The following is a 144,179-nucleotide window of genomic DNA, read 5'->3' as shown; positions in this document are numbered from 1 at the left end:
TAACACCTCATTTCTGAACATTGTAAAATGTAAGAAATAATCACATTACGCTTCCACACGGAACCATTCAAGAGTCACAAAGTTGATCATCTAAGATTGTATGAACTGAACTGAACATCCAGACAACTATCGATTCACGGGAAGCATAAATGAAAAATGTCATCTCCTCAGGATCAGGTGACACAGTTTCTGTAGCAATACAAATACATTGTATGAGTTAGACAGAAGAGAGATCAAATGCAGGAAGTCAAATAATGGGTTGCTGGATTCGTACTGATGGACTGACAGTGGGTTGAACGGGTTTGATAGGCGGCTTGAATGTGTCAATCCATTTATAGCCCTGAATTATACACTTTACACTTTGCATGATTATATTCAAGTATATTCAAAGTATTGTTTATATTTTATATAATCAGTCCAAACCAACGTGTGAACAAAAGAGGCTATAATTTAGGTTTTGAATATGACACTTTCATTGTCCTGTCTGGAAGTGTAATGTGATAAACAACTTGAAATGTTTTCAATGTTTTCAGTCTCGTGAAGAGTTAGTGAGTTTAGTTTTACGCCACTCAGCAATATTCAAGCCATATGGCGGGGGTCTGTAAATAATCAAGTCTGGACCAGACAATCCAGTTATCAACAACATGAGCATCGATCTACTCAACTGGGATACCATGACATGTGTCAACCAAGTCAGCGAGTCTGACCACCTGATCCCGTTAGTCACCTCTTACGACAAGCATAGTCGCCTTTTGTGGCAAGCATGGGTTGATGAAGACCTATTCTACCCCGGATCTTCACGGGACCAAGCCGCCTAGAAGTTGAAGGTTAATAGTCATATGACTTATCCCACCAGGTACCCATTTTCTGCTGAGGAAACAGAGCCAAATTTGAACATACTCCCTTGCCTTAGGTGAGACGACATGCGTGCTTCGTTACGGGCCAGGACAGAAATCCTAGAAAATCTCAGGACTTCAGCTGCAAAACACAGTCACCCATCCAAGAACTATCCGCGACAAAAGTTGCTTAACCTTATTTGATTTGTTCAGTACGGATTACCCATGCAACGTGCTTGGTTTTATGCTCCAAGTACGTCAATGTTGTTCTCATTAATTCAGGTTTATCACGGTGGCTGTCTCCATAATGCTAGGTGGTACGCAAGTTTGTCCCTTTACTCTTTCACATTCAGCAATATTGCAGCTATCATGATGACCTGAAAATGATCGAGTTTGTGTCAGTGACTGAGAGTGGGATTACTATTAACCTTCTACTTCTAGGCAGCTTGGACCCGTGAAGATCCGGGGTTGAATAGGTCTTCAGCAACTCATGCTTGCCACAAAAGGCGACTATGCTTGTCGTAAGAAGCGACTAGCGGGGTCGGGTGGTCAGGCGCAACGGTTCCCAGCAGATCGATGCTCATGCTGTTGATAACTGGATTGTCTGGTCCATACTCGATTATTTACAGACCGCCGCCGTATAGCTGGAATATTGCTGAGTGCGGTGTAAAACTAAACTCACTCACTCACTCTAGGCAGCTTGGGTTATCCGGGGTAATAATGTCTATCATGTTCTATGCACTTAGAGCATGTGAATACGGCGTGGAGTTCAGCGCTATATAAGTGGCCATATCATCATCCTTGTTATGATCCTGGTAATACGAAAATGTGCTGGGGCCCGACATTTCCATGTTATGTGTCTCGTTGATTTGCAGCTCTCATTATTCTCCATAGATTAGTGACATATTCTTCTTTGAACTTTACAGACATAATATCAATATATAGATTAATGTTTAGTGCCAACTGCAATATCAACACATCGATTGCAATGTTTTGTACCGATAACAATGTAACGTTTTCATACGGACTGCACACATTTGAAAGACCGGACAGCTCCATTTAATTACCGCCCTTGAATTACTGCATGTTGATGTTTGCTGGGATAGTTGTGCCACAAACATGATCTATACGTGATTTATCTTGGGAATAGGAAACTTAGGAGGCACCAGAAGCACTCATTCCAATCAGGCTCATTGATTGGCAACTTTACACAGATATTGATTAATGTATTCTTCACGCTGAGAGAGTTTGTAGTTGGCGTCGACATGTTTCAGCCATGAACATGCATCTACATTATAATCTACCGCGGTTGTGTCCAACTTCGATGTGTTGTCTCGAAGTATAATTATGTTTGCTCCCTGTGTGTTCTTTATCATGTATTCATCAGGTATTCATTTTGCTGTAGTGTCGAACATCGGATTACCCGTAGTATTTACGTAGCTCCCTTCAACCCAAAGACTCCTTAAACAGAAAATATCATCAAGGTATGATTTGTCCCTGACGGCTCTCAGCACTATGTAAAAGGAAATAGCATGTGACGATAACGTCACACCAAGATTGTTGTAGGGCAAATTCAACAGTGCTCGCTGCGCATACCCCTATAGAACTTCTAATGAATTTCAAGCCAATTGAGAATGAGACATAGATTTCAAAATCAAAGCCGTACTTTGGGAGCAAGGGTCCTCGGAAGCTTTAAATATTGTGACTTTACGATTCCGAGCCAAAATTCCTGTTCCGAAATTGTTTCTTTCTTGTTTAATGCCGTACTCAGCAATATGCCAGCTATATGTCTGCAGTCTGTAAATAATCGAGTCCAGACCAGACAATCCAGTGATCAACAGCATGAGCATCGATCTACGCAAATGGGATACCGTGACATATGTCAACCAAGTCAGTGAGCCTGACCACCCGATCCCGTTAGTCGCCTCTTGGGCAAGCATGGGTTACTGAAGATCAATTCTAACCGGAACTGTAGAGGCGGAGGGGTAGGCTAATGTGTAAAGCGTCCGCTCGTCCAGCTGAAGACCCGGGTTTGAATCCAAGGGTACAATATGTGAAGCCCATTTCTAACAGCCGCATAAAACCATACTTACCTTCAGTCTGTAAATGTGGACAAGATCCCTTATAACACTGCAAAGTTACGATACTATGGCGCTATTTGCATAATTCGAATCACTTCTGTTCTGTGTTACGAAGACAAGAAATGTTACCCTTGGATGAAGCAGGATCTAACACAATTATTATGTCGTGTTACAATGTCTGACACAATGGGATGAGAATGAAGAGCTGTAACAGTCAGACGATGATGTTCAGTGAACGTGTCCAACCAAAATACTAATATATTTTAAAGCAAATTCCTAAAAGCTTGTGCACATCTTCACTCTGACACATCACCGTGCAATAATGTTACCTGGGGCAGAACGGTATTACCTAGTGGTGGTCCGATTAATTGAAATAATCGAAGATTGGCCGCAGTGACTAAAAGATCAAGCAATCGATCATGTTTTCGCATAATCGAACACAAACAATTTTGGGTCACTTGTTTGCATTAACAATACTTTTTACAAGGTTGGTTGTGTCTGTTACATTTCATAAGCACTACAAGCTTGTTCCGAATCATGCTTGAACTTATCTTAAAGACTCCTGGAAATTTATCTCCTTAGCATACTAGTCATCCTTTAAAGATGAGAAATTTGTAAATGCATTTTTTAAAATTTGCACCAAAATCCCCGAAAGAAGTACATGTTATTTCTTTATTTTTTGTGCATTAACAAACATAACCAGGAAAACTTGATGCATGACGCTAACCAATTATTTTCGATGATTGATCGGTTGTAATGAACCAATCATCAATTATAAGATTTTAACCAAATCCTAACACTTGTATTACCGGTATATGGCAATGCGCCTTTCAAACGATGCGTAGTGCAAATATTTTTTGGTTTGTCAGAACCGGTATATTGGGCAACATAAACAAAATAATAATAGTCCACTTGTAACGCTTCAAATCCATGCACAATACGTGCTCTAAGCACACATGTCCGAGAGGAGATGAGAGAAGTTACACAGAGAAGGCAAGTCTGAACAGAAAGGTTTTGGGTTGGGTCTCAAACGATGACAATGATTCACAGTCTTTGAGGTACTGGGGCAGAGCGTTCCAGGCTTTAGTGGCTGGATATGCAAATTTTCTCTCCCCATAGCGGGATGTTTTTAGCATGGGAACATGGAGTAGAGTTTTGGTTTGGGAACGTAGAGTTCCTGCTGGTTTGTAGGCTTTAATCAGATCAGATATGAAATATATAAAATTTTGTGATTATCTCTATGGTTTAAGTTAAAATCTGCACGGACTTTCATTCACACTGAAGTTGTAATTAATTAACAAAATAGCATACATTACATACATTAGTTTAAATTTTATAAATTAAAAAAAGAATCCCTAAAATTCAAATCTAAATTCTAGATTCCTGTTTTCACAACCATAACATGTATTTTAGGGCTTTAGTATGTCGAAAATAAGCTCTGCATGTACAATCAATGCCACACAGTCAAACACTGAAGCTCCCAAAATATCGCAAAACGGACAGGAATGTGGGTACCAAAATCACAATATATTGCTACACAATTTATTTACTGATACACACCCTACTGTTAACTCACAGAAATGAAACAAAGGAGCAGTGTAAGGCCCATGGTGATGATTCATTGATTTTGTTCCACAGTTGTTCTCACGCATCTCACATGCAAACATTTAACTGATCCGTGACTTTTTGATTGATTTTCAAACCCTTTAGGAAGAGTTGATTTCAAACAGTTGACGTTTTGGCCTCTCGCTCTGTGAACATTCCCCATTGACTTACATTCTGGATACCTCATCAGTTATCATCAAATCCATATGGATCATCTTCTTATGTAGACGGATAAGAGCTACGTGATTATTTGAAATGGTTTTCAAATGGTGGTCTTTTCTTTTCTATTTTGTGTTCGTTTCGAGAGGAGTTTCTTCATATTTCGTCATGAACAACAGTTGTGGAATAGATCAGTTTGAAAAGTCGCCATCATTGAACGGATTCGTGTATGAAGTGTATACGCTAGGAAGTCACAACGCCATTAATTACTTGACATGTGCTGTGGATTGCTTTTATAATGTGAATTGTCTTTCTATAGTGTTTGATGAAGACACGTCTTCGTGTTTTAAATATTTAACTCACATGAAGGATTCCTACACCAGAAGATCCACCAGCGCGGCAGCGTACCTGCAACTGAAGGGTAGGTTACATTGTCAGTTGCCGGAAATATGGTCATTATTTCTGCGTGATGGTGTTTTGATAGGTGTGTCCGAAGGTGATCCTTTCAAATGTTTAGTATTGGAAGACAGAGCATGATCCCTTCAGTATCTAGTATTGAAAGAGTGTGCCCGAGGATGATCTTCAAGTATAAAGTACTGAGAGTGAGCTTCTAAGGAAGCACATTTCACGTTTGCAAGATTAGGAGTGAGTATTTGTGGATGATCATCTAGTATCGGGGGCGACAGAGAATGAGGATGATCTTTTCAGGTATCTAGTACTGAGAAAGAGAGAGGCTATAAGGTAAAACAGTAAAGTTTCCAAGATTAGGAGAGAGCATCCAGTAATGAGAGAGACTGTCTGAAGATGGCTTTTTCAACTATCTAAATTAGTATTGAAAGTGAGCCTTTAAGGAAGATTGTTTTAACTTTGCAAGTATCTAGTATAGAAAGACAGCCAGAAAAAGAGACCAAGACAGCCTGAGGATAGTCTTTCCAAATATCTAGTACTGAGAGAGAGCCTCTTAGGTAAAACATTAAAAGTTTACAAGACTAGCAGAGAGTATATGTGGATGATCTTGTCAAGTTTCTTGTAGAAAGAGAGTGAGAGCATGTACAGAGATGCAGAGGCTTTAAGGAAGCACATTTCAGGTTTGCAAAAATAGGAGAGATCATCTGTGGATCACCATAGTTACATTTGTGGTTTTAAGCGAGAGCTTTGAATGAAGACTTTTTTAAGTTAGCCAGATTTAGAATAGTCTGTCCCTGCAGATGTTTCAAAGTTTTCAGTATTAGGCAGAAACATCTGGAGTGATTAAGGACAGTTTCCAGGACTGAGAGGTGAGTCTGAGGATAACCTTTGCAGGACTGTAGTAAAAAGTGTGATTTACATGAGTTTACAGCTTCGAAAGATGAGGTGTCTCACTTTGAAGTACTAGTGTCTGTATTTTACTCAGAAAATAAAATACGAAATATATTATATCCTATATTGAGAAAGAGAGTTCCTCAAGATGATTATTTCAAAATTGTGTTATAGGTTGGGATTACACTAAACCTGGTATACCAGGATTACACTACATTTGGTATACCAGGATTACACTACATCTGGACTACCAGGATTACACTACAGTTGATATGCCAGGATTACACTACAGTTGGTATACCAGGATTACAGTACAGTTGGTATACCAGGATTACACTACAGCTGGTATACCAAGATTACACTACAGCTGGTATACCGGGACTACACTACAGCTGATATACCAGGATTACACTACATCTGGTATACCATGATTACGCTACAAATGGTATAGCAGGATTACACTACAGCTGGTATACCAGGATTACACTGCACCTGGCATACCAGGATTACACTACATCTGGTATACCAGGATTACACTACATCTGGTATACCAGGATTACACTACATCTGGTATACCAGGATTACACTACATCTGGTATACCAGGATTACACTACATCTGGTATACCAGGATTACACTACAGCTGGTATACCAGGATTACACTACAGCTGGTATACCAGGATTACACTACAGCTGGTATACCAGGATTACACTACAGCTGGTATACCAGGATTACACTACATTTGGTATACCAGGATTACACTACAGCTGGTATACCAGGATTACACTACAGTTGGTATACCAGGATTACACTACATCTGGTATACCAGGATTACACTACAACTGGTATACCAGGATTACACTACAGCTGGTATACCAGGATTACACTACAGCTGGTATACCAGGATTACACTACAGCTGGTATACCAGGATTACACTACATCTGGTATACCAGGATTACACTACATCTGGTATACCAGGATTACACTACATCTGGTATACCAGGATTACACTACAGCTGGTATACCATGGTTACCAGGATTACACTACAACTGGTATACCAGGATTGCACTACAACTGGTATACCAGGATTACCAGGTATACCAGGATTACACTACAATTGGTATACCAGGATTACACTACAGCTGGTATACCATGATTGCACTACAGCTGGTATACTAGGATTACACTACATCTGGTATACCAGGATTACACTACAGCTGGTATACCAGGATTACACTACATCTGGTATACCAGGATTACACTACAGCTGGTATACCAGGATTGCACTACAACTGGTATACCAGGATTACACTACATCTGGTATACCAGGATTACACTACAGCTGGTATACCATGATTGCACTACAACTGGTATACCAGGATTACACTACATCTGGTATACCAGGATTACACTACAATTGGTATACCAGGATTACACTACATCTGGTATACCATGATTGCACTACAACTGGTATACCAGGATTACACTACAGCTGGTATACCAGGATTACACTACAATTGGTATACCAGGATTACACTACAACTGGTATACCAGGATTACACTACATCTGGTATACCAGGATTACACTACATCTGGTATACCGGGATTACACTACATCTGGTATACCAGGATTACACTACATCTGGTATACCATGATTGCACTACAGCTGGTATACCAGGATTACACTACATCTGGTATACCATGATTGCACTACATCTGGTATACCATGATTGCACTACAGCTGGTATACCAGGATTGCACTACAGCTGGTATACCAGGATTACACTACATCTGGTATACCATGATTACACTACAGCTGGTATACCAGGATTACACTACAGCTGGTATACCAGGATTACACTACATCTGGTATACCAGGATTACACTACATCTGGTATACCATGATTACACTACAGCTGGTATACCATGATTGCACTACAGCTGGTATACCAGGATTACACTACATCTGGTATACCAGGATTACACTACAACTGGTATACCAGGATTACACTACAATGGTATACCAGGATTACACTACACCTGGTATACCAGGATTACACTACACCTGGTATACCAGGATTAACTACATCTGGTATACCAGGATTACACTACAGCTGGTATACCAGGATTACACTACATCTGGTATACCATGATTGCACTACATCTGGTATACCAGGACTACACTACAACTTGTATACCGGGATCACACTACACCTGGTATACCAGGATTACACTACAATTGGTATACCAGGATTACACAACATCTGGTATACCAGGATTACACTACAACTGGTATACTAGGATTACACTACAACTGATATATCAGGATTTTTACATCCCCAATTGAGTCATGCTTTGTGTATGTTTGTAGCAAGTGGTCAGATTTGTTGTTCATTATATCAACCACCGGTTTGTCTGTTTAACGATGTACATTCTGATGTGTTATAACGGAAATAGTTTTAATTCAACTTTGAGCAAAATCCGGCAAGAGACGACACTCATTTTCTCATGTTTCAGATCCAGACAGTTGTGCAGACAGTGTCGGCACATGCGATGTCAATGCTGTTTGTCTGGACAAACGTCACGATGACGCCTGTATGTGCAACCCGGGTTTCTCAGGCGATGGCGTTACGTGCTCAGGTGAGTTAAAGAAGTTACTGACACTATATCAAACCATAACGTTAGGCGTGACAACTTCGGAATGGCCAGCGACCCGTGAAGATCCGGGATAGAATTGATCTTTAGTAACCCAGTGTTTCCATACAGTTTTATGTATTGGCGTTAATCTCCCCACCACTGGGGCCTAGGTATCAGTGCTTCATAGTTATGCTGAATAACAGTGGTTTAGTGGTGTCTATGTCTGAGAATGATTAGAGTGTATGGTGCCTGTCCTTCCAGCAAATCTTCATTCTGGCAAATCCTGTTCTGCTCAAGATTCCGTTATTTGCAGTGACATAGCTGACTACGGCATACAAAACATTCAGTTTTGCCTATTTCAGATGAGAACGAATGTGATACCGGGTCCACCAACTGTAGCACAAATGCAGACTGCACCAACATTGTCGGGTCCTACTCGTGTGCGTGTAAATCTGGCTTCACTGGCGACGGAAGGACATGCACAGGTGCCGTTCTTTCTGCTCTTCAATATATCCTCTTTCTTATCGTTATCTTCGCATTTTTGAAATGTCGTTGAGTCCGGTGATTACCAAGACGGTTGTCATGGTGAATACTTGATTTCAGTGTCAAGTTCACTTTTTCCCTTGAATGTTATGCCTACACCTTGAACAATGTGTACACCCTGAATATTCCTTGCAAACGAATGACTTGGCTTAACACGTCTTGAATTTCTGCATATACCGTCATCAGAGGTGCCAACAAACCCAGTAACGTGGTCAGGGCCAGTCGGGATTCGAACCCAGTGTTGGGCAGTTGGGCAGGGAACCCAAGTCTTCACACTGTTGGCCATCCAAATTCAAGCTGCATGTTTCAAACATTAAATAGCTTCTAAATACCTTTCAAAAATTCGTAAGACACCGAAAGCATTTAGTCAAGCTTAGGGAACGCACTTCTCACTGTTGGCCATCCAAATTCAACATGCATGCTTCAAATATCAATTAGCTTCTAAATGCCCTTAAAAATCTCATACGACATCAATATAGCCATGGAAATGAAGCGGTACATTTAACAAATAAATTTATATCCATAGAGGTTTTAACCAATGGTCATCACGTCTAAATGTCCTCCAAAGAACTCATCAATTACCTCTTGGCTTAGATGACGTATAATATCACGTTGAGATAAACTGACGTATAAAAGAAAGTACACACCTGGGCCCGGTTGTTCAAAACTCGGTTATCTTTTAACCAGCCGTTAAGTACATTTAACCGACCGTTAACTAATAACAGAGGGTTATCTTGTTGTTCAAAACTCTGTTAACTTTAAGCAGGTTGTTAACGTGATGTTAAGTTAACACACCTATTAACTCGCAAATGGCGTTCACTGCTTTCATGATGCCAGTTCAGCAAAGAAAGGATAGGGTGTATCGTGGACTGGACTTCGATATTGGAAATTATTCTGACGAAGAGTTTCATACGAAACTGTAACTATGCACTTCATAGGAACTAAAGTACATGTTGTAAAAGAAAATGATGCCTACGTTTCATCTATAAACACATGTGTAAAGGTTTATATATGTTTTACTACACTACATGTGTGAATTTCTTCTGTAAATATTATTCAAACAAACACTTTCAAAGAATCAAACACGTACACCCTATACCCACGTATGATATGATATTGAACAAGACTAAATGTAGATAATTAAATTAGTTTCATGAAAAAATATCCGAATGATTACATTATGATACTGAAAGTGTAATCGGCGGGATATGGTGATTGTGTATGCTCTTATTCTACCGACCTTCACCTCATAGAAATTGCCTAATATGTACAACAATGTTGACGTATGACATCACTACCGTTGAGATTTCTTAAAACATGGCGGCTGACATGGGTTTTGCGAGGACCCTTCCCTTGATTCAGGGATCGTTTGTACATAAATATGAGATGTAAGTAATCAGAATGATTCTGACTATCTGTGTATTGTTACATGTTTTTATCGTTTTCATTTTAAGAAAGAGAAGAAGCGGCCAGAAATGCCGATTATTACCGTTGTCGTTCTGCATGATGTTGCGTCAGTCATGGCGTCACGCTACAGAGAAACTTGACAGTTTCTTATAAACACATCACATTCCTGTATTGCATCTATTTTTAATTTCCTATTTCTTGCTACTATGCTCTTTCCATGCAAATGGGTGTCTGAAATTTGAGAAAATGCTACACAGTATAAAGTCTGAAATTATTTTTTTTACATTTCAAACAGGTGTTGTCTTTCGACCACAGCAGTTGTTTCCACCCCCAATATCTTTCGTTTCAGTTTATCTAGACACTTGGTGACAAGACCAGTTGCAATTATATTCTAAAATGTATGAGGAATTCAGTAGGGCTGGGACGAGTAGGAAACAATGGAATCGAGTACCCGCATGTACTTATCCGAATCGGATTCGAGTACCTGGAAATGTAAGAAATACATTCGGGTTAACCTCTGAATATTCAATCACGATTTGACAGAGACTATTACAGAAAACTTGAACAGTTGGTAATAAGACATTAAAACTGACCTCAAGCTATTTAATTTACGTCTGTTTAACCAATATAGAGAGTAACACCATTACTTACACTCCTCGTTATAACAACGAACGTTTCGTTCCTGCTGCTACTGTAACTTAACTACACACTGCACATGCATAGATAAATTACAGTCATTAAAACTATGCTCCATTAATCGGACAATACCAATGATGTTAAAACACGTGAATTTCCGGGTTAGAATATTGATCTTCAGTAACCCATGCATGTCGTAAGAGGCGACTAACAGGATCGGGTGGTCAGACTCGCTGACTTGGTTGACACATGTCATCGTATCCCAATTGCACACATCGATGCTCATGTTGTTGATCACTGGATTGTCTCGTCCAGACTTGATTATTTACAGACCCCCGCCATATAGCTTGAATATTGCTGAGTGCGGCGTAAAACTAAACTCACTCACTCACTCACTCACTCAATGATGTAAATGTGTGTTACGTCAAAAATGAAAAGGACAAGCTATTGTCTGCCCTTGTCATTACAGAGCTCTCTCCCTTTCCGGGTACCCGATTCCTAGAAATAGGACTCGATTCCAGCTGTACCCGACCCGGATTCGAGTACCGTAGTACCCGTCCCAGCCTTAGAATTCAGTGATGCATTTGTCGCCGCTGAATATGAAATATATGTGATGTAATTGGTGTTTCAATACCGGCCTCCGCGAAACGTTGTTAGTTGTGAGTGATGCAGAACTACTTCGTAGTCACTTTGATTAATTGTTATATTTGAATATCGAAACCTTTTTGTCACAGCGAACACAACACTATCTCTTGTCATTTTACACGATAATGTTTGGAATTTTAAACTTATTTTATAACAATATCTGAATGCTAATGTTATACACTGATGTATTTTATATAAGGAATACAATGGCACAATAGTATTTCTCTGCCGAATCGTTGCAGCGTTCTATAATACACTTATGAAATATAATACATGTTTTCCGTCCTTGAAGACATTGAAAAGAACTATCTATGCATTTTCTATAGTCACTTGTGAATTGAACTAAATGGAGGTTCATCTCATCAATGAGTATCGAGGAAATTATGTTCATCTACTACGGCGTTCTATAATACACTTATGAAATATGATACATGTTTTCCGACCTTGAAGTCATTCAAATGAATTATGCATTTTCTGCAGTCACTTGTGAATTGAACTAAATGAAGGTTCATCTGATTAATGAGTATCGAGGAAATTTGAGTATCGAGGAAATTATGTTCATCTATAAATTAGACGCAGCTTCATGTTTTTCAAGACATCTTTCCGGAATATGCGTCTGTAAAGGCGTTCAGATAATGACGACATTGCAGTTTTATTTATGAGATTCCTGTCAACAGTAAGGTCGAATAATAGATCGATTTTATTCAGCAGTGTTGGCCCTGGGGCCTATAGTACAATTACATTTTGATTACTTTCACGTGGTGCTAGTAACATATACGTTTCTATTGGCATGGAATGCATATTTCAGATAAAAAGCTAATGGTATTATTGTCACAACATTTATATTGTTTGATGTTAAAGATTTGGCAATGTGTGTTCATACATACATTACAATTTTTGACAGACTTGGCAAATAATTAATAAATGATATTGATAGCATCTTAATGACTTGGCCATACAGTCATGACAATTTAAGGAGTGAAAAGTGAGCGATAGGTCTTGTGGGAATTCAAAGATTCATTAAGACTGTTGCCGTCTAAGCGTAACTCCTGTGTGTAATATTTGTAAATATTCTATCCACTGAAAACATGCTTCTACTATTAATATTACCTGTATTTTCAGTGATTTCATCATATTTTATCTATAGCTGTCTTTTCTGTTGTCGGAATTGAAGTCAGTCCCGCACAGAGCTCGGATCATATGTCTTTGAAATATATATGCAAACGTCTGGAATCTTGTGTTCCAATACAAGCGTTCGTGGCACTACGACATTCGCATGCCTATGATAAACTATAGAGTTGGTCTCAACCATTGACTGGATTACACTCTCATCGTCAGCAGAGGACTTTCGACTTCTCTTATTCCTTGGGGTGCAGGCGACATTTCGCGATTCCATTTTTGGTAATCCGGAAGTAAACAGAAAACGGAATTGTGGGATATATGAAAGCTAACCAGTGACGTTAACCACACTATTAAACTTTGACGGCGACGTTAGCTAACGGCATGACTAACCATGTTTTGAACAACGCATATTTAACGTTCGGTTACCTAATGGCCGGTTAAGGATTTAACCGGTCGTTAGGAGTTAACCGGCGGTTAAGATAACCGAGTATTGAACAACCGGGCCCTGGTGTTTGGGGATTATTTGAAAAGTGTTGTGATTTTGACTGGCAACTTCGCAATTTGGCACGATATCTGTGGTGTTTTGGCAACATATTAGGAAAGTTTGTGACTTATATATATATATCACTTTAAAAACTCTTTTCCAAACATTTACGTCGCTTTTTGGAAAGTAATCCAAAAGCTCCAGGTGTGTACTTTCTTTTGTACGTCAGTTTAGTTGTTGCGTGTCCAAATACCAGGGTTGTGTGGTAGTTAAAGCAGTCGCTCGTGTTCTATTCCCCACATGGGTACAATGTGTGAAGCCCATTTCTGGTGTCCCCCCGCCGTGATATTGCTGGAATATTGCTAAAAGCGACGTAATCCTATACCCACTCACCCAGTAGGGCTGAGTATCGGGAAATTATATTGCATTGCAATATATTGTGATTCTGGTACCCGTATTCCGATACGTGTTGCAATATATTGGGAGCTTCAGTGTTTGGCTGAGTGACACTGATTGCACATGCAGAGTCTATATTTTAAATAGTAAAGCCCTAAAATACATGTTATGGTTGTGATAACAGGAATTTCGAATTCAGATTTGATTTTGAGGGATTGTATATTCCATTTTTATTAAATTTAAAGTAAAGTATTTAAAGTATGCTGTTTTGTGAATTAATTGCAATATATTTCGTTTGAAAGGTGTATTGCGATATACGGGCAATACCGTACAGCCCTAAAAGAAATAATGTTGAAGATTTTTTAGCAAATCGTCAGAAGACATTAGCGAAAATGAAAAATGTCCATGGTATTATTGGTTTACGTAAAACAAAATCGTTAACATAAAAAATCAAAAGGGCAATCAACAAACGTGAAGACTCACCCATGCGCAAACCTGACTATATTCATGTGAGAATTGAGTATATGGACAGAGTGCACGACCCGAGAAGACACAAAGGTAAATTTGGAGTCACTTTAGCGAAAAAATAACAATAGCATTTCCCAGCAAAGCTGAACGGTCGCGTACAGATCCGTTGAATTTTTTATTACAAAGTAGTAAAATGCATTCGACGGATGAGCACTGTGATCTTGAAGTCAGTGGTTCAAGGACCCAGTTCAATGCCATTAACTCGAACGCCTCAGAGAAATGTAATCGTCAGGCGAATGGAGAAGTCGCCAATCAAAATCCAGTGGAAGCCTTCACTCTGTCCTGAAATTATTGACGATATTGTCAAATGGACAAATAAGCTTGCTGACACTAAGCTTGGCACACAGTGGAAGCGGAACTGTTTAAGAAAACATGTAGTCTAATCCTATACAAGCCGACCCCTTAATTAATGATCTTAGACTCTCTCAGTGTGTTAACACGGTCTGAACTTCGACCGATTAGCACAGAACCACTCAAGCATGATTCGACGGATCGGCACTGCTGACTGTTCAAACTTCGAGGGATTAGGCCGTAATCAGCTGAACGTCCCCCTTTTGCGTATTATACATACTGTAGACTGCAAGCTTGGCAGCTTTCTGAGTACCTAGCCGAGCAAACAGCTTCAATATGCCTGGACAATGTATAAACGTTACACCACAATGGGCTTCTGTCTTTGGAGAATTGTCAAGGATGTGTTGCTTATGAAACTTCATCAAGTGCTAATAGTTTCGCTTCAAAACACCGGTTCGGTTTATAAAGAACAAAAGTGGATCATGAAATATAAAAGCCAAACTTCATGTACCAGAACAAACACTAAGTTGGTTTGTTTGATGCAAACAGCAATATTCCAGCTATATGGCGTCGGTCTGTCAATAATCGAGTCTGGACCAGACAATCCAATGTTCAACAGCATGAGCATCGATCCATGCAATTGGGAACCGATGACATGTGTCAACCAAGCCAGAGAGCCTGACCACCCGATCCCGTTAGTCGCCTCTTACAACGTGCATGGGTTTCTGAAGACGAGTTCTAACCCGGGTCTTCTTAGTAACCCGGATGTTTTTGACTTAATGACATCCCATGCATATGTGTCGGTAAAGCATATCCCCAAGTAATATGCTATAGTATATATGTGCCATACTAAGTAGCGTCACACACGTACGTAGGATATCGTTCATCGAAACATATTTTATTCATTCAACAAAAGGATTGGACACAAGTTATCCAACTTAGAAATCTCTCTGTAGGATGTCATTTTCAAGAAAGTAAAATATAAACATGAGCATTGATTAATCCCAGGGCAATTGTTCAAATTGGGGTCCAAACAGGCGATCATTTCCAAGTATACTGAAATGCACATGTACCGCACGTGCTTCACACAGTCTCCCAAAAGCTATGGGTCGCAAGTCATGCACTAGTGGTATACATGTCATATATGCAAGATGCGGACTACAGGTTTTTTTAACTGATTAGTACTATAAATTCGGGGATGTCCTGACACAATATCGGTGGTGACTTGAACATTAACCACACGATTATTCGTCGAGCTGTCAGGAAGCACGTGGCTATCGGTGAGGTCCTGGATCGTCCTGGAAGACCAAGGTTCGTGATGACCGAGTCCTACTTCGTCTGGGAAAACGGAGGACCTTGGCTTATGCGGAAGAACTGCCCCGGCAATGGAGAGTGGGATTTTCTATTTACACATATTTTATTCATTGAAGAAAAGGATTGGGCACAAGTTATCCAACTTAATGAATCCCTCTCCCAATATTTACAACAATTATATTTACATGATATGAATTACATATGCATAAAACAGAGAACAGAGAAGATACAAATGAGAGATCTTGAGTTTGAGAATATAACAGTTTAAGATGAACAGAGAAATCGTTTAGTTTGATTAACGATAGACATGATATTGTGATTTACTTTAATTGAAAGGCCTGCATTGCTATATAAAATAAGACATATATCTGGTAAATATATATTTTGTAAAATATCACTTATGTTAGCTAACAAAGTTTCTCTATGTGTTTTATAACGGGGAATATATACTGGTCTGAGGGCATGTCATCCGATCAGACGTCTCATCCTCACATATCGGCACAGGCAGGAATGTCAAGCGTGGTGCAGGCTCCATGAAAACATGGTGTAGGGTTCCATGGTCTGATGAAAGTCGCTACATTCTAAGCGTTACCGGCGACCGCTGTCGAGTATTCAGACGTCGTAACGAGCGATATAACCAACTGATGATCCATGCAGCTAAATCTTAGCTGTGGATGTGGGGTTGCATTTCGTATGACTGCAGATTGCGTCTCGTTACAGTATTTTGGACACTCAATTGTCAGCTTTATCAACCGGAAGTACTTGATACATTTTGTGCCACATTTTGATGACCATCATTTGCCAGTTGTACGATGATGATGCCTACAACACGCACCATTCTTGAGACCATTTTCGGAAAAAAGACATCGAGACGATACAATGGCCCACGCGGAACCCCGACATGAACCCTATCGAATATATCTGGGGCTGTCTTGGACGCGAAGTTCGAGCTAGAAACCCCCCTGTTCAAAATCTGCAGGAAATTACGCTTGATTACCATAGCGAGGAGATTGGAGGCTAAACCAGTACAGTGGTCGCCAGCGGTGGTTGATATAATCACAACAAACGTTGTTTGAGAACTGATCATCAGATTGGTAGAGTAGTCATGGTAACCATATTTTCCGGCATTGTTGATATTCACGTTTTGTGTTTTGTTTCAGATTGCAAGTAAATAGTTATCGAATATCAATTTCGTTGTTTTTTTGTTGTTGTCGTTTTGGGGTTATTTTTGTTTGTTTTTCTTTGGTATTTTAATTAGAATAAAGTACGCTACAGGTATCGTTTTAATATACGGAATTAGGTTTTAAAAGCATCTTGTAGTGCTTTCTTATTTATCACATAGAACGTTGGTAGTGCTGGGTAAATGTGTATATGTCTTATATCGGATTATTTTGTCTAAGTAAAGTACGATGTTAAATACTTTGGGGGGTTCAGTTCCATCCGGGATTCAAACCCACACTCTGAATAATGCACATAATCTGAAGCACACAAAACCAGCGGTCTATCCCACTCAGCCACCACAGCTTCTCAAATGTACCTTGTGTAAGCTAGGAATACACAATGCCTTTTATAAAGTGGTCAAATGTAACATAGGTTATATTTGAGATTAGCTCTCTTACAGATTCTAGCACTTATTTTAGTTGAGACCGATCCAGGATTCGGACCCATAGAGAGGGTAACATAATCACGAAGCGCAGAATTCAATTTCTTAACGTTGGTTGGTTTGTTGGTTTGTTGTTTAACACCGCTCTCAGCAATATTTCAGCTTTATGGCGGCGGTCTGTAAATATTCGAGTTTTGACCAGAGAATCCAGGGATCAACAGCATGAGCATCGATCTACGCAATGTTTCATTGGGATACGATGCTGCGTTGGTACATATTGTTGTTCATTCAGACAAATCCTTGTCTGGTTCAGCTTCGATTGTCTCCTGTGGGTTAGCTGTTTGCGTTTTGTTGTTTTTCAGACGAGAACGAGTGTGACACAGGATCCAACAACTGTGACCCAAATGCAGAGTGCACCAACATTGTCGGGTCCTACTCGTGTGCGTGTAAACCTGGCTTTAATGGCGACGGAAACACATGCGCAGGTACGTTGCGTTACTTTTGTAATGGCGAACGTGTGGTAGCCTAGAGGTTAAAGCGTTCGCTCGTCACGCCGAAGGCCCTGGTTCGATTCCCTACATGGGTACAATGTATGAAGCCCATTTCTAGTGTCCGCCGCTGTGATATTGCTGGAATATTGCTAAAAGCGGCGTAAAACCATACTCACTCATTCACTGCTATTGTAAGAATACTACATAATGGTCGTATGATGCTACGATTGAATGTTTTGTAATGCATTTGACGTTTACCAGGTGAAATATTCACCTTAATCATGGTACAAATGATGTTTATTGTTAATTTTAGTTGTTATCTCCTATCCCCACCTTTTGTTAAGATTCACATAACGGCATTGATCGTTGCTCACAAAACCGATCACTGGATTGTCTGGTGTATACTCAATTATTTGCAAGCCACCTTCATATATTTGCTTCTGTGTTGGACAGATAACACGCAGATAACACGATGGGTTTGTTCAAAGTAAAAAAGTCTGAAACTACTGCAAATTCTATTCTACTGTTTACTGATAGTATTGTTTTGTCCAAGGGCTCTGGAAAACATCTACGCAGACCGATAATTCAGTTAAGGTTATTATTTTTAAATGGAAGCTAAAAATGGTTAAATCTGTTTTGTTGATAAAGGCGAATGAACTTGCAAACAAATATAAATAAATATATTTTTGACCATTCTTTGATATTTGTTTTTGAGTTGGGGCGTTGTAAATCAGAAGAAACCACGTGTTTCATATGTATTTATGACGACCTGGTGATCGATCCCGACCTTCTGGTATGCGAGCTGATGCTCTATCGTCTACACCAGGAAAGCAGTGTGTTGTCCTACGGGTTGAGCTAATTGATTTGCCAGGCGGCTGACTTTGTGTCATTGCGTGGGAAACTGTTCATGAAATCGATGGACAATTTACCTGGTCTTGACGCCATTATTTACAGACGGGTGTCATTTTGTTCCATTACTGCTGAGTGAAGGTTTTAAGGAAGAACAAACAAATATTCTGCTGAGCAAACTAAACAATAAACTTTACGATCGGATTGGATAAAAAATACTACAAACGTCAGCAAAAACAATATTAAAACAGTTGTCGAGTTTAGCAAATACATTTCCATCGAATAACCATAATTTGTGTACTTCGTTTAGTGACAATCATAAAACATGGGCGTGTATTAGGGTTGGATACATCTAACAATTAGTGTTGAAAATACGGATTGGTTTTTACCATACTTTTAATGAAAGAGTTGCATAGTACATCGACGATGCTCGGTATCCATTCAGACTAATCCTGGCCTGTAATGAAGAATACATCGCGTATTGTGTTGGTGAGTTTGTACGTCTTTGTGTTGGCATTTGCTAGCGGGTAAACAACAGTGTTTTAATATTGAAAACTGTGTCAAATGTGCTAGTAAATATATGTAAATATATATGTAACCATGTGTGCCTGAGGGAACTTTCGAGTTTACTAAAAATCTGCTAAAATCATTTACACTCGTGTGTTTTCATTTGGGTAATGTTTTAACACAAAACGCTTTGACTGCAGGGAATATATTGACTGTATTGACTGTATGGAATATATTGACTATATTGACTGTATGGAATGTATTGCCTGCACTGACTGTATGGAATGTATTGACTGTATTGACTGTATGGAATGTATTGACTGTATGTAATGTGTTGACTACAATGACTGTATGGAATATATTGACTGTATGTAATGTATTGACTGTATTGACTGTATGTAATGTATTGACTGTATGTAATGTGTTGACTGCGGTGACTGTATGGACTGTGTTGTAAATGTGTTGACTGACTGTATGGAATGATTGACTGTATGTAATGTGACTGTATGGAATATATATACTGACTGTATTGACTGTATTGACTGTATGTAATGTGTTGACTGTATGTAATGTGTTGACTGCAATGACTGTATGGAATATATTGACTGTATGTAATGTATTGACTGTATTGACTGTATGTAATGTGTTGACTGCAATGACTGTATGGAATATATTGACGGTATTGACTGTATGGAATATATTGACTGTATTGACTGTATGTAATGTATTGACTGTATGTAATGTGTTGACTGCAATGACTGTATGGAATATATTGACTATATGTAATGTATTGACTGTATTGACTGTATGTAATGTGTTGACTGCAATGACTGTATGGAATATATTGACAGTATTGACTGTATGGAATATATTGACTTTATTGACTGTATGTAATGTGTTGACTGCAATGACTGTATGGAATATATTGGCGGTATTGACTGTATGGAATATATTGACTTTATTGACTGTATGTAATGTGTTGACTGCAATGACTGTATGGAATATGTATTGACTTTATGGAATGTATTGACTTTATGGAATATTGACTGTATTTACTGTATGGAATATATTGACTGTATGGAATGTGTTGACTGCATTGACTGTATGGAATATATTGACTGTATTGAATATATTGACTATATTGAATGTATTGACTATATGGAATGTCTTGACTGTATTGACTGTACTAACTATATTGACTGTGCCGGCCCTGTTGCCTGTCGTGGCTTAAAACATATCGACTACAGTGGCTGTATTGCCTGTATTTCAGACAATAACGAGTGTAGTACCCCCGGCGTCTGTCACGTCAACGCCGACTGCACCAACAGTCAAGGGTCCTACACATGCCGCTGTAACGACATGTACGAAGGAGACGGTGTGACCTGCAACCCGAAAGCAATCAAAGGTAAGGGTTTGATTTCAATGTATCAAAGGAAAGCATCCTGGTCTTTGTATGTCAAAGGATCTTTTCTGACTTCCAAACTGTCTTTTGAACTTTGAATGGAATTTGAAAGTGAAACACATGAAACTGTGTGTGTGTGTGTGTGTGTAGGGGTAAGTGGGGGGAAAAAGACAGGATATATTGATGTGAACCTTCCTATTTTAAGTTAAAAGTGTTAACTCCCTGCTTTTGGACAGCTGACGGAAGAATCCATTCTTACTGGACAGAGGTCTGCGGCGGAGCCTGGTGGTACTTACAATCGACTTGCCCACTAGCACACCTTCATTCGATGTTTCTTTTCTCTTTTTTTCTCTTTCATTACCCCGAAATTCCGAGTACTCTTTCGTCATTTAACAATTGTGATTCTGATTAAAAAAAATTATGCTACTGACTTGGCACCAGTAGGTTTCCGTAGTTATCGACTGTCAGTCTAGTCAAGTATGATTTGTGTATGTTTCGTGCTTTTGTAAGTTTGTTTTGCGGCAGCTGACAAAAAAATTAATTGGAAATCTACAAGGTTCCAGCATAAGTGCAAAATGCTTCTGATGTCTGAAATGACTTCGTGTACAGACAGCTGTATCGATCAGAGCCTGGGGGCTAAGTTCCACACCAATAGGCATTTAACAATACAACAATGGATTAACTTGCTTTGATCGGCTTTGCTGATCTCTTGTGTGCCCTCTTATCGGGTGTCATTCTTTTTTGGTGCGTAGGAAAGCATATTGTATTCTGTTAGTCTGAGCAGTATTTTGAGAGGCCTGTTCGTTTAACATAAAGAAATCCAAACACGATGCAATTTATCAGATAAAAGTGGATGGCAACGAACATGACACTTAGGTGTAACGCGTCTCTGATCATGAAGTTAAACTTCCTTTTATTTCATGGAATGGGATTCCAGTAAGGTCTCAAGGGAAAAATATTTGGGTATGGTCTTGAGATCCCCTGTGGTTGAAAGAGCAAGGACATATTAAAGGTGAATCTGCATTTTGAAATCATACATCCAGCGGATCCTGCCGTGGGAAAGGGACATAAAATCAAGACGCATTGTTTGTGTTTGTTGTTTAACGCTGCGGTGATCAATATTCCAGCTTGATGACGGCGTCTGTAAGTAATCAGGTCAGACAATCCAGTGATTGCCACCGGGATCATGGATCTATGCGATCGAGATTCGATGACATTCATCAATCCATTCAGCGACCTCACCACCAACATGGTCGTCACTGTAATCACATTGCAAAATAACTATGCTTGGTCATTTTGTGCGTGCTAAACTCATATTGCTTTTGTGTTTTCGTCTGCAAACATTTGATGAGTCCATTTGGGTTAAATTATCGCTTCCACAAAACCACTCATCTTATGTACCGTTTATAGACCAGAAAGTAATACATCTAATTTTTGGGGAAGATTCGATAATAGTATCGAAGGTGCTTTAGATATTTCAAGTAAAGTTACTATTGTTGGTGATTTGAATGAAAATCTACTTTCTGTATCTAAACTTAATTTAACAGATATCCTAAACAGAAAAATCTTATGTAACGTTATAACAGAACCTACTAGGGTGACGAGGACAACCAGCACACTACCAGATCCAATTATAGTCAGTGATGATGTTGAGGTTGTAGAAAGTGGTGTTATCGATTTTGACAGAACTATAAGTGATCACAAAGGCACGTTTGTCAGCCTAGATGTGTATGTATCAACTAAGATTGCATATCCTAGAAAGGTCTGGTGTTACAAAGATTGTGACTATGAGAAGCTGAACGCACTTATTAGCAATACTGATTGGTTGTCATTGTTTAGTGACTGTTCTAATATTGATGATACTTGCTATGCATTTTATGAACGTTTTAATGATTATACCAAACAATGTATTCCTTCTAGAATTGTGATGATAAGACCTAATGACAAACCATGGTATGATTCAAATATTAGACGTGAAAGTAGGAAGCGGGATCGACTACGGAAAAGAGCCATCAGAACACAGAAAGAGTCTGATATTTTGAAGTACCAAAAACAACGAAATAACGTTAATAACATGAAATGTTATGCAAAAGAACATTTTTATTCTAATCTTGATGAGTTTTTATTCGAACTTTATGGAGAAAATAAATCATCATATTGGAAAATATTACGCGGTTTGATCAAGACGTCAGGTTCCGCTTCTACTATTCCCGCTCTAAAAAGAAGTGTTATTGAGGAAAGTCCATCAGCTTATTCAGATGTAGATAAAGCCAACATGCTAAATCAATATTTCGAATCTGTAGCTAATCTGACTGGTGCAGATAACAAATCTATACCACATTTTGACAGGCGCACGGATGCCGTTATAGATAACATTATAATAGAAGTTAATGAGATCTCCGACATAATTAAATGTCTACCTCTCAAGAAAGCTGCTGGACCAGACCAGATTTGTCATCAGAAAAACGGTCGAGTCTATAAGCCCAGTACTGTGCATATTATTTAACATGTTATTTAATTTATCAGTATATCCTAGCCAATGGAAATATGCAAATGTTATGCCCCTATTCAAGAAGGGTGATCACTCAATTGTATCAAATTATCGCCCTATTTCACTTATAAGTTGTGTTGGGAAGCTGTTTGAAAGAGTTGTATTTAAACATATTTACAATTTCTTCATTTCAAATGATTTGTTATATAAATATCAATGTGGATTCCGGAGAGGCCACTCTACTGGACAACAACTTGTTGAAATTTATAACCAAATCTGTATATCACTAGATAACAAAGAACACTATTGTATAGTCTTTTGTGATGTATCTAAGGCCTTTGATAGAGTTTGGCACAGAGGGCTTATGCTTAAATTGGAGAGGTACTGGAGTAAGTGGAAAGTTACTTGATTGGTTTGATAGTTATGTAAGTGGTCGCAATCAATCAGTTTCTGTTCACGGCTCGTTATCTAAGCCTTTGGTTTTAAAAGCAGGAGTTCCACAGGGATCAGTTTTAGGTCCCTTTCTTTTCATTGTGTATGTAAATGAGATAGCAGATAAACTACATTGTATAACTCGGCTTTTCGCTGACGACACGTCACTGGGAGCCTTGTCAAAAGAAAAGCAGTTGATGGAAAGAATAATGAAAGAAAATCTACAAATATTATGTAATTTGGCAAAGGACTGGCTAATTTCTTATAATCCGGACAAAACGGAAGCTATGCTATTTACGACGAAAGATGGCCAAACTGACATTAATTTGAAATTTGACAATTGTCATGTAAAACCAGTTGACTTTCATAAACATTTGGGACTAACATTTTCATGTAATGGGGGTTGGCACCATCATATTGAAAGTATTGTTAAAAAGACTTCTAAAATGATTGGAGCATTTCGAAAGTTGACGTTTCTCCTGAATAGAACAACATTGTCAAGCATATATACTGTATTCAAAAGACCACATTTCGAGTACGCATCTGAAGTATGGGACGGGTGTTCTATTGAAGAATCTAATAGATTAGAAAAGTTACAACTTGAAGCGGCTCGTATAGTTACTGGTCTGCAGAGATATGCTTCTTCTAGATCATTATACTTTGAAACGAGATGGGATTTACTATCTGAGAGAAGAAGGGTGAAAAAAATATCGTTATTTTATAAGATACATACAGGCCTTGCTCCAAGTTTTCTTGATGATGTACTCCCTCCTGTAGTAGGTAGTCGAACAAATTATGAATTAAGAAACTCCAGTAATTACACTCAACCGTGTACAAGACTACGCTATTCGACTCTATCCTTTTTTCATCAACAATTAAACTGTGGAATAACATCCCCTTAGCTATCAGAAACAGTAAATCTGTTGTGTCTTTAAAAACTGCAGGTCATGTGAAACAAAAATGTGCACCCGTATATTTCTCATATGGGAAAAGGAAACTAAATGTTTTGCATACAAGATTAAGATATATGACAAGTACACTTAACTATGATTTATTCAGAATTAATGTTAGAAATGATGCACTTTGTCAGTGTGGCCATAATTGTGAAAATGCTTTTCATTATTTTCTTGAATGTCCATTATATATAATTCAAAGAGAACAAATGTTAACCTCTTTAGAAAATATAGTGAATAATAGAGCATGTATTGATATTAATCTCATCTTAAATGGCAATGCAGGTCTCTCGCTTAGCGAAAATCAGAATGTTTTTAAAAGTGTACATATCTACATCCATAACACTAAACGATTTAAATAACTCTGTCTGTACATATCTATACCCTTTGTCTGCCTCTTGTTGAACTGTTTGGTAATATACACTTGTAACTATGTGGAGAGGGCTTATTTAAGTTGGATAACTTGTGCCCAATCCGTTTCTTAATTGAATAAAATATGTTTCAATCAATCAACATCTACTTTATTGAAAGCGACACCCGATTCCATCAATTATGAACTTGAAATACTGAGAAGGCCGTTTCGCTGTAAGGAGCTTCAGTTGCAGTGCTTACAGAAAACGTCGAATATTCGTTGCCTTGACGACGGATATATTATTGCTTCCAGTCGTATGCTGTTGAAGCGGTTACGTACAGTATTTTCAAAGAGCTATTGAAAAAAACACAAGGTTTTTACATGTTATAACTTATATTCATGTAGTTTAGGCTCTCCACCCACCATCTACTCACCGATCCGTTTACGACATCCCATTTTGTTCCAGGACAAATATGTACACAGACTTCAGACTGTATCCGAGACAACTTCATCTGCTCCTCAGGCCTGTGCGACTGTGACGTTGGCTACAGCTACGACAACACTTCCGGCACCTGCGTCACCAGTAACAGCATTACTCATTGTGTTGTCTATTACCAAATGCTACGGAAACTAATACAATAGAAACCGTATGTTTTGAGATATGACGTATCAAATGCAAAGCTGGTATTAGTAATAGAGGTTATTTTGCGACATGAGCCTAGTAACCTCTATATGATATACTCATGCCAATAATGGTTGTGTTCGTGTAACCATATATATGTACATAACATATAGTGAGTGTTTTAAGAATGAGTCTAAACTTTAGATGGGAAGTATATATATAAACATTTATAGAGCGCTAGAATCCAGCAGAAGCTGCTCAAAAGCGCATCAGTTCCAGGAAAAAATACCTCAGGCAACAGTTACAGATTGACTGCTTCTCTGTATAAGTGAGTCTTTAGCTGGGCTTTGAAAGTGGAAAGCTGTTGTTCTGATCTTGGGTGATGAGGTATTCTGCTCCAGAGAACTGGACCTGCTTCACCAAAAGATCTAGCTCCAAACATTGCATATCGCGGCGTGTCAGTTAGGCGAAACCTACACGTTTACTTCCTTTATTGAAACCTTGGGCGTCAGTCGCCAATTTGAAATATTGCTAAAGGTATCGTAAAACTAAACTCACTCACTGAAGTTATGTTTTCAGCATGCAGCAACTACGGTACTGACTTCAGCCACCAATCAACCACCTACTGCATTTCTGGCTACAACAACGCCGTTAAAAGCGTCAACACCTACAGCGCTTGCAGAGACTACTGCTTGAAGGCCTCGTCCTTCATCTGCAAGACCTTCGAGCTCTGGAGCGGCAAGTGTTACCTTTCAGCAGTTAGTAAAACTGAAGTTCCAGCCTCCAAATGGTCAGCGTGGACGGGATGCAAATACTATCAGCGTCACTGTGCTTAGTGACGTGGAAAGCACGCAAATACTATCAGCGTCATTGTGCTTAGTGACGTGGAAAGGACGCAAATACTTTCAGCGTCATTGTGCTTAGTGACGTGGAAAGGACGCAAATACCTTCAGGTCACTGTACTTAGTGACGTGGATTTGATGCAAATACTTTCAGCGTCACTGTGCTTAGTGACGTGGAAAGGACGCAAATACCTTCAGGTCACTGTACTTAGTGACGTGGATTTGATGCAATGCGTCACTGCTTAGTGACGTGGAAAGGACGCAAATACCTTCAGGTCACTGTACTTAGTGACGTGGATTTGATGCAAATACTTTCAGCGTCACTGTGCTTAGTGACGTGGAAAGGACGCAAATACTTTCAGCGTCAATGTGCTTAGTGACGTAGAAAGGACGCAAATACTTTCAGCGTCACTGTGCTTAGTGACGTGGAAAAGATGCAAATTCTTTCAGCGTCATTATGCTTAGTGTGTCCAAGGTCGAAATCACACACAACCTCTGACGTACTTTTTTCACGCTTGTTTCATTTTTTGTTAATTCAGAATGGATATAAAGTTTTTCACGGGACATCAGAGTCAAGTATTCTGACAAGTTGCTTAATGATCAATCGTCTGTATACGAATCGTCCGTTCGTATAAACATTAAATTTTGAGGTACACAGTGGTACATGGAATTCGGATTCTACAAGGGATATATTATCATGAGTACAATTAATTACAAATTAGAAATCAGCATAATTAATGTTATTATGCCTTCATGTCTGTACAGCTGGTCTAAAGTTATTAAATGTAAAGCGATCCATGGAATTTTCCATATTTACAGCAGATATCCTCAAACATATATGTCCACATTTAACATTGTTTTCACCATACAACTCACACACTGAACACATTTGGACTGTATAACACCCATCTTCAGAACGACAATCATACAATATTTGCTTGAACATCGATATGAAGACATTTACTTCTCAAATATCTTGGGAGAGCAATGCATCACCAAATCAATGCTGGCATAAATACTTCTTGTACATGAACACCAAGTAGTCCCTGCAACATCATCCAGAGATGTTAACATTATACACGTATAACACTGACAATCTCCAGGTATCCAACTGGAACAGTCTACGCCAGTACTTGTCACACTTTGACAGGTATTTACAATTGGACCCTTCAAAAATATATCTAAACATTTTCAATAAATGTTCAAAGGTTTGTACCTCAACTCTCAGACCAATACCAGAGTATAGATACAATATAGGGCTGGCTAATAATGACGATAATTGGAAATATCGTTGATGAGAATCGTTATTGATGATTATCGATATTAACATTGTGTAATCGATAATATCGTAAATAAACAATTGTGATGAAATAACTCGTAAATTTACTCAGAAATCTTTGTTCATGGGCGGCTCCTAAAGTGTGTTCAGGAAGGCGTTTTGTTGGTAATCCAGGTCTAAATATTTATGAATACACAAATGTGTACTCTAAATATACTATTCACACTTTAATAAGGATCAAATCATGGATTCAACGGAAAACTATTATGTGAGGTCAAATTTGGTTTAAATACCTGAGCTTATTGTAAGCATGGATCCTAGGTTTCAGTATGTCACTGCATCTTGTGGATCCGTAACCTGCTATTGACAGGTGTTGTTTATTTGTCAATGACTCGTTCCATGATTTGCAAAATGGTTGGTTGGTGCCATGAAAACCATTGTTATGGTTACTCATGCATCAAGTGCATAAGGTTGGATTAAAGTGACTGTTTGCCCAAAGAGGGGTTACCATATTATTATTTATCCAGTTTTAAATGGATTAAAATTCAAATTATATATCTACGTTTAAATAGTTGTGAACTTTTGTGATCCTTAGCAAAGTGTGAGTAGTATATGTAACCACTCACCACTGATGTGAAATGCGTTGATTTCTTTAGATTTGTTGTTAATTTTATTAATCAAAGTTTATTCTCCAATATTCAGTGATAATAATTCGATATTCATTTAACAATGATCGATCTCTATGATACATATCGATAGCCAGCCATAGTACAATAGCTGCATCGAAGATTCTAAATATATCTGTTCATGAGCCGGCTCGAAATTTCTCTGGACAGTTATAATGACATGCAAGCCTTCTGGGCTAGTGGTGTAAGCTAGACTGTGCCATGGTCCAGAAAAGTGTATGCGTAAACCCAACGCCCAAATACCTGTAAACAGAAACATCTATTCTTTCCCTCTTGATGTACCACCTTTCACAATGACGAAGGTGTCCACGGTTACAGAATACCATTATTGCTGTTTTATTGAAGTTAATAGTCATACCAGCACTGACACAAAACTGTTCAAGCATAATAATTATGTTGTAACTGCACTGATGCATCAGATACTCCTGAAACATCTGTAAGGATGCAAAGTATAGAACTGCAACACTAGGATATTCACTTGAAATAAGTATACCTTTTCCACAATCTCTATCGAACGTTTTAAGTAATTGGATTATGAAAATGAGAAATATAAAGGGGCTTAATATGGAACCCTGACGTGTGCCTGTATTACATCTGAAATACTCTTTCAATTCAATCTCCGTCCGGAATCAAGTTGACAGATTGGAATCATTGAAACAACAAAGTTAAACAGCTTACCTCTAATAACCATATTAACTAGATTCTAGAATGAAACTTCACGATTTACACTGTCAAATGCTTTTTTGGAAATCAACGAATATACAACAAATCCTTCCATTTGTTTTGAATAAATATTTCTGTAACAAACCTTGAGGATAAAAAATATGGTCTATGATAGAATAGTAGCCAACTTGAGTTTCCGATAAAATTTAGGTTTGATTGCACCAATTTTGCAGCCTTTTCTTCAGAACAGGTGCCTTACACCTTACAGTCTGTAAGGGATACTCTTTATAGTATCAGGATCATGTATATTGCCAGTCTTGTGAAGTGGACAGGTTATTCTGTTTCCTCACGGCTTTGTTTCCTCTTTCAAAGTTAGAGAATTCGCACTTGGGATGCAAGCGTGTCCACATACATGACGTGTTTTTCAACGTTTCATCCATCTATCGGTTTGTTGGGTATGATATCTGTCACGGTGATCTACATGTGCCGGAATATCGATCTATTGATCTATCGAAAATGTATTCTACTGTTTCTGTCAGTCCTTCGGATATATCGATCTATTGATCTGTCGAAAATGTACTCTACTGTTTCTGTCAGTCCTTCGGATATATCGATCTATCGCATATGTCGATGTTTTGTATATGTCAATCTATTAGATAAATCGATCTGTTGGATCTGTTGACCTGTCGAGAAATAACAGCATATTTTTATCTGTCGATGTGAACAAACAATTCTCAAATTAATTCTCAGATCAAATTCATCCCATTGCCAAAATACACAATCTTACGTACGTTTGTGCAATATTGAGATGAGACATTAATTGATGAACATACGTACTAAACGAATATAACACGGAAGTAATTCGAATTGTTTCTTGGGTCTTAATAACATTTTTACGATCTGTTGTGATTTACATACGCTGGTAAAATGTTATATATATAAGATTTAACACTCAAACTGGAATTACTATAATCATTTCCTCCGTCGCATTTGTAATCAGGATCGTAACGATGCATTAATTTCAAATAGCCACAATAAAAGATCAGTAGCCCTGAAATATGTTGTTATTTCTCTTGAATGAACTATTTTCAGGATTTTGTAGATTCATTTGACATTATGTGTCTCAAATATGTTGTATAACCATCAAATTGAATGTGTCTTATGTATAGCATACATCACAAATGTTTATATCTCAAGTATTTTGGTATATCCCACATATATTGGATATCTCACATATATCAGATATCTCACATGTTTTGGATGTCACACATATATTGGATATCTCTCCAATATTGTATATATCACATATATTGGATATCTCACATGCATTGGCTATCTTACATACATGTATGATGTATGTACAAGTTAGTATGTGTAGGATGTATTGTATCTTACATATATTGGATATCTCATATATATTGGATATCTCACATATATTGGACATATATTGGATATCTCACATATATTGGATATCTCACATATATTTGATATCTCATATATGTTGGATATCTCACATATATTGGATATCTCACATATATTGGATATCTCACATATATTGGATATCTCACATATATTGTATATCTCACATATATTGGATATCTCACATATATTGGATATCTCATATATATTGTATATCTAACATATATTGGATATCTCACATATATGTATATCTCACATATATTAGATATCTCACATATATTGGATATCTAACATATATTGGATATCTTACATATATTGGATATGTCACATATATTGGATATCTTACATTTAATGGATGTCTCATATTGGATATCATATATTGGATATCTCACATATATTGTATATCTTATAACATATATTGGATATCTTACATATATTGGATATGTCACATATATTGTATATCTTACATATAATGGATGTCTCACATATATTGGATATCTTACATAATTATATTGGACATCTCGCGTACATTTCATTTCTCATATACTTTGGATAGCCCACATATATTGGATAGCCCACATATATTGGAGATCTCTCATATACATGTATTCTATTATCAGAATAAGCTGTAAAAATCATTATGTATCATACAATGATGAGTGCACAAATAAAGTTTATTAATTATATCATCATCTATTTGTTTACATGCATGTCAACGTATCGTTAATGTTAGTTACGCCTGTATATATTTGTTGTGTATGCACTAGCAGTCAGCGGCCCAGCTCTTCTTACAGACCGGAGACCATCTCCATAACTCACCACATTTTCAGTCTCCTCCACTTCACCATTAGCAGCTTTTGCATGCACAGCCTGCTTGATAAAAATGGGTTATTTTATAAAATCCTATGTATTATTCTCAGTTACACGCAGGATTGTATACACATATACATTAGCACTCGCGCACGCACGCACACAGGCACACAGGCACACATCCACCCACCAACGCACCCACACACACACTCAAACTCGCTCGCTCACTCACTCACTCACTCACTCACTCACTCACTCAACCACCCACCCACCCACACGCCCGCCCGCCCGCCCGCCCGCCCGCCCGCCCCCGCTCGCTCACTCACTCACTCACTCACTCACTCACTCACTCACCCACCCACTAATGTTTCAGATGAAGGCATAGTAATCAAGATACACATATGTAATTCTGACTTAATTGCGAGCGATTGTCCACGAACGTTTGATTGGTTGCCATCTCCTGTTAGATCCTGTGACCAATGGCCAGCACATGTGTGGACTCGCTTGCACTCTCCAGTATGAGTGTTGATTATATAACAAGTGACTGCCTTGTGTCCAGTGCATGTTTGAAAGTTCATGTTCTCTCCTGTATGTATGTTGAATGTACAACAACTGCCAGCCTCGTAGTTCATATTCTCTCCTGTATGTATGTTGAATGTACAACAAGTGACTGCCTCGTAGTTCATGTGACCCGTGAAGATCCGGCTAAGAATTGATCTTCATTAACCCATGCTTGTCCTTAGAGGCAACTAACGGGATCGGGTGGTCAGGTTCGCTGACTTGGTTGACACATATCATGGTATACCAGTTGCGCAGATCGATGCTCATGCTGTCGATCACTGGAATATCTGATCCAGAGTCGAGTATTTACAGACCTCCGCCATATAGCTGGAATATTGCTGAGTGCGACGTAAAACTAAACTCACTCACTTGGTTCTTGTGGCCAGTCTACGTGAGATCTTTATTGTACTCTCCTGTGTGTATGTTGTATACATTGCAACTATCTGTCTATTAGTTCTTGCGTCCAGAATGTTCATGTACTGTCCTGTAGCGGTGTGTACAACCCACAACACATGTTATGATTGGGATTACACACTCTCAGTAAAGCACAGATTCTATGACATGTTTGGGGACTGAGTACCATCGGGATTAGAGTTAAGCTAATCGCCAGCACACAGCGACAACGGCAGCTTCCACAAAATCGAAACATGACTGGTACGTATTTCGTGTACCCCTCTTACAAGTGTACATTGACAGGCCATTCATAGCCAAAGTTTTCTTAAAGTCACTGTGTGGTTATAGCCTGCTTGCCAGTCCGATGGACGAGTAATGATGATAAGTTTGTTGAATCTATATTGGCTCAGACGATTATCGGTAAGACATCGTTCTTTCCATATCTGCATTCATTTTAAAAGTGTTCCACAAATCAAAAACATAAATGTCAAACTTAACCAACTGATGTTTAACATTCAAATACATCTGTAATCTATTGGAAACCAAGCCGAGCATACACCAAACTATGTTGTAAGCATACAACAATCCTTATCCTAAACAATATCAACTCTTTACTATCTTCCGCCTCCTTATATACCATTAAAAAGAGTAGGGGATATTCCATTGTGCGAGCATACCACTAGCCTATGACAATGCATATGGGAAAAAGAAATATATATCCATACAGAGGAAACATTTCCAAAGGAATGGAATAAATTGTCCCATTTTCCCTTAATTTCTCTTCATCATCTGTTTCCTCCTTGCCTTCATCATTTGCATTTCATCAATCTTGTAAATCCAATATCCCCTACTTTTTTAATGGTATATATAGTTTATTGTGGTGGAATATACCAAGAGACTTAGAAACTCCGGCCAATCCTATTCTTTTTAATCTGTTTTACAAAAGCAAAGCACATCATCTGGACTCATTCATTTAGCTTCATCGCTATATGGCTGAAACAATGCCCAGGCGAGTTAACACGTTTGTTTCAGTTAATATATATATTTGTCTGAAAATGGCGTTTTAAGGAAAGCTATTTCAAATGCAAATTATATCATCACATTTCATACGAGAGTTTATGGTGTCTAAAGTGTGATGAATGCGTTCTGCAAAATAAATCAAATGCACATACATTTTATGTTGGTTTGTGTTTTTGTTTAACACACCCAGCAATATTCCAGCTATATGGCGATCCATGTAATGTATATGCTATTCTCCAAGTAATATACCTTGATCTTGATGTTTATTAATGGTTTAATCTTGACGTTTCTCTTGAGAAGGGTATTTGTATACTGTTATTTTACTGGTATAAATCCTTCTACGAACCCTAGTTGCCTGATGAAGGAGCAAGCATACACTTCGAAATGTCGTGTTTATTCACAATAAATAACTTGGCATCCATACATTTTGCTTTTCACTTCCAAATGCCCTTCAAAGGTTGGATGGACATCGTTTCACTAGAGCGTTGGTTCCATTGCCGATAATAATGAGTTTAGGTTTGTCAAAAACATACATGTGCCCGTTTTACAATATTTGATGATAGTCTAAAAGCTGCATCACCTGAGGCTTTCACCATCCATCAGCCTTCGACACTGAATACTGTTGAAACTCAACATTGGAAAGAAAGGCTTTCCAGAAGTTTCTATGAGATAACGAGTCACCTCCGCGAAATGAGTAAAAGTGGCGATACGTTTATATCTATGTTATAAATAGCACACATCCTGGTCAAGTCTACCCAAGCCACACGCAGACACACATTGAACTGTCATCTGTGTGTGGACCATGCATTTGTATCAACAATCAGCTAAAATAGTTTAACATGGAGAATGTGTGTGTGTGCGTGCGTGCGTGCGCGCGTGTGTATGTGTGCGCACAATACAACAACAGCAGGACAAGAAGAAATGGAAGGAATTGACAACACCTTTCGTGCAGCGTCGTGCGAGTCTCAGTAGCTACCTTGACAAGGTGAATACAATATTCATTGTCTGAAATACGCAGCAGTTTCCATGGAAATATGCAAGTCGCAATGCATTTTTTATCACTCACAGTATCTAGAAATATATCTGTCACTGTGTATTTTCATGAAAGCCAGTCAACAGTATAAGACATGAGATATATGATTCATCACCTTGCTATATTCGGCGTATCGTCGTTATCCAGAACCAACTCCAACTGATTTTTGTCTTGGATCTTGATGGGAAGAAGTATTCTCTTTGTGTGAACATCATCATGATGTACATCACCAGCGTTGTGTGGGGTGAGATTCTGTTCTCATCCTTTTCTTTGGTGTTTTCCAGCTGCTCTGATATCGCCTGCAAACAGATGAAACAACTCGATAAATCGTGCTGTCCTGACAGATGGATTCAGCATCTTTATGTTGTTTGTATGGACAAAAGAGGTAAGATACCCACGATGGAAACTATCTTTCCCCCGTCACGCGTTTACTTAAACCTACTTTACATATTATGTCACATGTGAGATGCCCGGTTAATCACATACATTTTGTGTCGTTGTTTACCAGATAATTGAATAAATTAACTACAAGGGTCAAACCGTGAGACGTAAATTCTCCTACTTCAGATAAGAAGCAGGTACGTTTCAACACACCCAATTCCACATGGACAAAAGAGGTAAGGTGCCCCAACACACACCCTTCCCCTCTGGATTCGCCTATGGTCTTCCTGTAATGAAAGCTGACTGAGGCAAGAAAGGCGCCCTTTTAATTCTCCTGGTCAGATGACACTGGTTTATTCCGGAATATGTCCAGATGTATCTCCTCTCCATGTAGGGGCGGTGGGGTAGCCCAAAGCGTTCACTCGACATGCTAAAGGCCCGGGTTCGATTCCCCACATGGGTACAGTGTATGCCCCCCTCTGGACAATTGCTAGAAGCGGCGTAAACCCCAACTCACTCACTCACGCACTGTTCTCAGAGTCTATATAAAGTAACTAACACACCCCAGCCCTCCACCGAACCGTAAGAAAAACTATGTTATAGAAATACTGACTGACTGACTGAGTTTGGTTTTACGCCGCTTTTAGCAATATTCCAGCAACATCACGGCGGGGGACACCAGAAATGGGCTTCACACATTGTACCCATGTGGGGATTCGAACCCGGGTCTTCGGCGTGACGAGCCAACGCTTTAACCATTAGGCTACCCCACCGCCCCTATAGAAATACAGCAGTGTTCCAAAGGTCTGAGAATGGTCGCTACAACCAGTGAGTATGTGTGGAAATATGTGTAATACTGCAATACTTCTCTACTGTTTCCAGGGATGCCTGTAGATTACCAACGTGTACAGGTTGGAGAGACAGTGATGTATGTGTGGAAATATGTGTAATACTGCAATACATCTCCACAGTTGCCAGGGATACCTGTAGTTAACAACGTGTAAAGGTTAGAGAGACAGTGATGTATGTGTGGAAATATGTGTAATACTGCAATACATCTCCACTGTTGCCAGGGATTCCTATAAATTACCAAAGTGTACAGGTTGGGGAGACAGTGATGTATGTGTGGAAATATGTGTAATACTGCAGTACATCTCCACTGTTGCCAGGGATGCCTGTAGATTACAAACATGTACAGGTTGGAGAGACAGTGACGTATGTGTGGAAATATTTGTAATACTGCAATACATCTCCACTTTTGCCAGGGATTCCTATAAATGACCAAAGTGTACAGGTTGGGGAGATAGTGATGTATGTTTGGAAATATGTGTAATACTGCAGTACATCTCCACTGTTTCCAGGGATGCCTGTAGATTACCAACCTGTACAGGTTAGAGAGACAGTGATGTATGTGTGGAAATATGTGTAATACTGCAATACATTTCCACTGTTGCCAGGGATGCCTGTAGATTACCAACGTGTACAGGTTGGAGAGACAGTGATGTATGTGTGGAAATATGTGTAATACTGCAATACATCTCCACTGTTTCCAGGGATGCCTGTAGATTACAAACCTGTAAAGGTTAGACAGACAGTGATGTATGTGTGGAAATATGTGTTATACAGCAATACATTTCCACTGTTGCAAGGGATGCCTGTAGATTACCAACGTGTAAAGGTTGGAGAGACAGTGATGTATGTGTGGAAATATGTGTAATACTGCAATACATCTCCACTGTTTCCAGGGATGCCTGTAGATTACCAACCTGTAAAGGTTAGACAGACAGTGATGTATGTGTCTGTGACTTATAAATCCCTGTAAATACTCTTTCCAAACGTTTACGTCGCTGTTTGGAAAGTAATCCAAAAGCTCCAGGTGTGTACTTTTTTTTGTTCGTCAGTTTAGTTGTTGCGTGTCCAAATACCAGGGCTGTGTGGTGGTTAAAGCATTGGCTCGTGTTCTATTCCCCACATGGGTACAATGTGTGAAGCCCATTTCTGGTGTCCCCCCGACGTGATATTGCTGGAATATTGCTAAAAGCGACGTAATCCTATACCCACCCACCCAGTAGGGCTGAGTATCGGGAAATTATATTGCATTGCAATATATTGTGATTCTGGTACCCGTATTCCGATACGTGTTGCGGTATATTGGGAGCTTTAGTGTTTGACTGAGTGACACTGATTGCACATGCAGAGTCTATATTTTAAATAGTAAAGCCCTAAAATACATGTTATGGTTGTGATAACAGGAATTTCGAATTCAGATTTGATTTTGAGGGATTGTATATTTCATTTTTATATAATTTAAAGTAAAGTATTTAAAGTATGCTGTTTTATGAATTAATTACAAAATATTTCGTTTGAAAGGTGTATTGCGACATACGGGCAATACCGTACAGCCCTAAAAGAAATAATGTTGAAGATTTTTTAGCAAATCGTCAGAAGACATTAGCGAAAATGAAAAATGTCCATTGTATTATTGGTTTACGTAAAACAAAATCATTAACATAAAAATCAAAAGGCAATCAGCAAACGTGAAGACTCACCCATGCGCAAACCTGACTATATTCATGTGAGAATTGTGTATATGGACAGAGTGCACGACCTGAGAAGACACAAAGGTAAACTTGGAGTCACGAAACAATAGCAATAGCATCTGCCAGTAAAGCTGAACGGTCGCGTACAGATCCGTTGAATTTTTTATTACAAAGTAGTAAAATGCATTCGACGGATGAGCACTGTGATCTTGAAGACAGTGGTTCAAGGACCAAATTCAATGCCATTAACTCGAACGCCTCAGAGAAATGTAATCGTCAGGCGAATGGAGAAGTCACCAATCAAAATACAGTGGAAGCCTTCACTTTGTATGTCTGTCCTGGAATTGTTGACGATGTTGTCAAATTGACAAATAAGTTTGCTGAAACTAAGCTTGGCACACAGTGGAAGCGGAACTGTTTAAGAAAACATGTAGTCTAATCCAATACAAGCCGACCCCTTAATTAATTATCTTAGACTCTCTCAGTTTGTTAACACGGTCTGAACTTCGACCGATTAGCACAGAACCACTCAAGCATGATTCGACGGATCATGACTGTTCAAATTTCGAGGGATTAGGCCGTAATCAGCTGAACGTATGATAAACACTGTAGACTGCAAGCTTGGCAGTTTTCTGAGTACCTAGCCGAGCAAACAGCTTCAATATGCCTGGACAATGTATAAACGTTACGCCACCATGGGCTTCTGTCTTTGGAGAATTGTCAAAGATGTGTTGCTTATGAAACGTCATCAAGTGCTTATAGTTTCGCTTCAAAACAGCGGTTCGGTTTATAAAGAACAAAAGTGGATCATGAAATATAAAAGCCAAACTTAATGTACCAGAGCAAAAACTAAGTTGGTTTTTCTTGCTACCATACTCTTTCCATGCATATTCCAAAAGTATTGAGCCACTGCAAGCAATGAATAGACGAGTGAATCTTGGACAATTTCAGAAAATGCTACGCAGTGTAAAATCGGAATTTGTCTTTGTTTACATTTCAGACAAGCGCAGTCTTTCAAGCACAGCGTTCGTTTTCACACCCATTATGTTTCGTCTCATTTTATCTAGACAGTTGGTATAGGTGACACAGACCAGTTGCAATTTGATTCTAAAATGTATGGGGAATTCAGTGATGCATTTTTCGAAGCTGCATATGAAATATACGTGATGTAATAGGCGTCTCAATACCGGCCTTTGCGTGATTTTGTAAACACTATCCAATATGGCGGAAAGCGCTCTACGGTGTTCGTGAAAGTGCATTTTCGAAAACATCCCAACCGATTCTAGATTCATTGGCAACGTTTGAAAATTATAATTAGCGATTTCATGTAAAACCGATATCAGTGATCATGAATATGTTATTTTTGAAATTCAATACTCCCAGTATTTATCCGATTTTCACATTTCAAAACATACAGCAAATAACGCTGTGAATCGCGATTTCGTACTGTGTCAAAAATGTCGTCATTTTCGATGAAGCCTATTTTGAAAGGTCATTTTCAGCACTTGAGCTTTATCTAAAATAATAGAGGATGGTATCAAGAAACAGGAAATTTCCCGCAGAATTCGAAACTGTAGAGTGTATTTGTGTGCGTGGGATATTTTGATTTTGATTGGACTTGAATTTGAGGGTTGAAGGGGAAGGACATATATATGTCCCTGTGGCATCAAGGGGGTTAACACCGCTCTCAGCAATATTTCAGCTGTATGGCGGCGGTCTGTAAATATTCGAGTCTGGACCAGAGAATCCAGTGATCAACAACATGAGCATCGATCTACGCAATGTTGAATTGGGATACGATGTTGCGTTGCTACATATCGTTGTTCATTCAGACAAATCCTTGTCTAGTTCAGGTTCGATTGTCTCCTGTGGGTTAGCTGTTTGGGGCGTGAAAGGAAACTCACGCGTTGCTGTTTTGGTTTTTTGTCAGACGAGAACGAGTATGACACGGGATCCAACAACTGTGACCCAAATGCAGACTGCACCAACATTGTCGGGTCGTACTCGTGTGCGTGTAAACCTGGCTTTAATGGCGACGGAAGAACATGCGCAGGTACGTTGTGGTACTTTTGTAATGGGGAACGTGGGGTAGCCTAGAGGTTAAAGCGTTCGCTCGTCACGCCGAAGGCCCTGGTTCGATTCCCTACATGGGTACAATGTATGAAGCCCATTTCTGGTGTCCGCCGCTGTGATATTGCTGGAATATTGCTAAAAGCGGCGTAAAACCATACTCACTCATTCACTGCTATTGTAAGAATACTACATAATAGTCGTAAAACATACTCACTCATTCACTGCTATTGTAAGAATACTACATAATGGTCGTAAACCATACTCACTCATTCACTGCTATTGTAAGAATGCTACATAATGGTCCTAAAACCGTACTCACTCATTCACTGTTATTGTAAGAATACTACATAATGGTCGTAAACCATACTCACTCATTCACTGTTATTGTAAGAATGCTACATAATGGTCGTAAAACCGTACTCACTCATTCACTGTTATTGTAAGAATACTACATAATGGTCGTAAAACCATACTCACTCATTCACTGTTATTGTAAGAATACTACATAATGGTCGTAAACCATACTCACTCATTCACTGTTATTGTAAGAATGCTACATAATGGTCGTAAACCATACTCACTCATTCACTGTTATTGTAAGAATACTACATAATGGTCGTAAAACCATACTCACTCATTCACTGCTATTGTTACATTACTACTCATTCACTACATAATGGTCCTAAAACCGTACTCACTCATTCACTGCTATTGTAAGAATACTACATAATGGTCGTAAAACCATACTCACTCATTCACTGCTATTGTAAGAATACTACATAATAGTCGTAAAACATACTCACTCACTACTGCTATTGTAAGAATACTACATAATGGTCGTAAACCATACTCACTCATTCACTGCTATTGTAAGAATGCTACATAATGGTCCTAAAACCGTACTCACTCATTCACTGTTATTGTAAGAATACTACATAATGGTCGTAAAACCATACTCACTCATTCACTGCTATTGTAAGAATACTACATAATAGTCGTAAAACATACTCACTCATTCACTGCTATTGTAAGAATGCTACATAATGGTCGTAAAACCGTACTCACTCATTCACTGTTATTGTAAGAATACTACATAATGGTCGTAAACCATACTCACTCATTCACTGCTATTGTAAGAATACTACATAATGGTCGTAAAACCATACTCACTCATTCACTGTTATTGTAAGAATACTACATAATGGTCGTAAACCATACTCACTCATTCACTGTTATTGTAAGAATGCTACATAATGGTCCTAAAACCGTACTCACTCATTCACTGCTATTGTAAGAATACTACATAATGGTCGTAAAACCATACTCACTCATTCACTGCTATTGTAAGAATACTACATAATAGTCGTAAAACATACTCACTCATTCACTGCTATTGTAAGAATACTACATAATGGTCGTAAACCATACTCACTCATTCACTGCTATTGTAAGAATGCTACATAATGGTCCTAAAACCGTACTCACTCATTCACTGTTATTGTAAGAATGCTACATAATGGTCGTAAAACATACTCACTCATTCACTGCTATTGTAAGAATACTACATAATGGTCGTAAAACCATACTCACTCATTCACTGCTATTGTAAGAATACTACATAATGGTCGTATGATGCTAGGATTGAATGTTTTGTAATGCACTTGACGGTTACCACGTGAAATATTCACCTTAATCATGGTACAAATGATGTTTATTGTTAATTTTAGTTGTTATCTCGTATCCCTACCTTTTGTTAAGATTCACATAACGGCATTGATCGTTGCTCACAAAATTGATCACTGGATTGTCTGGTGTAGACTCAATTATTTGCAAGCCACCTTCATATATTTGCTTCTGTGTTGGACAGATAACACGCAGATAACACGATGGGTTTGTTCAAAGTAATAAAGTCTGAAACTACTGACATTTCTATTCTACTGTTTACTGATAGTATTGTTTTGTCCATGGGCTCTGGAAAACATCTACGCAAACTGATAATTCAGTAAGTTCATTGTTTTTAAATGGAAGCTAAAAACGGTTAAATCTGTTTTGTTGAGTAAAGGCAAATGAACTTGCAAACAAAAAGAAATAAATATATTTTTGACCATTCTTTGATATTTCTTTTTGAGTTGGGGCGTTGTAAATCAGAAGAAGCCACGTGTTTCATATGTATTTATGACGACCTGGTGATCGATCCCGACCTTCTGGTATGCGAGCTGATGCTCTATCCTCTACGCCAGGAAAGCAGTGTGTTGTCCTACGGGTTGAGCTAATTGATTTGCCAGGCAGGCTGACTTTGTGTCATTGCGTGGGAAACTGTTCATGAAATCGATGGACAATTTACCTGGTCTTGACGCCATTATTTACAGACGGGTGTCATTTTGTTCCATTACTGCTGAGTGAAGTTTTTAAAGAAGAACAAACAAATATTCTGCTGAGCAAACTAAACAATAAACTTTACGATCGGATTTGATAAAAAATACTACAAACGTCAGCAAAAACATGATTAAAACAGTTGTCGAGTTTAGCAAATACATTTCCATCGAGTAACCATAATTTGTGTGCTTCGTTTAGTGACAATCATAAAACATGAGCGTTTATTAGGTTGGATACATCTAACAATTAGTGTTGAAAATACGGATTGGTTTTTACCATACTTTTAATGAAAGAGTTGCATGGTACATCGACGATGCTCGGTATCCATTCAGACTAATCCTGGCCTGTAATGAAGAAAGTGTATATACTTTGTCTTAAAGATATGGACTGGTCATCCTGTCTGGATATATGGAAATAACATCGATGCTCATATGGTCTGTATAGTACTGGACAAAGAGCATATAGTTTGTCTTTAAAATATAGATTGGTGGGCATCATGTATAGGAATGGCTGTGTGGGACGCTACATCGATATTTCATTCAGTCAAATCCTGGTCTGGGTCTGACTAAATAATTTACATTAGTAATTGCGTCATAAAACAACATAAATGTGATGCTTTCTTTCAGACGAGAACGAGTGTGATACGGGATCCAACAACTGTGACCCAAATGCAGACTGCACCAACATTGTCGGGTCGTACTCGTGTGCGTGTAAACCTGGCTTTAATGGCGACGGAAAGACATGCGCGGGTACGTTGTGGTACTGGTGTGAGTTTACCAAATAATATTGTAAGATATTATCATTATATATTTTGAATTTCCTTAACGCTTACCACTTCATACACGAACCGTCATTGTGAGGAATATTTGAATTCAGAGACAATTTCATGTTAATATTCGTGTGAGTACACGTGGATAATGCCTAGTGAATGAGTGGGCTGGCTTAGCGTCGGTTTGAACTTTCAGGGTTTTATTTCAGCGTGTTAAAAAATAGTTTCGACTCAGTCAGTCAACACTCTTGAAGTTGATGCAAACTATATAAGGATCAAGCACATGTATATACAATCTCACACTGCATTAAAACCAGTGTGAAGATAATTATTGTCACCATGGATATCAAGCCTTTGCCTCAGTTGCAACCTTTCAAAGGTTGCTTCTTGGTGAATCATATTATCACTGGCTTCATTGCTATTTACACTCGTATTATATTGAATTTCTACACAGACATTAAAATTTATATTTCTACTTTGCTGTGTACTGATGCTCTTATTATTTTTCAGTAATTTCTATTTGCTAGGAAAACCCTTGTAAAATTTTAATATATATCTTACCTGTGTAACATTTCTTTGTGGGTTTCACTCTGACCTTTTAGCGCGCACGTATGTCTCGGTTACCTATCAGTTTCAATTTAGCAACATGGAAATATATATTGTCACCATACTGTCAGCTAATCGGAGTTTTGTCAATATTATTTGAAAAGAAGCACCACCATTGGCATACACATATGGAGCATCGTTTAAATTGCTCGTGTCACAACAGTTCCTTTGTCCCTTGACCCATGAAGATCCGGGTTAGAATTGCTCTTCAGTAACCCATGCTTGTCGTAAGAGGCGACTAACGGGATTGGGTGGTCACGCCACTGACTTTGTTGACACACATCGTATCCCGATTGCGTAGACCGATGCTCATGCTGTTGATCACTGGATTGTCTGTTCCAGACTCGATTATTTACAGACCGCCGCCATACAGTTGGAATATTTCTTAGTGCGGCGTAAAACAACAATCAATCAATATTTTGTCTCTTTGTATCAGACATGAGCCTATTAACAACCAATGAAGAAGAATGCTCATTAATGTTGAAGAAAAGATTTCACGTTACCACAACGTTATTCTGTAGAAACCCATTTACGTTTTCAGAACGTTGTGACGTGACGTTGTGATAAATCACAATGTTAAAGATATTCAGGCTCGAGTGTCGTAAACATAGTATGATATGGGCACGAATATAATATTCTGTTTATAACCGAAGTCGTCAGATTGAAGAAAATAAACCCATCTCTACTTTCAAACATATCCGCCGTCGCCGCATGTAGAACACAACGTCACAGAAGAAATAGCATTGTTCATGACGTCACGTCACCATGACAAAGTGATATTTTTCCCTAGGGCATCGTATGAAAAATATGAACCCCGATATTTTCGCCCTCGTAGGTAATAACATTGTATATTGTGTTGGCAGTAGCGAGTATAATATTAGTAAATTTAGTATAGTGCGTTGGCAACATTGTATATTGTGCAGGTAACATCATATATTAGTAAATGACGTCATATGTTGTGTTGGTAATATCGTGTCATGTGTTGGTAACATCGCGTATTGTGTTGGTGAGTTTGTACGTCTTTGTGTTGGCATTTGCTAGCGGGTAAACAACAGTGTTTTAATATTGAAAACTGTGTCAAATGTGCTAGTAAATATATGTAAATATATATGTAACCATGTGTGCCTGAGGGTACTACTGCTAAAATCACGTGTTGGGAACACAAAACGCGAGGTTTGAAAATTCTCGTTAAAAAACCATGATCATATTCAATCAGTGCAAAACGTTAAAATGTCAATTCAGTGTGTTGAAGGCCCAGGTTTGTATTGGCTGTATTTAAAGTATCGACTGTATGGAATGTATTGACTGTATGGAATGTATTGACTGCTTTGACTGTAGGGAATATATTGACTGTATTGACTGTATGGAATATATTGACTGTATTGACTGTATGGAATGTATTGCCTGCACTGACTGTATGGGATGTATTGACTGTATGGAATATATTGACGGTATTGACTGTATGGAATATATTGACTGTATTGACTGTATTGACTGTATGTAATGTGTTGACTGCAATGACTGTATGGAATGTATTGACTTTATGGAATATTGACTGTATTTACTGTATGGAATATATTGACTGTATTAACTGTATGTAATGTGTTGACTGCAATGACTGTATGGAATGTATTGACTGCAATGACTGTATGGAATATATTGACTGTATTGACTGTATGGAATGTGTTGACTGCAATGACTGTATGGAATGTATTGACTGCAATGACTGTATGGAATATATTGACGGTATTGACTGTATGGAATATATTGACTGTATTAACTGTATGTAATGTGTTGACTGCAATGACTGTATGGAATGTATTGACTGTATGTAATGCATTGACTGTATTGACTGTATGTAATGTATTGACTGCAATGACTGTATGGAATATATTGACGGTATTGACTGTATGGAATATATTGACTGTATTAACTGTATGTAATGTGTTGTCTGCAATGACTGTATGGAATGTATTGACTTTATGGAATATTGACTGTATTTACTGTATGGAATATATTGACTGTATGTAATGTGTTGACTGCAATGACTGTATGGAATATATTGACTGTATTGAATATATTGACTGTATTGAATGCATTGACTGTACTGACTGTATTAACTGTATGGAATAAATTGACTATATTGAATGTATTGACTATATGGAATGTCTTGACTTTATTGACTGTATTGAATGCATTGACTGTATTGAATGTATTGACTGTATTGACTGTATTGACTGTATGGAATGTGTTGACTGTATGGAATATATTGACTATATTGACTGTATTGACTGTATGGAATGTCTTGACTGTATTGACTGTATTGAATGCATTGACTGTATTGAATGTATTGAATGTATTGACTGTATTGACTGTATTGACTGTATTGACTGTATGGAATGTGTTGACTGTATGGAATATATTGGCTGTATTGACCTATTGACTCTATGGAATGTCTTGACTGTATTGACTGTACTAACTATATTGACTGTGCCGGTCCTGTTGCCTGTCGTGGCTTAAAACACATCTACTACAGTGGCTGTATTGCCTGTATTTCAGACAATAACGAGTGTAGTACCCCCGGCGTCTGTCACGTCAACGCCGACTGCACCAACAGTCAAGGGTCCTACACATGCCGCTGTAACGACATGTACGAAGGAGACGGTGTGAACTGCAACCCGAAAGCAATCAAAGGTAAGGGTTTGATTTCAATGTATCAAAGGAAAGCATCCTGGTCTTTGTATGTCAAAGGATCTGTTCTGACTTCCAAACTGTCTTTTGAACTTTGAATGGAATTTGAAAGAGAAACATATGAAACTGTGTGTGTGTGTGTGTGTGGGGGGTAGTTTGGGGAAAAAGACAGGATATATTGATGTGAACCTTCCTATTTTGAGTTAAAAGTGTTAACTCCGTGTTTTTGGACAGCTGACGGAAGAATCCATTCTTACTGGACAGAGGTCTGCGGCGGAGCCTGGTGGTACATGCAATCGACTTGCCCACTAGCACACCTTTATTCGATGTTTCTTTTCTCTTTTTTTCTCTTTCATTACCTCGAAATTCAGAGTACTCTTTCGTCATTTAACAATTGTGATTCTGATTAAAAAAAAATATGCTACTGACTTGGCACCAGTAAGTTTCCGTAGTTATCGACTGTCAGTCTAGTCAAGTATGAGTTGTGTACGTTTCGTGCTTTTGTAAATTTGTTTTGCGGCAGCTGACAAAAAAATTAATTGGAAATCTACAAGGTTCCAGCATAAGTGCAAAATGCTTCTGATGTCTGAAATGACTTCATGTGCAGACAGCTGTATCGATCAGAGCCTGGGGGCTAAGTTCCACACCAGTAGGCATTTAACAATACAACAATGGATTAACTTGCTTTGATCGGCTTTGCTTGATCTCTTGTATGCCCTCTTATCGGGTGTCATTCTTTTTTGGTGTGTAGGAAAGCATATTGTATTTTGTTAGTCTGAGCAGTATGTTGAGAGGCCTGTTCGTTTAACATAAAGAAATCCAAACACGATGCAATTTATCAGATAAAAGTGGATGGCAACGAACATGACACTTAGGTGTAACGCGTCTCTGATCATGAAGTTAAACGTCCTTCTATCTCATGGAATGGGATTCCAGTAAGGTCTCAAGGGAAAAATATTTGGGTATGGTCTTGAGATCCCCTGTGGTTGAAAGAGCAAGGGCATATTAAAGGTGAATCTGCATTTTTAAATCATACATCCAGCGGATCCTGCCCTGGCAAAGGGACATAAAATCAAGAAGCATTGTTTGTGTTTGTTGTTTAACGCTGCGGTGATCAATATTCCAGCTTGATGACGGCGTCTGTAAGTAATCAGGTCAGACAATCCAGTGATTGCCACCGTGATCATGGATCTATGCAATCGGGATTCGATGACATTCATCAATCCATTCAGCGACCTCACCACCAACATGGTCGTCAATGTAATCACATTGCAAAATAACTATTCATGGTCATGGTGCGTGCTCAACTCATATTGCTTTTGTGTTTTCGTCTGCAAGCATCTACTTTATTGAAAGCGACACCCGATTCCATCAATTATGAACTTGAAATACTGAGAAGGCCGTTTCGCTGTAAGGAGCTTCAGTTGCAGTGTTACAAAAAACGTCGAATATTCGTTGCCTTGACGACGGATATATTATTGCTTCCAGTCGTACGCTGTTGAAGCGGTTACGTACAGTATTTTCAAAGAGCTATTGAACAAAAAACAAGGGTTTTACATGTTATAACTTATATTCATGTATTTTAGGCTCTCCACCCACCATCTACTCACCGATCCGTTTACGACATCCCATTTTGTTCCAGGACAAATATGTACACAGACTTCAGACTGTATCCGAGACAACTTCATCTGCTCCTCCGGCATGTGCGACTGTGACGTTGGCTACAGCTACGACAGCACTTCCGGCACCTGCGTCACCAGTAACATCATTACTCATTGTGTTGTCTATAACCAAATGCTACGGAAACTAATACAATAGAAACCGTATGTTTTGAGATATGACGTATCAAATGCAAAGCTGGTATTAGTAATAGAGGTTATTTTGCGACATGAGCCTATTAACCTCTATATAATATAATGTTACCCTTCAAATATAGCATGTTTAAGACGCGCATTTTCTACCACAAAAGGGTGGTGGGTTAGCCTAGTGGTTAAAGCCTTCGCTCGTCACGCCGAAGACCTGGTTTCGTTTCCCCACATGGTTACAGTGTGTGAGGCCCGTTCCTGGTGTCCCGCGCCGAGATATTGCTGGAATATTGCTAAAAGAGGCGTGAAACTAAACTCACCACTCACTCTCTCAACGAAGTAACGCGTATAAATGCAACATCTGTTTGAGTCATCCCTCATCATGGAGTGCACGCTATATCTGAAAGTGGCATGTGGATGGAAACATCCACACATCAGGAAACATCCGATTCTTTGGAGTGAGTGAGTGAGTTCAGTTTTACGTCTCCCTCAGCAATATTCCAGCTAGGTGGCGGCGGTCTGTAAAGAATCGAATCTGGACCAGACAATCAAGTGATCAACAGCATGAGCATCGATCTACACAACTGGCATACGATGACATGTGTCAACCAAGTGTCAAACGGATCACTAATATTAATTCGTTAAAATTGTAGTACGCTGTAAGCATTTCGACTTACGTATTCAGGAAGTGTTCTGTGTAAAACAATATAGTTTGTTATATCCTCTAATTCGCTGTAGACCGCCTCCGTGGTGTAGTGGTTAGAGCGCCCGCCCGGAGAGCGGAAGGTCACGGGTTCGATCCCCGACCGCGTCATACCAAAAGACGTTAAAATATGGTACTTGTTGGTCCCTGCCTGGCGCTCGGCATTAATGGGTACAACAAGGACTGGTCGGCTCGGAGTCAGTATAATGTGTCTGAGTGGGGTATTCATGCTTCACTGCGGCGTGGTATCTCAGTGGGCTAGCAATATAAAACCAGCTTAAGTCTGGGCTAGTACAAGCAACCGCACATACACATACACACGCATGCACGTCGTCATATGAGCGAAATATTCTCAAGCACGACGTTAAACCCAATTTCACCTCACCTCACTCTAATGCGTTGTAAGTGTGTTCGTTATGAACGAAGTTTATTACAATGCTTCCCGTCAAAAGTTTAGACTCACGAGTGTAAATATAGCCACGTACTTCAGGCAACTGTTCTAAACTAAATTTTGCAAAAAATAGCGTATTGTTTAAAGGTACTGTTTGCACATGAACTGATGTATTGTAAAACAAATTCGTAAAGTTGAAAAGATTATTGTCATGAGTTCAATAAATGATAAAAATCAGTGAAAAATGGCGAATTCTTAACAAAACATTACACGAAAAAGCAGCTGTTCACATGCACGATATTTGCACATGCTTTTCAGCAAGTTGATGCATGATCCTCGTGCAATTCATCTGCATAGGGTTTGCAGTTGGTTCCCCAAAGTTAGTGGAGAAATCAATCTTCGATGTAACCATATATATGTACATAACATATAGTGAGTGTTTTAAGAGTGAGTCTAAACTTTAGATGGGAAGTATATATATAAACATTTATAGAGCGCTAGAATCCAGCAGAAGCTGCTCAAAAGCGCATCAGTTCCAGAAAAAAACACCTCAGGCAACAGTTACAGATTGACTGCTTCTCTGTATAAGTGAGTCTTTATAGTCTGTTTGCAGTGAAGACGTACCGATGAACTTCACTTTAAACAAAAAAGTAAATCAAATGAAGTGAAATAAAGATTGTGAATCCTCATAATTTTACCTTGCCAATTAAACAAATAAATTTCAGAAATTTGTTCAACTTAGGATAAAATTTGTTTAACAGACGATCATAGATTCAAATCGCTATTATTGGTTTGTATTACAATGGAGTAAACGCAGTAATTGGAACAGTGATACAATGGCAAGGTTAAATCATGAGGATTCGTACTTCTAATTTCACTTTATTTGATTTACGTTTTTGTTTAAAGTGAAATTCATCGGTACGTTTTCACTGCAAACAGACTATAGCTGGGCTTTGAAAGTGGAAAGCTGTTGTTCTGATCTTAGGTGATGAGGTATTCTGCTCCAGAGACCTGGACCTGCTTCACCAAAAGATCTATCTCCAAACATTGCATATCGCGGCGTGTCAGTTTTATGTAGGCGTAACCTACACGTTTACTTCCTTTATTGAAACCTTGGGCGTCAGTCGCAAATATGATGAAGTTGAAATATTGCTAAAGGTATCGTAAAACTAAACTCACTCACTGAAGTTTTGTTTTCAGCATGCAGCAACTACGGTACCAACTTCAGCCACCAATCAACCACCTACTGCATTTCTGGCTACAACAACGCCGTTAAGAGCGTCAACACCTACAGCGCTTGCAGAGACTACTGCTTGAAGGCCTCGTCCTTCATCTGCAAGACCTTCGAGCTCTGGAGCGACACGTGCTACCTTTCAGCAGTTAGTAAAACTGAAGTTCCAGCCTCCAAATGGTCAGCGTGGACGGGATGCAAATACTATCAGCGTCACTGTGCTTAGTGACGTGGAAAGGACGCCGGTACTTTCAGCGTCACTATGCTTAGTGACGTGGAAAGGACGCAAATACTTTCAGCGTCACTGTGCTTAGTGACGTGGAAAGGATGCAAATACTTTCAGCTTAGTGACTTCAGCTTAGTGACTGTGCTTAGTGACGTGGAAAGGACGCAAGAACTTTCAGCGTCACAGGTCTTAGTGACGTAGAAAGAACGCAAATACTTTCAGCGTCACTGTGCTTAGTGACGTAGAAAGGACGCAAATACTTTCAGCGTCACTGTGCTTAGTGACGTGGAAAGGACGCAAATACTTTCAGCGTCACTGTGCTTAGTGACGTAGAAAGGACTCAAATACCTTCAGCGTCAGTATGCTTAGTGACGTAGAAAGGACGCACATACTTTCAGCGTCACTGTGCTTAGCGACGTAGAAAGGACGCAAATACCTTCAGCGTGACTGTGCTAAGTGACGTAGAAAGGACGCACATACTTTCAGCGTCACTGTGCTAGTGACGTGGAAAAGGTGTAAATTCTTTCAGCGTCATTATGCTTAGTGTGTCCAAAATCACACACAACCTCTGACGTACTTTTTTCATGCTTGTTTCATTTTTTGTTCATTCATAATGGATATAAAGTTTTTCACGGGACATCAGAGTCAAGTATTCTGACAAGTTGCTTAATGATCAATGAATCGTCAATGAATAATCAATGAATCGTCCGTTCGTATACACATTAAATCTTGAGGTACACAGTGGTACATGGAATTCGGATTCTACAAGGGGTATATATATTATCATGAGTACAATTAATTAGAAATTAGAAATCAGCATAATTAACATTATTATGCCTTCATGTCTCTACAGCTGGTCTAAAGATATTAAATGTAAAGCGATCCAAGACATATTCCATATTTACAGCAGATATATGTCCACATTTAACATTGTTTTCACCATACAACTCACACACTGAACACATTTGGACTGTATAACACCCATCTTCAGAACGACAATCATACAATATTTGCTTGAACATCGATATGAAGACATTTACTTCTAAATATCTTGGGAGAGCAATGCATCAATGCAATGACAGTTATAATGACATGCAAGCCTTCTGGCTAGTGGTGTAAGCTAGTCTGTGCCATGGTCCAGAAAAGTGTATGCGTAAACCCAAAGCCTAAATACCTGTAAACAGAAAACATCTATTCTTTCCTCTTGATGTACCACCTTTCACAATGACGAAGGTGTCCACGGTTACAGAATACCATTATTGCTGTTTAATTGAAGTTAATAGTCATACCAGTACTGACAAAAGTGGTCAAGCATAATAATTATAAGTTAACTGCACTGATGCATCAGATACTCCTGAAACATCTGTAAGGATGCAAAGTATAGAACTGCAACACTAGGAAATTCACTTGAAATAAGTATACCTTTTCCACAATCTCTATAGAACGTTTTAAGTAATTGGATTATGAAAAGGAGAAATATAAAGGAGGCTTAATATGGAACCCTGACGTGTGCCTGTATTACACCTGTAATACTCCTTCAATTCAATCTCCGTCCGGAATCAAGTTGACAGATTGGAATCATTGAAACAACAAAGTTAAACAGCTTACCTCTAATAACCATATTAACTAGATTCTAGAACGAAACTTCACGATTTACACTGTCAAATGCTTTTGGAAATCAACGAATATACAACAAATCCTTCCATTTGTTTTGAATAAATATTTCTGTAACAAACCTTTGAGGATAAAAAAAAAATATGGTCTATAATAGAATAGTAGCTAACTTGAGTTTCCGGATAAAATTTAGTTTTGATTGCACCAATTTTGTAGCCTTTTCTTCAGATCAGGACGTGGTACCTTACACAAAGAGTCTGTAAGGGATACTCTTTATAGTATCAGGATCATGTATATTGCCAGTCTTGTGAAGTGGACATGTTATTCTGTTTCCTCACGGCTTTGGCAATGTTCCTCTTCAAAGTAAGAGAATTCGTACTTGGGATGCAAGCGTGTCCACATACATGACGTGTTTTTCAATGTTTCATCCATCTATCGGTTTGTTCGATATGTTATCTGACACGGTGATCTAAATGTGCCGGAATATCGATCTATTGATCTATCGAAAATGTATTCTACTGTTTCTGCTAGTCCTTCGGATATATCGATCTATTGATCTATCGAAAATGTAGTCTGCTGTTTCGAGTCCTTGGGATATATCGATCTATTGATCTGTCGAAAATGTAGTCTACACTGTTTCTGTCAGTCCTTCGATATATCGATCTATCGCATATGTCGATGTTTTGTATTTGTCAATTTATTAGATAAATCGATTTGTCGGATCTGTTGAGCTGTCGAGAAATAAAAGCATATTTGTATCTGTCGATGTGTACAAACAATTCTCAAATTAATTCCTCAGATTAAGTTTATCCCATTGCCAAAATACACATTCTTACGTAAGTACGTTTGTGCAATATTGAGATGAGACATTAATTGATGAAACACCTTTATTCAAGGTCCCTTTCGGTTTTGATGAACAAAATGTATAACATACGTACTAAACGCATATAACACGGAAGTAATTCGAATTGTTTCTGTTTATTGGGCTTGATAAATTGTTTTCACCAAATGGCATTTTACGATCTGTTGTGATTTACATACGCTGGTAAAATGTTATATATTCAAGATTTTAACACTCAAACTGGAATTACTATAATCATTTTCTCCGTCGCATGTGTAATCAGGATCGTAACGATGCATTAATTTCAAATAGCCACAATGAAAGATCAGTAGCCCTGAAATATGTTGTTATTTCCTTGAATGAACTATTTTCAGGATTTTTTGTAGATTCATTTGACATTATGTGTCTCAAATATGTTGTATAACCATCAAATTGAATGTGTCTTATGTATAGCATACATCACAAATGCTTATATCTCAAGTATTTTGATATATCCCACATATATTGATATCCCTCATATATCTGATATCTCACATCTTTTGATATCACACATATATTGATATCTCTCCAATATTGCTATATATCACATATATTGCATCCCACATGCATTGGCTATTTCACATATATTGATATCTTACATTCATGTATGATGTATGTACACGTTAGTATGTGTTGGATGTATTGTATTGTATCTTTACATATATTGATATCTCCTTACATATATTGATATCTCACATATATTGATATCTCACATGTTTGGATATCGCTATATTGTATATCTCACATATATTGGATATCTCATATATATTGATATCTCATATATATTGGATATCTCACATATATTGATATCTCACATATTGGATATCCCACATGTATTGTTTATCCTCACATATATTGATATCTCACATTTATTGATATCTCATATATATTGATATCCCATCTCTCACATATATTGATATCTGACATATATGTATATCCCACATATATTGTATATCTCACATATATTTGATATCTTACATAATTATATTGACATCTCTTGTACATCTCGTACATTTCATTTCATATACTTTGGATAGCCCAGATATATTGGAGATCTCTACATATACATGTATTCTATTATCAGAATAAGCTGTAAAATCATTATGTATCATATATTGATATTCACATATAATGATAAGTGCACAAATTGATATCGTACATAAAGTTTTATTAATATATATCATCATCTATTTGTTTACATTCATGTCAACGTATCGGTAATGTTAGTTACGCCTGTGTATATATGTTGTGTATGCACTAGCAGTCAGCGGCCCAGCCCTTCTTACAGACCGGAGACCATCTCCATAACACACTGCATTTTCAGTCTCCTCCACTTCACCATTAGTAGCTTCTGCATGCACAGCCTGTTTGATAAAATGGGTTATTTTATAGAAGTCCTATGTATTATTCCCTCTCTAGTTACACGGTGGATTGTACACAGATATGCATTGACACTCGCGCACGCACGCACACAGGCACACATCCACACGGGCACGCACGCGCCCACACACTCACCGCCCACCCCACACACACTCACTCACCCACCCAATCACCTCACCCACGCCCCCATACACCCACTCACTCACTCAATACCGACACACTTCCACTCACTCACTCACTCACTCACTCCACTCCACTCACTCACCCACACACACTCCTTCACACTCACCCACTCACTCACCCACGCACCCACTCACTCACCACTCACCCAATCACTCACCCACACACCCCATACACTCACTCACTCACCACTCAATACCCACACACTCACTCACCACTCACTCACTCACTCCACTCACTCACTTACTCACTCACCCACACACTCACTCACCCACGCACCCACACACTCACTCACTCACCCACGCACCCACACACTCACTCAATCACCCACCCACCCACCCACCCACTCACTCACTCACTCACTCACTCACCAACCCACCCACCCACCCACCCACCCACACACTCACTCACTCACTCACTCACTCACCCACTCACTGTAGTGCCCACTACATCACTTTTACTAAATGCATTACAGAGGCAAATGACGTAAGTCGTTGCTCATGCTTTGATCTTTGTATATTTCTGATTTGATCTACGTATATTTCAGTTAAATGCATTCTACATATTATTGCTGTGTTAAGCTAACCCACGAAGACTGTATTGATTGTAATGATATTATTTTTTCTGTAATCACTATCAAGTAAACAATCACCGAGGCTCTGCAGCATATGTCCGCCGATATATGATTTAACACGTGTCACAACTACCAAATCAGGGACAGGTGTAACACAAGGTACTTCACCTCAACCTACATCTAATGTTTCAGATGAAGGCATAGTAATCAAGATACACATATGTAATTTGACTTAATTGGTGCGTACACGATTGTCAACGAACGTTTGATTGGATATGGATTCTAATTAGAAATGGTGTGATGAAATTGCAAGGTGTTATAATGCGATGAGTATATATATAGCATCAGGCGCCGCGCATCTTGACTCAAGTTGGTCGCCATCTCACGTAAGTAGCTGACTTCTTGTTAGTTCCGTTCCTGTGTCCAATGTGTGTGTTGTATGCATAGCAAGTGACTGCCTGTTAGATCCTGTGGCCAGTGGCCAGCACATGTGTGGACCTGCTCGCACTCTCCTGTATGAGTGTTGATTATATAACAAGTGACTGCCTTGTGTCCAGTGCATGTTTGAATGTTCATGTTCTCTCCTGTATGTATGTTGGAATGTACAACAACTGATCTGCCTCGTAGTTCATGTTCTCGCCTGTATGTATGTTGAATGTACCACAACTGGCTGCCTCTGTAGTTCATGTTCTCTCCCTGTATGTATGTTGAATGTACAACTGACTGCCTTCTGTAGTTCATGCGTTTCTCCTGTATGTATGTTGAATGTACAACAACTGACTGCCTCGTAGTTCATGTTCTCGCCTGTATGTATGTTGAATGTACAAATAAACTGGCTGCCTCGTAGTTCATGTTCTCTCCTGTATGTATTTGAATGTACAACTGACTGCCCTTCGTAGTTCATGTTCTCTCCTGTATGTATGTTGAATGTACACCTGACTGCCCTCGTAGTTCATGTTCTCTCCTGTATGTATGTTGAATGTACAACAACCGCCTGCCTCGTAGTTCATGTTCTCCCTGTATGTATGTTGAATGTACAACAACTGCCTGCCTCGTAGTTCATGTGACCCGTGAAGATCCGGCTAGGAATTGATCTTCATTAACCCATGCTTGTCCTTAGAGGCAACTAACGGGTTCGGGTGGTCAGGTTCGCGGACTTGGTTTTCGACACATATCATCGTATACCAGTTGCGTAGATCGATGCTCATAGTGTCGATCACTCTTTGAATGTCTGATCCAGAGTCGATTATTTACAGACCTCCGCCATATAGCAGGAATATTGCTGAGTGCGACTCCAAACTAAACTCACTCACTTTGGTTCCCTTGTGGCCACTCTACGTGAGATCTTTATTGTACTCTCCTGTGTGTATATGTTGTACACATTGCAACTCATTCGCCTATTAGTTCCTGCGTCCGAGAATGTTCATGTACTGTCCTGTAGCGGTGTGTACAACCCACAACACATGTTATGATTGGGATTACACACTCTGAGTAAAGCACACAGATTCTATGACATGTTTGGGGGTGAGTACCATCGGGATTAGGAGAGTTAAGCTAATCGCCAGCACACAGTGACAACGGCAGCTTCCACAAAATCGAAACAGGCAACTACTGGTACGTATTTCGTGTACCCCTCTGGGCAGTACATTGACAGGGCCATTCATAGCCAAAGTTTTCTTAAAAGTCACTGTGTGGTTTATAGCCTGCTTGCCAGTCCGATGGACGAGCAATGATGATAAGTTTGTTGAATCTATATTGGCTCAAACGATTATCGGTAAAGACATCGTTCTTTTCCATATCTGCATTCATATTTAAAAGTGTTCCACAAATCAAAACATAAAAATGTCAAACTTAACCAACTGGATGTTTTTAGCATTCAAAATACATCTGTAACGCCATTCGAAAACCAAGGCCGAAGAGCATACACCAAACTATGTTGTAAAGCATACAACAAATCCTTATCCTTAAAATATCAACACTATTTACTGCTTCCTTATACCTTACTAAAAGAGTAGGGATATTCCTATCAGTGGAACATACCACTAGCCAATGACAATTACATATGAGTGAAAGAAAATATATATCCATCCAGATGAAACATTTCCAAAAGGGATGAGGGCTAAAATTCAATCACATTTTCCCTTGAATTTCTCTTCTTCATCACCTATTTCCTCCTTTGCCTCTCTACTTCATTTTGCATTTCATCAGTCTCCACGATAATCCAACATCCCCTACTTTGGAATGTATATAGTTTATTGTGGTGGAATATACCAGAGACTTAGAAACTCCGGCCAAATCCTATTCTTTTCAACTGTTTTACAAATCTAAAAGCACACATCCATCCTGGTCTCAGCCATTTAGGTTTCATTGCTATGGCTGGAAACAATTCTGTATGCGAGGATTAACACGTTTTGTTTCTGCTTTAATATATACATTGTAATTTGTCTAAAAAGACGTTTGAGAGGAAACCTGGCTTCAAATTCTGGAATTATATCAACTCATTTCATAATGAGAGTTTATGGTGTCTAAAGTGCCAAGTGAATGCGTTCTGGAAATATATCAAATGCAATATACATTTCCAAGTAAGTTGGTTTGTGTTTTTGTTTCTAACGCACCCAGCAAGAGTTCCAGCTATATGGCGATCCATGTAATGTATATGCCATTCTCCCAAGCAATTTTACCCTTCATCTGATGCTTATTAGTTGGTTTAATCTTGAATTTTCTCCTTGAGAAGGGTATTTGTATACTCATTGTTGTTACTGGTATAAACTCTTCTACGACTTCCACCCCATAGCTAAAATTGTGCAACCATAACATCATTTGTTTCATATCCATGGTTGTTGTTGCATACGTTCATTTTTACTTCAGAGTTTCAAATTTCCCAATTTCACCCTGTATCTCCTACCACTGCATAAAATGGCCAGCCTTCGTGTGTATCTGTACTGTAAGTTGGTCTGTATGTTCAAGGATTGCCATAGCTGGAGCAGAAAGCAAGTATGCAGAAACAGAAAAGTGAGTGAGTATGATTTGCGCTGTTTTCTACACTATTCCAGCAATATCTGCGGCACTCCAACATGCGGTTCCGTTACATTGTACCCGTGTAACGAAACCTGTCGACATTACGAGCGGCGCTCTTAACCACTGGGCCACGCCCCAGATTTGTTCAGATACAGGTGGATGAAAACACAATAATTTAAAGTCACATACCAACCCATACTTCTATTAAACCTTGTAGCTCGTGTTCCTCCATTACAATCATGAACAGATACCTTTGTTGTTCAATACGGGTGTGGTGTGCCAAGCATGGTAAAACTAAATTAACATGGATGTTGAGTAAAGAAGATTTGAGTATAGCTTGTTCCTTCATCTAGTTGCTGCCTGGATGAAGGAGCAAGCATACACTTCTGAAATGCCGTGCTCTTATTCACAATAAAGAACTTGGCATCCATACATCTTTGTTTTTCACTTCCAAAATGCCCTTCAAAGGTTGGATGGACATCGTTTCATCTAGAGTGCTAGTCTCACCGCTGATAATAATGAGTTTTAGCTCTTGTCAAAACATACATGTGCCTGCTTAACAAAATTGATGATAGCTCCAAAGAGTTGCATCACTCGAGGCTTTCACCATCCATCAGCCTTCCACACTGAATACTGTTGAACTACCCAACGTTGGAAACTCAGACGTTGGAGAAGTTTCTATGAGATAACGAGTCACCCTCAAGGCAATGGGAGTAAAGAAGTGGCGATACGTTTATATATATATGTTATAAATAGAATAAAACCCTGGTCAACATTACCCAACCCACTCCGCCAATGCAATGCCAATTCTCGAATACCGTTGTGTCAGGCGTACGATTGTCTCGAACGTATGTACATTTCGTAGTGATTAGTCATTACTTGGCGTTTGTTTCTGCATTTTGGATAACTGGATGCACTTAGGTCCTCTTAAACTTCGACAGAACGGTGTTTGAAATGAAAACACTGAACAATAACTCACAATTGTATGTTGTACTTTGGCCATCTTGTCCTTTTATTGATCTGAGGGCGATGCTAAAGCTCCTTGCGATCAAAGAGTTCACTGTCGTTCTCGATTCCCTACATGGGTACAATGTGTGAAGTCTTTTTCATGTGTCCGCCTGATATTGCGGGTACATTGCTTGGGATCGGCGTGTAAAACCATGTCAAATACCACTCACTCTATTAATAAGGGATATTACCGATCTTAATTTGGTCGCCTTTTGGTTATGTTCCTTTGTTTCGCATGACATATTGGTTCATATGACGTTGTTTATAATCAGTTTTATGTTTCAGAATTTTGAGAAGCAAAGGTTTAGTCTTCCCCTGACGCAGTTGGAAAGTAAGTGGTATTGAATGTGACTGTAATATCGAATGACTTGTCTTGTACAGTTTCTCTTTTGAGAATTTACTGAAATAAGTCCTTGATCCCCTGTCCCCAATACTCAACGTGGTATTTAGAAATGTTCAGTACAAATGGAGATCTACGATCTATATTTAAAAAGAAAGAGGTTGGTAAGCTCAGTACTCTTACTCACTCACTTACTCATCCACCTCCCACCAACGAACATACCAACCCTACATCGATTCCTCACCCTGCCCCTTCACTCTACCCTCCACATAAACCTACCCACTCTTACGTCCTCCTTCAATCACCCACCGACCTCCACTGACCCACCCCTACGTCCTCCCTCATCCCTTCTTCCATCTCCTCACCTCCATTCACCCATCAACCAACTCTACCTCCTTCAATCACTTACAACAACTCCACCCTACCTCCTTCCATCCCCTCTCATTCAACCACCCACCGACCTACCAAAATAAGCAACCTACCTCCTTCCCTTCCATTGGACTGACTGGACTGGACTGACCTCTTCCTTCCAACTGACTGACTGACTGACTGACTCCATGCTTTAAATATCCGAGTTTGTTCCTAGAAGAAAACGATACGGCATATATATATATATATATTGAAAGATTAACAGTACAATATGTACATATATATATATATATATATATATATAGCTGAGATCAAGAACTGTCCAAGTATGGATTGCTCTGTTCCAACAGATCGTCTGAAGTGGTTGGAGCAGAGGAGAGAAAGTGGGAAGATCTCCGATAAAGTCTACAATAAATTAGTCAGTCCTCTGAAGTAAGTATATATATCACGGGTGTGAGTGTATCAATGCGTGTGCTCCATGTCTGTATATATAACAAGTTCCTCTAACTTAGTCACAAATAAGAAACACTACCAAAACCCAGCCTAAATACCATTACGTTGTCCCATTACTTTATATCATCATTACCGGAACTTTTCCTATACCAGAACTTTATATCTTTATAATATAAACCACTACCATATATCTTTACTTTATATCAAAACTTTATATCTCATTACTCTAAACTACTACTATATATCAGAACTTTATTAAATAACTTTATATCATTACACTAAACCATTACGTTATATCATTACTTTATACTGATAATTCATGACAGTATACTACTATAGTATGACTTTAACTATAGTATACCAGTTAACTTTATATCAGCACTTCATGACTCCAATAACATTACGTTGTACCAGTATTTGGTACCAAATATCAACTTCTTAGATATCATGTCCCCAAAAATTGTATTTATCTATTACTTTTGTAAATGTGAGATATGTCCGAGTTGGTTTCCATAAATGAGTATTCGTCATTCCCGAGATGGTGACTCTTGAGGACTAGGTCACAAGACTCAAAACCTCACAACAGGCGACTACACTGTTGGAGTGATCCTGCTATTTGTCTTCATTGCTTGCGGTCATCATTCCCATTCTCGTGTGACTTACGTTTTATTATCAAACCATATCTATATTGGTTTCCTGAGCACAATGGTGGAGCTGGAATATTGCTTACTGCGGCTTAAAACAACACTTCGACACTGGCTGAGCGTTAATCTATGACGTGTCTCTCTTCAGAATGATGCAGAACCAGCAAATGATGCGTCAGCGGTAGACCTTTTTACTCGTCACTGAAGGATGTACCAGAAATAAATTCTAAATTGATGTATACAGTGTGTGGGCGTTTCATTTATGAATCATTCCTCAGTGTGTTGTTGTGTGGTCCTGTGCATACAGCCAAGGTCACCAATAAGTTGACCTTGAGCAACGTTGGTCACGGAGAGTCCTTGGAAGGCTGACCCTGTCTGGCAGCTTGGCTTCTGAGAGTTTCTATGTTTTCAGTCCGACCCCACAACAAGCACACGTGACAAATGCGGTCTTTAGGCAAGTGAGTTTGTTAAACAATACCTATGTTCACTCAGCAGAAAATGGGTACCCGATGGGATACGTCATTGGACTATTAACCGTCTGGGTTATTCGGGGTAAATATGTCCCTTATGTTGGAGTTCAGCGCTTTATGGGTGGCCTTAGGATTTTCAATAACGACATGAGTTACGCTTAAGTTTAGTCAGACAGAAGATAATTCTTAATCGGTGCTGGATAATGGCGCTGATTCTCAGTAGTCCATTGACGTAACATCAATATTTGCTTTTTATGCTGTGGAATACATTTCGGCAGATAAAGGAAACCAACTGTTCCCCGGTGGTGGCATAATACATGAACTCATTCAGATTCCATCAGAGAGTGCAGGATGGAACATGCTTCAAAATCTTAAGACCAACTGCAAATGTAAAACATATTTTATACAAAGCAAAATATTTCGAGATGCTGCAATGTTTTTCATTGTATACGCATATCTGGCTCAGTTCCGGGTACTATGGTTCTCAGCATGGTGTAATATTTGCAATTGAAATTCAGAACACTTGCTAATTTAGAAAATATAGACAGAGGCAAGAAAACATCGAGACACAGAGATGTAACTAATAGGTTTGTATCTTGTCAACTGCATGTGTAGGTGAGGTGAGGTGAGGTGAAATTGGGTTTAACGTCGTGCTTGAGAATATTTCGCTCATATGGCGACGTGCATGTGTGTGTATGTGTATGTGCGGCTGCTTGTACTAGCCCAGACTGAAGCTGGTTTTATAGTGCTAGCCCACTGAGATACCATGCCGCAGTGAAGCATGAATACCCAACTCAGACACATTATACTGACTCCGAGCCGACCAGTCCTTGTTGTACCCATTAATGCCGAGCGCCAGGCAGGGACCAACAAGTACCACATTTTAACGTCTTATGGTATGACGCGATCGGGGATCGAACCCGCGACCTTCCGCTCTCTGGGCGGACGCTCTAACCACACTACACCACGGAGGCGGTCCGGACATGTGTAGAAAACAAACAAACGTATCAGATGTTTGTAAACTGTCAAGTGTGAAATGGTTCTAGCGGACATTAATGTGCATTGGCAGCTGACAGGTATAAGTATCAGTTACGTGTGGGCGACCTTGACCTTGACCTTGACCTTGAACCATGACAAAGAGGCGTCTATTTTGGAAAAAGACGAAAATCTCACACCAGTTCCGGAATGTACAAGAGGGAGAGAAACACCGTAGATGTAATGCCAGCAAATGACAAAAGGTAGTGTTCATATATATACACAAGCTAGTTTGATTTTTTACGTCTTCCTTAAATACAATGGTCAGGTTAGTCATATTCCAGAAAATTCAAAATGTCAAAACTCGTCCAGAGACGGGACATACTGCACACGAGAAGACAAAATTACCCGACAAAGTGAAGAAAGAAAACCAGTGATTTTCAAAACAAATGTGTAAGAAAGCACACACACACGTACACACACATCGTGCATTCTATAACAACAATAAGGCCGAGAGCAATTCGACACGTCGCTTTCTGCAACAGCTAGTAGGGCCCAAAAAGTTCGATACATTTCTTCCTGTAACAGCAGAAATAGGCTTCACACATTGTACCCATGTAACAGGCGTTTGACAGATAACGCTTTAACAGCGAGTAGGTGTAGGCATACCCCTTTAACAGCGCCCCTACACATCGAGTAGTAGAGTAGGGTAAATCATTTCGACACATTGATTCCTGTAGCAACGAGAAGGCCCAGAGGTCTGGACCATTTCGACACACTCCTTATTGATGAGCTACAGCAGCTCACTTGAGTGCTTCCTGTAACAGCGAGTAGGACTAGAGCAGTCTGACACAGACCCCGTCGACGACAACGCCATCATCGAACACGTCATGCTGGTATTCTCCGCCAATACTTTGAACATAACACAGTTGGTCAGCATGTTGCATTTCCTGGCACAGTCTAGCCTGGATGTAACGTTCCGGGTTTGAATCCACTCAAAGGCCTCGGAGCCGCTATACCGCTTGAAGTCAGAGTATACAGCTGGTCCTTCTAGTGGATCTATTGTTGTCGTGGGTGTTTGTACGGTTACCACACCTGAAATGAGGGTGTTGTTAACAAACTTTAGAACAAGATGAAGAAAAATACTACTGTTAGTCATTATATCATTAGAGGCAGGGGAAGTAGCTATTGCTGGTAAGTAGTGGTAGTCATTATATCATTAGCGGCAGGGGAAGTAGCTATTGCTGGTAAGTAGTGTTAGTCATTATATCATTAGCGGCAGGGGAAGTAGCTATTGCTGGTAAGTAGTAGTAGTCATTATATCATTAGCGGCAGGGGAAGTAGCTATTGCTGGTAAGTAGTAGTGGTAGTCATTATATCATTAGCGGCAGGGGAAGTAGCTATTGCTGGTAGTAGTAGTAGTCATTATATCATTAGCGGCAAGGGGAAGTAGCTATTGCTGGTAAGTAGTAGTAGTCATTATATCATTAGCGGCAGGGGAAGTAGCTATTGCTGGTAGTAGTAGTAGTCATTATATCATTAGCGGCAGGGGAAGTAGCTATTGCTGGTAAGTAGTAGTAGTCATTATATCATTAGCGGCAGGGGAAGTAGCTATTGCTGGTAAGTAGTAGTAGTCATTATATCATTAGCGGCAGGGGGAAGTAGCTATTGCTGGTAGTAGTAGGTAGTCATTATATCATTAGCGGCAGGGGAAGTAGCTATTGCTGGTAAGTAGTAGTAGTCATTATATCATTAGCGGCAGGGGAAGTAGCTATTGCTGGTAAGTAGTAGTAGTCATTATATCATTAGCGGCAGGGGAAGTAGCTATTGCTGGTAAGTAGTAGTAGTCATTATATCATTAGCGGCAGGGGAAGTAGCTATTGCTGGTAGTAGTAGTAGTCATTATATCATTAGCGGCAGGGGAAGTAGCTATTGCTGGTAGTAGTAGTAGTCATTATATCATTAGCGGCAGGGGAAGTAGCTATTGCTGGTAGTAGTAGTAGTCATTATATCATTAGCGGCAGGGGAAGTAGCTATTGCTGGTAGTAGTAGTAGTCATTATATCATTAGCGGCAGGAAGTAGCTATTGCTGGTAAGTAGTAGTAGTCATTATATCATTAGCGGCAGGGGAAGTAGCTATTGCTGGTAGTAGTAGTAGTCATTATATCATTAGCGGCAGGGGAAGTAGCTATTGCTGGTAAGTAGTAGTAGTCATTATATCATTAGCGGCAGGGGAAGTAGCTATTGCTGGTAAGTAGTAATAGTCATTATATCATTAGCGGCAGGGGAAGTAGCTATTGCTGGTAAGTAGTAGTAGTCATTATATCATTAGCGGCAGGGGAAGTAGCTATTGCTGGTAAGTAGTAGTAGTAGTCATTATATCATTAGCGGCAGGGGAAGTAGCTATTGCTGGTAGTAGTAGTAGTCATTATATCATTAGCGGCAGGGGAAGTAGCTATTGCTGGTAAAGTAGTAGTAGTCATTATATCATTAGCGGCAGGGGAGTAGCTATTGCTGGTAAGTAGTAGTAGTCATTATATCATTAGCGGCAGGGGAAGTAGCTATTGCTGGTAAGTAGTAGTAGTCATTATATCATTAGCGGCAGGGGAAGTAGCTATTGCTGGTAAGTAGTAGTAGTCATTATATCATTAGCGGCAGGGGAAGTAGCTATTGCTGGTAAGTAGTAGTAGTCATTATATCATTAGCGGCAGGGGAAGTAGCTATTGCTGGTAGTAGTAGTAGTAGTCATTATATCATTAGCGGCAGGGGAGTAGCTATTGCTGGTAAGTAGGTAGTAGTCATTATATCATTAGCGGCAGGGAAGTAGCTATTGCTGGTAAGTAGTAGTAGTCGTTATATCATTAGCGGCGGGGAAGTAAGTAGTAGTAGTAGTATTCATTATCATTAGCGGCAGGGGAAGTAGCTATTGCTGGTAAGTAGTAGTAGTCATTATATCATTAGCGGCAGGGGAAGTAGCTATTGCTGGTAAGTAGTAGTAGTCATTATATCATTAGCGGCAGGGGAAGTAGCTATTGCTGGTAAGTAGTAGTAGTCATTATATCATTAGCGGCAGGGGAAGTAGCTATTGCTGGTAAGTAGTGGTAGTAGTCATTATATCATTAGCGGCAGGGGAAGTAGCTATTGCTGGTAAGTAGTAGTGGTCATTATATCATTAGCGGCAGGGGAAGTAGCTATTGCTGGTAAGTAGTAGTAGTCATTATATCATTAGCGGCAGGGGAAGTAGCTATTGCTGGTAAGTAGTAGTCGTCATTATATCATTAGCGGCAGGGGAGTAGCTATTGCTGGTAAGTAGTGGTGTCATTATTATATCATTAGCGGCAGGGAAGTAGCTATTGCTGGTAAGTAGTAGTAGTCATTATATCATTAGCGGCAGGGGAAGTAGCTATTGCTGGTAAGTAGTAGTAGTCATTATATCATTAGCGGCAGGGGAAGTAGCTATTGCTGGTAGTAGTAGTCATTATATCATTAGCGGCAGGGGAAGTAGCTATTGCTGGTAAGTAGTAGTGAGTCATTATATCATTAGCGGCAGGGGAAGTAGCTATTGCTGGTAGTAGTAGTAGTCATTATATCTTTAGCGGCAGGGGAAGTAGCTATTGCTGGTAAGTAGTAGTAGTCATTATATCATTAGCGGCAGGGAAGTAGCTATTGCTGGTAAATAGTAGTAGTCATTATATCATTAGCGGCAGGGGAAGTAGCCATTGCTGGTAAATAGTAGTAGTCATTATATCATTAGCGCCAGGAGTAGCTATTGCTGGCAGTAGTAGTAGTCATTATATCATTAGCGGCGGGGAAGTAGCTATTGCTGGTAGTAGTGAGTAGTCATTATATCATTAGCTGCAGGGGAAGTAGCTATTGCTGGTAAGTAGTGGTAGATCATTATATCGTGGCGGCGGAGAGTAGCTATTGCTGGTAAGCAGTATTAGTCATTATATCGTGGCGGCAGGGAAGTAGCTATTGCTGGTAAGCGAGTGGTAGTCATTATATCATTGCGCGGCAGGGGGGAGTAGCTATTGCTGGTAAGTGGTAGTAGTCATTATATCATTGGCTGCAGAGTAGCTATTGCTGGTAAAGTGAGTAGTGGTCATTATATCATTAGCGGCAGGGGAAGTAGCTATTGCTGGTAAAGTAGTAGTAGTCATTATATCATTAGCGGCAGGGGAGTGGTGTGCCGGTACTAGTAGTAGTCATTATATCATTAGCGGCGGGGAAGTGGCTGTTGCTGTGTAAGTAGTGGCAGTCTTGATATCATTAGCGGCAGGGGAGTAGTTATTGCTGGTAGAGTAGTGGCAGTCATTTATATCATTGCTTGGCAGGGGAAGTAGTTATTGCTGGTAAGTAGTAGTCGTCATTATATCATTGGCGGCATGGGAGTAGCTACTGCTGGTAGTAGTAGTAGTCATTATATCGTTATTAGCGGGGGGAGTAGCTATTGCTGGTAGTAGTAGTAGTTATTATATCATTAGCGGCAGGGGAGTAGCTATTGCTGGTAAGTAGTAGTCGTCATTATATCATTAGCGGCAGAAAGTAGTTATTGCTGGTAAGTAGTAGTCGTCATTATATCATTAGCGGCAGGGGAAGTAGCTATTGCTGGTAGTAGTAGTCGTCATTATATCATTAGCGGCAGGGGAAGTAGCTATTGCTGGTAAGTAGTGTTAGTCATTATATCATTAGCGGCAGGGGAAGTAGCTATTGCTGGTAGTAGTAGTAGTCATTATATCATTAGCGACAGGGGAAGTAGCTATTGCTGGTAGTAGTAGTCGTCATTATATCATTAGCGGCAGGGGAAGTAGCTATTGCTGGTAAGTAGTGTTAGTCATTATATCATTAGCGGCAGGGGAAGTAGCTATTGCTGGTAGTAGTAGTAGTAGTCATTATATCATTAGCGGCAGGGGAAGTAGCTATTGCTAGTAGTAGTAGTAGTTATTATATCATTAGCGGCAGGGGAAGTAGCTATTGCTGGTAAGTAGTAGTAGTCATTATATCATTAGCTGCAGGGAAGTAGCTATTGCTGGTAGTAGTAGTAGTTATTATATCATTAGCGACAGGGAAGTAGCTATTGCTGGTAGTAGTAGTCGTCATTATATCATGCTAGCGGCAGGAGAAGTAGCTATTGCTGGTAAAGTAGTGTTAGTCATTATATCATTAGCGGCAGGGGAAGTAGCTATTGCTGGTAGTAGTAGTAGTCGTCATTATATCATTAGCGGCAGGGGAAGTAGCTATTGCTGGTAAGTAGTAGTAGTCATTATATCATTAGCGGCGGGGAAGTAGCTATTGCTGGTAAGCAGTAGTAGTCATTATATCGTTAGCGGCAGAGTAGCTATTGCTGGTAAGTAGTGTTAGTCATTATATCATTGGCGGCAGGGGAGTAGCTATTGCTGGTAGTAGTAGTAGTTATTATATCTTTAGCGACAGGGGAAGTAGCTATTGCTGGTAGTAGTAGTCGTCATTATATCGTGGCGGCAGGAATAGCTGTGCTGGTAAGTAGTGTTAGTCATTATATCATGTGCGGCAGGGAAGTAGCTATTGTTGGTAGTAGTGGTGGTAGTCATTATATCATTAGCGGCAGGGGAGTAGGTATTGTTGAGTAAGTAGTGGTAGTCATTATATCGTGGCGGCAGGGGAGTAGCTATTGCTGGTAGTAATAGTAGTAGTTATTATATCATTAGCGGCAGGGGAGTGGCTATTGCTGGTAAAGCGGTAGTAGTCATTATATTATTAGCGGCAGGGGAAGTAGGTGTGCCGGTAGTAGTGAGTAGTAGTCATTATATCATTAGCGGCAGAGTAGCTATTGCTGGTAGTAGTAGTCGTCATTATATCATTAGCGGCAGGGGAGTAGGTATTGCCGGTAGTAGTAGTAGTCATTATATCATTGGCGGCAGGGAAGTAGCTATTGCTGGTAAGTAGTAGTAGTCATTATATCGTTTAGCGGCAGGGGAGTAGGTATTGCTAGTAATAGTAGGTAGTCATTATATCGTTATGGCGGCAGGGGAGTAGGTATTGCCGGTAGTAGTAGTGAGTCATTATATCGTGGCGGCAGGGGAGTAGGTATTGCTAGTAATAGTGGTAGTCATTATATCGTTAGCGGCAGGGGAAGTAGGTGTTGCTGGTAAGTAGTGGTAGTCATTATATCATTGCGGCAGGGAAGTGGCTATTGCTGAGTAGAGTAGTAGTAGTCATTATATCATTGGCGGCAGGGGAGTAGGTATTGCTAGTAATAGTAGTAGTCATTATATCATTAGCGGCAGGGGAGTAGCTATTGCTGGTAGGTAGTAGTAGTCATTATATCATTAGCGGCAGGGGAGTAGGTATTGCTAGTAATGGTAAGTGATCATTATATCATTAGAGGGCAGGGGAGTAGCTATTGCTGGTAAGTAGTAGTAGTCATTATATCATTAGCGGCAGGGGAAGTAGGTATTGCTAGTAATGAAGTAGTAGTCATTATATCATTGGCGGCAGGGGTGGCTATTGCTGGTAAGTAGTAGTAGTCATTATATCATTAGCGACAGAGTAGGTATTGCTAGTAATGAAGTAGTAGTCATTATATCATTAGCGGCGGGGGGAGTAGGTATTGCCGGTAGTAGTAAGTGAATCATTATATCATTGGCAGCGGAGTAGCTGTGCTGGTAAGTAGTAGTAGTCATTATATCATTAGCGGCAGAGTAGCTATTGCTAGTAATAGTAGTAGTCATTATATCATTAGCGGCAGGGGAGTGGCTATTGCTGGTAAGTAGTAGTAGTCATTATATCGTTGGGCAGGGGAAGTAGGTATTGCTAGTAATAGTAAAGTGAGTCATTATATCGTTATGACGGGGAGTAGGTGTTGCAGGTAGTAGTATTGAGTCATTATATCATTAGCAGCGGAGAGTAGCTATTGCTGGTAAGTAGTAGTAGTCATTATATCATTAGCGGCAGGGAAGTAGCTATTGCTGGTAGTAGTAGTAGTCATTATATCGTTAGCTTGGCAGGGGTAGCTATTGCTAGTAATGAGTAGTAGTCATTATATCATTAGCGGCAGGGGAGTAGGTATTGCTGGTAAGTAGTAGTAGTCATTATATCATTAAGCGGCTGGCAGGGGAGTAGGTGTTGCTGGTAGTAGTAGTGAGTCATTATATCATTATGCGGCAGGGGAAGTAGGTATTGCTAGTAATAGTAGTAGTCATTTATATCATTAGCGGCAGGGGAAGTAGCTATTGCTGGTAGTAGTAGTAGTCATTATATCATTAGCGGCAGGGAAGTAGGTATTGCTAGTAATAGTAGTAGTCATTATATCATTGGCGGCGGGGAAGTAAGGTATTGCTGGTAATAGTAGTAGTCATTATATCGTGGCGGCAGGGGAAGTAGGTATTGCTAGTAATAGTAGTAGTCATTATATCATTAGCGGCAGGGGAGTAGCTATTGCTGCTAGTAATAGTAGTAGTCATTATATCATTAGCGGCAGGGGGAGTAGGTATTGCTGGTAATAGTGAGTAGTAGTCATTATATCGTGCTTGCGGGGGAGTAGGTATTGCTGGTAAATAGTAGTAGTCGATATATCATTAGCGGCAGGAAGTAGCTATTGCTGGTAAGTAGTAGTAGTCATTATATCGTGGCGGCGGGTGTAGCTATTGCTGGGTAGTAGTAGTAGTCATTATATCATTAGCGGCAGGGGAAGTAGCTATTGCCGGTAGTAGTAAGTAGTTATTATATCATTAGAGGCAGGGGAGTAGGTATTGCTAGTAATAGTAGTAGTAGTCATTATATCATTAGCGTAGGGGAGTAGGTGTGCTGGTAGAAGTAGTAGTAGATCGATTATATCATTAGCGGCAGGGGAGTAGGTATTGCTAGTAATGAGTAGTAGTCATTATATCATTAATGGCAGAGTAGCTATTGTTAGTAATAGTAGTGAGTCATTATATCATTAGCTGCAGAGGAGTAGGTATTGCTGAGTAGTAGTAGTAGTCATTATATCATTAGCTGCAGGGGAGTAGCTATTGCTGAGTAATGGTAGTAGTCATTATATCATTAGCGGCGGGGAGTAGGTATTGCTGGTAATGAGTAGTAGTCATTATATCATTAGCGGCAGGGGAAGTAGGGAGTTGCTGGTAATGAGTAGTGAGTCATTATATCATTAGCGGCAGGGGAAGTAGCTATTGCTGGTAAGTAGTAGTAGTAGTCATTATATCATTAGCGGCAGGGGAGTAGCTATTGCTGGTAGTAGTAGTAGTCATTATATCATTGGCGGCAGGGGGAGAGTAGCTATTGCCGGTAGTAGTAGTGATTATTATATCATTAGAGGCAGGGGAGTAGAGGTGTTGCTAGTAATAGTAGTAGTCATTATATCATTGTGGCAGGGGAGTAGGTATTGCTGGTAAGTAGTAGTAGTCATTATATCATTAGCGGCAGGGAAGTAAAATATTGCTAGTAATAGTAGTAGTCATTATATCGTGTGGCAGGGGAGTAGGTATTGCTGAAAGTGAAGTAGTAGTAGTCATTATATCATTGGCGGCAGGGGGTAGTAGGTATGCTAGTAATAGTAGTAGTCATTATATCGTGGCGGCAGAGGGAGTAGCTATTGCTGGTAAAGTAGTAGTAGTCATTATATCATTAGCGGCAGGGAGTAGCTATTGCTGGTAGTAGTAGTAGTCATTATATCATTAGCAGCAGGGGAAGTAGCTATTGCCGGTAGTAGTAGTGGATTATTATATCATTAGAGGCAGAGTAGGTATTGCTAGTAATAGTAGTAGTCAGTCATTATATCATTAGCGCGGCAGAGTAGGTATTGCTGGTAAAGTAGTAGTAGTCATTATATCATTAGCGGCAGAGGAGTAGGTATTGCTAGTAATAGTAGTAGTCATTATATCATTAGCGGCAGGGGAAGTAGCTATTGCTGGTAAGTAGTAGTAGTAATCATTATATCATTGAAGGCGGGGGAGTAGGTATTGCCGGTAGTAGTAGTAGTTATTATATCATTAGAGGCAGGCAGTAGGTATTGCTAGTAATGGTGAGTAGTCATTATATCGTTGCTGGCAGAGTGGGTATTGTGCTGGTAGTGAGTAGTCATTATATCATTAGCGGCAGGGGGAGTAGCTATTGCTGGTAAGTAGAGTAGTAGTGAAAGTAGTATTATCATTATATCATTAGCGGCAGGGGATGTAGGTGTGCTGTGAGTTAATAGTAGGTATTGCTAGCAAGTAGTGAAGTAGTCATTATATCATTAGCGGCAGGGAGTAGGTATTGCTGGTGAAGTAGTAGTAGTCATTATATCGTGGCGGCAGGGGAGTAGGTATTGCTAGTAATAGTAGTAGTCATTATATCATTAGAGGCAGGGGAAGTAGGTATTGCTGGTAATAGTAGTGAGTCATTATATCATTGGCGGCAGGGAGTAGGTATTGCTGGTAAAGTAGTAGTAGTCATTATATCATTAGCGGCAGGGGAGTAGGTATTGCTAGTAATAGTAGTAGTCATTATATCATTAGCGGCAGGGGGAAGTAGCTATTGCTGGTAAAGTAGTAGTAGTCATTATATCATTAGCGGCAGGGGAAGTAGCTATTGCTGGTAGTAGTAGTAGTCATTATATCATTAGCGGCAGGGGAAGTAGCTATTGCTGGTAGTAGTAGTAGTTATTATATCATTAGAGGCAGAGTAGGTATTGCTGGTAATGTAGTAGTAGTCATTATATCATTAGCGGCAGGGGAGTAGGTATTGCTGGTAAGTAGTAGTAGTCATTATATCATTAGCGGCAGGGGAAGTAGGTATTGCTAGTAATAGTAGTAGTCATTATATCATTAGCGGCAGGGGAAGTAGCTATTGCTGGTAAGTAGTAGTAGTCATTATATCATTAGCGGCAGGGGAAGTAGCTATTGCCAGTAGTAGTAGTAGTTATTATATCATTAGAGCAGGGGAAGTAGCTATTGCTGGTGTGGTAGTAGTAGTCATTATATCATTAGCGGCAGGGAAGTAGGTATTGCTGGTAAGTAGTAGTAGTCATTATATCATTAGCGGCAGGGGAAGTAGGTATTGCTGGTAGTAGTAGTGAGTCATTATATCATTAGCGGCAGGGGAAGTAGCTATTGCTGGTAGTAGTAGTAGTCATTATATCATTAGCGGCAGGGGAGTAGGTATTGCTAGTAATAGTAGTAGTAGTCATTATATCATTAGAGGCAGGGGAGTAGCTATTGCTGGTAGTAGTAGTAGTCATTATATCATTAGCGGCGGGGAGTAGGTGTTGCTAGTAATGGTAGTAGTAGTCATTATATCATTGGCAGACCAGGGGGAGTAGGTGCCGGTAGTAGTAGTGATCATTATATCATTAGCGGCAGGGGAAGTAGCTATTGCTGGTAAAGTAGTAGTGAGTCATTATATCATTAGCGGCAGAAGTAGGTATTGCTAGTAATAGTAGTAGTCATTATATCATTAGCGGCAGGGGAGTAGCTATTGCTGGTAGTAGTAGTGAATCATTATATCATTGGCGGCAGGGGAGTAGCTATTGCTGGTAAGTAGTAGTAGTCATTATATCATTAGCGGCAGGGGAAGTAGCTATTGCTGGTAAGTAGTAGTAGTCATTATATCATTAGCGGCAGGGGAAGTAGCTATTGCTGGTAAGTAGTGGTAGTCATTATATCATTAGCGGCAGGGGAAGTAGCTATTGCTGGTAGTAGTAGTAGTCATTATATCATTGGCGGCGGGGAAGTAGCTATTGCTGGTAGTAGTAGTCGTCATTATATCATTAGCGGTAGGGGAGTAGCTGTATTGCCGGTAGTAGTAGTAGTCATTATATCATTAGCGGCAGGGGAAGTAGCTATTGCTGGTAAGTAGTAGTAGTCATTATATCATTAGCGGCAGGAGAAGTAGCTATTGCTGGTAGTAGTAGTAGTCATTATATCATTAGCGGCAGGGGATGTAGCTATTGCTGGTAAGTAGTAGTAGTCATTATATCATTAGCGGCAGGGGAAGTAGCTATTGCTGGTAAGTAGTAGTAGTCATTATATCATTAGCGGCAGGGGAAGTAGCTATTGCTGGTAAGTAGTAGTAGTCATTATATCATTAGCGGCAGGGGAAGTAGCTATTGCTGGTAAGTAGTAGTAGTCATTATATCATTAGCGGCAGAGGAAGTAGCTATTGCTGGTAAGTAGTAGTAGTCATTATATCATTAGCGGCAGGGGAAGTAGCTATTGCTGGTAGTAGTAGTAGTAGTCATTATATCATTAGCGGCAGGGGAAGTAGCTATTGCTGGTAGTAGTAGTAGTCATTATATCATTAGCGGCAGGGGAAGTAGCTATTGCTGGTAAGTAGTAGTAGTCATTATATCATTAGCGGCAGGGGAAGTAGCTATTGCTGGTAGTAGTAGTAGTCATTATATCATTAGCGGCAGGGGAAGTAGCTATTGCTGGTAAGTAGTAGTCGTCATTATATCATTAGCGGCAGGGGAAGTAGCTATTGCTGGTAGTAGTAGTAGTCATTATATCATTAGCGGCAGGGGAAGTAGCTATTGCTGGTAAGTAGTAGTAGTCGTCATTATATCATTAGCGGCAGGGGAAGTAGCTATTGCTGGTAGTAGTAGTAGTCATTATATCATTAGCGGCAGGGGAAGTAGCTATTGCTGGTAGTAGTAGTAGTCATTATATCATTAGCGGCAGGGGAAGTAGCTATTGCTGGTAAGTGGTAGTAGTCATTATATCATTAGCGGCAGGGGAAGTAGCTATTGCCGGTCAGTAGTAGTAGTCATTATATCATTAGCGGCAGAGTAAGTGCTATTGCTGGTAGTAGTAGTAGTCATTATATCATTAGCGGCAGAAGTAGCTATTGCTGGTAGAAGTAGTAGTAGTCATTACATCATTAGCGGCAGGGGAAGTAGCTATTGCTGGTAAGTAGTAGTAGTCGTCATTATATCATTAGCGGCAGGGAAGTAGCTATTGCCGGTAGTAATAGTAGTCATTATATCATTAGCGGCAGGGAAGTAGCTATTGCTGGTAAGTAGTAGTAGTCATTATATCATTAGCGGCAGGGGAGTAGCTATTGCTGGTAAGTGGTAGTAGTCATTATATCATTAGCTGCAGTGGAAGTAGCTATTGCTGGTAAGTAGTAGTAGTCATTATATCATTAGCGGCAGGGGAAGTAGCTATTGCTGGTAAGTAGTAGTAGTCATTATATCATTAGCGGCAGGGGAAGTAGCTATTGCTGGTAGTAGTAGTAGTCATTATATCATTAGCGGCAGGGGAAGTAGCTATTGCTGGTAAGTAGTAGTAGTCATTATATCATTAGCGGCAGGGGAAGTAGCTATTGCTGGTAGTAGTAGTAGTCATTATATCATTAGCGGCAGGGGAAGTAGCTATTGCTGGTAAGTAGTAGTAGTCATTATATCATTAGCGGCAGGGGAAGTAGCTATTGCTGGTAAGTAGTGGTAGTCATTATATCATTAGCGGCAGGGGAAGTAGCTATTGCTGGTAAGTAGTAGTAGTCATTATATCATTAGCGGCAGGGGAAGTAGCTATTGCTGGTAAGTAGTAGTAGTCATTATATCATTAGCGGCAGGGGAAGTAGCTATTGCTGGTAAGCAGTAGTAGTCATTATATTTTTAGAGGCAAGGGGAGTAGCTATTGCTGGTAGTAGTAGTCGTCATTATATCATTAGCGGCAGGGGAGTAGCTATTGCTGGTAAGAAGTAGTAGTCGTCATTATTATCATTAGCGGCAGGGGAAGTAGCTATTGCCGGTAGTAGTAGTGAGTCATTATATCATTAGCGGCAGGGGAGTAGCTATTGCTGGTAAGTAGTAGTAGTCATTATATTATTAGTGGCAGTAGGAAGTAGCTATTGCTGGTAGTGGTAGTCGTCGTTATATCATTAGCGGCAGGGAAGTAGCTATTGCTGGTAAGTAGTAGTAGTTATTATATCATTAGCGGCAGGGAGTAGCTATTGCTGGTAAGTAGTAGTCGTCATTATATCATTAGCGTCAGAGTAGCTGCTAGGTAGTAGTAGTGTTAGTCGTTATATCATTAGCGGCAGGAGTAGCTATTGCTGGTAGTAGTAGTAGTCATTATATCATTAGCGGCAAGTAGCTATTGCTGGTAAAAAAGTAGTAGTGGTCATTGTATCATTAGCGGCAGTGAAAGTAGCTATTGCAGGTAAGTAGTGTTAGTCATTATATCATTATAGAGGCAGGGGTGGTAGCTATTGCTGGTAAGTAGTGGTGAAGTTAGTCATTATATCATAAGCGGCAGAGTAGCTATTGCTGGTAGTAGTAGTAGTCATTATATCATTAGCTTGCGCAGAGTAGCTATTTATGGTAGAAGTAGTAGTCATTATATCATTAGGCAGGGAGTAGCTATGTGCTGGTAGTAGTAGTGATCATTATATCATTAGCGGCGGGGAAGTAGCTATTGCTGGTAGTAGTAGTAGTCATTATATCATTAGCGGCAGGGAAGTAGCTATTGCTGGTAGTAGTAGTAGTCATTATATCATTAGCGGCAGGGGAAGTAGCTATTGCTGGTAGTAGTAGTAGTCATTATATCATTAGCGGCAGGGGAAGTAGCTATTGCTGGTAGTAGTAGTAGTCATTATATCATTAGAGGCAGGGGAAGTAGCTATTGCTGGTAAAGTAGTAGTAGTCATTATATCATTAGCGGCAGGGGAGTAGCTATTGCTGGTAAAGTAGTAGTGGTCATTATATCATTAGCGGCAGGGAAGTAGCTGTGCTGGTAGTAGTAGTAGTCATTATATCATTAGCGGCAGGGGAAGTAGCTATTGCTGGTAGTAGTAGTAGTCATTATATCATTAGCGGCAGGGGAAGTAGCTATTGCTGGTAAGTAGTAGTAGTCATTATATCATTAGCTGCAGGGGTAGTAGCTATTGCTGGTAAGTAGTAGTGGTAGTCATTATATCATTAGCGGCAGGGGAAGTAGCTATTGCTGGTAGTAGTAGTAGTCATTATATCATTAGCGGCAGTGGAAGTAGCTATTGCTGGTAGTAGTAGTAGTCATTATATCATTAGCGGCAGGAGAAATAGCTATTGCTGGTAGTAGTGGTAGTCATTATATCATCAGTGGCAGGGAGTAGCTATTGCTGGTAGTAGTAGTAGTTATTATATCGTTAGCGGCAGGGGAAGTAGCTGCTGGTAGTAGTAGTAGTCATTATATCATTAGCGGCAGGGGAGTAGCTATTGCTGGTAGTGAGTAGTGGTAGTCATTATATCATTAGCGGCAGGGGAAGTAGCTATTGCTGGTAGTAGTAGTAGTTATTATATCATTAGCGGCAGGAGAAATAGCTATTGCTGGTAGTAGTAGTGGTAGTCATTATATCATTAAGCGGCAGGGGAAGTAGCTATTGCTGGTAAGTAGTAGTAGTCATTATATCATTAGCGGCAGGGGAAGTAGCTATTGCTGGTAGTAGTAGTAGTTATTATATCATTAGCGGCAGGGGAAGTAGCTATTGCTGGTAGTAGTAGTAGTCATTATATCATTAGCGGCAGGGGAAGTAGCTATTGCTGGTAGTAGTAGTAGTCATTATATCATTAGCGGCAGGGGAAGTAGCTATTGCTGGTAGTAGTAGTAGTAGTCATTATATCATTAGCGGCAGGGGAAGTAGCTATTGCTGGTAAGTAGTAGTGAGTCATTATATCATTAGCGGCAGGGGAAGTAGCTATTGCTGGTAGTAGTAGTAGTCATTATATCATTAGCGGCAGGGGAAGTAGCTATTGCTGGTAAGTAGTGGTAGTCATTATATCATTAGCGGCAGGGGAAGTAGCTATTGCTGGTAGTAGTAGTAGTTATTATATCATTAGCGGCAGGGAAAGTAGCTATTGCTGGTAGTAGTAGTAGTCATTATATCATAAGCGGCAGGGGAAGTAGCTATTGCTGGTAGTAGTAGTAGTCGTCATTATATCATTAGCGGCAGGGGAAGTAGCTATTGCTGGTAGTAGTAGTAGTCATTATATCATTAGCGGCAGGGGATGTAGCTATTGCTGGTAAGTAGTAGTAGTCATTATATCATTAGCGGCAGGGGAAGTAGCTATTGCTGGTAGTAGTAGTAGTAGTCATTATATCATTAGCGGCAGGGGAAGTAGCTATTGCTGGTAGTAGTAGTAGTCATTATATCATTAGCGGCAGGGGAAGTAGCTATTGCTGGTAAGTAGTAGTAGTCATTATATCATTAGCGGCAGGGGAAGTAGCTATTGCTGGTAGTAGTAGTAGTCATTATATCATTAGCGGCAGGGGAAGTAGCTATTGCTGGTAGTAGTAGTAGTCATTATATCATTAGCGGCAGGGGAAGTAGCTATTGCTGGTAGTAGTAGTAGTCATTATATCATTAGCGGCAGGGGAAGTAGCTATTGCTGGTAAGTAGTAGTGGTTATTATATCATTAGCGGCAGGGGAAGTAGCTATTGCTGGTAGTAGTAGTAGTCATTATATCATTAGCGGCAGGGGAAGTAGCTATTGCTGGTAAGTAGTGTTAGTCATTATATCATTAGCGGCAGGGGAAGTAGCTATTGCTGGTAGTAGTAGTAGTCATTATATCATTAGCGGCAGGGGAAGTAGCTATTGCTGGTAGTAGTAGTAGTCATTATATCATTAGCGGCAGGGGTAGCTATTGCTGGTAAGTAGTAGTAGTCATTATATCATTAGCGGCAGGAGAAATAGCTATTGCTGGTAGTAGTAGTAGTAGTCATTATATCATTAGCGGCAGGGGAAGTAGCTATTGCTGGTAGTAGGTAGTAGTCATTATATCATTAGCGGCAGGGGAAGTAGCTATTGCTGGTAAGTAGTAGTAGTCATTATATCATTAGCGGCAGGGGAAGTAGCTATTGCTGGTAGTAGTAGTAGTCATTATATCATTAGCGGCGGGGGAGTAGCTATTGCTGGTAAGTAGTGGTAGTCATTATATCATTAGCGGCAGGGGAGTAGCTATTGCTGGTAAGTAGTAGTAGTCATTATATCATTAGCGGCAGGGGAAGTAGCTATTGCTGGTAAGTAGTAGTGGTCATTATATCATTAGCGGCAGGGGAAGTAGCTATTGCTGGTAGTAGTAGTAGTCATTATATCATTAGCGGCAGGGGAAGTAGCTATTGCTGGTAGTAGTAGTAGTCATTATATCATTAGCGGCAGGGGAAGTAGCTATTGCTGGTAAAGTAGTAGTAGTCATTATATCGTGGCGGCAGGAGAAATAGCTATTGCTGGTAGTAGTAGTAGTCATTATATCATTAGCGGCAGGGAAGTAGCTATTGCTGGTAAGTAGTAGTGAATCATTATATCATTAGCGGCAGGGGAAGTAGCTATTGCTGGTAAGTAGTAGTAGTCATTATATCATTAGCGGCAGGGGAAGTAGCTATTGCTGGTAAGTAGTAGTAGTCATTATATCATTAGCGGCAGGGGAAGTAGCTATTGCTGGTAGTAGTAGTAGTAGTCATTATATCATTAGCGGCAGGGGAAGCTATTGCTGGTAAGTGAAAGTGTTAGTCATTATATCATTAGCGGCAGAGTAGCTATTGCTGGTAGTAGTAGTAGTAGTCATTATATCATTAGCGGCAGGGGAGTAGCTATTGCTGGTAGTAGTAGTAGTCATTATATCATTAGCGGCGGGGAAGTAGCTATTGCTGGTAGTAGTAGTAGTCATTATATCATTAGCGGCGGGGAGTAGCTATTGCTGGTAGTAGTAGTAGTCATTATATCATTAGCGGCAGAGGAGTAGCTATTGCTGGTAGTAGTAGTAGTGGTCATTATATCATTAGCGGCGGGGAGTAGCTATTGCTGGTAGTAGTAGTAGTCATTATATCATTAGCGGCGGGGAGTAGCTATTGCTGGTAGTAGTAGTGGTAGTCATTATATCATTGGCGGCAGGGGAGTAGCTATTGCTGGTAAGTAGTAGTAGTCATTATATCATTAGCGGCAGGGGAAGTAGCTATTGCTGGTAAGTAGTAGTAGTTATTATATCATTAGCGGCAGGGGAAGTAGCTATTGCTGGTAAAGTAGTAGTGAGTCATTATATCATTAGCGGCAGGGGAAGTAGCTATTGCTGGTAAAGTAGTAGTAGTCATTATATCATTAGCGGCAGGGGAAGTAGCTATTGCTGGTAGTAGTAGTAGTTATTATATCATTAGCGGCAGGGGAAGTAGCTATTGCTGGTAAGTAGTAGTAGTCATTATATCATTAGCGGCAGGGGAAGTAGCTATTGCTGGTAAGTAGTAGTAGTCATTATATCATTAGCGGCAGGGGAAGTAGCTATTGCTGGTAGTAGTAGTAGTAGTCATTATATCATTAGCGGCAGGGAAGTAGCTATTGCTGGTAGTGTAGTAGTAGTCATTATATCATTAGCGGCGGGGGAGTAGCTATTGCTGGTAAGTAGTAGTAGTCATTATATCATTAGCGGCAGGGAAGTAGCTATTGCTGGTAAGTAGTAGTAGTCATTATATCATTAGCGGCAGGGGAGTAGCTATTGCTGGTAGTAGTAGTAGTCATTATATCATTAGCGGCAGGGAAGTAGCTATTGCTGGTAAAGTAGTAGTAGTCATTATATCATTAGCGGCAGGGGAAGTAGCTATTGCTGGTAGTAGTAGTAGTCATTATATCATTAGCGGCAGAGTAGGGGAAGTAGCTATTGCTGGTAAGTAGTAGTGATCATTATATCGTGGTAGTAGTATTAGGTCATTATATCATATTTAGCGGCAGGGGAGTAGCTATTGCTGGTGAAGTAGTAGTAGTCATTATATCATTAGCGGCAGGGGAAGTAGCTATTGCTGGTAGTAGTAGTGGTCATTATATCATTAGCGGCAGGGGAAGTAGCTATTGCTGGTAAGTAGTAGTAGTCATTATATCATTAGCGGCAGGGGAAGTAGCTATTGCTGGTAGTAGTAGTAGTAGTCATTATATCATTAGCGGCAGGGGAAGTAGCTATTGCTGGTAAGTAGTAGTGGTCATTATATCATTAGCGGCAGGGGAAGTAGCTATTGCTGGTAAGTAGTAGTGGTCATTATATCATTAGCGGCAGGCTATTGCTGGTAGTAGCTATTGCTGGTAGTAGTAGTAGTAGTCATTATATCATTAGCGGCAGGGGAAGTAGCTATTGCTGGTGGTAGTAGTGGATCATTATATCATTGCGGCGGTGAGTAGCTATTGCTGGTAAGTAGTAGTCGTCAGTATATCATCGTGGCAGAAAGTAAGTAATGACAGATTAGTAGTGGTAGTAGTAGTAGTCAGTAGTAGTAGTAGTAGTAGTAGTAGTGTAGTAGTAGTAGTAGTAGTAGGAGACTTACAACTAATCTCTGAAATGAACATATTTTACAGAAAAAAGCTCAAAGTGAAAAAAAAAAAATATAATGAAAGGGCCCTGAGAGACGTTCTTCATTTTCAGAAATCTAGGTTATATTTGGGATTTCTTGGATATGTTTACTTCAGGGGTCAGACTGTATAGTAGTAGTAGTAGTAGTAGTAGTAGTAGTAGTAGTAGTAGTAGTAGTAGTAGTAGTAGTAGTAGTAGTGAGTAGTAGTTTAGTGAGTGGGTATGGCTTTACGTCGACACCAGAAATGGGCTTCAAACATTGTGCCCATGTGCACATGCGTGTGGAATCGAACCCGGGTCTTCGGTGTGACGAGCGAACGCTTTAACCACTAGCTTACCCCACCAGCCCTATTAGTAGTTAGTAGTAGTAGTAGTAGTAGTAGTAGTAGTAGTAGTAGTAGTAGTAGTAGAAGTAGTAGTAAGCAGCAATAATCTTAAACCCGATGTTAATTCCCATTTCACCTCATCTTGTAATCACTCGTGAAGATCAATGCTCATGCTTTTGATCCTTGGGTTTTCTGGTATTTTCTGAGATTCGATTATCTACAGACCGCCGCCAAAAAGCTGGAATACTGCTGAGCGCGGCGTTAACAACAACCATCCAACCAATCATCTTGTAATCGCCCAAATATATATGATCAACCCTCTTTCCTTGCAACATATGAAACTTACTGATGTCAAGCTTTTGTTCGCATACAACAGGTTGTACTCGTGCCGGATCTGTTTGCATCCATCCAGAGGTAGCTGCAAGAGTGGCAAATCCGGGTCCCTCTGTGTCATGGCTGCTGAAGGCGAGTGTGTTCGCGAGGATATTCCACGATGGAGTGAACCATGACCACTCAGTTGTCGACGTCCTTTTCAAGCCCAGCCACACCTCCGTGCTCAGGAAACGTGCTATAGCAAGGGAAAGACATGTTTAAAACAGCATTGGAAACATCACACAGACACGGTTGTTGACGTCATTTGAGAATCACTTGTGACGTAATATCTTATGACGTCATTCATGACCATCAGTGATTGTCAGCTTTATGTTGAACAAAGACGCAAAAACTAAAATTAATGGTTGGTATCGTTGAGTGTGACTATCGATATTGCGAAATTCAGAAACATTAAGAAGATGAAACAAACAAAAACATGTTGTTGAGCATCGACCTAAGAATTCAGGATATGATGACTTGTGTCAACCAAGTCAGCGAGCCCGACCACGCAAAATTTTCTCGACTTTTATGACAATCGTGGGTTGATGAAGACCAAGTCTAACCCGGATATTCAAGGGTGCAAGTGTATGCATTCCCCACGAGTTACATTCATAGAAATTTCATTTCATTTCTTCGGTTTCCTATGGGTGTTTTTTCACGTTGCAGTCGATGCTATGCGTGTCTATGGCAACAGCATCTGGACCAGGATGGCTAAGTAGCCTACTGGTTAAAGCGTTCGTGCGTCACGCCGAAGACCCGGGTTCGATTCCCCACATAGGTACAATGTGTGAAGCTCATATATGGTGTCCTCCGCCGTGATGTTGCTGGAATTTTGCTAAAGTGGCCCAAAAACAGAATTCAGTATCTAGACCAGACAAACAAGTTGTTAATATCAGAAGCAATGACTCATTTTGCCCGGTACGATCAAAACAGACCCTTACAACATTTGAGGCGGTGGGGTAGCCTAGTGGTTAAACGTTCGCTCGTCACGGCGATGAACCGGGTTCGATTCCCAACATGGGTGGAATGTGTGAAGCTCATGTCTTGTGTCCCCCGCCGTGATATACGCTGCTGTAAAACTAAACTCACTCACTCACTCACCTAACAACATTTATGTATAATTACTGTCCCAAACCCAACGGGTACACGAGGCTGTATATGGATTATCTTGATCACTGGATCCAAAACACCGACCTTGAAGTTCTGCACGCAGCCAGAGCTCCTCGAGTATATTGTCAATATGAGGTAGATGTGTCTCTTCATCGTCACAGGCTGTTGTGGCGGAATCCAACGTCATCTGGTTGTTAAGGACGTAGTAGCAGCGTCTGCCGTCAAAGTCGAGGATTGCAGTCGAGATGCCGTGGTGACGGGTACATAGAGACTGTACAACGAAGGCTGGAGAAATGATGGGGCATTGTCAGGAGAAAACACCGCCCATGTTGTTCTCACGGAACACTTTCAAATAGTGAAAAGCAAATTATAGTACGTAGAATATATCATTTAACTTCTTTAAATATCTAGTAGGTGTGTGACATAGCCACATCTATTGTTATTGATGTTTATTTTGTGACCCCAAACTCCACGCTGTGTGAAATTCATGTCAATGTATCCAAGGGAATAAGGCCTGTAAGTCTCGCGAGGTGCTACATCCGGCATTTAGCTGGTTTCCGGCCCCCCTTGCGCGCGCCAGCTTGCGTTATGCGAGACGGGGCCCAGCTTACCTCCGGTACCAGACGCATGTTCAGAACCGCGAGTGCCCGCGAACGCTAGCGAGCGCTCAATCCTGAACGCCTGTGCCCGTTCGAGCTGCCGCGCGCGCACGCGAACCATCCTCCCGTTCGAGCTGCCTCGCCAAGCTAACCAAGATGGCGACCATGTTTAACGTCATTTGTCACCGCTCGCCCCTTTCCGTAACCTCCAACAAGAAGACAAAAGCTATTCGGCTTGTCCCATAATAACACGAGTTGGTCACGAATGGTTTCATGTAACCATGCGCTCGCGTCCGTTCTCAACCGGACCAAGTGTAAAACCATGCTTGGTTGTCACAGCTGTTGACAGTCGTAATATTGGCTAATTTGGAGATGGTTAGATCGGAAATGGGTTATTCCTGCAAGGATTATCGGTTCCTTACTGTCAATTGACAACCATGAGACCATTCGAAAAGGTATGAAACGTTGTTTGTCACCGGAAGTACTAAGGTCATCCGGTACCATGACATAAATCAAATGACATCCGTTGTATCTTACACCCAATGCACGTCAATTAGTGTTTACAAAATGAAAATTTGTGGTAGCTGCGGTGGCTGAGGGGGTAAGATGGCTGATTTATGTGCGGGCGATTAGGTGCCTGACTCTGCGAGTGTGGGTTCGAATCCCAAACCAGTTCTGGTTCAAAATGTTGCAAAGCGAGATACAGTTTTCCCCACAAGGTTACCTCACCTAGGTTACTAGGCTGTTTTATGTGCGGGAGATTAGGTGCCAGACTCTGACAGTGTGGGTTCGAATCCCAAACCAGTTCTGGTTCAAAATGTTGCAAAGCGAGATACAGTTTTCCCCACAAGGTTACCTCACCTAGGTTACTAGGCTGTTTTATGTGCGGGAGATTAGGTGCCAGACTCTGACAGTGTGGGTTCGAATCCCAATCCAGTTCTGGTTCAAAATGTTGAAACGTGAGATACAGTTTTTTCCCAAATTTCTCGTTATTATATATTAACGCGCCATTTATTGTTATCATACTTCAAAGTCATCAACGATTTGAAAGAAATATAGTCAAGCAAATCTGGTAGGTTAATACGAATACGGCAATGATCATTCTTGCTTTGTTTTGCTATCGTCAGATCATTTTCCTTTAACAAGTCATTGCTGTATCGAAACGTCACAGAAAAAGAAGATTTAATGCATACAGTTTGTCACTATTGTTTCTAAAATATCACTCAAAGAAGTTATTGGGTCGTACTACGGTTTAAAGTGAGATTTTACGCCGCTTTGAAAATCTGTTGTTTCGTGGCGTGTCAGGGTGAGGAGAGGAGAAACACTGAACTCAAGTTCTTTTGCAGAGGCTATGAAAAACTCAATGTCATATAGGAAGTGGTCAAATGTAACATGTATGTTGGATTACCACCGTTGTGGCTGAATTGAATAGACGGCTGACTTTGTGTGTGTTTTCAGTTAGGTGCCTGAATCTGAGGAATGGGTTCGAATCCCAATACAAGTACCGTACTCTGTACTCTTCTAGAAAGTGTAATCTCAAATATAACGTATGTTACAATAAAGGGTAGGTATAAACATTCTTAGCATCATGATTAGATCACACATCCTACCTTCAGACAGTTCCTCTTCACACAATGTCTGGCTCTGGTGCGTGCTATCAATCTGGACCAACTCTGCTCCGTCCTGCAGGGCGTAAGCCAAATCCATCTCCGGACACAATGTAATTTCACAGAAGTCAGTTACTACTGGAGAATTCACGGGTATGGGAGCTTTACTACTGATCCAGTTCCAGGACCCGTCTGCTTCTCTTTTCAAGCCCAACCAGAAGTTGCTGCTGCCGTTGCCCACTATTTCAAGAAACGACAAAAGTGTGTAATGAGAGTGTGTTTTTTGTAATTTGTATTATCATTGATTAGGTGATAGTTATTATGGGTCACAATGTTTGGAGTTTTGAGTGTGGGCTTTGGTTCGCATCTCACATCATATATGTTCATTGACAATAGTATTTGTAGCGGCACGCCTTTTTGATAGCGCTTCAGAGTTGCCTCCCTTTGGCTGACATTATTTTGTTTTGACTTCTGAGTTTTGTCACGTCGTTTGTTCGAGTAAATTCCGCATCGTTCTGAGAGAATAATGATGAAGCCTGGCTTTGCCAGAATGCTCGAGAATTGTGTAAAAGCTATATAAAGGCTGGTCGTTGACTTGTGACACGCACACGGACTTATCACTGGAGTTATACACTTGTGTCTGCCATCGTTGAGGTTGATCAACATCGTCAAGACTGACCGTGCTTTCCTATATTCAACTGTTGTCATTGTAAACAACCTTCAATCAATATATCTGCTCTCACTGTGAATGCCAAGACTCTGGTGAGTTAATATTTTGTATTTGTGACCCAATAGTTTAGATTTGTGACTCAATTGCACTGTACTAGAAATCTCTACTGTCATTCATTGTAGCTAACTCTTTGTTTGTTCAATATATTAACGAGTATTTTAGACTTGTCTGTGTTCTATTTTGCTGGTTCAAAGGGGACTCTTAAACCTTTTGCCACGGCAAACTATTAACCGTAACAAGTGTTTCTGATGTGTTGTTAGAGGTAGGTTTGGTCAATTTTATAAGAACTATGGGTTTTGTTTGGTTGTTGTTTAACGACGCACTCTATGATATTCCAGATATATGGCGGTCATCTGTAAAAGCTTTAGTCCGGACAAGACAATTCAGTGATCAACATCTTCCACATCGGTCTATGCAATGACATGTGTCAGCCAGATACCATAACATGCGTCAACCTGGTCACCACCAGATTTTCAAGGGTTACAAGCTGGGGAGTATACCTTATTGTTTTCTTTCACAGTACACAAATAATAAATAACTGGTGTGTCATTGTTTCTTTCACATTACATTTCATCAATAAACAATTAACATGCCATTGTTTCTTTCGCATTACATTTCACCAATAAACAATTAGCGTGGCATGTTTCTTACACATTACATTTCATCAATAAACAATTAGCATGCCATTACTTCTTTCATATTACTTTTCATCAATAAACAATTAACATGCCATTGTTTCTTTCGCATTACATTTCACGAATAAACAATTAGCGTGGCATGTTTCTTACACATTACATTTCATCAATAAACAATTAGCATGCCATTGTTTCTTTCACACTGCTTTTCATCAATAAACAATTAACATACCATTGTTGCTTTCGCATTACATTTCATCAATAAACAATTACTATGCCATTGTTTCTTTCACATTACATTTCATCAATAAACAATTAGCATGCCATTGTTTCTTTCACACTGCTTTTCATCAATAAACAATTAACATACCGTTGTTGCTTTCGCATTACATTTCATCAATAAACAATTACTATGCCATTGTTTCTTTCACATTACATTTCATCAATAAACAATTAGCATGCCATTGTTTCTTTCACATTACTTTTCAAGAAAATCTGAATATCTTCAAACATGTCAAATCTTTGAAGTGCATTTAGAAGTGGAATGCATAAGAAAAGCAAGATTTATGGATGTCAACTTCTTTATTGTGAATAACACGACGTTTGAGAGTGTATCCCACTCCTTCGTCAGGTTTCGCATGATCTGATGAAGGAGTAAGCATACTCTCCGAAACGTCGTGTTATTCACAATATAGAAGTTGACATCCATAAATCTTGCTTTTCTTCAAACATGTCCATCACTACATCAGTCAAACTAAACGATTTCTCTATTCTTCCTAATCTGTTATATTCTCAAACTCAAGATCTCTCATGTATATGTTCTCTGTATAATTCTTGTAAATATTGGGAGAGGGCGTCATTAAGTTGGATAACTTGTGCCCAATCCTTTTCCTCAATGAATAAAAAATGTTTAAATAAAAAATTACTTTTCATCAATAAACAATTAATATGCCATTGTTTCTTTCGCATTACATTTCACCTATAAACAATCATTGTGGAATTTTTTGTTTCACATTTCGTTTAATCAATAAACAATTAGCGTGGCACTGTCTCATTTACACTACATTTGTTTGATAAACAACTAGCATGTCATTGTTTCTTTCACATTACTTTCACCAATAAACAATTAGCGTGTCATTGTTTCTTTCACATTCCATTTGATCAACAAATACTTTGCGTGGCATTGCTTCTTTTATATTACATTTCATCAATAAACAATTAGCATGCCATTGTTTCTTTGGCATTACTTTTCATCAATAAACTATTAGCGTAGCATTCTTTCTTTCACATTACTTTCCATTAATAAACAATTAGCGTTGCATTCTTTCATTTACATTACATTTCATCAATAAACAATAACCGTGTCATTGTTTCTTTCATATTACATTTCATAAATAAACAATTAGCTGGAATATTGCTGATTGCGGTGTGAAACTAAACTCACTCATAATAATGTGTGACATTGTGCCCCGAGGTTCTAATTGGTGCTCATGATATCAACCACCGGTTTCTAGGATATTCACATGTCAGATTTAGAATACACTACCTTGAAGCTTATCGAAGAGGAGTTCAAGTTCCTGATGAGTGTCAGCATGCATGAGGTGTGTTCCTGACGTCTCACATCGGGATCTGGCAGAGGTGAAGGTCTCCACGCCTTCAAAGGGGTAGTAGCAGCTTCTCGTAGTGGGCCTGTACACCGGGACTGGTCCCCCGATGAAGCTTTTACAGAGGAACGGGCCAAGTCTGTCTGAGAAATACAAGTCAAAACGTGTGATAAGAATCATTCCTCCATTACCTGCTGTTTTCCAGTGTGGCCTAATGTGGTGGAGAATAGCATCCCTTATCTGTGCAAGGATCAGCTTCTCTTTGGTCGAATAAAAGCCGTGATAACGAACCCTTTTTTGTAACCTGCTGTTTGTAATCACTGGAACACATCAGGAAACTTCTTGGACGCACGTCTAATGTAGTCAATTACGTCCAACGTCGACAACGGCATTGATCCTGACAAACCCATCCAATTCCCAGTCGTCACATTTAGCCAGCATGCATTACTGAGGATATTTATATCCGGAATACCCAAAAAGCTTAGACATGTATCCTTATATTACTGATTTATGTTCAAAGTGACGTCAAACCAAATTCCTTTAAACACCTTCCTGTGATTTTACGACAGTTAGCGTATTAACATTCACAGACATAAACTTGTAGACTCAAAAACATCATCTCGCGCAGAAATCTAGGTCAATACATTTAACTGAATGACGAGAGATGATTTCTGTGCCATTTGTTTCAACTTTTGGTATGCATTGATAGAGCGTCAGACTCTCAGAGACTTAATGAAGCACCTGTTGTTACCCTCGCGGATGACTCAACATTGTGAGTGCGTGCGTGCGTGCGTCCGTGCGTGCGTGCGTCCGTGTGTGCGTGCATGCGTGCGTGTGTGTGTGTGATCCTTATCAAACTGCGATATGCTATCCCAGTGAACTATCACTATGATTCTGGCATATGCAACCACATACGCAATCGCATACGCACACACGAATTAATGTCAATGCACAAAGAGGTATAATCATGACAATGATGTAACCTCATAAAAACGCTTCACTTCCTATTCTGTAGCCTCGATATTATATTATTATACAAACAGTTGATTTCACAATCTCACAACCATTGCCATGCGTACAGTGTCCGAAGCCAAACTTCATGATGCTCCTGGAATATGGCTAAAGGAGTCTTAAACCTCATTCACTGTGGGGAAACGCCCAGACAAGGAGCTGACGATTACCTATACTAGAACGTACCTTCAAAAGCGTCAATCTCACAAAACAGTTGATGGTGGGATGTCGAAAGTGCCCGGATGAAAGTACCGTTTGGGCTGAAAACAGCATTCTGGCCTACAGTTGAACTGTACCCAAGCCAGGGGTATTCGTCCATTGTGACAGGCTCGGACAGGTGCTTGTCAACCCAGTACCATTGGTCAGGGAAGTACTCATCTTCTTCCATTCCCAACCATAAAGTTGTTCCGAACGATCTCGCTGGACCAAAAAAAAATCTCAAGATTTAGGAGACTGTTATTCTGTAGGCGCATGTCAATGAATGAATGAATGAATGAATGAATGAATAAAAGAAACCTTGAACACTAATATGATACCAACATTCATTGACAGCATTGTATCTGATTGCCGTTATAAGCCACGGGAAGCAATATGTCAGTTAAATTACGACAAATTAAGAAATTGAAGAAAAAGAAACGCCATCCGATCTTTATGATTCGGCCTTGACGACAAATGCGAAACTATTTGCACCTATTCTACCCAAGAACCGCCATTCGATCTTTAGTCTACTGGAAAAGGTAAATCAAACCAAAGGAAACCTTTCACAAGAGCGACTGAGTATGTTAATTAATGTCGGTTTGAACTGTGCTTCGATTACATCAAGACGTCACGGCGGAATGTCCTTGTGACCAGAAGAGGTTTCTGGGAACGTCATTAAACGCAGAATCCCAACAGACTTTGAACATTAAGATTCCATTCATTAACAGAAGCCACAGTCGCTTTACTCATGACTACCTGCTCAAACCGGATGGAGATGGACATCCTAGGTTTATCCTAAATTTTCACCATCAAGGATATTCTACTTGAATGTGTGGACTTTTCAACTGGGAGGGACTCACATTATGAAGAAATATATCTGAAATCTGTTTTCACGCGTGAGTGGGTATATCATTGTGAACTATACTAGGCACATAAAGAAACTGTGCATACAAAAAGTTAAATTCTAAATTTATCAAACCTGTGTAGACACATAAGGATTTAAACTCAGAGATTAGTGACATGTTTCCAACATGCATGCACGTGCCACGTTCCGTGATGTCAGTGGTTGCGTCCTTGAGACGTGCAATACGTTGTTGCACGTGCATTCCGGGAAAGAGAAACAGAGCAAATGAATGCCACACAATACTGTTACTTTGGAAAGCTCAACCCCTGCTCTTGCGATCGTTCAAAAAATTAAACGGCTATTGAAACGCATAGCATGCCAAGGCTCACGTCTGCACAACGTCATGAGGCCATTGGGATGGTCCGTGGGGGAATGTGGCCACGACAAGTGGCTGCACATTTCCACTGCCACCGGATCACCATTTCTGCACTGGTGAGACGCTAGCAGAACACAAATGACGTCATCGATCGGCCACGTTCTGGACGTCCACGTGTAACAACGCCAAGACAGGACAGATGGATAAGGGTGACCCATCTTCGCCACAGGTTTCAGACTGCAGTGATGACTGCCCGGACCATCCCAGGACTTCGCCGTATCCACCTCAACACAGTTCGACAACGTTTACGTCATCACGGGATCAGACCACGACGTCCCGTCATACGGCCTATCCTGACACAACGTCATCGACAAGCTCGCCGAATGTGGTGCCGAAATCATGTCCGCAGACCCTTGTTTTGGTGGAGAAATGCTGTTTTTACAGATGAGTCCAGGTTTAACATTTCCCATAGTGATGGCCGTCAACGTGCCTATAGACGCGTGGGAGAACGTTATGCACAGGCCTGTGTCTTGGAGAGGAATCGCTTTGGTGGTGTTTCCGTGATGATTTGGGGTGGAATAACAGCACGCCAAAGAACTCCTTTGGTGATTGTTTAGGGCAACTTAACTGGTGTGGGCTACAGGGATCAGATTCTTCGACCTGTGGCAATTCCTTTTCTGCAACGTCATGGCCCTGGGTTAACATTCCAACAGGACAATGCCCGCCCTCATACCGCAAGGGTTGCTATGGATTTCTTGCAACACCACAACGTTGACTTACTGCCTTGGCCTGCAAATTCACCGGATCTCTTCCCGGTAGAACATGTTTGGGACGAGATGGATCGACGTCTACGCGGTCTTCCTCCTCCGCCAGATAACGTCCTTGACCTTGCAACAGAACTTGAGAGAATCTGGCGTGACATCACACAAGCCTTCCTTGCACGTTTGATAGGCTCTATGCGTCGTCGATGCACTGCTGTTCTCAATGCCGATGGTGGACATACCCGTTATTGAGCTTGTGACATGGTCGTTTGACCCCTGTCCCGCTTGTGGACTCGTGACGTCATTGTGATTGACTTTTCAGTTGAAATTCTCCCGATTTGTTATGGTCTCATGATCCCTCCATTACAGTTTATATGTACCTTTGACATTGTTATCGTACTTATCAACTGGGATAATATTTTGACAATGCACAGTTTCTTTATGTGCCTAGTGTACTTGAGAGAGATTTATCTGTATCATAAATTGTAACTGTGTAATATGTGAGACTAATTGCTTGTTTTCAAATTCGGTGCTATGGCATACTCTCTCTGTGGATAATAGTGCAATAAAGGAGCATGTATTTTAAGAAGGCCATTTAAACTTTGCAATTAAAATGTGTATCTGTGTAGACTTAGTCCCGCTGCTATAAGAGTGAAACAGTGCCAAAACTTGAAAACTGAACTCACTCTATAATAAATTGTAATTTTATATGTGTTACAAATTTGCTGATTTTTAAACTTCGGTGTTATGGCTTTTCTATTTGCAAATATACTGTAATGAAAAAAATGTGCATTTTAAGAAACTACTTTGAACTCGTAACTATGTGTGCAGACTTGGTCTCGTCGCTAAATGGTTGAACAACATGGTTGAAACAATGTCGTTGCGACGTAAAACTTCAACTCATTAATTCATTCATACATATTCATTAATACACGTTACCGCTCATCTCGTTAACAAAGGTGGTGATCTCTGCTTGAGTCTCAAGGTGAAGGACGTGTCGTCCCCTAAGATGGCATAAGTCACGGCCCCTTGTGTAGTTGAACATGTGGCTGTAAAGGTAGTAGCACTGCATCAGAGTCGGGTGGTACAGCACCAGGGTAGCTAACGAGTCGTCCGCGCATCCGACGGAGTAGAGGTCTAAGTGATAGAATGAGAGAGTCAGTGGGTATATATTTGTCGTAGTCAATGGGTACCCGATAGGATCAGGTGACAGCACTATCATTATCATCGTCAACATCACCAGTAGTAGTAGCAGTAGTAGGAGGAGGAGGAGGCGTAGTAGTAGTAGTAGTGATGTTGTTGCAGGAGTTGCATAATTAGTAGTAGTTATATCAGGGTAAACTGCATATCAGGGTCTACTGCTACTGTAATCCATAGTAAGTCTTTACTGTAGATTCTCGTATGATGACCAGAAGCTTTGCTAGAAAAAGATATTGAATTTTTTGCATCAACCACCTCGAATATTTTCCTACCGAGAGGTGTCGGGTCTTCGCAGACGAAGCTGTAGTTTTCGTTGACGTTGGCCCTGGTCCAGGTGGCGTTGACTGAGGTGGTAGCGCCTTCCAACGTCGCACTCACCGGGCTTTCCGGCTCCCATCTGACGCCGACCAGAGGGTAGAAGTCCTCTTTATACTTCCAGGCCCATTTTGTAGGGGTACTTTGCTTCAGGCCAAGCCATATTTTAGATATATTTTCAGCTGTGATATATAAACACAACCATACAGTCACCGCTGAGACTACGCTCATGCAAAAGTTTAAATATATATGTCAGTTAAATTTAATATTTCAGCCATATCTTTACCACAAAATGTAAATATACAGTAATTGCAAATATATTTTGATTACACGAAATCCTAACAACAAAGGACAAAAATAAGGATTATCTCAGATTTTGTTTTAAACTAGTTCCTAGCCATAAGAGAAATATCACTCTAGTTACAAGACATGATAAAATGGATGTCATGCCAATGAAGATAGATCTCAACAATGGCCCGTAAGTAGGTTACGGCATTTCGCGACACCGGCGACAAACAACGTACACTTGGTCCGGTCTAGTAATGTGAGATTTGGCGGTTGCGCAATTTGGAACCAGACCTGGTTCTTAAATATACACTTGTCACCGGAAATCTGATACCGGAAGTAAGCTGGACCCCATCTCTCATATCCCCAAGTTGGAGAGTGCAAAGGATGTCGGGAACCAGCTTAATACCGGAAGTATCCTCTCGCGAGACTTACATGCCCAAAGAACCAAGGTGACCAAGTACCTTTGCTGTCTGCATAGACCTAACTGGATTTACATCATCGCAGGCGATTTTGTACAAACCATGCAGTAATAGCTATATACTTAGTTAAAAAGAAACGCAAACCATGTAAATCTGTGATACGCTGGTGAACATAGAGATTGGCGTTTGCTGATGACCACATGCAAAGAAAATGAAGCGAGTCTTTAAAACGATCACACAAATCATCTATATTCATATCCAGGCGTGTTTCGTGATAGCGTCAATGAGACGTTAGATTGTGTCATTGGTTAACGTCATATTGGAAATGACATTTAAGTATCAAGTATGCAGTCACTCCTTTGCCGGTATCATCAGAACAGAAAACCGACGTTACCGGCTACCTGAGCATCGAACATACGCCACTTACCTTATGTCTTCATGTAATTTCAAACATTTGTTCTATTTGCGTTTCTTTCGGATTTCAGCATACTTTGCACGTCATGTTTCATTACACACATGCACAGTCTCTGCGGTGTATATTTTTTTATTTGCTTCAAAACGTTTTTGAAAGATCGTAGTGGGCCTATCACTTAATTTTTTTCTCACTTTGTAAAATTAACGCAATGTAATGTATTACCTATTCTCTACATGCAAGTTTCACATTGACGTCATGATGAATGTCGAGCGCCAAAGACGTGTCTTAAGAATAAATAATCAAAGCTTGCGAGTATGCAAAAAAAGACCTTGAAAACTCCCGCCTTTTAGTGGAAGAAAGACTATTATTCAAAGCCCGACAATGCGACAAGTGGCCGAAATGTCTTCTTGTAGCATTGACGCGCTGTTATATTTGACAATTTTTGGTGTTTTTTGGCGACAATATCCCTTTAGGATTAGATACATACCAGTAACAATACCTATACTTGTTTGTTTGTGTTTTTGTTGTTTACCTCAGCAATATTCCCGTCATTTATACCGGCGCTTTTACGGGCGCTTCAGAAATCACCAATACCACGCTACGCAACCCGGAAGTGTCTGAATATTACTGGCACGAGTCTGCATATGTTGGCGATCTGTAATTATCGAGTCCGGACTAGTCTGGACTAGTCTGCACAGTCCAGTGATCAACAGCATGAGCATTGATCTACACAATTGGGACACGTGTCAACAAAGTCAGCAAGCCTGACCACCCAATCCCGTTAGTCGCTTCTTACAAGTATGGTTTGCTAAAGACCGATTCTAACCGGCATCTTCAGGGTTCTAAATTGTATGAACTTGACAGATATAATTGTGATAGGTTAGTATAGCTGGTTTATGCAAAATATATATTCAAGGCCACTAAAACTGCAATAATGAATTTAAACCAGAAATATATAAACCAGAACGCTGGTGGAAGTATAGAGATGTGGGAGAGGAAATCTCTGGACCAATATTTTCGTTACAGAACGCGACTATCGATCAGACAAAATCCCGAGGAGACAAAAAAGATCACCTCTTTGTCTGTTGTTAGCGTAGCAGCCCCAGGCTCGCGACATCAACAACCACCAACTCCCACTCCACTTGGGAGTATGTGGTCGTACCTTTCAAAATGTCCATTATCTGCAAGTGAGGGACGACCTTCGGGAAGAAGACGAGGTTGGTGTGGGCGTCCTCACACACGGCGAAGGCGTCAGAGTTGTTCCGTGGGGTGGCGTACACGTAGTAACAGGCGTTGCTGTACAGAATCCCGAAGTCAGACGATGGGTGCTTCTTACACAGGGGGTGATGTGTACCTTGAACTGTAATGACGCCATCATCACCATCATCATCATCATCACCACTCATGAACATTATCATCACCATCATCATCATCACTCTGATCTTTATTAACGTCGTCATCATCATCATCATCATCATCATCATCACCACTCTGAACATTATCATCATCATCATCATTGTCGTCGTCATTATCGCCATCGCCGTTATCGTTGTCGTCGTAGGCGTCACCATCATTATCATAATCATAATCATGTATAATACCGACTGCAGCATTATTTCTGTTGTCAGCAGGTAAAAAAAACCTGAATCTGAATGTCTTGACATACATGTGTATACCACTGGTATACTAGTAATATAACGGGAACTCCATCTCTAAACAGCTAAATCTTCACATTTGATGCGAATAATAAATATTCAGTTTACGAGTCATTCATATTTTTTAAGACATATATTTCGAAGCACACAAGAAGTAGACACAGAGGTAGAACCACGACGAGTAACGTTTAATATACTTCACTCTACTGTAAATACTAAGGTTGAATAGTAAAATACATTGTGATGAGGAACAGAATGGTAATATGCATTTTCTTCGTTCTGTCAACTCAAACATCCAGCAACAATTCCAAACAGTGCTAGCGTAACGCTTCTGGAATTATAGAAATATGGGAGACAACAACCCCGAACCAATATTTTCTTAAGAACGCGACTGTCGATAAAAATAAAACCTGTGGAGACCAAAAATGCGCCTCCCTTGTGTGAACAGATCCTTATGCGGAATATATTCCTCAACAAACATTGCCAAACACTTGCATTAATCTCAGTTGAAAACTCCATGTGAAGCACAAATATTACTTCGAAACCAAGAATTGTACAAATTCATCGTTCAAGCTTATTTCCAAAACGGGTGAATTTGATTTTCATTGAACTACCAAACTTTAAATTAACGTATCTTGAAAAACGGATCCTCTCTGAAGAGCAACGATAATACAGAAACTTACCCTGATGAAGTTGAGTTATGAGCGTTGTAAGTAAAACGATAAGTGAGAGTTTAGCCATTATCTTATAGAAGATACACAATTCGTCAGTGAACTAGACCACCAGAGATGTCCAGGTTAAATGCACGGCAAAGCACTGAAACCAAGCTATGTCAGGGGGCTATACCAATGAAAACACCATAAAGCACCAACGCAATTAACAGGTGATAATGCATTTGTTGTAAACGCAGCGGAACATTGGTTAAAGCGTGATAGCCTTGACTAAACATAGCCATTGACGATAAGCATTAAATGATCCTCAATAACCAGAACACTGACGTTATTTGCTTTGTTAAATTGCTTCTTTTTGTAGTGATTTCAATTGCAGTTTCACGACCTTACGCAGTGGGTAATTCCATTCGATTCATGTGGCAGAGGAGTTAATGAACTCGGTGCTAAACACAAATAACTGACCACGAACAAAGGCTGAAACTGTATTGTAAAAGCTTAAATACGTCCATTTAATGCAACTTACATGTAGTTTTATGACTTGATGTATGCATTCTTCATAACAATGCTCCCATTAGCAAATGTTAATGTGTATAGACAATACACACGTTAAGTCACTTTTGATTATAAGTGCTTGTTTCTTTAAACAATATCGATTAACATTATCATGAGTAAATCCACCTGGTAATTTTGTGTGGGTTGATAATCATTTTACATTGCAAGTAATGGCCATATAGTCGATTTTTTCTTTGAAATTTTGGGCTTTGGGGGGGCAGATTTCTTTTGTTTTTTTTCCAAAACAGTTATGCATTCTGGACATTCTGTTAAGATAAAACACGGCTGTTAAATGGTGTGTTTAATTGATGAAGAAGACATTAATAGCGACATCACACTTAAGAGGATACGTGATTGTTTCAAACACAACAACAGAAATCTGCCATTTTCTAGTACAATATTCCAAAGAAAGATTCGACTATATTTCCATAGTGTCAGTACAAACTTTTGCAAAAAAAAAATGTTTTAGGGTGACTGACAATGAAAAATGACAAGAAATAATTATTCGATCGTGATTTAAGTGGCACGGGTATTATATATACATGTACACCCGGAAAAGGTATTGCAACACCCATTTGTTTATGAGCAATGGCATTTTACTGCATAGTATGGAAACACAATGCTGCCAATTGATGCTCATGGTAATGTATTGTGAAAGGAGTGTGTATTTCAATGGGAGCTTCAATGATTCAATTACTGTTACAAATACTGGTGTAAATTGAGGTAAAACGTACACTCGAAAAATATGGGGTTAGTAAGACGGTACATGGGTTCACACACGTGTAATGCATATTTCATCCTAGGACACGAAAGAAATTTACCACAACAGGTGATAATGTCATTATCGAGTGTATCCTACCCCCGCCAGGATGACCGATTGAAGATACTCTTCCACAGAGTGCATCAGACACTGTATCTGTCTTCGAGGTAGTCTATTCCACTTCTGGTGGAGAGCAAGCTCCAAGTCTGTAAGATTCTTTACTGGTGGAACCCTTCGTGCTTGCCGTGGTAACGTTGGGATTGCTCCCTGGCGTCAGTAATCCGTCTCTACCCGACTTCTGTGGGCCCTAGCGTTGTCATCCATGTACACTGGAATTGTGAGAATAGGGTGATTGTCTATTGACTATTGACTATTTTATTACTCAAAAAACCGCCATCGGTGGTACAAGAGCATATATTAACAACAATTCATGTACAATTCATATGCATGCGTCTTAGATAGACAACTGAATAAATAAATATTTCCTTATACATATATACAGTTCCCTATGCATAAATAAGTGCATATATTATCAGGTAGATAAATACAAACGCTTATTAAAGATTGGCTAGCTTTTTTTGCAACAGCATGAACAAATTTGACAAAAATTTGACAAAAATTTCTCATATCTAGTTGTAGTCGGCGAAAGAACGAAGACTAATTTAGATATGTTGTTAAGACATTTTCTGGTGGATATAAATTGTTCACGATATGAATTTAGTGCTGGACATTTAAGAATATAGTGTAATTCATCACCGATTACATTTAAGTTACAAAGTGTACAATATCTTTCATCTTTCCATCACAACAACCCCCTCCAAGATTTCCCTCTGATATCTTTGGCCAGTAAGATTACCCCTCACAGAGACAAGCTGAAGCTTACAGTCGTAAGACAGACAACCCCACACCATAATCGACCCGCCACCAAATGGAACCTGCTCCAGAATGTTCCTCTGTGCATTTGCCGTGTTTCTACGACGCAATACACTCGCTCTGCCATTGACCATGTACAGAAGAAAACGACTTTCATCAGACCAGTGACCCTTTGTAGCTAAACGTGCGGTTTTGTGTTCATCTGTTTACAGGGATCGTCTTATAGGTCTTCTAGCACGATGTCTCGCAGCTTTCAGTCGGTTTCTGATTGCCGATAGGGTAACTAGTCCCGTTTCAACACCGTACTTCTTGCAAATGGATTACGGCGTTCATTTCCCATCAGAACTGCGTCTTCTCTTGCAGATGTGCACCGGGGTCTACCTGAGCGTTGCCTGTCCCTTACATCTGCTGATTGCTGGTGCTTTCGCTATTTTCCAGGTGTATAGGTATATGTTTGCATGAAATATTTGAAGGGCCTATACTGGGATGCATGAGAAAAGCAAGATTTATTGATGCCAACTTCTTTCTTTTGAATAGCACGACCTTTCGGAGTGTATGTTTGCTCCTTCATCACATGATCCAGGTACTAGTGGAGATTATCGAGGATGTGACAGGACACATTCTAAATAAACGTGACGTCTGTCAGTCAATGTTAGGAGTGGCTTTTTCTTTCGTAAAGGGCAGTTACTCTGGAGAACGGATTAATGGACTGCCGAAAAAGATACGTAGAAATAATCCGTAAAGGCAATTGTTATTTTGTTTTGTAATCAGGTGGTGTGGCAAGTCAAACATACACCCATAAATTCAATTATGAATAAGTGCGTCTACTTGTTGGTCTATACGTTATTTCCTGTCCTTATTCTTAACATGTCCTACTCATAGTAACCTAGGAATTCTGAATATACCAAAAATGTACTTAAGTAAACCACCAGAGATTAATTTCTCTTCTTTTCATGACCTTCAGAAATGATACCGATATTTTCCCCCTGTTACTATGTTTAATGCATTCAAAATTTTTAAGAAATAACGTATTGAAAAATATTGTATCTCCATATTAATGTAATATTGCACGTAATGTCAAATTGTGTCACTTACTCTATATTTTCTTTACTCTGTATGTGGGTCGGAGGCCTAAAATGCAATAAACTTTTTTCTTCTTCTGCTTCTTCTTCTTCCTTTCGTCTTAACTAAAGTAGTCAATGAAGTGATGAAGAGAATGTGATTTATTTTTCCAAAATGGATTAAAAAAACTCTGGACTAGATTTTCTGTGCTAAATTTTCCAGCCCCTCATGTCAAACATTTTTATATTGTCCTCGTTCCAAACCTTTTTATTCCCTATATGTTAAACGTGCAGAGATTTTCGACGTTATAGATTCACAAAATGCACTCTTTCTGAACCCAGCGGTACAATGCTAGACTGACGCGTAGTCTCTGAATATATATAATTGTGATAGAAAGAAACAATTCCTGTTAAATTAAAATGGAGCCCTATTGAGATGTGAGATTCTTTAACCTGAGGAAATCTAGACTTGCTTCATTTAGAGCTTGAACATTGCCAAAAGAGGATAGGCAGACAGTAAATTATTGCGGTTTAGGGACTGGGAGGCAGATTGTACCATGCTCGCAGACTCCCGTTGTTAGTGTTGCTGCAATCCCTGACCCTGCGGAAAGAGAGAATTCAACAGATGTGCTATCATTAACTGATCTCGCTCAGTTTTAAAGTACCCATTGTGTCTCTCTATACGGGATGCCATTGCAGAGAACTTGTATGTGTGTGTACATGTGGGTGTGTGTACATGTGTGTATACATATATCTGTGTATAGGTATCTATATTTGTCTATGTATATGTATATATGTGTCTATATATATGTGTGTATATATGTGTATGTATGTATATGTGTGTATATGTATGTTTGTCTAGTATGTATATGTGTCCTTGTATGTGTGTATATGCATGTGTGTCTGTGTATGCGTGTATATATGTGTATGTGTGTCTATGTATCTATGTGTGTCTATATGTGTGTATATGTATACGTGTGTCTATGTGTGGCCGTATGTATGTGTGTGTATGTATATGAGTGTGTATGTATATGTCTGTCTATGTCTATGTGTGTTTATGTATGTCTGTGTCTATGTATGATGGTTTATGTGTGTGTATATGTATCTATTACCCTGTTCGCATGCACCTGATTTACATATGTGAGTATATTTACATATATGCAAACCTACACATATGTGTAGATGTAAATTTACTGTGCGTTCGCATGACAGACAAGCAAGGTACGTAAATAGGGTATGTAAAAATTATTTTCAGTCAAGTATTCAGGTAGTCACCATGGTGGGACGATATGATTAGATCAGGCGACGACAAAGATTGGTATGACAATTTTAGAACGACTAATGATGGATTTGAGTTGGTTCATACCAAAGTGGAAGAGTATCCCAAAAGAAATCCTTTAGATACAAGAAAACGGTTGCCATTGATTTGTAACTGGCTTGCCTCAACCGCAGAATACAGAATAGTTGCAATTTGGAGTTGGTAAACCAACGGTCATTGATTGTATTAATGTTTGTTAAGTTCTTGTTCGTGGTTTTCCTTAAACATGAAGATATCCGAGACGTCATTCAAGGTTTCAAGAAAAAGTGGAATTTTCCAAACTGTACGGGAGCAAAAGGTGGCTGCCACATTGCCATAATGGGTCCTCAAGAGTCCCACGGGGACTAACTGAATAGAAAAGGGTGGCACTCACTGATACTTCAAGGAATATGTGCTCACAAGTATGTGTTCAGAGGCATTAACATTGGTTGGCCTGGTTGTGTCCTCGACGCAAGAATTTTTTCAAAGTTTGAGATCTTTTGTCGAGGTGAAGAATCTTCCTAATTTTGCTCACCAACAGTGGTCCCTTCCAGGTTAACCTCGAATTTTTCATCCTAAGATCATGGCTTCTCAAACCTTATTCTCACAGAGATATGCTTTCAGATGAACAAAAAGTTACCAATTACAGACTTGTAAGTCGTGCAAGAATGCAGTTTACTGCAGTATCATTACCGCATGTGCATGTGGAATACATAACCAGTGATGATGAGTGGGATGAGCACCAGGACGAGGAGGAACCTGGGGATCCCAAGGACGATGCTACACCCTGTCGATCAGGTCACCAGGTCCATCAAGATCTCATGCAGGCATTTGCAGCGAACATGATATAGTTTCATCTGTTACAAGAACCTTAAATTGTCTTCCAGTAGAAATGTGACTATAAAAATAACGAATGAAGAAGAGACACACATGGGGGTCTATCCCCATCCGTTTTCAGCTTGTTCACAAACACAATGTTTGTACAGAAATTGTGTTGCTAGTTGTTTTTTGACAAATAAAAGTGAACACAGCTATCAGCTACACATGAGCGTTAATCAAGCACAACCACATTTTAAGCGAACATGTGATCCAATGCTTTTGAGATTTTGTGTGAAGCACGTGCTTTTCCATTCCAGTGATAGGGTTTAATGGTCCGTTTAGACCAAAATTATAAAAATCGGATGTCAGTCTCAAATAATTCTTTCCATTCATTTTCTTATATTCAACTTAAGTCACTCTGTAAGTTAGCAACTTGTCTGCTGACTTATTATCTAACGGATATAACCCATAAAGTGTAATCGCTGAATTGACGTTACAAGGTTAACAATCACTTTACAGTTACTTATCAACATAAGTCTAGGTATGGTACTATTGATTATCAGATACTGCTGTCATATGTTTCTGGTGTTAGGAGTTGAAACAGAATATATTAACTCCTGAGTTTAATAACGCGTTAGAGTCATGGCTCGACAATATCGTCATGATGACAGCGCTGACAATAAGACAGTATGTTACCAATTTATTTTACAAAATGGGTTATATAACAAAAGTCCTCATCTTTCAGATTGGAATGATACCTTGTGAGTCTGACTTCTGATGTTTAAACATCAAAATATATATTGTTTTGTTAAAAAGAAGAAATAACTTGGAATACACACCCGTGTATGTGTAAATATACATTTACATTACCTCCAGACCACATGCAAATATGCTCTCCTTGTGTAAAGATACCCATGTGTTTAGATGCGTTCGCATGACACGTTTACAAACGTGTGTATGTTTTACATGGCTTTTAAATTAGCTCACGTGTGTAAACTGGTGCATGTATGTATGTTTTATGTGTGTCTATGTATATAATTTCATAAATAAAGAAGTGAGCATAATGTATCTTCTCGGGATGGGAAGATGCCGAAATTAAGTCATAACAAAACCAGAGAGTGAGCAATCTACCGTTGTTGACGAAACTTTCGGATGTATTTATAACTGATCATTATTGCACTTACACAGCACATTCCTTTGGATACGCAATGACAATTCCTAAACAAAATAGTATGCCGAATGCTACACCATCATGTGTGTAGCAAAAACGTTTTTAGTGCAGCCCTATAAAAAACGTTAATAGTGCAGCCAGCCCTTCAAATTGTAGGCGCTCAGCCATAGGTATCACTTCGCCATGTGTTTCTAATGATCTCAGTACATTATGGCGTGGTTGGACGCGCTAACGAACCTGATGTGTCAGTTAAATTACGAAACCATTAAAATACTTGTGAAATTATTCTGTCATTAGATACCCAATACCAAATATTCACGAATGAATGAATGAATGCATGTCCTTATTTCCTCCACATTTCAATCCGAAGATCATTTACATATATACATCAAATATTTACAACAACATATTCACAAGGCGGATGTACACATGTACAGAGCAATGACAAGGAAGGATCTACAATACACACTTGAGTGAGGATACCATGGAATACAGGTATTTACAAAATAGGATAATCATACATCGCCATGACATTTCATCTATGTGTTCGGTAACAGGTATTTCACCTCCAGAAAAGAGACAGCATTTCATCTTCTGCCAGTAATTCTATTTGTACAGACACATTGACATGAAAAAAGATCTAAAAGTTAAAATACTTGTGAAATTATTCTTATCATTAGATGCCCTTTACCAAATATTTACGCATGTATGCAATATATGACAAACCCATACCCTGGTCATACGAGATTTCAATGGTATTCACACCATTTACATGTGTTACACATGCTAGAAAACATGAAAACAATGGCCAGATTCACACACCTTTGAAACACATGTAAATGCAGAGTTGAGTGTTCGTTTTTTTCAACACCTCTGTAAACGTGTGTAAATCTGACAGTAGATTTTAAACGTTGTTAATATGGCCGCCGGATGAACCGTACATTGGCTAAGGTAAGTACATTGAGGAAATATTGTTCCTACATGTGATGATGGAGAGCGGAAGGTAAGTGGATAGATTACCAAACGCATTAGTTTCACCTCTTTTGTCTCTTCTCTGTATTTCAGTGTCTATCGACATCGGCGTTTAAATGATTCGAACTATTTTCAAAAGTTATTAAAATGTATAGTTTACAAATATGGACGTTACATTTGATCTTTCAGTCGTAAGAATATCATTGTAACGTACCACTTTATTTTGAAAATATAACTAAACAAAAATAGCTCCATCAACACAAGCACAACAGGGGCAGTGGGGTATCCTAGTGGTTAAGGCGTTCGCTCGTAACGATGAAGACCCGGGTTCGATTCCCCACATGGGTACAATATGTGAAGCCCATTACTGGTGTCCCCGTCGTGATGTTGCTGGAATATTGCTGAAAGCGGCTTAAAACCAAACTCACTCACTCACTCAAACATAACAACAGTGTTCTATATCGGGATGCAAACTACAAAATGTACCAAACAGGCACAATTGAAATTTCTGAACAAAATTCAAGGTTACATCAAAATCGGTTATTAATCATGAAAACTACCCAGAAAACCACCCACAGATTCTTTTCCAGATTTCTTTAAAGAAATTGGCCAATTTCTCCCAGAATGATTTTGGCAGGTGTTGAATGTCCTCCCCAAGTTTCATGATAAATCTTTCAGCATCTTTCTGAGTTCCGTGACTGCTGTATCGATAATCATCCATAACGGTACTTTCATATTTGTCCACATTTGTGTCACACAACAGCGACACAGCGGTTCCTGAATGTGAGACAACACTGCAGACAAAATCCACCAAGTCACAAAAACCACCACAGGAATCGAGATCTGTGGTACATTCCTTAACAGCCGTGTAGGCCCCGCAGCCAACTTCCCTAATAGCAGTTAAAACAGCACGTTTCTGTCTGGAGTGCTCTGCGTCTGAAAACACAAATATGATACATAATACAATGAATCTGAGATCGATTGCATGACGTTTTGATCTGATATTTTGGTTGGTTTGCTGTTTAACGCCGCACTCAGCAATATTTCAGCTATGTGGCAGATGTCTCTAAATAATCGAGTCTGGACGAGACAATCCAGTGATCAACAGAATGAGCACCGATCAACGCAATTGCAACATGATGACATGTGTCCACCAAGTCAGCGAACCTGACCACCCGACACCATTAGTCGCCTCTTACGTCAAGCATGGGTTACTGAACACTAATTCTCTTCATGGGTCCTTCCTTCTCTGTATGTAACATGTACTATTGAGTGGGTGAGTGAGTGAGGGAGTGTGGGAGTGAGTGAGTGAGTGGATGTGAGTGAGTGGGTGAGTGGGTCGGTGGGTGGGTGGGTGAGTGAGTGAGTGGTGGAGTGAGTGAGTGAGTGAGTGGGTGGATGGTGGAGTGAGTGAGTGAGTGAGTGAGTGGGTGGTGAGTGGAGTGAGTGAGTGAGAGTGGGTCGGTGGGTGGGTGAGTGAGGTGAGTGAGTGGGTGAGTGTGAGTGAGTGGGTGGGTGGGTGAGTGAGTGAGTGGAGTGAGTGAGTGAGTGAGTGAGTGGTGAGTGAGTGGAGGGAGTGGGTGAGGGAGAGGGAGGAGGGAGGGAGGGAGGGAGGGAGTGGCTCGGTGGGTGAGTGAGTGAGTGAGTGGAGTGAGTGAGTGAGTGAGTGGGTGGGTGAGTGAGTGAGTGAGTGAGTGAGTGAGTGAGGGAAGGAGGGAGGGAGGGAGGGAGGGGTGGGTGAGTGGGTCGGTGGGTGAGTGAGTGAGTGAGTGAGTGAGTGAGTGAGTTAGTGAAGTGAGTGAGTGGGTGAGTGAGGGACGGAGGGAGTTGATGAGTGAGTGAGTGAGTAAGTGAGTGGTGAGTGAGATTTGAGTGAGTGAGTGACTGGGCTGGTGGGAGAGCTTGAGTGAGTTTTGAGTGGGTGAGTGAGTGCAATACATGTATTGTGAAAGAGGCGTAAGTGTACGTACGTCCTTGCCTGTCGTCAGCGTCATTTGCGAGAGGCACTCCGACTGAGGCAGGTGTCAGCACGCCCACCAGCACCAGATAAAACAGCACAGGTCTCATGTTCTTTATCTGCTAAAACATTAAATATATTATCTTTAAATCGTAAATTATATTGCATTGTTATTCCATTTGAACGTTAAGTTTCATACTTAGGGACACAGCACGATACTCACATGGTGCTGTGTACTACCAGAGAGTCAAGCCAAACACGTTAATTCATCAGGTTTACAATAGCTCAGCAAACAGGTCAGTCTCATAATGACAATAACGACGCTCCCATACCTCCAAACACCATTCCTTGTGATAATGATAACACTCCTATACCTTCAACCACCGCTCCTTGTGATAATGATAACACTCCCATACCTCCAAACACCATTCCATGTGATAATGATAACCACCACTCCTTGTGATAATGATAACACACCCACACATCCAACCACCGCTCCTTGTGATAATGATAACTATCCAATACTTCCAACCACCTCTCCTTGTGATAATGATAACACTCCCATACCTCCAAATACCGCTCCTTGTGATAATGATAACACTCCCATACCTCCAACCGCCACTCCTTGTGATAATGATAACATTTCATACCCAACAACCACCACTCCTTGTTGATAATGATATCACTCCCACCACCATCTCCAACCACCAATCCCACCACTCCTTGTGATAATGATAACACTCCCATACCTCCACATACCAATCCCTGTGATAATGACAACACGTCCATAATTACAACAACCGCTCCTTGTGATAATGAAAACACTCTGATATTTTCAACCGCCACTCTTTGTGATAATGATAACACTCCCATACCTCCAACCACCGCTCTTTGTAATAAAGATAACACTCTCATACCTCCACTACCACTACCTATGATAATGATAACACTCCCATACCTCCAACTACCACTACCTATGATAATGATAACACTCCCATACCTCCAACTACCACTACCTGTGATAATGATAACACTACCATACCTCCAACTACCACTACCTGTGATAATGATAACACTACCATACCTCCAACTACCACTACCTATGATAATGATAACACTCCCATACCTCCAACTACCACTACCTATGATAATGATAACACTACTACCATACCTCCAACTACCACTACCTGTGATAATGATAACACTACCATACCTCCAACTACCACTACCTGTGATAATGATAACACTACCATACCTCCAACTACCACTACCTATGATAATGATAACACTCCCATACCTCCAACTACCACTACCTGTGATAATGATAACACTACCATACCTCCAACTACCACTACCTGTGATAATGATAACACTACCATACCTCCAACTACCACTACCTATGATAATGATAACACTACCATACCTCCAACTACCACTACCTATGATAATGATAACACTACCCATACCTCCAACTACCACTACCTATGATAATGATAACACTACCATACCTCCAACTACCACTACCTATGATAATGATAACACTACCATACCTCCAACTACCACTACCTATGATAATGATAACACTACCATACCTCCAACTACCACTACCACTGTGATAATGATAACACTACCATACCTCCAACTACCACTACCTATGATAATGATAACACTACCATACCTCCAACTACCACTACCTATGATAATGATAACACTACCATACCTCCAACTACCACTACCTATGATAATGATAACACTACCATACCTCCAACTACCACTACCTATGATAATGATAACACTACCATACCTCCAACTACCACTACCTGTGATAATGATAACACTACCATACCTCCACTACCACTACCTATGATAATGATAACACTACCATACCTCCAACTACCACTACCTATGATAATGATAACACTACCATACCTCCAACTACCACTACCTGTGATAATGATAACACTGCCATACCTCAACTACCCACTACCATACCTCCAACTACTACTACCTGTGATAATGATAACACTCCCATACCTCCAACTACCACTACCTCTGATAATGATAACACTACCATACCTCCAACTACCACTATCTATGATAATGATAACACTACCATACCTCCAACTACTACTACCTGTGATAATGATAACACTACCATACCTCCAACTACCACTACCTGTGATAATGATAACACTACCATACCTCCAACTACCACTACCTGTGATAATGATAACACTACCATACCTCCAACTACCACTACCTATGATAATGATAACACTCCCATACCTCCAACTACTACTACTACCTATGATAATGATAACACTACCATACCTCCACTACCACTACCTGTGATAATGATAACACTACCATACCTCCAACTACCACTACCTGTGATAATGATAACACTACCATACCTCCAACTACCACTACCTGTGATAATGATAACACTACCATACCTCCAACTACCACTACCTGATAATGATAACATACCATACCTCCCACTACCACTACCTCTGATAATGATAACACTACCATACCTCCAACTACTACTACCTACCTGTGATAATGATAACACTACCACACCTCCAACTACCACTACCTCTGATAATGATAACACTACCATACACTACCATACCTCCAACTACCACTACCTCTGATAATGATAACACTTCCATACCTCCAACTACCACTACCTGTGATAATGATAACACTACCATACCTCCAACTACCACTACCTATGATAATGATAACACTACCATACCTCCAACTACCACTACCTATGATAATGATAACACTACCATACCTCCAACTACCACTACCTGTGATAATGATAACACTACCATACCTCCACTACCACTACCTATGATAATGATAACACTACCATACCTCCAACTACCACTACCTCTGATAATGATAACACTACCATACCTCCAACTACCACTACTACCACTATGATAATGATAACACTACCATACCTACCAACTACCACTACCTATGATAATGATAACACTACCATACCTCCAACTACCACTACCTCTGATAATGATAACACTACCATACCTCCAACTACCACTACCTGTGATAATGATAACACTACCATAAACTACTACCATACCTCCAACTACCACTACCTAGATGATAACTAATGATAACACTACCATACTCCAACTACCACTACCTGTGATAATGATAACACTACCATACCTCCAACTACCACTACCTGTGATAATGATAACACTCCCATACCTCCAACTACTACTGTGACCTGTGATAATGATAACTACCTACCTAACACCTACCTCTACCTATAATGACCACTACCATACCTCCAACTACCACTACCTCTGATAATGATAACACTACCATACCATGCCTCCAACTACCACTACCTGTGATAATGATAACACTACCATACCTCCAACTACCACTACCTGTGATAATGATAACACTCCCATACCTCCAACTACCACTACCTATGATAATGATAACACTCCCATACCTCCAACTACCACTACCTATGATAATGATAACACTACCATACCGTCAACCACCACTACCTAGGAGTGGATGAGATGAGTTTAGTTTTACGCCACACTCATGATATTGATGATATTCCAGCTATATGGCGGCGGTCTGTAATAATAATCAAGTCTGGATCAGACAATCCAGCAGGATCATCGATCTGCGCACTGGGAACCGGACATGTGTCAACCGATGATATGTGTCAACCAAGTCAGCCAGCCTCCACCACCCCGATACCGATTAGTAACACTCTAACGACAACTACATAGTCGCCAAGTACCTTACCACTACCGATGGTTGCTGAAGACCAATTCTACCTCCATCTTCACTACGGGCCCCACTACCTATGATAATGATAACACTCCCATACCTCCAACTACCACTACCAATGATAATGATAACACTACCATACCTCCAACTACCACTACCTGTGATAATGATAACACTACCATACCTCCAACTGCCACTACCAATGATAATGATAACACTCCCATACCTCCAACTACCACTACCTGTGATAATGATAACACTACCACTACCTCCAACTACCACTACCATGTGATAATGATAACACTACCACACCTCCAACTGCCACTACCAATGATAATGATAACACTCCCATACCTCCAACTACCACTACCAATGATAATGATAACACTTCCATACCTCCAAGTACCACTACCTGTGATGATGATAACACTACCACACCTCCAACTGCCACTACCAATGATAATGATAACTCTCCCCTACCTCTAGCTCCAACGACATCCCCACCGCCACTTTCACATTTACCTACGTTTCTATTTTAGGACATGATGTAACACCGCTTTCAGCAACATTTAAATGCCGCAAGTGACAAAGAGACGCCCAGTTCTATACAAGTTTACTGTTTCCATATCGACACAATTAATACACTGTATGGCAACACTGTGTCTATATTTAGTTCCAACTCAAGGACAGCCCTGAAACGAATCACGTGGATCCCTCTAAATATATAGCTTGGTCATAAGGAGCAGAATATTAAGCGAATAAGCAAAGGAGAGTCTCTACAGAGAAGTCTCTGTCTCGAATAGTTACCACAATGATTCTTAACACATGTCAGTGTTGAATTACCCTCTTCCTTACTATCAAAACGTTTTCTGGTAGACTAGACTTCCTGCTAGTCTCTGATATGAACATATTTTACAGATAAAATGGTTTCAAAATTATGCGCATAATATATAGTGCCTAGAGACTTTCTCAATTTCCAGAAACTGTGGTAATCTGGACTTGCCACATATTCTATATTTACATGGGCTGCAATGGTTATATTTGTTTCAAGGTCTGTATGACAGACTACGCAATTGGGATACGATGATATGTGTCAACCAAGTCAGCGAGTCTCTTAGGACAATGCATGGGCTAACCCGCATTTTCACGGGTCCTTTGCTGTATGTACTATTTACCATATTCACAGTAACCGCCACAGATATTCTTTGAACATATGGTTAAACAACTCACAGACTTTGTGCACTGATGCATGACTCGTGGTGCATGTCAAACGTATCAAGTACACTGTTCAAGATTTGTGGGGTGGCTATGCATTGACCGCGCGATGTAGTCTAAACTGTCAATTCCGCGAAATTTGCACCAAGCGAAAAAAAACAGAGAAAGTACGTTTACGGTAATACCGACTAAAGGGTCAAACGTATCAAGTACACTGTTCAAGATTTGTGGGGTGACCATGGAGTCGGTACTACAGGGTCAAACGTATCAAGTATACTGTTCAAGATTTGTTGGGTGACCATGGAGACGGTACTACAGGGTCAAACGTATCAAGTACACTGTTCAAGATTTGTGGGGTGACCATGGAGACGGTACTACAGGGTCAAACGTATCAAGTACACTGTTCAAGATTTGTGGGGTGACCATGGAGACGGTACTACAGGGTCACAGGGTCCATACGGTATCAAACGTATCAAGTACACTGTTCAAGATTTGTGTGTGGAGTCGGTACTATTCTCCGTATCATGTAATATTCCAGAAACCTATGTTGGACCAGGAGAGGTGACAAAAAACATCAGGCAATTCAATGATTTACTTGCTTACACGACCCACACCGACTGCATGGTTCGACTGGTTCAATCACTGGATTGTCTAGTCCAGACGTATTAATAATTTAATATACAGACCGCCTTCTTATAGCTGGAATATTGATTAAAATGCGTTTAGCAAACGACAAATACCTTATAACCACACAGTTTATACCTTATGTTATAATAAATTGAACGTCATATTCAGTTATTGCTACTGAAATACATACCTGACTTTACCGCGACCAAACTGATGCAGATTGAAAACCGAAAGTGGTTTGTATTTGAGGGCGCTTTGCAGTTTTGTGTGGCGTAGCTAAAAATAGAACATGGGCCAGTCCGACATGACATCAGGAATTGCCTTTCACAACAGTTGCTTGGTAACGTGTGCAAGACTGCCAAAGTGCATTTGTGTATACACGTATGAGAAAGAGAGAAGAGGAGTTTGAGGGTAGGGATATGGTGTGTATGGGGGTGGGGGAGACTGAGAGACCGAGTGAGGAGTGAGAGAGACGAACTGTCTGAATATGTATGCATCTACACATACGCGAATGTTAAATAACATTGAAGGATGTATTTTTCTGTCTTGCATTCATGGAAGTATGGTTGTGAAAATAGCACCTGGATAAAACCGGTAAAATTTCAAGATCGTATATGGCAGATCGTATCCTATGTTGGCAGAGAGCAGATAACAATTTTGGGGCACATTTTACAATTGAGTACAAATTGCAACAAATGTGTAGTGTTTGCATTCTTGAAGCAGTGTGTAAACTTGCAAGTATTTGTGCGTGTGTACGTGTGCAAGTCCCTTTTGGTGTACCTGCGTGTGTATCATGGTACCCATCACCATGTGTATCATAGTTCCCATCACCACGTGTATCATGGTACCCATCACCATGTGTATCATAGTTCCCATCACCACGTGTCTATCATAGTACCCATCACCATGTATGTATCCTAGTACCCATCACCATGTATGTATCCTAGTACCCATCACCATGTATGTATCATAGTACCCATCACCATGTATGTATCATAGTACACATCACCATGTATGTATCATAGTACACACCACCATGTATGTATCATAGTACCCATCACCATGTATGTATCATAGTACCCATCACCATGTATGTATCATAGCACCCATCACCACGTATGTATCATAGTGCACATCGTCATATATATCATAGTACCAATCTCCATGTAGGTATCATAGTACCCTTCACAATGTATGTTTCATAGTACACATCACCATATGTATCATAGTACCCATATCAATGTATCATAGTACCCACCTCCATGTAGGTATCATAGTACCCATCATCACGTATGTATCATAGTTCACATCACCATGTATGTATCATAGTTCACATCACCATGTATGTATCATAGTTCACATCACCATGTATGTATCATAGTTCACATCACCATGTATGTATCATAGTACCCATCACCATGTATGTATCATAGTACACATCACCATGTATGTATCATAGTACCCATCACCATGTATGTATCATAGTACACATCACCATGTATGTATCATAGTACCCATCACCATGTATGTATCATAGTACCCATCACCATGTATGTATCATAGTACCCATCACCATGTATGTATCATAGTACCCATCACCATGTATGTATCATAGTACACATCACCATGTATGTATCATAGTACCCATCACCATGTATGTATCATAGTACCCATCACCATGTATGTATCATAGTACCCATCACCACGTGTATCATAGTACCCATCACCATGTATGTTTCATATTACACATCACCATATATATCACAGTATCCATCTCCATGTATGTATCATAGTACCCATCACCGTGTGTATCATAATACACATCACCATATATGTATCATAGTACCCATCACCATGTATGTATCATAGTACACATAACCCTATGTATCATAGTACCCATCTACATGTATGTATCATAGTACCCATCACCATGTATGTATCATAGTACATATCTCCATGTATGTATCATAGTACCCATCACCACGTGTATCATAGTACACACCACCATGTATGTATCATAGTAGCGATCACCATGTATGTATCACAGTACACATCACCATATGTATGTATCACAGTACCCATCAACATGTATGTACCACAGTACACATCACCATATGTATCATAGTACCCATCTCCATGTATGTATCATAGTACCCATCCCTATATGTAGCATAGTACCCATCACCATGTATGTATCATAGTACCCATCACCATATGTATCATAGTACCCATCACCATGTATTTATCATAGTGCCCATCACCATATGTATTATAGTACCCATCACTATGTATTTATCATAGTACCCATCTCCCATCACTCATTGATTGAGTGAACTCATTACTCAGTATCATTATAATCTCAGTGAGCTAAACTCAGTAAATGAACTCAGTAAATTCAAATCAAATTTCACAACATAGTTTAGACTTTTACAGCACAGCTCATAACAACACCAACACAACAATCAAGGACTGATTGACTGACTGACTGAGTTTAGTTTTACGCCGCTTTTAGCAATATTCCAGCAATATCACGGCGGGGGACACCAGAAATGGGCTTAACACATTGTGCCCATGTGGGGAATCGAACCCGGGCCTTCGGCGTGACGAGCCAACGCTTTAACCACTAGGCTACCCCACCGCCCCACAATCAAGGAGATACTACTGCAACAACAAACTTCTACTTACGGGAATACCTCACCTGGAATATTGCTGAGTGCGGCGTTAAACAACAAACAAAACATAACCAAATTGGATCCTTGTCGACAGGTACTGTTTTTATTCTTCCTGATGTTGTTTCAGGTCAAACAGGATATAAATTTTCGCTGGCGTGCACAGTTACAAAGTGGCCTTCACGTCGTCAGCGGGTGGACCTTCTGACGTGTGTCTTTTAACCAGAGACCATATAACGATGAATAATTGAGACCTTTTTTATGATCAGATCGACGTCAAGTTCTGTAGTGAATTCTGTTCATCGTTGAAGTCATGACACGGGCAGCGACAATCACAGGGTGGCTTTTCACGATAGGACTTATTTCAGTCGGTAAGTTATCTATTATGACATAACAACGAGTTGCGTTTTCGCGACCATGACCTCTACTCTGTTTCACCAAGTATACGATTATGATGAAAGACGCATTACTCATACCAAATAACCTATTTTCGCTCTAGATAATACTCGAATTATTTGTTCATTTTTTTGTCATGTTCCCCATTTTTTCGTTGACAATGTTCACACGCAGGATTGTTATCAAGTCGATGACACACCCAGCTAGGTCGCCAGGTTATATAACCAGTCCGGCGAGTGACTGCAGTGGAGATACTTGTTAAAGCTTGACGCCTGTCTTACACGGAAGTATGTCGGCTGTACCTAATGACCTGCTGTAACTCACTGACAGCGTAGAAGGGCAAGAAGCTAGGTCATTTTCTTAGGTCATACAGAGAGGCCCAACCTGAGTGAGTCTAAGGTTCGTGGAGTGGAGTCCAGATATTTGGGCAATTACCTTAGCGTGAAACGTAAGGTTGAGTTGTTCGTAGGCAGTTGTATCAATAACAAAACGTGTCTAAAACAGATAGGACTAGTCTTCCTCCCGGCAGTATGTTGATGTATTTTTTGTTGTTCTCTTTAAATTTCCATACTTCTCCTCCTCTAATGAAGTTCCAACACCCCCACCACCACGCCCCACCACCTCTTTCCCTTGCTCCGCTTTTTGCAAGATATTGCCCATGAAAAAGCGCAATACAAAGTAACTAGTATTATCAGCACTAGCGGGAATGCACATAGCATGAACGCTGGGCTGTCGATATTAATATATTCATATTAATACAACATACGTAAGCTGTCAAATTATGCGTTGAAGAACTTAATCATTAACATTTTTGTGAAAATATCAGCTTATACTATTAGCCTGCGGGCATGGGGGTGTGGGTAGGTGTGGGGGTAGGGTAGGAGTTTTTACATCATCATAAGTGTTTTTTTTATATTTCTTTGGATTTTCTTGGTTTTTTGGTGTTTTTTAGGGGGTGGGGGTGTCTTAGGATTTATTGTATTCACAGAAAACTCCACCGCGTGTTTTTCATTATCATATGTGTTATTTGTTTGTTGGGTGTCTTGGAATTGATTTTATTCACATGAAATGTAACGACGGAGTGTATCACCTTTGTTGTTTGCTAGTTTCTTTATTGTATTCTTTGTTTGTGTTTTTTCGGGTTTTTTCTATGTACATAAAACAAGCTTAATACAAGTCCAAATAATCACGATCAAACGATTTTAAGCTTAACGTACCTGTGTTTTCCTGACATTTATTTTCAATCATGAATTGTAAAGGTATACAGATTTGAATGTTTGGTTATTACGAATGATTGCGTAAAATCAGTGCGAGCTTTTGTCAAACACAGTTTTTCATTTGTACATTTATACTGAGTTTTCTTGGCCCAGTTGTCCTGTTCTGTAACAGTTATGAATTATACCTACAATTTATAGCATATAAGTGATAGATATCGAGTGAGTGAAGAAATGCAACAATATCACAGCAGAGGAATGTCGGACAGGTAAATGGTCTGTTGACTGCATGAGCAACTAAACTGATGTACCAAAAAGGTACACACCTTGTGTTTGGGGAATATGAAAAACCTATGTATAAACTTTTGTCCTTACGCCCAAGGTGTGGGAATTTCAACATTACTTACTGGTGTTTTCCTATTATGGAAGCAAAACTGTGTCATCTAACCCAGTACAAGTAAATGGATAGGTTAAATCTCGTGGTGTGTGATCCTGTGCATAGAGCCCTAATCATAAATCAGTTGAAGTTAAGCAGCGTTGATCGTGGAGGGTCCTTTGATGGGTGGCCGTGTTTCGCAGCTATATATAGACTTATGATAGTTTCTAGGACTGCTGTCCTGCCCCACAACGAAGCACACGTGACACATATGGTCTCGCCCCAGGCAAGTGAATTTGTTCAAAACTGCCTCTGTTCATCCAATATTTAGTGAGTGCCTCACAGGCAGGTTGGGTTGTAACGAGTTAGCGCACTGAGCGCGCACAAGTGATTCGATACATACGCTTTATAAATAGCCATTATTATATTAACAGCCTAATTTGGGAGACTGTCAGATGTAAAGAGAGATGAGGTTCTGCTGTTACTTGAAGTACAAATCTAAATAGAATGTTCGTCCCTTTTCTTGGGTTTACACTTTTAAGTTTTCAATATAAAGGCAGGGCAACTGTCACGGGGTATGTTCAGGTGTTTATAACAGTTAAATTACAAACATTTTCTTTCCAGGTATTTCTCATGTGTATGGATTAACACTGACAACAAAAGATGAGACGGGGACTAAAGGACCCCACCCTGTGACTGTCAAGTGTGACTATGTCGTGGAAACAGGAGAAACACTTTTTCAATAACCATGAGTAGGAAGAGAGCTACAGAGCCAGGTTTCACAAACATTGCAACTTACAGACCATCTGCAAGCTCATCACTCTATGATTCAAGTGTTACACAGGAGTTTAGAGATCGGACAACTCTCATCTTATCTGGTGATATATACAGTGGTTCCACAAGTGTGCGATTTGATCGTGTTGACTGTGAGGATGAGGCAGCTTACAAGTGTATTGCTGCTTACCAAACAGTTGCTGGCGCGGCTGCTTCAGAAGAAGCTGAGATGAACCTTCTTTTGCTGGGTAAGTGAATTTTATCAACATCACCTTGAAACGTTAAGTAATTACTGTGGGTAAAATGATACACTGCTCCACTGGGTTCATCATGAGCTTTTATGCAACAGTGGTCGGGCTCGCTGACTTGGTTGACACATGTCATAGTATCCCAAATGCGTAGGACGATGCTCATAATTTTGATCACTGGATTGTCTGTTCCAGATTCGATTATTCAACTTATGACTCAAATTAAAAACACATATATGCAGTCACTGCATCCATTCCAAGGGTAATGTATTCAACCCTGTTGCGAATAATTACTGCACCCGTCCATTTCAGATGCCGTTTGTACTAAAACTCGTATATATATATATCGCATTTAACTAACTCTTGCCAATTATATACGATAATGGGATTCGTCAGTGATCTATACGTTTTGAACTGCGACACACTTTTGATAGTCAGGGCGAATATGTTTCTGACATCACTGTGCCCTGGGCGTAATAATGGGCACTACAAAAATACTGTAATATCGCGCAGCACCAACATCGTGAAAGATGACATGACATGTAGTGATTTGGGTTGATCCAGCGTTGAAAAGTTCGAACCGTGTATTTGGCAGTCGTTTTGACTTCTATACTGAAATACACGTGTTGGTATCCTTAAAAACAAAATGACATCCGAATAGGAGCGCAACAGACGCCCCATCTACCATTGGTCAGTATAACGGCAGGAACACGCTCATTCCATCTACGCTACACTCTGTTGTGCCTCTTAAGGAAGTCCAGAGTAAACCTGGATTCGTTTGAAAACATTAGAGTTGCCAACCACGATTGGATCAGCGCTACTGCTCTTGACACCAACGATGTCTTGCAGTAATGAAAACACGTGCACGTCGGGTGTGCAGGTTCCATCTATCGCCTGTTCACTCACTCTAATCCTTGTAGCTCTGTCAAGGACATCTCCAATTTGAAGGGACCTTTGACCACAGTTCTGTAACGTAAGATGAAAGAGTCTTGTGCGCCAATTGTCGTTCTTAGTCGACTAGATCGACCTCTGTCATCAACGTTTTACGTCAAGAGGTCGTTCCACAATGCACTGTGTTGTTCCGACATCCAACATGCTGATTGCACGTTCCTAACGTGACAGACTCCGCATGTGAAACGAGCTGACAAAGGCCGAAAACGTTTAATCAAGTTTAAAACAATAGCAGAACAACTTTCAATCTGGTTTGCATGAGTGAGATGTACAGCAACACACGGTACGATTATTTACAGACCGCCGCCATATAGATGAAATATTGCTGAGAACTGTGTTAAACAACAAACCAACCAACGTTAAGAAATCGATCGATGAATTCTGCACAACACACCAACACGTTTCACTGTGAATTTCCCTTTTTACCCCAACCTTGTTCTGTGCAGATCATTTAAAACGAAAGTGACATGTTTACACGAAATTCGTAACCCGTTTTGAATGGAATAATAATTTTTAAACCCATCAACCACACCAACTTGGTTCCAAAATTTTATCAACCCAAAATGGAAAATGTTTTACAATTTACCAGAACTTCGTGATCTTGGTATAAGTCGGAATACTTTGTGTTCCATTGCAGCTGAGCCGGGGAGACCAGCCATAACACCGTCTCCTGCAACTAGCACTGGCTACACGGAAGGACAGCAGGTTGAGTTCCGGTGCCAGGGAGCTGTTGGAAAACCTGCCGGAGACTTCCTGTGGTTCCGGTACCGTGGCAACACCTTTACGGACATTACCAGTCTGGCCAGACTAAATCCTCCCTATCCGAGTTCAGGAACTTGCACCTCTGAACGAATAAGTCAGCTCACTCTGAATGTCAGCAGACTGGACAATGGGATGATCATCCGATGTGCTGCAAACCACTCTACAATCACAAAGCCTACAGGATCCGGGACATGCAACTCTACATGTTATCAAACTGACACCATCACAGTTTTCTGTAAGTAAATATATGAAGAAGGGGAATATGACTGTCACTCAATATGTCCAAATGCCTAATTTCAAATGACCGCAATGAAGAATGTCTGTTAAGAAGTTGATAAAGTGTTTTTCTGATACCCTTTTCTCAAACCACCCAGCTGGCGTGCTTTTGATAAGACTTATGTTTCATAATGTTGATTTTGAAAAGATGAATACAAACGTTTTTGAGTACCTTGTGATCTGTCATGCTCGCATGTTACTAAGTTGATTCAGTCTTTGCTCCCAATTGTTTAGATCTATGAAAAAGTGTTGATCACGTAGATTGTCTGGCCCAGACAGTTGTTTTTGCAGCCAACACTATAACCCAGATTATTGCTAACAGAGGTGTGTAACCGCAAACAAACTAATGTGCTGAAAGCTCCATACATCGATATCGTATCAGTGTTGAGGCAGTTTATGCTTTCAGATACGTTCAGTGACAGTGACCCCGATGTCAGCTCCAACCCATCAGGGGCACACACACCGTTGGTGACACCGTCACCCTGAAGTGTAACGCTGTTACCAACCCACCAGCGACCTACACCTGGCAGAAAGAAGGAGAGGATAATTCCACATCACCTGGCGATGAATTGAGACTTTCTAATCTCAAATTGAAGATTCTGGAACATACACATGTTTGGCCACCAATGTTGTTGGGGTGTGGCGTACACTGCATCAAAGTCCCTCAACATCAATGTTGGTGAGTAAAGACTACTGGTTTTCTTATATATTTGATGATATCAGATCTGAAGCAAATACCCAAGGAACCATTCTGGAAAATCCAGATTATTCTGGACGAAGTGTTTTATCTGCGAACTAGACAGACAATTATGGGGTGGAGGAAGGCTGTGGAACGCTTCAGTATATGAAAGAAACCTTTTGAAAATTGTTGTTTCCACACCACTGTAGACGTCTGAACTTTATATCCAAGTACTCATCCTTAATACTGCTCTGTGTATGTAGCCTTGTGGTTAAAGCGTTTGCTCACGCCGTAACCCGTTCGAATCAGGGCACAATGTGTGAAGCCCATTTCTGGTGTCCCCGCCGTGATGTTGCTGGAATATTGCTAAAGCGGCGTAAACCAAACTCAGTCAGTCAGTAATACTGCTGTGTGTTGTTGTCAATAGAAATAGTCAGGATCAATTTGAGACTGCAGCTTTTGAGCCCTGATTTCAAAACGTGACATTTTTCATATTTTGTTTATTACTTGCTTACAAGTAAGTAAATCAGTTATTTATTTTCAACTGCACATGCGATTGTAGCAGCCGAGGCTTTAAAGTGCTATATAGCAAGATGAATAAGGTACTGATATGGCAGATATATCTGAAGTTGTTGTAGGAATGACTTGTATATCTTTGCACGAGCATGATCATCTAACTGTGACTGAACTAATGCATGTATTCCTCTCTCTCTGTCTCTCTCTCACCAACATCTGCAGTTGCTACAACCACATCCCTCCCACTACAAACCGCTACGAGTACAAAAAGACCTTCTCCTGGAACTACTGACGCTATTAAACCGGGACCTCCAGGTATGTTGACCTGTTAACTGTAGTCATGTGTCAGTCACATGTCTGTCATGTCTCTTCATGTCATGTCTGTCGTGATGAGCTGTGACAATATACTTCTGTCATGTGACATAATATGCATCATATGATGTGCTGTAATTACACCTCTGTCATGTGATGTGCTGTGACTATGCTGTTGTCAATCATGTGATGTGCTATGACTGTGACTCTATCGTGTGATGTGCTGTCACCTGTTTGTGGTCACAACTTAATTGTTAATTAGAAGAAGTTTTACATCTTTGCACGGGCTTGGTAATATTTTGGTTAGATTCTTTTTTATCTCGTTATGCTATATTCTGTATGCGTTGGACTCATTATCCAAACAAAAATGTTGGACCTCAGATTCAGCTTCATGATGCAATACATTGCTTGTGTTATTTACATGCTTACATGATTGTATTTTCAATTCTTACGACATCTTTCTCTCAATCATTCCATCCAATAGGAAAATAATCGAGACTGGTTATTCTCTGGCGTTGACATTTTCAAATTTTTTATTGATATAATTTATTTATCTGAGTGGTTTCTATAAATGATGTCACATAAACTAGTGCTCAAACGAAAGTATACAGTGTGTTTGACCAAATTTGAAAAGAAACGAAAGTTTCAAGCATTCAATACTACAGCAAATGTACACAATTTCATTTTATACAAAGTCGAAAGAACCGTTGGACTGACAGTGAAAGACACGTGGTATCATAGTCTGAACTTTTACACAAATCAACAAGGTGGGTTTTTCTGCAAAATGTCATCAAATGTTGAATCAATAGTGAGTGTGACGACCATTGGCTTCAATACACGCCAAAATACGTCGACGCATTGATGACGTAAGATGATGAATGACGTTAGGCGTGCCGTTGCCATTCATGTAGGACAAATTGTTCCAGTTGAGCGTAGACAGGTGGCGCTGGTAGTCTTCTCATTTGTTGACCAGGTATAAGTGCTCTATCGGATTCATGTCGGGAGAACACGCTGTCCACGGCAAAACAACCATGTTAGCGTTATGCAGGCTGTCAGTCATGCTGTATGAGCCTTGCGTTATCGTGTTGGTAGACAATACCACGTGGTTGTTGCTGGCTACTGGTAACACAACTGGTTGCAAAACGTCATTCCCGTATCTTCGAGAATAATCACAAGTCTCCTTTTGAGTCAGATGCACTCCGCCGTAGGGTCGACGTGCTCGAATAAATAGAGGATACTAAACAACCTTCCGTGTAATACCATTTGTATTAAACGAGTTAATGATTTGGTATCAAACGAGAGAAAGCGAGTTTGATACTAAATCTTTCACGAGTTTAATAAAAATGGTATTTCAAGCGAGTTTAATATTCTGTTTATTACTCTCAAACATAAATTGATAGAAACTGCTTACAGTGTGATGACTCTGAGCTTTCTGCGTGTCAAGCAAGGCCTAATACCACTGTGACAGAGGTATTAGAATTGTGACGTCATAACTGTAAAACATTATAACGTCATACGTCTAGCGGTATTACATTAGTGTAATATTGACGTAAAAATATTACACTACGGTATCTTCCACGAGAGAGTAATAACATGTTTTTTTAGTCGCCGGTACATCGTTTGTCGACTGATACGGTGTCTATTGCCGTCGCTGCCCTTGACGTCGCCATAACGATTTCTCAGATGAATTGTCTGGATGTGGCGATCATCACCGGGCGTTGTCACACGTGGTCGACCACGCCTAGGCCTGTCTGACGTATTGCCAGTCTGTCTTATGACTCTCCTTGCTGGCTCTCTCTCTTTTACGCCGCTTTTTGCTTTTGCTACATTTCAGGATTGTCAAGGCGGGGCACACCAGAAATTTGTCATTTGTTTGATATTAATTGACTCGAAAATATTAAGATCATAGTTATTTCTTTCAGACAATACCGTAGTGATAGTTGTGAGTGTCGTCTTTGGCGTGATGGTTATCGCTGGGACTGTGATTGGTGTGGTCATATACAAAAAAAAAGATGGAGCAGGAAGACTCCCGAAGGTTCAGTGCAAAAAAATGTTTCATCATTTCATTTCTCAGAGTATACAATACATTCCGCACATGAAGTGAAATCAAGATGGTTTAAAGATACACTTTCAGCACATTTTGAGCATTTTCAAGGAGAATGCTTACACTTTACCTTTAACTGAGAGTATTTATTAGGCCATGTGTGTGATAACGAAAAGTTTTATGATAATGGAGGTGTATGGCCGTGTGTAAAGAGCTCAAGTCCCAAATCAGTTAAGCAACGTTGGTCACGGAGACTCCTTGGATGGGTGACTGTGTTTGGCAGATTGACTTCTGAGACTTTCTAGGGCTTCTGTCCTGTCCCACAACGAAGCACACGTAACACACGTCTCTCCCTAGTCATGTAAATGTGTTCATAAATTGCCTCTGTTCAACCAGCTATAAAATGTACTTCATTCGAAATAAATAACTAATGCATATTATACAGCTTTTGTTCAGTAGTTATTTATCAAATACAGTACTAGTATGTCAGTATGAACCGTTATTTTGCAGAAGTGCTTGATGAAAGGCCCTATACAACATTGCAACATGGAGCGAGTGTCCTACATGAATATGGAGTCATCAGGAACGACAACACACAGTGGATGTGTACGTCTCAGTCAACAGGTACGTATTTTCTGCAGCATTTCCTATAGCATTCCCAGAAATTAGTGACAAAATTGTTTACAAAAATATGTGATACATGTGTATAAACTATAGAAGGTCTACTGAAATGAATGTGTTGAGATATGATTCTCTTACAGTGTAAGTGTCTTTTCAGTACTTTTGTGAGATCTCCTTGCCATGCAATACGCGACTGAATGTGCCTAGGTACACTACCGATAAAAGTTTGACAATCGTGTGACATCCCAATATTCGACCCTTCTTTCTTTCATATCCTTAATAATATTTCTAAGTCCTTTTGGTTTATTCTGTCCTTCGTCATTCCCGACATCTCAATAAGGTTAAGATCTTGGTTGTAGCTGGGCCAATCTTAAACTCGAACATCTTCGTCAGACAACCACTGTTTTGTGTAGCCTGCAGTGTGTCTTGGGCCGTTATCGTGCTGGAAAATCCAATTATATTCATTCATTCTTCGGGCTGTTGAAAGGAGGTGACCATTTAAGATGTCAACATATCGTTCCTTCGTCAAATTTCCAGTGAAAATACACAACGGCGTCACTTCACGTGATGATATCCCACCCACATGTGAAATTTCGGGCTATATTTTCGGCGGTGGTAGATTGGTTTCACAGTATCTTTTGTTTAAATTTTTCACACAGTTCGGAAAAAGCCAGGCAGAACTTTCATCAGAAAGGAAAACATTGTCCCTATCTTTATTTTTTGTGAGCCTTCCGTTTAAAGGCCTTCCTTTTGTGCGTCTTTCATCAATGGTGAGGGATTCCGTGCTTTTTCACACAGTTAAGTCTTTGTAATTCTTGTCTAAGGGTTTCATTACATGCCTCTATTGATGATACCATTTCTAATATACTCAACGTTTTTTTTCAATTTTCCCCTACTCCCAATCTGACCAAATCGCCGGCGACCCGTACAACTGAACTTCCTTGGCCTCGCTGCCCCTGTCTTGTGCTCAATCCCAACTCCTGACTCAATATTCTTTAAAGTTCTGTATGCTGTAGACAGAGGACTTTTATGTCTACCAGCTACCTCTTTTGCATATACCCCTTTCAAAATCATCTGGACCCAGCCTTCCTTTCTCTTCTGTTGTCAAATCTGCCTTGTCAACAAAGGAAGCCGCCTGCTACACCAGGGGAGATAACTCTTGATGTGGTAAGGTTCATTCTTAAGCCTACTAGAGCTGCCTCCCATATTCAGTACCTTACTTCATAATGTAACACCTATTTTATAATTACAATTCTCTTATCAGAATTAGGACACAATATTTTCTCAAAATGTCTGGGAAAACTGTAATTACACTGTCAAAGTGTGTTTGTTTGTTTGTTTGTTTGTTGCACTTAGTTATATTCCAGCAATGTTGCGGCGGTCTGTAAATAATAAAGTCCGGACCAGACAATGCAGTGATCAACAGCATGAACATCGATCTGAGATCTAGGACAATTGGGATACAATGACATGTGTCAACAAAGTCAGTGAGACTGATCACCCGATCAATTAGTCGTCTCTTACTAAGACATGCATGGGTTGCTAAGACCAATTCTAACAAGGAATAAATGAATCAATAAGAAACCCAGTGAATATAATGTTAAAGTGAGTGAGTGAGTGAGTGAGTTTAATACAATGTTAAAGAGTGTGAACACATCTACACAACTTTGCAAACGACGTAAGAAACTTTCAGTGTCCATTTTCAGCGGACTTAGAAATAAAACAGACAAACAGAAATCCTTTAAAATAAATCAAATATGAAACCCAGCAAATATATTAGTATAAAACCTGATAAGTAAAATTTCAAGGGACTCGCCAAAATTGTTTACTTATCAGGGTATTTTACTTATCCAAACTTATCAAAACCGGAAATGACAGCAGAACAACAGACAACATTTGTAAGTAAAATGACATGTTTTATTCCCTAACATTTCATTGCGTTAAGTTATACATTTATAATACAAAGTAATAAAAATCAAAATTCATTGCCTTAAGTTATACATTTATAATGCAAAGTAATAAAAATCAAACATAATGAAACAAAATATTTTAGCCTAACAGTCTAACATTTTACTCCACAAAAGATGTCATGAGGGATTGTCTCTTTGTGAAACATTTCTTCATTTCCTTTACTGTTACATAGTTGGCCACCATGTTGTATCCTGTCATTACACAGTCTCCATCGTCTTGTGATATCACATAACGCCTGACGATTTCTAGGGCTGCTGTTGTGGCATCAAGAGTAGGTGGTAGAGGAGGGGCACATCGTCTTCATCTTCGTCGTCACTGAGAAGCTGGGTCCTGGTCCTGGAATCAATAATGTTCTGGACGATGTCTTCCCTCACTGGCAGGGCAGCTGGTTACTAAGTCATCATCCACACTGGCATACTGCGCAAAGAGTGATGTTGTTGACAACTAGGGGGGCAAGGAGCACATCATCCTCAGGGTCGCTGTCATCATCGTCTTGGGTGTTGGTCTGGTCTGAGATCTTGAATCCTGCATGCAAGTAGCACTTGTTGATTGTCTGGGGTTGGACGCAGTCCCAAGCCTGTCGTAAATGTTGCATGGCATCAAGGACTGTTATGCTTACAGACTCCTTGTTGTCAATGGCCTTGATGAACTTGGTCATCAGCTGCTTTCTGTAGTGGACCTTTAGGTTGTTGATGACGCCTTGGTCCATCGGCTGAGTCTTTGATGTTGTGTTTGGAGGCAAAAACACAAGTCTGATGGCCTTCAGATTGTCTACATCAGGATGGGCTGGACAGTTGTCAACAATAAGCACAATTCGTCGCCGCTTCCGGTGCATTTTATTGGCCAACTTAAGTAGCCAATCTTGGAAAATGTTTGATGTCATCCACGCCTTTTATTTGCAGTGTACTCTGTGGGAAGAGACTTAACATTCTTGAAACAGCGTGGATTCATTGCTTTGCCTATTACAAGAAGTGGAAGTTTTCTGTGCCTGTCATATTGGCTGCGACCATGCATGTCAACTTTTCTTTGCTACGTTTTCCACCGTGACAATGAGTGCCTTTAAAGTCCAAAGTTTTGTCAGGCAACATTTTATAGAAGATCCCAGTCTCATCTGCATTAAAATGTCATTGTCATCATATTCTTTAAGCAGAGAATCAAGAGTTTTGTGCCAAGTTTTCATGCTGTCAGATTCTAAATCAACAGAATTTTCTTCACCACAAACTTTTTAGGACAATGCGTGTTTTTAGAAGCGTCCTAACACATGTACACAACTTTGCAAGCGACCTGAGAAAATTTCAGTGTCCATATTCACTTGAGCGCCTTGTAAATACAGCTGATATTCTCTGACATTTGCGGAGACACATTTATTTTAATATGAGAGACAATATTCTCCCCATAACTATATGGAATCTCTATAACACGTGTCTGTTGCACGGTTTCGGCTATACCATGAGCATGGGTTTATGAATCACTTCAAATTGTGATGAAAGCAGGTGAGTGTATCCTGCCCCACCGCTGGTACCCTTCACAAACACAACGCCAGGAGTCTGCAAGTAAAGAAAACACGTGAGAACTATTGTTCAAAATAAAATTTGGAATGGCATTGCACATTTATTTTGTTACTGATGCGTCAAATTTGAAGTGTCTTCCATCAAATGTCAACAAATGTCCAAAGAAGATGCATGCTTGTTAAGTAAAGTTTTTTTCATGACGATGAATCTCATCCTTTGATAATTTGTGAAGTCCTCATTAGGGAAAAATAATTTCTGAGTTATCCGCCCCTAGAGAGAAGTCACGAAAAGAGCAACCAAGCAAAATATCGGGTAAATACAATTCTACACCCCATCTGAGCCTATAAACACACATGAACTGCCTATAGAGGACCAGGGAAGACATTTATGTGAAAAATGATTGACATTGTCCTATATAGAGCTAGGATCGGGAACTTTTCACACCCGAGGGGTACACGGCAGATTAGCCATGTTGACACGTACACACGGTATACAGCCAGCTCCGACATGCCCCTCAGATTCAGTGTGTGTGTAGTGTTATTATCCCTCCATCTCATCGCCTCATTCTCCCTCATCCAGTGTGTTGAACGTTGTGCAGTGCTTGACCATAATGTGAGGGCCTATAGACAGTCAGGAATGCATTGTTTACATTTGTGCGATCAGAGTGACGTCACAGACTACACACACAGTGTCAGGCTTAGTGAGCTGTATCTACCACCCTCTCTCCCTGTGAGTAGTTTTCTCTCTCCGACCCTACTCCTTTCTGGGGATGTTGAGTTGAATCCGGGACCAACCCCAGGTTTGGATGAGATGAAGAAGAAGGCTATCATTGATCAAATAAAGGATTCGGAAGATAGATTGTCGAAAGACATATGTTCAATAAAAGAGGACATAAAATCTATGAAAACTGATATCAATGAATTAAAGACAGATGTAAGTTTTACTAAACAAAACCAAGAAGTAATCAACATAGATATTGACGCTCTTAATGGCAAGACTATGGATATATGGAGAGAGTTAGAAGACTTAGCAGCACGTGTTGAGGACCAGGAACAACGTAGTAGACGCAACAATTTGGTGTTGTATGGTGTACCTGAGAGTGGGGACAAGGAGACATACACTGAAAGTAAACAGAAAGTGCTAGACGTACTTAACAAAGCACGAGTAATGAGAGATCTCCCACCCCTTATCCCCCGCGACATAGAACGAGCCCATAGGATATCCACCAAACGGAACGACAAGACAAGACCTATAATAGCCCGCATGTGTCATTGGGAAGACAAGTGGCACTCGGTTAAGATGAGAAGTGTCTTGAAAGATCAAGGAGTGGGGATTGCCAATGACCTTACTTCCCATCAACGTCAAGAACTGTATCGACTCCGCAGTGAGAACCCCGAAACTCGATACTACTACAAGGGTAGTAAGTTGCTGCATACTCCCCGGGAAGACACTAGTAGATCTGCGGGTACGTCGGCCTCACACCGTCCCTCACCGACAAATACTGACCGTACACCCAGATCCTGGGGTAGCCAGGACACAGGGGGTAAATACCCCCTGAGGTCGACATCCAGACGTGTCGACAGTGACAAGTAGGGGTGTGGCCAGGGCCAACATGTATATAGGCATTTTATGGCGCATCGAAGTGAAGCAAATAATGAAGATGATGATGTTAAAGATACTACTAAAGACTCTTATAACCCAATTAATTTATTATTTTGGAATATTTCTGGTATTACGCAGAAACTAACAGACTCTGATTTTATTGAATATATTAAGTCATTTGACATAATTGGATTAACTGAGACATGGTCAAAGAATCTAGATTTAAATGATATTTTTTCTGATTATAAGAATGTTATAAAACATGCACAAAATATATCAAGCGGTGGTCGATCTTCCGGTGGTATTGTGGTTTTAATAAAGAATCATTTACTTAAATACTTGAAGTGGTTTAAAGTAACAGAAAATGCTGTTTTCGTTCTTTTCGACCGTTCGCTGTTTGGTTTTGATAAAGATATTCTATATTCCTGTGTCTATGTACAACCGGAGTCATCGTCATGGTATGATAAATTTTCCCCTAACTGTAAAAATGGTATTAGTATATTCCAGGACTCTATATTAGAAATTATCTCATCTTTACCAGATTGTTATATCTTGTGTGGCGGAGATTTTAATGCTCGAACCGGAACGAAAGCAGATTTTGTTGAAGATGACTTATTTGAATATACAGAAAATAGAAATCATTCCTACTGGGATTTTCTTATAGATTATTTTAACTTGAAGCGTTTCTCCGCCGACAAGGTCGTTAACAACTTTGGTAAAACATTTCTTGACATGTGCTCTGTTTTTAACATTCATATACTAAATGGCCGATGTGGAAGTGACACAGAAGTTGGAGACTTTACTTTTCTTGGTCCAACTGGCACCAGTGTTATTGACTATATCATTTCTTCATCAACAATATTTGACTATATTCTAGATTTTAGCATACAAACGAGAACTGAATCTGATCATCTTCCCACTACATTAAAACTAAAAACAGTACAACTTGAGCAATCCAACACTTCTACCAAATGTAGGAATAAGTCGTTTAAGTTCATTTGGGATAACGATAAATTAGAACAGTTTAGAGAAAATATTTTGTCAGATAACGTACAAAAATTACTAGATAAATCGATTGACTGTGCTTTCGTTAATATTGATGATAGTATAAGCTATATGACCGAGGCACTCTGTCTGGCCGCCTCTTGCATGAAGAAAACAGTTAGCCCTCCCACAACAACTACTAATAAATGGTTCGACTCTGAATGTGAAAGATTAAAATCAGACCGATGTAGAGCTCTGAATAAGTTTAGGAAATCGAAAGATAAAGAATCATACGATCAATATTGCGCTAAAAGAAATAAATATAACTCAATTTGTAAGGAAAAACGCCTTAATTATTTTAAAGAGAAGCAGAGAGTAATAGAAAACAGTATATCTGATTCAAAACAATTTTGGTATGAACTCAAACACCTGAATACTAGACATGAAGCTCAAAACAACATCGAAATGAACGACTGGCTAGAACACTTTCGGACACTGTTTAACTCTTTACATAATGAAAATGACGATGTAACATGTGATAATTTCGAGAATGAAAACCCATCAGATCCGAATTCTGAGCTTACCACGGTAATACTTGATTCCCCAATTACTAGAGATGAAATCTTAGCTAGCATTAACCAATTGAAATGTAATAAATCACCAGGAATTGATAAAACGATATCTGAATTTTTTAAATACTCAGCAGATCTTATCGTCCCGTACTTAGAATTGCTTTTTAATTTGATATTAGAAACTGGCACGTTCCCCAGATGTTGGGCAATTGGCATAATAGTTCCTATTCATAAACAAGGTAATATAAATAATCCAAATAATTACAGAGGCATAACACTACTGAGCATATTTAGTAAAACTTTCACCTTTATAATAAATAAAAGACTTGTAAACTGGGGAGACTCAATGGATAAGATCAGCGAAGCGCAAGCTGGCTTCAGACAGGGATATACGACAGTAGATAATATGTTTATACTGCAAAGTATTATTCAAAGGTACTTAAACTCTAAAGGGGGGAAATTCTACGCATTATTTGTAGATTTTTCAAAAGCTTTCGATTCAATACAACGAAAAAACTTTGGCTTCTATTTAATACCCACGGTCTCAGTGGTAAAATGAGTAAACTTTTATGCAATATATATGAAAATGTCAAGTCTTGCATTAAAAGTAATCATAATTATTCAGAAACATTCGACTTGCAACTTGGTGTGAGACAAGGCTGTATACTAAGCCCATTTCTATTTTCCTTTTTTATAAATGAGTTAGCACGACAAATTGAAACTAATTGTGTACACGGGATTCAACTCCACCCTGACATAGTTCATATTTTCCTATTGCTATTTGCAGATGACATTGTTTTGTTCTCAAGCACGATTAATGGCTTACAGAATCAAATTAATGAACTTGAAAATTACTGCGATAAATGGAAATTAACTGTAAATAGAGAAAAAACGAAAATTGTTGTATTCAAAAATGGAGGCAAATTGTCAAAAAAGGAAAACTGGTTATATAAAGGTATGCAGCTGGAGTGTATTGGCTTTTATAAATATTTGGGACTATACTTCACCAGTGGCCTGTCATGGACGAGGCATGTAAAATATGCAGCGTTACAGGGACAAAAAGCATTAATTGGAATTATGAAACAGTTGAGTATACTTGGTAATATTAACTACTCTTCATTCTTTAAAATATTTGATGTCAAAGTCAGTCCAATTTTATCATATGGGGCCGAAATTTGGGGAATAACAAAATTTGACGAAATTGAAAAAATCCATTTATACGCATGCAAAAAGTTCCTCGGAGTTAAAATTAACACTATTAACGCAGTTATTTATGGTGAATGCGGTAGGTACCCAATGCACATTCTTACAAGCATTAAAGTTATTAAGTACTGGCTAAAACTGCTGATTATGCCTTCAAATCGCTTACCCAAGAAGTGTTATAATATGATGTTGTTATATGATAAAGGTGGACAAAAACTGGGCAACTAATGTAAAAACTTTTATATTCTATTGGTTTTGGAATTACATGGAATACACAATATGTCGAATCACCTACGTTATTCATACAATCCTTAACGACAAGATTAAAAGATATGTATATTCAAACATGGAGTGAAAGGATATCCTTATCAAATAAATGCATGTATTATCCATTGTTTAAAAATGCCATAGTTCTTGAGTCATATCTATCCTGTGTTAATGTTAAAAGTTTAGAATAGCACTGGCACGATTCAGATGCTCTTCTCATGATTTGTTGATTGAAAGAGGCAGATATATGAATGTAAAAAGAGAAAATAGAATATGTACACTTTGTAATTTAAACGAAATAGAAGATGAATTACATTTTCTCCTAATATGTCCATTTTATGACCGGTTGCGAACAAAATATATTAAAAGATATTACTATGTCCATCCAAATGTGATAAAATTCTCCTCATTGTTAAGTAGTAAAATCCAGTTCTTCTACAAAATATTTCAATGTTCATTTACTATGCTATGATTACCCGATCTAAATTCCTCTCAAATGTAACATAACTTTATGTACTATAGGCCTGTGGCCTTCTCAGTGCAAATAAAGATTATTATACTGAAATGAATATGTTGAGATATGATTCTCTAAGTGTCTTTTCGGTACTTTGTGAGACTTCCTTGACCGAATGCGCCTAGGTACACTACCGATGAAAGTTTGTCCATAACAAATACATGAATGTGTTGATATATAACCGAGATACGGACTTGGGAAATCTATGTCTTTTGTTGCTGCAAAGCATGTTTTCACAGGATTTATACAAGTTATAAGCTAGATTTAAACATAGTTTAAATTAAGCTTCAGATGTTGGTGATTGGAAATTGTTCACAAATTGGTCAAGTAGCTCATGCGCATTCACTCATTTACCCACGTGACAAAGAAAAGTAAAGAGACGCGACTCAATAATATCCTGAAGAACGTTTAACAAGAGCCTTGACCTCAACCTTCAGGGAGGTCTTTATGTATCGATCCGTATTCCTACCGATCCAGTCTTGATCTCCAAATGTCACAACCTTTCACTTACAGTCGAGATCGAAGGTGAACTCTGTTTATGACGATTGAAAATTGAGTCATACATCATGAATGCACAAAGTATTTTCATCAAGTTTACACCATTCCATGCAGTTACAGAAATGTACATGGTCGACAAATTTTGCAGGAAAATATCAAATTTGCTGCCCGATGTACCTACTTGGTCCAGGTGATCATTAACTTGCTTTGGTGTGTGTGTGTCGTCAAGGAAGCGTTATACGCTATCTTTCTTCTTGATCCAGACTTAATTATTTACAGCCCGCCGCCATATACCTGGAATATTGTTCAGTGTTGCGTAAAACAATAAACTTTAAAATTACATTGTGTCTCATTGTTTGGTTCAATTAACATTCGTTCATGTGGCTGCTGAAGACCAGAGCGTCCTTTCACAAGGTGATCGTAAGTCACAAACGTAACCTTAGTGCAGTGTTAAAGAATGGGAGTTAATGTTAACCATAGTAAAGGTTTGCTTCGTGAAAGGAGTCCCAGTCTAAAACCTGGTAAATATTTCATGCGCAAGGATACAAAGTACGCGCAAGATAGAAATTACATCACATATATTCTAAGACGATTCCCTTTTGTCTTTCAGATGGAGCAATCTATGAAGACTGTCTCACAAACTAAAACCATTGATTCATTGGAACTTAAACATGCCCTATCTATGTGCCTACTAACGAAAAACTGTATATATGATATTTTGGAGATTTTTTTTAAAACTTGTAAGCTTCCGGTGTGGATTCGGTGGCACTTGAGAAGCATTCAGTAAATTTACAAGAAGGTAGGAGTACATGTTTAGGTAGCAGAGTAACACAGTTTATTAAAATATAACGTATTTCAGGGCAAACGGAATATCAAACGTACAATATTTATTCCGAGTTTTAAAAAATGTTTTAAAAACATCTCTGTACAATGGATCGTCACTCACAAATCTGAACATGTCGGTACTGAGTGTTAATTACTTTGGTGAATATGTTCAGCCCTTCTTGAGTAGTTCAGCATGGGTGTAAGAAATTGGTCAAGCCTTCAGTCAGTCTAAGTACTGTGAAATTGGGGACATTTTAAAACGAAATATACCTTTGTGAGTGAGTGAGTGAGTGAGTGAGTTTACTTTTACGCCGCACTCAGCAATATTCCAGATATATGGCGGCGGTCTGTAAATAATCGAGTCTGGACCAGACAATCCAGTGATCAACAGCATGAGCATCGAGCTGCGTAATTGGGAACCAATGACATGTGTCAACCAAGTCAGCGAGCCTGACCACCCGATCCCGTAAGTCGCCTCTACACATACCTTTGTGACAAATATGTAATTTTACCCTTATATGAACGTTGAAAGCCACCCTTAATATTAACCAATGGTTTGAAAAGATTAATACGGCGACCACACCCTTTGGATTTTCCATGAAAACTTTATAAACCAGGATAAGCTTAACATTTTTTTTATTTGAAACAGATTATCAGTTACAATGACACAACATTTATGTATCCTTACAGATACGTATATAAAATAATCCTTTCAAATGAAAAATTAAGATTAAACAGAACATATATAACAGATGGGAGTAAATTATACTAATGTATCTGCAAGGGAAGCCTATGATATTCTAGTCATGTATATTCTATGTTAGAAACATATGTTAAAGATGTGCTCAAACAATGGAGTTTCTATTCTGATGAGGTGATAGCCTGTCAAATATATTCCCGTTTGTTAGTGCTTGTGTTACTTTGGTGTATATGCCTCAACGAAGGGGCAATGTGAAAACAATAGGAGAAAATAATTCGAGGAAGATCATTTGGATTTGGTTTGATGCATTTGGCCGCACAAAAATATTATGAGTCATACTCAAGCATTAATGTTGTTTGGCAGCGTTTAAGGGGAATGTACGCACAAAACTCAGTGTTTATTTTACATGAATCGCAGCAAAACTGTAATTAGTAATTGTTTAGTTAAATCGACAATTTCTGTTTACCTTTTGAAAGCTAGAAACCAAAACACGTGTGAAAATGACAATCAGTTGTGTTTTCAAAGTTACCGGCTTTGGTTTGATGCATTTGGTTCCTCAAAAATATTATGATTAATATTTTACTCAAGCACATTAATGTTGTTTTGCGGAGTATTAACACGTGTGGAAATGACAATCTGTTGTGTTTTCAAAGTTAAACGGGTCAGGTTTATCTTCCTTAGATTATGATGTAACTCAGGCTACCTGGTCCTATGTGTTGTCACAACGGAAAAGATGTTCAGTGACTTTTATGGTAAGAAACCATGGCCTCCGATAAAACGTCTGATTCCGTGGATGCCGTTTTGCCTGGAAAAGAGGAAATCATCATGCCACGAAACATCGCCATAGGCCGCATTGAGTCGTAGTCTGCAGTTGCACGACATTTCAACGTTCATCAGGGCACCATATCTCGCCCTTGGGATCGTTTCCTGCAGACCAATTCCGTCCAAGATCGCCCGAGAAGCGGCCGTCCAAGAGTTACCACCCAAGCCCAGGACCGCTACATCCGGGCTGCTCACTTGCGCCATCGTCTTGCCACAGCCGTGGAGACAGCACAACGAACCCTGGTTTGAGAAGAATTTCCAGCCAAACTGTCAAGAATCGGTTAAGTGAGGTGTGGAATTGACCAAGAAAGCCAGTTGTCGCCCCTGTTTTGAGAGACATTCATCGGCGCAATCGCTTGCGGTAGTGTCGTAGTGTCCGGAACTGGAACCTTCGAATTTGGAGGCGAGTCTGGTCCAGTAATGAATCACGATTTCTTCCTCATCGGAGAGATGGGAGACAGCGTGTTCGCCGTCGGAGAAATGAACGTTTTGCCCCTAATTGCATTCGACAGATTCTGTGGAGACAGTATCATGGTGTGAAGTGCGATATCCAGCACACAAAGATTTGATTTAGTGGTGGTTCAGGGGAATTGGACAGCGAATCGGTAGATCAACAAAGTCCTTGCACGTCACATGCTTCCGATTATGGACCGACAGGGAGAGTTGTTTCAGCAGGACAACGCTATTTCACTCATAGCTCGCGTCACGGTCTGCTGCCTTACCAATTCTAACGTCGATGTCTTGCCATGGCCTTTCCAATGACCCGATCTAAACCAAATATGGGATGAACTCGATCGACGTGTACGTCAATGTCAAAACACGCCTCAGACACTTCCACAACTGGCCATTGCATTGCAGTATGGGGAAGAATTCCGCTAGAGAGACTTTGTCGACATATCCAGTCTGTGCCAAGACGGTGTCGAGAAGTAATTGCTGCCAATGTTGGTCATACAAAGCCGTACTGACTTTGATGCCATCTTGTGGACTCAAGTAAACAGAAACACAACAAAAGATCTAAAGGTGTCGGCGTTGCTGTTGTGTTAGCGAACTCTTTGTCTACGTGTCAATATTCACTTGAATATTCGCGGGATGATCACCTTCTTACGGCAGACTGTGACGCCTTATGTTTATTTGGGTTCACCTGGATTGTACATGTCTCCTGTATGCTGCTGCAATGATAGGTGAGGTGAAATTGGGTTTAACGTCGCGCTTGAGAATATTTCGCTCATATGACGACGTGCATGCGTGTGTATGTGTATGTGCCGCTGCTTGTAGACTTAAGCTGGTTTTATAGTGCAAGCCCACTGAGATACCGCGAAGCTTCTAAATGCCACTTAAAGAAGTTGTCTAAAGGTGCACAGGTGAGTGTTACCTCAGGCCATGTGTTCTGGAAGGGCATTGTATTGGAGGTGGAAGCGTAATGATCTGGGCTGGAAATAACATGTGACGTGAGTCATTGTGATTGAGGGGAAATTGAATGCTCTGGGTTACCGAGACAAAATTTTGAACGCTTTACCGTTTTTGTGGCAGAACGGTCCTGGATTGACGTTTTAAAACGATAACGCCAGACCACAGGTGAGATCGCCTAATTAATAAAATGGAGAGACGTTTACGACGCAAACCGAATCCTTTAACAATGCTGCGGGAACTACACAAAATCCTCTCATCGATGTTTTGTGGCATCACTGCTGCGAAGGTGACAGGACGTAGGTTCATTTCATGACATCCCGAAGGACAACCCGGGAACTGCAATCCAAATCATATATTGCAGCAGTTCTATCGAGGGCATAGTGGAAAGGGGTAAGTTGATCAGTTTTACTGTCTTGGCCCAAACAGTTTCTGTTTTGAACATTCAATATTTTTATGTAACATGCTATCAAGTTAGTGAGTGAGTGAATTTAGCCAGGACAATTCAGTCCTAGTTAAACTCTGCACGGTTTCACAGTTTTGTCACAAACGGAGCACAAAAATGATGGTATATCTGCATTTTTCTGAAATAGCATACTGTTGAACAGCCGACACATTGGTGTTTTGTTTTTCAAATTGCACAATGGATTAAAAAGTTAAAAATAATATAAAAATACGTATGTGTAGATATTCGAATGAACTTTCAATATTGCATTGTCAAAGTCTATGTTCTAAGAGAGTTCGATGGTCCTGAAAAAGGACCTTCAATTGTTCCACGGTCAGGGTGCGGTGGTTTTCACCACTCGTTGATTCACGGGATATTTCCCGCCATGGGTGACGCACCGGTGATAACTATCCTTGATTTAGATTTGCAGTAGACACATGTAAATATGTCATCGTAGACATCATTCCCCCAAGCATACACAGGGACGTGAGTGAGTGAGTTAAAATTTGTCACTTTGGCAATATTTCAGCCATATCGTGACTAAATCAAGTTATAGATTAATATTAATTAAGGTAAATTATAAAAAAAAAAACTGCCAACGAAGGACACAGATAGAAATTTAAAACTAATGACTAAATCTAAAACATTTTAACTATACACGACAATACAATATAAAAACCGGCCGGCTATAGATCGCCAACAAACTGAAGGTAGATCACCAAACTGGGGACCATGGGGACTTACAGTACATTTGCTTCCTGCATGGGCCCCAGCTGGATTACACCATCCCTTCAACTGTTAGCAATTTAGAATGATCTAGCCATACATTAAAAATACACATATTCTACGATTAAAAATGAGGAGAGTTTTAAATTACTCGTTTTGGGACTTACGTACCCTCTCAGGAGGACATAAACAGGGACGTATCCCAGGCACTTCTTGCATGCCTAAGCTTTAGTCTCAGTGCTGTCCATTTTGACGATATGTCCCCCTGTACTACAGATTTTTCTATTTATATTCTAACAATATGTGACCATATTCTAAAAAATAGACTCATTATTCATCAGATTGAGCAGAGACTGATTGGCGTTGAATTACAGTAATCTAAGTATTCTACTACTCTCCTGACAACTGTGTCAATGTAACAATTAGTGACTCCAATCTTTAGAGTTAAACTCAAGTTTTACTGTATGCCCACATAGTGTTTACTGGCTACTAGATTTAGGTCAGATACACTTGGTTTTAGCGAGGTCAGGGCCTCATCAGACAACGGCCAGTCCAACAACAAACAGGGGCATTACACTTTACTTTAGACATAAAGGATGTACCGGAGACGGTTGGATTATCCATTGATAACGTTCTTTGCAATGAGAGTATGGGTCAGGTGAGTTAACGCTTTATTAATTGATTATCAAGGTTAGCGAGCTGTGAGAGGTGAGGTGAGGTGAGGTGAGGTGAAATTGGGTTTTAACGTCGTACTTGAGAATATTTCGCTCATATGACGACGTGCATGCGTGTGTATGTGTATGTGCCGCTGCTTGTACTAGCCCAGATTTAAGCTGGTTTTATAGTGCTAGCCCACTGAGATAACATGCTGCAGTGAAGCATGAATTCCCTACTCAGACACATTATACTGACTCCGAGCCGACCAGTCCTTGTTGTACCCATTAATGCCGAGCGCCAGGCAGGGACCAACACTTACCATATTTTAACGTCTTTTGGTATGACGCGGTCAGGGATAGAACCCGCGACCTTCTGCTCTCCGGGCGGACGCTCTAACCACTACACCACGGAGGCGGTCGCGAGCTGTGAGAACAGTAATCAAACAACCAATATAATTATGAAACGAGTTTTAAAAGGCTCTGTGTGGGTTGGAAATCACGTGTGCTGCGATAATTTTCCAATGTGTATAGTTCCAGCATCTCATCTGACAAGGTAGGAAGAGACAATGCATCTCGCCCCTCCTCCTGGCTTTACATCTGTGACCCGTGAAGATCCGGACTAGAATTGGTCTTCAGCAGCCCATGCTTGTCGTGCGAGGCGACTAACGGGATGGGGTGGTCACGCTCGTTTCTTTGGTTGCACGCCATCGTATCCCAATTCTGTTGACTGATTCATGATGTTAATCACTGAATTGTCTGGCCCAATCTCATTTATTTACACACCGCCGCTATATGGCTGGAATATTGCGGAGTACATCGTTAAACAACGACAGCAACAACAACAATAATAAAATTGGTCAGATGCAAAATGCAAAATTACCTACAATTACCTGCATAAAACATTTCCAAATGAGGTTAAATACTATTCTTCTGTGACCCGTGAAGATCCGGGTTAGAATTGGTCTTCATCAGCCCATGCTTGTCGTCAGGTCAGGTTCATTTACTTGGTTGAGACATGTCATGACACATTGATTAATGATCTTAATGTTGATCACTGGATTGTCTTGTACGGACTCGATTATTTACAGGCCGCCGCCATATAAATAATGGTGTATTGCTGAGTGCGGTGGTAAACTTCGACAACAACAAGAAAAGTACTGCACTTGATCAGATGTCAAAGCTATTGGTACATGTACAGCTGTGTGTTAAAGTTCAAATACAATAAATACAAGACTTGATCTTTACCTTACACAGCAGAATCTCTGCACCTCTAAATAAAAGTGTCAGTTAAAAATTAATAACTGGATACTCCGGTCAATCGAACACTTCACTGTCTGATTTTCTTAGGAGCTGCCGTCACATGGCACCATTACTCCAGGGCGGCGTCCGCTGTAAATGCTTACTTTATAAGCCAACTGTGGGAATTGCGGGTGCTACCGATAAAGCAGGACATGCTTATCCTTTCAGTGAAAACACAATATCATCACTGATATTTAGGGGTCTATTTCATATAGTTCCCTTAGTCTATTGTCACACCAAATTACTTGATGTTTCATTGCTATCAGAAAGGTATGTCTGCCCGTTAAGATTTCCTCCACGTCATTTCTTCTGGTCTGACTATTCCTTCCTGATCACGAGATATATAAACTTCACATCGTCCTTGAATATTTCGGGGTTCATCCTTGAAATACTTTTCTTCACGTGGTCGTACAACCCATCAACTATCTGCTCCTTCTCCTCCAGTGATCGGGAATCTGAGAGACCATTCATGAAAGTACTGTTGCCCCAGTTCCTGTGAGCGGAAACGTACATCCTGGCAAACTCCTCCCTATCATCAATTCCTTCTTTGTCTTTCTTCTCTCTCCAATTGTTGTAAAATACATCAGGGTTCAGTAAAGGGAATAGTTTTGGACAATCTGAGAATCGTTTCTCGCACTGGTTCGACATGTAGAACAGTTTGTTTTCCGATTGTTGATCCATAATTTCCGTCACCTGTTTTCCCATATGGGCGATATGCTTTGGGAATATCTTCATAGTATCTCACTGGTACAGCTGTAAATCCCTTGTGAATGCGTAGATGTCTTCTGATTTCTGAATAGAGTATCCTGATGGACATTGTTGATGCAGTTTTTGTTTTCTAATTATAGTGAGTTGATTGCAATCCCGTTGTGGTATGGTGGCCTGAAGAAAAGACAAATCATATATTCGCTCACTGGTTTTACTATCACCACCTGTCTAGCTCCACGTATCGATGCATTTATACCATTCTGATTATTGATGGGAATATTAATGTGAGGTGAGGTTCAACGTCATGCTTGAGAATATTTCGCTCATATGACGACGTGCATGCGTGTGTGTGGGTATGTGCGGCTGCTTGTACTAGCCCAGACTTAAGCTTGTTTTATAGTGCTAGCCCACGGAAATACCACGAAGCAGTGAAGCATGAATACCCTACTCAGACACATTATACTGACTCCGAGCCGACCAGTCCTTGTTGTACCCATTAATGCCGAGCGCCAGGCAGGGACCATCAAGTACCATATTTTAACGTCTTTTGGTATGACGGGATCGAACCCGCGACCTTCCTCTCTCCGGGCGGACGCTCTAACCACTACACCACGGAGGCGGTATATGAGAATATTATGATTAATAACAACAAGACTGACTGCTTGACTGAATTTGATTTACGCCCCTTTTAGCAATATTCCAGCAACATCACGGCGGGGGACACTAGAAATGGGCTTCACACATTGTACCCATGTGGGGATTCGAACCCGGGTCTTCGGCGTGACGAGCGAACGCTTTAACCACTAGGCTACCCCACCGCCCCAATAACAACAAGAACAATTATATGAAATAATACGATGTCTTTATAAAATTGGTTTGAAGGGCACTGGTTGATGAAAACATTCATTTTGAATATTAAACTGATTAACAGCATCACAGTCAGAATTGTATTACTATGATTGCCAGACAGTTTGAACAACACAGGCATTTGCAACACACGGCTAAGATTTGGTCAACTGTTTACACTTTCTGTCGACTCAAGCAAATGTGTGTATTGCAATCTGATAACACCTGAACAAGGAGGACTCTAAGTCACTTCACCACAGTGCTAACTCCCTTACGTAAGGGACACAACTCATGTTTCTGCTGTGTGCACACAAGAAACATGTACATGTACCATGCACCTTGGCATGTGTTGGGCAACTGCCAATCTCAGCAGGTTCGTGTGAAGTCACCTGGTGTTCCCGAGTCAAGTTCTAAACGAATGTAACCGCCTCCGTGGTGTAGTTGTTAGAGCGTCCGCCGGAGAGCGGAAGGTCGCGGGTTCGATCCCCGACCGCGTCATATCAAAAGACGTTAAAATATGGTACTTGTTTGTCCCTGCCTGGCGCTCGGCATTAATGGGTACAACAAGAACTGGTCTGCTCGGAGTCATGCTTCACTGCTTCGTGGTATCTCAGTGGGCTTACACTAGAAAACCAGCTTAAGTCTGGGCTAGTACAAGCAGCCGCACATACACATACACTCGCATGCACGTCGTCATATGAGCGAAATATTCTCAAGCACGACGTTAAACCCAATTTCACCTCACTTCACCTCTAAACGAGTGTCAGAAAGATTTCAACTGTATGGAGGAAACGTAATCCAATACCCCGTACACACGCCTCGCGCTCAATAACCCATTGGAAAGCGCCATATGCTGTCAGTTTGCATATTTTAACGATGTTAAGCAGAGCATGCACATGTACGCCTGATCCTTAACATAACAGTATGCTGACCAAATGCAAAGTAGTTATACCTGTGTAAACAATATTTAACATTTTAACAGCACATGACACAATTAACTTTGTTAATCCAACACCCATCTAAACCCCTAGCTGAAATTCAATCAAATTTACCATCAGAACAAGCTGCACGTCGTCATATGAGCGAAATATTCTCAAGCACGACGTTAAACCCAATTTCACCTCACTTCACCTCTAAACGAGTGTCGGAAAGATTTCAACTGTATGGAGGAAACGTAATCCAATACCCCGTACACACGCCTCGCGCTCAATAACCCATTGGAAAGCGCCATATGCTGTCAGTTTGCATATTTTAACGATGTTAAGCAGAGCATGCACATGTACGCCTGATCCTTAACATAACAGTATGCTGACCAAATGCAAAGTAGTTATACCTGTGTAAACAATATTTAACATTTTAACAGCACATGACACAATTAACTTTGTTAATCCAACACCCATCTAAACCCCTAGCTGAAATTCAATCAAATTTACCATCAGAACAAGCTGCTAGGGCATAAAATGACAATCACGTGATCAGAATACCAATGTGTATGTTAATATACAGAGATGGATGTATGCCATTACAGCTTCCGTCACACAATTTCATTATTTTAATCAGCACTTTAGATTTCAGTACTGGAGTACGAGCCAAACAGTCTGGTGTTAGTCAGCAGTGGTACCGCACAGTATGTGATTGGCATGATGGTTTTCTGAGTTCAGACTCAACACTACCTCAATTCTAGCTCAACGAAACAGTTTGGAGTTGTATTCTATCTGTTTTATATATCTCCTGGACTTGGAAAACAATAACATTGTTATCAACTTTGTAACGAGTTTACACTTATACAATTGTGACTACATGGTGAGTGTCTGGTGGCAACAGTGTTCATATGTCCGTGTGTAAACACACGCGGAGCTCTTTGTTTGTTAGAAGGCAGATATACAGCTGTACACATGGCCTTTCTTTGTCAGTAGTGGTTATTCTCAACAGTGAAAATCTGAATTGATGAACTATGCGTTCATCTAAACAACATTGTATGGATAGACTGTGCGTGTGTTCATAAACGTAGCTCCCCAGTTAGACCAAATATTGTGGAAACATCTGTTTTTGATGTTCAATAACTGAACTCACTGTCGACAATGTAACTATGAGTGAGTGAGTGAGCGAGTTAAGATTTATAGTGATATCGGCAATATTCCAGCCATATTGTGACTATTGAAGTTATGTCATAATAACAGATATAATTGTAAAACGGGTATGAACATCTAAAATATCTTACATATGAAAGACAATACAATACCCAAAAGTTGCTATAGATCGCCAACAACTTAAAGGTCACATGCAACGTAAAACACAACTTTGCAGATTCTGATACCTTTCGGTATGGACTTACCGAAACAAAGCGTCAAAAATGCAAATTAAACTTATAAAGTTGAAAAATAACGCGATGAAAAAAAACGCGCGAAATCGGAGTTCAAACGTTTCACTAATTTTCCCCAGACTTTTCTGGGGAATACGGTTTTCAACAGCTGGGCTGCGCTCATAGCACGTGCGCAGTGAAATAGGTTCGCGCAACTTGGAAGCGGGCTGTCTGGTGAATACTCGGTGAAGGCTTTGGTGTGAGCTATTTTCATAATGTTTTGTTGATATCCTCACAGGCGCGAGCTTTTTATATGTTATGACAGTAAATAAACTGTTTATATAATTTCATTTGTCTATTACACCACACGTTCTTCTTACCGAGTCACTTTCTCAGTTCGATACTTAAAAGCAATGTCATTATTTAGCGTTGACACAATTTCTAACTGTGATATAGATATGTCGCTGTCACAGACAAAACTCAATGTCTTGTTTTATTGACACCTGTGTGCCTGCCTGCCTGTCTGCTAATGACAATATTCAATACACAACTGCGATCACTGACCACATGCAATTTGAACTTAACACCAATCAGGCTATACACCATAAACAAAACGCATTGGTTTTATGGCCCGAGTTCGGTCTCTGTCACATTATGTAATTACACAGACAGGCAGGTGTGATACTTGAACACATGACATGTTATGATGTCTGTTGATTGCAAAATGTTATACACAAAAAATGAGCATGTATTTACAAAACCCAACATCTCTATTTATACACACACAATGAGCCGTGGCATCTGCTAATGAACCAGCCGTTACACTTGAGTGCACACCCACCCGCTCTGACTGGGTTCGGTATCCCGGCTGCTTCGTTTCGAGGGAGGTAAACCCAAGTACAAAATATTGCACTTTTGATTTGCGATTATACGCTTATAATTTTGTTTATTTGTTTTTTCATAATCAGCAATGCATATTATATGTCATGAAGAAGTGATAATTGTGTTTTAATTATGTTTGATTTTTTGGCTGCATGTGACCTTTAAGGTAGATCACCATACCAGGGACCGTCGGGACATACAGTACCGACAGAAAGTCACTGAATGTTTCAGGTATGCATTCATATACAACAGCAAATAAAGCTCAAACCTTCACATACCGTTCCCATGCAAATTCACACCAGCTGCAATTGTTGTTGTTTTAGAAACATAATCAATAATATACATTAAAAGTGTACTTACATTCACCAGACGATATTTCCCGTGCGTGTAGCAGTTCGTCACCAGCTCAAGTCTACTCAAGTTACGCCATGCGCAGCAGATGCTATTAGTAATGGATACCTGCGCAGTTTCAGTCACGTGACATACATGGCAATATGCCCGTGTCGAATGTACACTCAAGCATTCAACGTGTGAAACTGTTTGTCGATTTCCCGAAAAGAAACTCCATCTTGTGCGTCTAATTTCTCCTTTAATCAGTGTATGAACAGCTGCGGGAACAGCGAAGTCTGTGACCTATTGGTGAGAACACTGACATCCGTTAATATGTGTTTTGCCGAGTCGAAATTGATGGAAAAGAGACATCCACAAGCCACTGGCAAAGTTTCGTTATGTGTCACAAAAAGAGTCGGGTTTACATACCAAGGACACTGATAATCTAAGCCGCAAACAGTGTGCCAAATATATTCGAGATGGCGCACTGTGTGTTAACATGTCTCGAGATATAATGGTTGGTTTGTTGGTTTGTTGGTTGGTTGGTTGGTTGACGCAACGCTCAGCAATCTTCCAGCTGTATGGCGGCGGTCTGTAAATAATCGAGTCTAGGCCAGACAATCCAGTGATCAACATCGTGAGCATCGATCTACGTAGTTGGGATACGATGACATGCGTCAAC

General features: G+C 39.9%; 5 protein-coding genes and 1 long non-coding RNA gene across 10 annotated transcripts; 3 read left to right on the top strand and 3 right to left on the bottom strand.

Moving 5' to 3' along the window:
- Window positions 1-4,640: 4,640 nt before the first annotated feature.
- On the top strand, window positions 4,641-50,039 carry LOC124262523 (fibrillin-1-like; the record flags this gene model as incomplete). The annotated part of the gene is made up of 8 exons (XM_046697030.1): window positions 4,641-5,102; window positions 8,501-8,623; window positions 8,983-9,105; window positions 39,246-39,368; window positions 42,391-42,513; window positions 45,699-45,833; window positions 47,473-47,589; window positions 49,930-50,039. Coding segments are annotated over exons 1-8 (1,179 nt in total), but the record flags the coding sequence as incomplete, so codon positions are not given.
- On the top strand, window positions 20,802-26,729 carry LOC124262527. 2 transcript variants are annotated; one of them, XR_006894622.1, is made up of 4 exons: window positions 20,802-20,841; window positions 25,533-25,649; window positions 26,268-26,598; window positions 26,642-26,729. It is a non-coding gene; the product is annotated as an uncharacterized LOC124262527 (long non-coding RNA). The 2 variants fall into 2 exon arrangements; XR_006894621.1 differs by having other exon boundaries at window positions 26,268-26,721.
- A 12,761-nt stretch (window positions 50,040-62,800) lies between the features above and the next one.
- LOC124262513 lies at window positions 62,801-88,757 on the bottom strand. Its single transcript, XM_046697022.1, has 6 exons — window positions 88,538-88,757; window positions 87,283-87,483; window positions 84,375-84,611; window positions 82,250-82,450; window positions 81,030-81,251; window positions 62,801-63,186 (listed from the first exon to the last, which is right to left on the bottom strand). The coding sequence occupies exons 1-6, from the start codon at window positions 88,737-88,739 to the stop codon at window positions 62,885-62,887; spliced, it is 1,365 nt and encodes a 454-aa protein (XP_046552978.1). The 5' UTR covers window positions 88,740-88,757; the 3' UTR covers window positions 62,801-62,884.
- Window positions 88,758-91,455: 2,698 nt separating this feature from the next.
- LOC124262521 (lymphocyte antigen 75-like) lies at window positions 91,456-95,563 on the bottom strand. The gene is made up of 4 exons (XM_046697029.1): window positions 95,506-95,563; window positions 94,330-94,527; window positions 92,003-92,227; window positions 91,456-91,667 (listed from the first exon to the last, which is right to left on the bottom strand). The coding sequence occupies exons 1-4, from the start codon at window positions 95,561-95,563 to the stop codon at window positions 91,456-91,458; spliced, it is 693 nt and encodes a 230-aa protein (XP_046552985.1).
- A 7,305-nt stretch (window positions 95,564-102,868) lies between these two features.
- On the bottom strand, window positions 102,869-110,877 carry LOC124262516. 4 transcript variants are annotated; one of them, XM_046697027.1, is made up of 3 exons: window positions 110,780-110,877; window positions 104,969-105,077; window positions 102,869-103,934 (listed from the first exon to the last, which is right to left on the bottom strand). In XM_046697027.1, the coding sequence occupies exons 2-3, from the start codon at window positions 105,063-105,065 to the stop codon at window positions 103,555-103,557; spliced, it is 477 nt and encodes a 158-aa protein (XP_046552983.1). In that variant the 5' UTR covers window positions 105,066-105,077; window positions 110,780-110,877; the 3' UTR covers window positions 102,869-103,554. The 4 variants fall into 4 exon arrangements, with proteins under 4 accessions (XP_046552983.1, XP_046552982.1, XP_046552981.1 ...); XM_046697026.1 differs by having other exon boundaries at window positions 104,969-105,074; window positions 110,780-110,867; XM_046697025.1 differs by lacking the exon at window positions 110,780-110,877 and adding an exon at window positions 109,228-109,337 and having other exon boundaries at window positions 104,969-105,074.
- A 2,364-nt stretch (window positions 110,878-113,241) lies between these two features.
- On the top strand, window positions 113,242-118,871 carry LOC124262514 (junctional adhesion molecule B-like). Its single transcript, XM_046697023.1, has 5 exons — window positions 113,242-113,355; window positions 113,528-113,629; window positions 115,869-116,266; window positions 117,855-118,214; window positions 118,662-118,871. Exons 3-5 carry the CDS (start codon window positions 115,993-115,995, stop codon window positions 118,739-118,741), a joined length of 714 nt encoding a protein of 237 aa, XP_046552979.1. The 5' UTR covers window positions 113,242-113,355; window positions 113,528-113,629; window positions 115,869-115,992; the 3' UTR covers window positions 118,742-118,871.
- Window positions 118,872-144,179: the final 25,308 nt, after the last annotated feature.

The sequence above is a fragment of the Haliotis rubra genome, unplaced genomic scaffold (assembly GCF_003918875.1).
Source record: "Haliotis rubra isolate DU_JTF1 unplaced genomic scaffold, ASM391887v1 Scf842, whole genome shotgun sequence".
NCBI lineage: Eukaryota > Metazoa > Mollusca > Gastropoda > Lepetellida > Haliotidae > Haliotis > Haliotis rubra.
The sequence above is the reverse complement of the archived record's forward strand: the minus strand, read 5'-3'. Positions and strand labels throughout refer to the sequence as shown.

Excerpts from the sequence above, each read along its gene's own strand:
- LOC124262513 (XM_046697022.1), bottom strand. The coding sequence starts at position 88,739 with ATGGAAGAAGATGAGTACTTCCCTGACCAATGGTACTGGGTTGACAAG. Across the intron at positions 87,484-88,537 it reads TGAGATTGACGCTTTTGAAG|ACAGACTTGGCCCGTTCCTC; the intron begins GTACGTTCTAGT and ends TGTATTTCTCAG. Across the intron at positions 81,252-82,249 it reads GCTGCGTGCAGAACTTCAAG|CACGTTTCCTGAGCACGGAG; the intron begins GTCGGTGTTTTG and ends CCCTTGCTATAG.
- LOC124262521 (XM_046697029.1), bottom strand. The coding sequence starts at position 95,563 with ATGGCTAAACTCTCACTTATCGTTTTACTTACAACGCTCATAACTCAA. Across the intron at positions 94,528-95,505 it reads CATAACTCAACTTCATCAGG|TTCAAGGTACACATCACCCC; the intron begins GTAAGTTTCTGT and ends GCGTCATTACAG. Across the intron at positions 91,668-92,002 it reads CGAAGACCCGACACCTCTCG|ACCTCTACTCCGTCGGATGC; the intron begins GTAGGAAAATAT and ends TCTATCACTTAG.
- LOC124262516 (XM_046697024.1), bottom strand. Across the intron at positions 103,935-104,968 it reads CGCTGACGACAGGCAAGGAC|ACGCAGAGCACTCCAGACAG; the intron begins GTACGTACACTT and ends TTGTGTTTTCAG.
- LOC124262514 (XM_046697023.1), top strand. The coding sequence starts at position 115,993 with ATGAGTAGGAAGAGAGCTACAGAGCCAGGTTTCACAAACATTGCAACT. Across the intron at positions 116,267-117,854 it reads GATGAACCTTCTTTTGCTGG|CTGAGCCGGGGAGACCAGCC; the intron begins GTAAGTGAATTT and ends GTTCCATTGCAG. Across the intron at positions 118,215-118,661 it reads TGACACCATCACAGTTTTCT|ATACGTTCAGTGACAGTGAC; the intron begins GTAAGTAAATAT and ends TTATGCTTTCAG.